The 144,179-nt window shown below is 40.0% G+C and overlaps 2 protein-coding genes, 1 long non-coding RNA gene, 1 other non-coding gene and 2 pseudogenes across 7 annotated transcripts; 4 read left to right on the forward strand and 2 right to left on the reverse strand.

Moving 5' to 3' along the window:
- Window positions 1-5,100: 5,100 nt before the first annotated feature.
- On the reverse strand, window positions 5,101-86,679 carry 4931428L18Rik (RIKEN cDNA 4931428L18 gene). Its single transcript, NR_033445.1, has 3 exons — window positions 86,499-86,679; window positions 68,275-68,496; window positions 5,101-5,791 (listed from the first exon to the last, which is right to left on the reverse strand). It is a non-coding gene; the product is annotated as an RIKEN cDNA 4931428L18 gene (long non-coding RNA).
- Window positions 28,462-29,431, forward strand: Gm7893 (predicted gene 7893; annotated as a pseudogene).
- Lgsn (lengsin, lens protein with glutamine synthetase domain) lies at window positions 40,304-68,748 on the forward strand. 3 transcript variants are annotated; one of them, NM_153601.1, is made up of 5 exons: window positions 40,458-40,503; window positions 53,389-53,521; window positions 54,386-54,547; window positions 60,805-60,971; window positions 67,354-68,748. In NM_153601.1, exons 1-5 carry the CDS (start codon window positions 40,474-40,476, stop codon window positions 68,551-68,553), a joined length of 1,692 nt encoding a protein of 563 aa, NP_705829.1. In that variant the 5' UTR covers window positions 40,458-40,473; the 3' UTR covers window positions 68,554-68,748. The 3 variants fall into 3 exon arrangements, with proteins under 3 accessions (XP_030110320.1, NP_705829.1, XP_030110322.1); XM_030254460.1 differs by lacking the exon at window positions 60,805-60,971 and having other exon boundaries at window positions 40,304-40,503; XM_030254462.1 differs by lacking the exons at window positions 40,458-40,503; window positions 60,805-60,971 and having other exon boundaries at window positions 53,387-53,521.
- Window positions 86,680-86,861: 182 nt separating the features above from the next.
- Dnaaf6 (dynein axonemal assembly factor 6) lies at window positions 86,862-88,310 on the forward strand. The gene has a single exon (NM_029062.2). The coding sequence runs from the start codon at window positions 86,962-86,964 to the stop codon at window positions 87,616-87,618; it is 657 nt and encodes a 218-aa protein (NP_083338.1). The 5' UTR covers window positions 86,862-86,961; the 3' UTR covers window positions 87,619-88,310.
- Window positions 88,311-123,615: 35,305 nt separating this feature from the next.
- Gm26145 lies at window positions 123,616-123,742 on the reverse strand. The gene has a single exon (XR_003949289.1). It is a non-coding gene; the product is annotated as a small nucleolar RNA SNORA17 (small nucleolar RNA).
- A 5,127-nt stretch (window positions 123,743-128,869) lies between these two features.
- Window positions 128,870-132,084, forward strand: Gm4850 (predicted pseudogene 4850; annotated as a pseudogene). Its single transcript, NR_015347.1, has 2 exons — window positions 128,870-129,012; window positions 131,314-132,084. The product of NR_015347.1 is annotated as a predicted pseudogene 4850 (transcript).
- Window positions 132,085-144,179: the final 12,095 nt, after the last annotated feature.

The raw sequence follows: 144,179 nt of genomic DNA on the forward strand, positions 1-144,179 counted from the left end.
TTTCACATACACGTTCACTTTTTGATTTTTACAGTGCGGTCTCATTTTCTATTATTTTCAGAAAGCTGAAGTGAATAGAGTCCTCATTTGATGCTCACCCCAAGCTCGGCAGTAATTCAGCTTCTGAGAAGTTTTCCTCACTGCAAGTTATACTGCTCCTTGCTGGTTGCCTTAGTCCTTCCTATGGGTCTGTGTACTACTTTCATTAAACATCTTTACAGGTAAATGTTTTTATAGAGTGGGGCATCTGTTTATTATGGGACCTTGACCAATAAAATCTTAGATCAGCCGTGTGGTTTGAGTTTCCCCATTGCTGGGTAAGGGGATAGCTTGGGTAGCCCCCCCCCCCACTTCTCAAAGGAATAGGGACATATAGGGGAAGGAGTAGTAAGGGTGGGCCAGGAGGAAGGTGGGCTGCCATCAGGATGAAAAGTGAATAATTAATTAATGAAAAAAGTTTCCCCATCACCTTTGACTACAGGATTTTTATTGAGGTAAGGTCTTGCTTTGTAGCTCAGGTTGGCCGTGAATTTACAATTCTTCTGCCTCAGCCTGGTGATTCTGGGATTACAGGTATCTTGGTGTGTGTGTTGTCACAACTTCTCTAGAACCGATCAGGACTTAAAGACAAGATAAAAGACTTGCTTTTATCGCCTGTGGCTGATATTTCAGATTATGATATTTATTCCTTCTGAAACTTCCAACCTGGGTTTAGGCAACAGAAAGATAGATTGGCTTTTGCTATTTCATGTTCCTCTAAAGTCATCTGCTCTTATGTGTCTGACTTGAGAACTGGTTGGCCCTACTTAATAGCTGGAGAACACAAGAAGCCATTCTTCCGGTGCATGATCAGCACATTTATTACTTATGAGAGGTTTGTACAAACATACAATTATAGTAACATATTTATACATCACTGGTATTTTAACAGTGGGATTTAAAAAAAAAGCTATTAATACTGAATCTGTGCCTTAATGCACAGTTTTGATTTTTGGAGTGTTACAGTTTAATGCATTCTCCATGTGAGTGACCCAGAACATGATGCATTTTCTGAAAGGTTAGTTAGGAGTATCTCTGCATTTCCATCACAGCACTGGAAAATTTTATTTAAGCAGCAGTTGTGAATATGTCCAAAGTTGCGTACCTGTCTGATCTTACACTAGGTTAGAGGAGTGTCTTTGACCTGTTCTCTTGCATCAATTTTGTTCACTTTTGGTAGTGCTGCTCTGTATCCATTCCCTCTGTCTTTAATACAGTCTTGGAATCCTGAACAAGTTTATAGCATGTAAGAAAATATTTTCTCTTAGTGGTCCATCTGGCTAGTAGAACTGAAGCCCAAGGGCCATGTTCTTGCCAAACAAGTTTTCTTGTTTTCTAGGCTTGAAGCCAAGGCTCTTAGTAAAAATTGAATGTTTCTGTCATTTAATTGTTAGATTTGACTTGATTCACTGAACTACTAATCAGTATCTTCCATTTTTCAGATGCTCTTTAAGATGCTGGATATTAAAAGATGAATATGAATAGAACATCAGGTCATTTGGGCGTATGAGAAGGAGTGGCCTGGCTAGATGATGTGTGTGGTGGTTTGAATATATTTGATCCACAGGAAGAGCCAACATTAGGAGGTGTGGCCTTGTTGGAGTAGGTGTGGCCTTGTTGGGGAAGTTCATCACTGTGGGGGTGGGCTTTGAGGTCCTATGCTCAAGCTCTGCCCAGTGCAGAAGAAAGCCTGCCCCTGACTGTCTGCAGAAGGCAAGTCTCTTCCTGGCTGCCTTCAGATCAGGATATAGAACTCTCACCTCCTCAGCATCAAGTCTGCCTGCACTGTGCCGTTCTTCCCACCATGAGGATAATGGACTGAATATCTGAAACTATAAGCCAGCCCCAGTAAAGTATTTTCCTTTCTGGGAGTTGCCTTGGTCACAATGTCTCTCATAGCAGTGAAACTCTAAGACAATATGGCATATCTACATTTACCAATTTAATAATTCTCCACACTGATTTTCATAGTGGCTGTAGCAGTTTGCAATTCCACCAACACTGGATGAGGATTTTATTTCCCACATCCTCCCATGCATTTGTTGTCAGCTGGCTTTTTTTTTTTTTAAATTTTAGCCAGTCTGACAGAGGTAAAAGAAGTTCCTAATATCTCAAGAATGTTGAATCCCCCCTTAACATATTTCTTAGCTGTTGTTATTTCTTACAGAATCAGTAGAAGGTCTAAAGACACGGGACCCTGACAGAGCTTCCAGAAATGACTAAGAAATGCTAAGCTAGCTGTTCCTAGTCCTCCATCTATCTAGAAGCTTCTGCCATGATTGTTAGCCCTGGGACCAGGTGAACTCAGGTAAATTCTCACCAGGGAATTGGTGAGGCCTTTAAGCTAGGGAAAGATGTTGTTACCTCTGCAGCTGCTGATGCAGAATATGCAATGCCAGCAGAACAGTGAGGAATAGGGTAAGTGTGGGGCAGAGTGGGGCAGGACAGGGTGGTGATGGCCAAACCCAGAGGTGCAGCTGGCTTATTTCCATTTCCCATGTGTGTGTAGGTGCCCAAAGTTGTTGGGCTCCAGGCTGCGTTTGAAAAGTCTGCTCAGCAGGCTTTGTTATCTTCAGTTTACCACACTCCAAAGGGCAGGATAACAGCAGGGCAATTAGAACGTATTGCCGCATGTTACATGGCCCACAGCTGATTTCAGTTCCATACTATAAAAGTTTGATAGTTTTTTGAGTTTTTAGTATAGGCCATACATACTTTATCTTTGAGATTAGGAAAAGTGGCACTTTATGCTAGGTAGTTTTCAATGTTATTACACATCTATTTGCTCAGCTCTTTTCTGAAAAGGCATTTCTTCCACTTTCTTTCTCAAATTTCTCCTAAGATTTTTGTTTTTCCATAAAGTTGATAAAAGTATTCAATCCTAGCAGGCCAGGGATCTCAGTGCTTGGGAAATGAGGCAGGAGGACCATGAGTCTGAGGAGAGAGACTATCGCAAAATATCAAAGTCACAGACCACACTAAAGCAAGCCAAACACGAAAAGCCACTTGTATAAAATGCAGAGCAATATATATATATATATACATATATATACATATGCATATATTATATATATGTGTGTGTGCGTAAAAGGAACTTTTAATTCATGTGATGTAAGGAGATTGGACAAATGTTTAGAGAACAGAAAAAGAAAATAGTTATTTTCATCTTGATGTCAAATGACAAAAACCTATACTTCATCAAGCAGCTGGCAACATGGTAAAGATGCTCCTTTCATAACATCTGTAGGAAGCTGGAAAGAAATGGACTTAGAGAGTGATCTTATCGAGTCAATCACACAAGACTCTACCTGCCAAGTGCCAAATTTAACATGATGATGCCCAGGGACTGTCTTCCAAAGAACAGCCTGAATATGATATGCATATATATATGATATGCATATATATATATATATGCATATATATATATATATATATTGCTCTGCAGGCATGTTGTTTCCTCCTGGGGAGGTATCTGGAGAATTCTCATGCAGAACGTCCATACTGTTTACTTTCCATCCAGTCTATGTTTTCCAGCTGTCTACCCTGCCTGGATACCACATCATAGAAATTCAACAGCTTTTTGGACAAAGATGAGTTGAGACAGACACATATAAAGAATAGCAATACGCTGCAAAGAACTAAAATCCATAGCACATCATCTTGAGATAGAAAATAGTTTTATGGCAGGCTCCTCACACATTAAATGGAGCAACATTTCCAAGTCTGAAGAAATGAGTGTTAAAAGAAGACAAAGGGCATCCTAGGTCACCCTCGAGTGCTCACCTCAATTGATGGAGCAAATGGCACATGATTATATTCTAAAACCCTCCTGAAGGAACTACTGAGTTATTGACCATGGGGTCAAGATGAGGTAAAGGTGGATTGTTGTATTCTTCTTTGATATACACAGCATACAGTATCCCTCTTTTGTATTTTCAGACAGGGTATGTAGCTCTATGAAGCCTGCCTTGAACTTGAAGTAACCCACCCATCACCCCCCTAAGTTCTAGAAATACTGGTGTGCACCAACTCATTCAGCTTCTGAACTATCTCTTAACCTCAGCCACTGAGAAAAACTAACAGGGAAGTTGTATTGGCACATAAAGAAGGAAATGGCCTGGGCTGTGTATCTACCTCTGTCCTAGATTTCTCTTGTGTGAGTTTCCCCTTATGGTGACTCTGGATGCTGTGCTAAGGCTCTGTAACTGTGTTCTGATTGTAATGCCTTCCACTGATCTTATGTGGAGAGGAGCTGAGATGATATACTTCGAATTCCAGAGCCTGCTCATGGTCAGAGCGCAGGTCTAATGTTGCCCAGCTTTTTTTGGTTCTTTTCTTAGTTAGGGTTTTACTGCTGTGAAGAGACATCATGACTGAGACAAGTTTTATAAAGGACAATATTTAATTGGGATTGGCTTACAGGTTCCGAGGTTCATCCCATTATCATCAAGGTGGGAGCAGGGCAGCATCTAGGCAGGCATGGTGCAGGCAGAGATGAGAGCCCTACATCTTCATCTGAAGGCTGCTAGTAGAAGATTTGCTTTCAGGCAGCTAGGATGAGGGTTTTATAGCTCACACCTACAGTAACACACCTACTACAACAAGGCCATACCTACTCCAACAGGGCCATACCTTCTAATAGTGCCACTCCCTTGGCTGAGCATATACAAACCATCACAGTTCTGTTTATTAAATGTGTCCATGATTGACTGAATTATCTTTCTTAAAATTGATATATTGTAATAAATAAAGATCTTAGTCTTTTTAACAAGAAGTGTTTATGCAGCCCATTCTTGCCTTGAGCACAGGCCACCTACTAAGTGCTGGGATTACAGGCATGTAGTACTACCACACCTGGCTTTTAACTTTTGTCATTTACAAATTGAGTCACTCTTGGAGACACATTTTGGTTTTATTCTGTTGATATAAGTTTCCTAATCTCTAGCAGCATTACTTTCTTGGTCAGTATTCTGAAAGACTCCCAATTTGATTAGAGGTAAGGGAGGGAACATAAAATAGTTATTGCTATGAGTAAATTAATACAATTTGGCCCCAAAATAGCTCAAAATCTTTTATTGGTACTCCATGACCCCTAGGAAAGAGAAGATTCCTTAAATATGGCTTTCAGAGTTCCCATTAACATACCTTTACCAGGAACATCAATGCACACTCAACATTCATCAGGCTGCCTATGTCTTCTAGGTCCTTAGCTGAAGCCCACTCTCAGCTTGGAGAGGAGTTTGAGCCAGAACAGCTGAGTTGAACCAGCCAGCCAGAATTCAGAAAGAGCTAGAAAGGGTTGGCTTATTCAGCAGTAAGTCTCAGAGGATGAAAACACTCTAGGCCTAGATTAGTTTGTATGGACACTAGAAACAATTATGTCAGGGGAATCAAAGTTACATTTTACAGGGTTTGAATACCAGCATCCACATGACAGCTTATAGCTGTTTGTAACTCCAGTTCCAGAAGATCTGATGGCCTTTCTTGGCACCAGGCACCATCATAGTATTGTATAGACATACAGGCAAGCACAATACCCATACACATAAAATAAAAACAATTTAAAAAAATGGAATGATCAGCATTCTCAAAGCTAGGTTAGGAGAGATGGGGGGATGAAATGGATGAAGCCAGATAGGAACTGGCTCTTGGTGAAGATTATCCTTCTCCACATGCAGAGGGTATCTGTCCACCTTCATTCTGTCTGGTTGGTTGCTGGGTCTCTTATGCACTCTCATATTGTTCTCTCTACCTGTGGACAAGCCATAGTTTGTAAAAGTTTGTGAGCATATATTATTAAACATTTAAAATAAAATCACTGGCTTCTGCATGGAAAGTTGCAAATGTTGACTACACTTGTAATGAAGACAGACAGCTCTTTTTGCAATATTTTGCCTCTAACTTACAGGAAAATCAATGCAAAATATATTTTAGACATGTACTATTACTGGTGTATATCCGTTTTTTTTTTCAAATATCATTTGTATTCAAAGCAGGTTGGTTTTTTTTTTTTTCCCAGTGTGAGTGCAGTATGTTCTAGATTAGAAGGGAAGAGAGTACTCCACAGAGTGTGTTTTTCCTTTGTTCTGCTTTGTACTGGCTTTGACAATTCAGGAACACTATTATCTCTGGCTGAGTGATGTTTAGATAAAAATAGTGGCCATTTGTGAAGGTATGTCACTGCTGAACTCTGTGTCCCAGAGAAAGTCACTCTGTGTAGTCTTGCCCCAGTCAGACCTCGGGTCTGATTCAAAAGCTTAAGGCAGGCAAAGTCTAAAAAGTCAAATAAGAGAGTAATTTCAAACTTCCCTCTTCCATGTGAGGCCTCTTCTGTAATGATTACTCTCTTATATCTAAAATTCTGCCATGCTCAAATAAGAGGAAACCACGTAATTGCAAAAGAAGTTAAAACAACGCGGTGGACAGCAGTTATGTAGCTGCTGCTGTTCAGCTGAGTGTGGAGGAGGTGGAGTGTGGAATACTGAATCCAGGCACTGTGGTTTCTAAGTTCCAGCACTGGCAGCCGGAGGCTTTGCACATCAAAGTAATCTGCCACCTCTACAGGCTTGACACCAAGTAAATAGAATTATTGATTAAGAAACCTGACGGTGGGGAACCATTTCGATTTTCGGTTTTCGGATGTAATTTTGGATGCTTGCCTGCCTTGCTCTCTGCTGAGAGCCTGAGGAGGTGTCTCTTCAGAAATTCTCTGTGGTCTGCTGCCAACAGTAAGCCCCCTGGGTAAGTTAATAAACAAGAAAGAAAAGAAAAAGAAGAGACCCTAACTCTGTGTTTGAGAAATGTGCAGTGTTTATAAAGGAACAGCCCTGCCAGTTCAAGCATAGGCAGAAAACAGCTGGGCAGCAAAACACAGAGAACATAATGTGTTTAAAACAGGATGTGGAGGAAGAGGGGTAGGTCATAGAGAGACCACAGTGCCTGGGGCCTGGAATCTCATCATTGCTATATGTATTTAATTTGTATTTAGTATAGGATAATAGCAAACTTATTTAATCTCAAGGAAAGTGGGGGCAATACAATATTCACTTCATTTTGGTCCTTTAGGTTAAACTTCTAGTTACAATTTCCTTTTCTCAGTGATAAGATCTAAAAACAAAAACAAAAACAAAAAATCTCAGCTAGGTGATACTGGCACATATCTTGAGACCCACATTAGAGAGGCAGAGGCAGTCAAATCACTGAATTCGAGGTTAGCCTGTTCTACAGAGCTATTTGTAAGACAGCCAGGGTTACACAGAGAAACCTAGAAAACTAGAATACACACACACACACACACACACACACACACACATACACACACACACACACACACACACACACACACACACACACACAAAACAACCAAAGTTCCCAAACCAACCAAATAATCAAATATCTCAGATGTTGCACAATATTTTCTTGAGGAAGAGATTGGTAAGCAACGGAGATATAAATATAGTGTCTAAGCTATATGTAGGCATTGTAATCGAGGCCACATGTGTTATGTGACAGGCTTTTCCTGGGAGGATGAAACACACACACATTTATTTACTCACCCCAACATTGAGTCAGCAAAAGCCTTAACTAATGAAGGCTCCAACATCCAAATTGATGAAGCAATGATTTGTTTTTTTCTTGAGCTTAGTATCAGAAGCATGGGAGAGGGATTACTTACAAGGAGCAGGTATGACTCAAAAGCCACTCAGCTATATCACCACAAACCCCACCTCCACCTGGGGACACTCTGAAAGCTGCAGCACAGAAACAACTACACAGCTTTTGGCCAGTTCCGCAGTTTAAACATCATCTTTCCACACTTTGGCTGGTCAGTCTCCACCCAGAAATCTTACTCCCTTTTGTAACTCTTGGTAAAACTTCTATTTTTTTTCCTTAGACATGTAAACTTTTGTTTAGTTCCTGTTTGTCACCTGAAGCTCACGAGCCTTTTCTTCCTTCCTGGGACAAATATTTCCATTTGAAGGTAATGTTGCAATTCAGAGGAACATACCATGTAACAACACAGCATACACAATAATAGAAAAGTGGGGTGGGGTGGGGGTGGGGTGGCAAGCCAAGGCATGTAGTCATCTTTTGTAAGTTGGCAGATTAAAGGAAAAGGATTTTCTTGTAGTTTCCTTGTAGATCTAATATGAACTTCTGACGCCCAGAACTGTAAGATAACAGCCTTGTGTTATTTATAAACTACTAGGTTATGCTAATTTGTTTAGATACTAAATTAGGCATAATAGAAGAGTCATTATTTGTTTGGATCCTTTCTCTAAATTTGTATTCTCTGATTAAAATGTGGCTATGATTACAATATACATATTTTCTCCAGTCTTAGGAACTAACATCTTACTGGTCAGGTGGCAAAGGTATTACATGGTACTACTCACTCCTTTGAGGAGCTCAGACATCGACTTGAATGTCACCTACTTGGAAGAACATGTCATGGAGACTGATATGGTGGCACATTCCTGTAATCCTGGCATTTTGGGTGCAGAAACAGAAGGATGGTCATGAGTTTGGGGCCAACCTAGTCTCTCTAGTGAGTGAGTTCTAGGCCAGAGCTACCTAACAAGACTCCGTCAAAAAACAATTCATATTATAGATTAGCTTTATTTTCATAAGAGTTAAATTTTTATACCATTGGCTCAGGTGTATCACATCACTCTTTGTGTGTGTGTGTGTGTGTGTAGACTCCCAGATAGGAAATCCATCCCTGCTGTGTGAAGATCTGTCCTGTGCACTTGCCTCAGGCATTGTATCCCATCCACCTCCCCCAGGCAGCACTGTCCACTTCCACTGCAAACCCAAGCCCTGCCTCCTAAGGAACACCTGTGGAGACTTGTGAGTCTTCCACAGACTTCTGAGGATCTTCACTAAGAACCTTACTACCTTACTACTCTTGCTCTCAGAAGCTGCACCTAACCCTTGCTTAGCTGGGATTACTTTTGATAGCCTACTCCTGAATAAATACTGGTTCTCCACCAGACAGAATTCCCCAAGCATTGTTTGACTGACCCATAACCTGACATGTTGGTAGAGTAGCAAACAGAGATTCAAACACCCTGTCAACAAAAGCTTGATAGATATAGATACAAGAAAATCTACCAATCAGATGTTTCAGTCCCATTGCAAAAACACAAACAATGTGAATGACCAAGGCGATAGGTCACCACCTATTCTGGCTAGTTTCATGTTAACTTGACATGAACTATAATCATCTGAGAGGATGGAATCTCAATTGAGAAAATGCCTTTGTAAGATCTGGCAATAGGGCATTTTCTTAGTGATTGGTAAGGAAGAATCCAGACCACTGTGGATGGTGCCATTCCTGGGCTGGTGGTTTGGGATTCTATAAGAAGTAGGTTGGACAAACCAGAGGGAGCAAGCCAATAAGCAGCATCCCTTCATGGCCTCTGCATTAGCTTCTACCTACCTGTTCCAGCCCTGTTTGTGTTCCTGTCCTGACTTCCTTACATGAAGAACAGTGATATGGAAGTTTAAGTCATATAAAACCTTTCCTTCCCAACTTGCTTTTTTGTCAAGGTATTCCACTGAAGAAATAGAAACCCTAATACACCACCCAAAGTTACCGTCCCCATAGCATTGTTCTCTAGCAAATTAACTTATATGATTTACAAGGCAATGATTTCAGAAAAGCAGTTATAAATATATTTAAGGAACTCAAAGAAGATATAAATGATTGCCAGAATAAACACCCAAGGACACTATCAGTTCAGTGAAGTAAGGGAAACAATTCTAGATATAAAAGTAGAATTTGATAAAGAGAGAATGTCTGAGGAAAAGTCAAATTGACTCTAACTCTATGTGAGAAATTCATTGAATCAAACAAAAAGCTCAATGACAATAGAATAGGTCAATGGAAGAAAGAATATCAATGCCAACGACAAGATAAAGAAAATGGGTCACTCAGTCAAGGAAAATGTTAAATATAAAAATACCTATGAATGGAATATGCAGGGACTTTGGAACACTCTAAAAGACAAAGTCTAGAAATAATAGGCACAGGAGTAGAATAAACCCAAATCCAAGGCACAGAAAATATTTTCAACAAAACCATAGAAGAAAACCTTCCTAATCTAAAGATAGAGTTGCCTATGGACATGTAAAAGGCATGCAGAGCACCAAATAGACAGAACCAAAAGAAATATCCACATTATGTAATAGTCAAAACACTAACACTTTGTTTACAGAACAAGGAAATGATATTGAAAGCTATAAGAGAGGTGAGCCCATCAGAATGACAGTCAATTGGTCTATGGAGACTTTCAAAGTCAGTGTGGCTTGAATTACCATTCCGCAGGTTCTAAAAGATCATAGACACTAACTAAAACAACACCACCATCAACACCACCACCACCAAAACCAAAACCAACAAAATAAAACAAAACAAAAAAACTTACCAGATATAACTGATGGAGAAAAAAGATTGCATTATAGAAGCATGTTATGGGAATGTCAGCCTCTAAACTGGAATACTTTAGTATGAAGAGAGAGATAAGAGCCCCAGGCAGACCCAAGGAATAAACAATTCTACAAAAGTCAGTCAAAAGGACTAAGAAAGCACCACAGAACAACTGACAGAGATTAATGCACATCTTTCAATAATAACTCTATTAAAGTTCTCAATTCCCCTGTACAGGGCCATAAACTAACAGGTTGGTTTAGAAACAGGATCTGTATTTTGTTGTTTCGTCATCAAAGATAGACACTACCTCAAGATAACAGGATGAAAAGAGGAATTCTAAGCAAATGAGACTAGGTAGCAAGGAGGCACGACTATTCTAATATCTGACAAAATAGACTTCAAATCAAAACTAGCCAGAAAGGGCACCTTTAAATTGATGGTGTATTTTAAAGAAACTCCACTGTGTTAGGTGTTTCCTCATGCCATTGACAGCAAAATGGTAGTTCTGGTACAGGATTCAAAAATGACACTTCATCATCTCTTTGGTCTTCTTTAATTTAATAGTTCTTAATTTTTAGCATTACAGGCCAGTTATGCTGTCAAATAAAATGTAATTTAGGTTGGTTCTGATGTTCCTTCTCAATAAAATAGTCTTTGCAGACACCACTGTCCCCTGTACTGGCTTGTTGTCAGGCTTGGCTGGCTTCTGCATGGTCTTTGTTTCTGTAAGCTCTTGAGCACTGTCTCAGCTGAGCTGTTTGCAGAAAAGTCTCAAAGCCAGCAGAAAACTTCAGTGCTCTGAACACCAGACAAAAGAAGGTTATTCCTTTCAGAGAATTATTCCGGCACTCAGGCACCAGGGTGTTTTTTTTTGTCACATGTCAGAATAGTAATGGTTGCAAGTCTATATAGAGAGAAATTTGATAGAATTCCACCTTGTAGCATGCAGGTTATCCAAGGCATCCTAGCTTATCCAATGCAAACAGTGGACCAAACATAGTTTCCCACCTGTAGTGAGTGGTTGGATGGCAAGTGTGGGGTTTTTGGGGTGAAGGAAAGTGGAACATTATGAAAGCCATGGAGTGTTTTAGGCTCAGGAACTGCAAGACCAGGAAGGAGACTAACATTGTCAACTGTGGACAATGGCAATGTGTTTGATTGTAGTTACCGTCTGTATGTAGTCCCAGAGTACCTATGGTGAGAAGGCAGGCCGAGACAGAAATACCCCAGAAGCTTACAGGTCAGAACAACTGTAACTCAAGTCAGAGATGCCCCTTCCCACAAGGACAGTGACTGACTTTATCCTCTGATCTCCACATGTATGCTGTGCCACATGCATACATGGTACACACACATAATAAACACGGACAGGTGGACCAAGCCAGCTCAGTCAGTCAACAAGGTCTCAAGGGAGGGAGTGAGGGTTGAAAAAGAAAGACAGACAAAATGATCACGTGTCTCCAGCCAGTGCTGAGGCTGAGACTGCTTTCTGTCTCTGCAGCCTGCTTTTATATCATCCTAGGTCCTTCCAAAACACACGGTCAGTTCTTAGATCAAAGCCAAAGTCAAGTGAAGTAGTGAACAAGGAGGTCACACAAGATAATAATGAAGTAAAGCAGTAAGCAAAGAGATCACATAAGGTAGTGATCTATAAAAATCCAGCAAAGCAGTAAACAAAGCCCCATGGTTTCTGTTCCTAATATTCTTATCTGAGCCCACATCCTTGTCCAAGCCCAGTGACAAATGCCACATTTCTAGAAGCAGCACCAAAAGCTCTTAACAACTGGCTTAAAAAAATTACATAAGAAAAATAAAATCATATATATATTTGAGGAATGTATCAGAAAATGAGAGTGTCCTCTTTCCACTGTGCCATTTCAGGAGCCACCGTTCTCTTATTACTGGTGTCAAACTGACTTGATTACAAGCTTCATCCACTCTAGGTACCATTCCTCCTCATCGAAAAGATGTACAGTGTGGGAATAAACTGTGTGATCACTTATGTGTTATGTTTTCATCATAATCTCTCAATAGAGCATTTCCAAGCTGTACAAACAAAATGGCTGGGGCGAGAGGGAATGGGAGAGATGGCCAGCTTTCCGCAGCCTTTGTCCCTGCTGAGCCTCAGGCAGTGGTTCTTGGTCAGATGATTGATGAAATGAAGTGTCTCTGGTGTATTGATGGGGAGAGGCAAACAGTATAGGCATAAGGTTTATAGACTGTTACCACTGTTTTCTAAATTGCATTTTGTTGTTCTTTAGAGAAACACTAGGAAGGCTGTTTTATGTGTCATCACCAGCATGATGAGCCCTTGTGAAAACCATGACATAGGGTCAGTTATTTCCTGTTTTCAGTTTGAATTCAGAGAATCCCCGTAGGTGTGACTTACCCCTGCTCTTGCCCCTCTTCCTATTTCTCTCTTGCCCACAGTAAGGATAAAGACACTCTTAAGGAAAGGAAGTAAATGTACTAAAAGTGAACTAAGGCAGACAGAGCATCTGCACCTACTTTAGTTCATTTGGATGTTTTGGAGCACAGAGCTCTAGGTCAGTCTGACCAAAGAAGCTGAGCCTCACTGAGCATTCTCACACTCCAGGCTTCTCGGCAAGTGTTAAGTTCCAGTTTCTGGGAAGAGCTTTCCAATCTTACCACGAAGTCAACTGTCTGCTGTGCCTGGGACAAAGCAGTGTACCTGTTGTCTCAAGGAAATGGTGGCCCTTGGGGAGTTTGTTTTTATTGATTCTGTCTCTTTTATACCATAAATAATAAAATAGGTTATATATTCATAGAAACTTGCATCTACGTTCAGGAGTTACCCAAACGTAATATGCAGATTGGAGGAGATGTTGATGTTGGTGACAATAAGCACTGAGGAAAAGGGTAGACTCAAAGGTCTTATCATGAACAATATGTACAAATACAATATTTATCCTGCAATGGACAAAGCATAGGAAAAGTGTGTTGCCTCTTGGAAAAAGAGGCTATTCTGTAACAAATCTGCTTTGGTTTTTACCCCCTGTTATCACCCTGGAGCTGAGAAATCACATTATCTGATTCAAGAAAGCTTAGATGCCCCACAGCCATTAGGATTAAATATAACAAAATAAGTCATTCCCTTCTGGCCCCTAAGCCATCGCATTAACAAAACCTGGCCTGCTCTAAATGCTGGTTCTCATTTGTAGGTAAAAGGAAAACAAACGTTGATGACTACTTCAGCAGCTGCAAAGAAAAGAATTATTGTTTCCTTCCTTCTTTGGCTCCCTCGAGTTCTCAGGAGGTGCCGAAGAAAAATCAGCACCAGATGGCTCTCAAAGAGATGATGCTCAAATTTTAAATTTATGGCCCATTTCTGGAAGACAATCTGAAGGTGGCCCAAGTTTCAAATCACTTCCAGACCAGACTCACAGGAGAATGCCTCTTGCTTTGGCTTACAAAGCTGGTCTCACGGTTCTCCGGTTTGCTAGTGCTGTTTGATTGCAGCACAGGGAGACTGTGACGGGAACTGCCACAATGGGGACCCACCTTAGCTCCTATGTAAACATTGCCAAGTCACTTTGGAAACATTCTCTTCGTGTATGTTAGTGGCAACAGAGAGCAGCTTCTGTATGTGGCAACCTTGGTTTAACTTAGTCTATCAGCAGACTAGTAAGCAACAGTCAGACAATCCAGTGCTTTCTACAACTAATGGTACGATTGTGTGTTTTGAATGGGGAGAACAAGGGTGAGAGAATTCTAGAAGCAAGAGGAGAGCTATGGTTTGGAGAGATTGAGCGGTTTCCGATTGTGAAAGATCAGGAAGGTGAACATGTAATTTGACTACACTTTTAAACCGGGGGCCTCTAATATCTGATTAGAGTTAGAAGAGGCCATCCAGGGGCAGCAGGCTTTGTGACAGTGAAGTGGGGGAGGCTGTGAAGCACACTGCCAAATCTGACGCTGCACAAGCTAACGCTGCCTCAAGGGCACTGTGACAGAAACTTCACTGTCAGGTAAGTATTTGGGTGGAGAACTCTTTACAAGTTCCCTCACTACAGGCCATGGCTCTCTGTTGTCATGTCTACTCTTACCAAAGTATCTTCAATTTCTAAAACAGTGGGCAAGGAAAAGGAGTGCTTGCCCGTCCTCCCATCATTTGGGAGGTGGAGGAAGGAGGATCACAAATTCAAGGTCACCCTTGGCCTTGTAATGAGTTTGAAGGCTGTCTAGGCTACATGAAACCATGTCTTTAAAAGAAACACCAGACTTTGTTCTTCGTTGTATTCTCACCAGTTAAAGTGTATCTGGTGTTAGCATTCCATCTACGGACTGCCCAACAGTTACCTAGCAACAGCCAGGTAGGCCTGGCTTCCTATAAAAGGGGCTGTTTGGCCCCTCCTCCCTCTCTCTGCCCCTTTTCTCTCTCTGATTCTCTTCCCTTCCTGCTCTTCCCTTTCTCTCCTCTCTCTTTCTCTCCCTCCCTCTTCTGTCTTTCTGTCTCTACACCTTTTTTTTTTTTGGTTTTTTCGAGACAGGGTTTCTCGGTATAGCCCTGGCTGTCCTGGAGCTCACTTTGAAGACCAGGCTGGCCTCGAACTCAGAAATCCGCCTGCCTTCTTAACTCCTCTTTCTGGAGAAAGGAGGCCCAGCATGGGCCCACTAACGCACCCCTTCCACCTCACCATCCTATTTGATGTTTGATACAAAGTATATCCTTGACTCTTCTTATAAAACACAACACCTGAAGGGTGGGGGTGGCGTGGGCCTGAAGAGATGGCACAGCTGTTAAGAAAAAGTGCTGGGATTTTTTTAATTGAATATTTTCTTTATTTACATTTCAAATGTTATCCCCTTTCCTGGTCCCGCCCCCCCCAGCCCCCCTGCCCCCAAACCCCCTCCCCCCTCTCCCTGCTTCTATGAGGGTGTCCAACACCCACCCACCCACCCACTCCTGCCTCCCTTCCCTGGCATTCCCCTACACTAAGGCATCTAGCCTTCACAGGACCAAGGGCCTCTCTTCCCATCAATGCCCGGCAAGGCCATCTAAAAGTGCTGTTCTTATACAACCACCTGTAACTCTAGCTCTAGGATATCTGCTGTCCCCATTTGGCCTCCCCTCACACGGTATTCACACACACAAATTCACATGTGAGCATACTAGCACTTTGTATGTATGTATGTATGTATGTATGTATGTATGCATGTTTGTATGTAAGTGCAAGCAAGCACACACTTTAAAATAAAACAAATCCTTACAAACAGTGCGCCTGGCATACAGAGATTGCAAAGTGCTTATTTAGTTCTGGAATGACATGTGTTTACAGTTAGCATTCCTTCTGTTCTTGCTATAGACAACAAAGAATCAACTACTTATTCAGAGTTAAGGGGAATGATCTGTGGTTGTCATTATTCTTAGTCTTTTCTAATCATAACATTATTTTAGAGAGTGAAAAAGTGGTCATAGCACAGTTAGGGCTCTTAAAATCCTACTTGCTGCCTCTAAGTTACTTGGTTGTGGCTCTTCACTTTGGCTGTCTTAGACCTGCAACCTGACCTATACTGTATTAAGTCTTAGCTTGTTCACTTATTTCCTTTCTGCCCACCATCTTAGCTCAAAGTTTTACAAGTTTGTTTACTTTTATACTTCAGTACTCAGAACAGTGCATAATACTCAGTGAATATTTGCTAAAAGAATGTAGAAGCAAATATACATATATCTATATCATATGATTAACTTATTTTATGTATATGAGGGCTCTATCTGGATGTATACCTGTGTGTAGAAGAGGGAATCGGACCCCATTATATTTGATTGTGAGCTATTATGTGGTTGCTGAAATTTGAACTCAGGACCTCTGGAAGAGTAGACAGTGTTCTTAACCACTAAGCCATTTCTCCAGAGGTGAATATTTTATTTTTCCATTTTAAAAATAATTTGTTCCTTTTTGAACAACAAAAAAGTCTAGTTATCACTGAAGGACACAATTTCAGCAATATAAAAGTATACTTTTACTTTATAATTCTTTGCTTTATAATCCATTGTAGTTCTTTAAAAATATTTTAATAGGAAGTACTTTTTAGGAAGAGTCTTATGCATCCCTGGTCACATCCTAAAGGCATCATTGCCAGGGGCAGATCCAGGTGATCTAGAGGCTCTGCTGGGTGCTGAGGACCAAGTAATTGTGTGCAGGATGAATTGTATGTGTGTATATGTGGGTGTAGGTGTATATAGTTGGTGTATGTGTGATGTATGTGTGGTATGTATATATTGTATGTAGAAAATATATAGTGTGTATAATGTGTGTGGAATGTCTATGTGTACATGTATGTGTGTTTGTATATGTGTATGTATGGTATAAATACATAGTATATGCAGCATATATATATACATATATATATATTATGCAGTATATTTGTATAGCTCATGGTATATATATATATATATATATATATACATATATATATATATATATATATATAATGTGTATGTGGTATATGTACCATGTGCATATGTGTGTGTATATGCTGTGTGTGCATGTGTTATGTGTGCATTTTTATGGCATGTGCATATGTGGTGTGTGTATGCACATGTGTGTGATGTATATGTGTGTGTGTATGTATATGTGAGGTGTGTGTGTGTGTGTGTGTATGTGTAGTGTGTATGTGTGTTTCTCTGTGTTACAAAGTTGCCACTCATTTTTTTTTCTGTTCACAACAATGTCTGGAGAGCAGCCCTCTTGCACATTGCTCTGTCTCTTCTCTTTGTGTTGCTGACCTCTGCTGTCCGAGAAGTGCACCTGTGCACCTCTGCAGTGAGGAATGACCACAGGTCACAGAGACTTTGCCTTTATTTCCCCATAAGCCTCTTACGTGTGGAGACTTGCCTGTGAGAACTGCACAGGATCACAGGTTTCAGGGTTACAGAGAACAGTGGGTTGCTGTGCTCAGAGAAGAAACAGCCCATGTCTCCAGATGTCTCTGCAGTGACAGCAAAATATGCTAGTTGACGTGATGCAGTGGCTCTTTATTTTTCCATACCTCCTCAGCCCCCCCCCCAAAAAAAAAACCCTATCCTGAAGACTTCTTTTTTTTCTTTTTGCCTGTGGGCTTTGGGTGCTGGGAATCAACAAGCGGAACTCCGTCTTAACCACTGAGCCTCTTATTCAACCTCCTGGAAGGAACCATTTTTGTTCGTATTATTCACAATATTATTATTATTATTATTATTATTATTATTATTATTATTATTATTAGTGTGTGGTCTACTCTACTGTTGATTTATTCTAGGATGTATTTTGATGAAGAAAATAATCCCCAGGGCTCCCAAGTATGCAAGCATATCTGCTAGTGAATTTATGAGTTTATTTCTTAATGAACTTCATTATATTTTAGATTTTAAGAACTTCCATACTCTTGATTCTGTGAATTCCGAACCTCACTTAATTCAGTGACCTCATCTGTCCAAACCACGTGAGGGGAGAAGTTTTGTGTCTTCCTTTAGGAGTTAGATAAATGATCTAACATTAGTCATTAGGATTAATGATTCTAGTGCAGTCCTCTGATAAGAAACAAGCATGATATCCTAAAATAGAAAGAATACAATCAAGGAATGTACTCTCACATAAATATCGATTCTGATAAGAGAATTGTGGAAAGTCCCACACTTGGTGAATCATTAGCTCACAGGAAGGGTGATCACCTCACAGGACTGGTGACAGGAATAGAGACTGGGCAGATGTTGCCACCTGCTGTTTGCTCGCTGCTATTATTCCCTTACGTAACAATTCCCCAAAGCTGCATTTCTTTTACCAGAAAGCTCATCCTTGCCTCAATCCCATTCTCTTTTAAAATCACTTTCGTTTTAATTAACTTACTTTTAAGTACAATACCAACCCGTTCATGGAGAGTGATCCTTCTTTTATAGATTGGGAAATTTCTCGAAATTTCCTTTAGCATGCTGAAACAAACAAACAAAACCAGCTTTGGGTTTTGACAGGCTACAGTTTATGTAATTGAAATCTCATTGAAAAGCACATCATTATCCAATTGAATCTGAAGCAATCAAGATCACTGGGTTGCTACTGAGTTTTAGTCTGTGGAAATTGATTTGTTTGTTTGTTTTTTGGTATAGTCTTAGTCTTTTCAGACTGTTATAACAAAATGTCATAAGTTATATACAGAAGAAATATTTATCTTTAGTCTGTAGGAGGAGGAGAACAAGATAGAAGCGATATAGGATTTGGGGTCAGTGAGGCTATTCCTGGCTACTTCACTTGTAGACAGATCAGTGATCTCTCTGATCCCCAGTTGGCTATTTAGTCTGCCACCCTCAGGATCTAATCACCTTATAAAGACACGAGTTTAGGATGTGAATGCATGCCTCTGGGAGTGGAACTGGAACTGGAATCCCAAATTCTATTAGGCAATGACACTCTAAACATTGGATGGCAGTGACTGGTCAATTCTTTTTTATTAGGGTAAAACCCAATTTCCTTTCTTACTAATTAGTTTTCCTAATTGTACTTGATGATTCAACAATATGCATTGAATGCAGTTGTCCGTATGTCATTCATTCAATCCAGACACAAAGGAAACCTCAAAAAGCTCTTAGCTTAATTTCAGGTTTACTGTGAATGATCTGAGATAACATTATAGACTCATGGTTATGGCAGAACCAAGGTTAGGGTTAAGTAAAATATATTAAATGTTTTCTTGTCTGTAATGCTTTGGACGTACTAGGAGATGTGGTCTGTAAAATAATTAATAAAGTACTTGTTTCCATATTACAGATACGGAAATTTGGACACAAGAAAATTGAAGTACTTGTGCATAAATGTCCCCCATCTAGCAAAAATAACCTTCTATTAGTTCTCTTAATTGCAAAGTTGACTCACTTATACTGTCTCTTATGAGTTAGCATAATTAATTTGTGTCTTAAGCAGTCAATCTTTTCTACTTTCCCTTCCTGAATGAGTTTGGAAGTACACTGTTTCACGGAGTCTCCAGCTAAGACTGGCCTTCACTAGGTGCCATATTCAATATCATGAAGTCCTTAGTACAGAATTTATCAGAGTCACACTCTAGGACATCAGACCTACAGGATCAGAGGAAGCACCGATGGATGTAACCAAAAGATGTCTTTTCCTTGTTTTTTGGCCTCAGCAGCTAAGATTCCAAAGGTCACTTTCTCTTAGCCTGTTATAGTTTCATCTCAGATGTGCTTTACTCTTTGGCCCTCTCTGAGTTTTCCTGCTGTACATCTCTAGACAGTCTGGGAGTCACGATTATGGCAGGCTCTCCTGGATAATTTTTCTACCTTAATGGATTTGAGACCTGAATATATAACAACATTTGTAGGATAACTTCAGTTTGGGTGTGACTGAATAACCTATAGGGTTTTATGGGCTTGGGGAGACTGCTCAGTGGTTTAAAGAAGCCCATGTAGAAGGAAATGTCTGATGAATGAATGAGATCATGCCTAGAACCCAAAGAGGAAGAAGAGGTCACTGGACCTCCATACACCAACTATAGCACTTCACCAAACTCCCCACTCCCCGACTTTCATCCTCTGACCACCATAAACCCTTCAAGGCATCTGCAACATATATATATATATATATATATATATATATATATGAGTTGGCCTGTGGGCCTTTGTAGAATTTTGTGTCTCATCTGCAGTTGTAAGAATTCTGTATCTTGGCTCCATTCCCCAGTCCCTGCCTTCACACTCCCATTTCCCTTTCCAGTGGGGTACCTCAAGAAAATCCTTTCAAAGCACAGTTCTGATTAAGTTAAATATCTCTCCTGCTTCAGTAACAATCAAGAATTGAAGGCTTTCCTGGCAGGTAAATGAGGTCTTAGAAACCAGTCTGAGCCACTCCTGTTCTTTGTCTTCCTTAATGCACTGTTGAGTGCTCTCCTTGTTTGCTCCTGTCCTCAGTCTCAAACTTTGGCCTTACATGGCCTTATCTCCACAAGTACAAACAGTGTTTGTCTCAAGTCCGCATACCAACACAAACTACGCCCCCAAAGAGCTTTGCATTAACCCCCACCCTTTGAAAGTCATTTGTTTAAAAACAAAATCTCTGCTTCTACAATCTATAGATTTGTACTCTGTCTTGGGTGAGGTTAATGATAAGAGAGGCATCTAAGCTCCTTCTAAGGGTTTATTTCTCTAGGTAGAATTGCATGGCTTATCTTTGTCTCTCTACAAGCCTTATAGAGATACGTTCTAGATTGTTTTCCATGAACTTAAAAAATAGGATAAAAACAAGAATGATGTATAAGCCAAGAGTTCATAGAAATTCCATCATAATTTGCAAATGGCTGACAGCCTTTGTTCTTTCTCTTGCTGCTACTGTTTTCCTTTAAGCTCGTTATTTTCCTGAACTCTCACCTTTAAGTCTGATTGAGTTCCTTAGCTCTCCTGTAATACTGAATGACTGAGTCATTTGTTATCTTCTATTATGAACAAATGGTTTTGTCTGATTTTTGGTAGCTGAAGGAAAAGGTTTCTGCTTCAGTGTTTGGAGGTGTCAAGAACTAGAGGCAGGCTTAGTCTTCCATCTTGTTCTTCATTCCCACAGTTAACATTTTTCTAATGCTAGGAATAGCTCTGCACAAGGCATTCCTGACTAATGGACTGTGCCATGAGTCACATATGACTCGGCAGATATCTCAGATTCTTAATGAGTTACCATTTATTGAAGAGGCTTCCCAAACACTGTTAGTCATGGAGCTTGCACATTTTCAGCTGATGACTAATTGAACATAAGAACACAAATTTACTTAGTAACTTTCCAAATTTTTAAAGGATATTAGCATCGTTTATCTCATTTAATTTCATCAATCATATGTCACCCACCATGGAAAAATATTCCCTTATCTACAGATGTTCCTTAACTTTATATCCTATTGGAAAAATCCATCCATGAAAAAAAAAAAGAATGAATGAATGAATGATGTAGGGCACATACTGTAGAATGGTGGAGTAGAAATTAAATGGAAGCAGAAAAAATGACTTTAAGGTTTATTTTATGTACTCTGTGTGTGTGTATGGGTGGATGGGTGGTGGATGGGAAAGTGGGTATCAAATGTATGTGCCAAGGTCAGAGGAAAACTTTTCAGGAGTTGGTTTTTTTTTTTTCCTCCTTCTCCTTTGTTTTTGAGGCAGGGTCACTCTTGCTACTGCTTCTGGCCAAGTTTCCAGTTTCTGTTTCCCATCTTACCACATGAATAAAAGGGCTGAGATTACAGACAAGAACCATAGCATCTGGCTATTTAACATCAGTTCTTCCTTTGAATCAAATCAAGGTTGTTGGGGGTGTATGGCAGGCACTTTGACCTACTGAGCCATTTCACCAACTTTAGAAATGACTTCAAAATTGTATATCTGATCAACAAATAAAACCACTCAACTAAGGAATACAGAGGGCTCAAATGAATGGAGCACAGTATCGTTTTAATGCCACTACAAATTAGAAGTTGGTTTCTGCCAGGTGTTCTACAAATTGATGGAAATTCAAAATGACAACATTGTTTTATTGTTATTTGTTTTAAAGATGCTGGCATCAAAATTCCGAATAAAGGAGCTTTGCAAAGGGAGTCTGAAGGCAGACCTGTTGTATAAAAGGCCTCTTCCTTTTATAACTCTATCAACACTCTGGATTCCTCATCTTGATACTATATGATAGATTCTTCTCTCCCCCACCCCAATACATCAATGTTGCTGACCTTCAACTATCTGTTAGAAGTGGCTCCTAGATTGTAGGAAGACCTTTTACTCAGGCTTATCAGTTTATTAGAAGGATGTAGCAGAGGATGCAGGTAAGCAGGCAGCTGCTTAATAAGGCAAGTCACTGGAAGGGTTTTAGAGCCTTCTCCATGGAAATCCTAAACAACTTATGCATTATCAAACTTTTGATAAGGCCCTATTGTTGAAGACCCATCTATCTTATTAAACATGGAAAAGTAGAACTAGTGCAGAGCTAGAACCTTCACTCCTACATTTCATGATAGGAGAAGGCACTCTGTGTGCTACCAGGGGAGAAAGGTAAAGAGGAATCGATCTACAAACCCTCTGATCTACAATGGCAACCTGCTGCATTATACAGTAATGTGGTAGTGACTCTATCAATTCTTAACTCATTCTTCAGCTTCTCTCTGCTATTGGAGGTTTTGAATTAAGAACTCTGAACTTGTCATCATGGCTTGGTCTTTTTGGTGATCAACTCCTATATCACCAATATAGTAAAGAAGACTGTCTTATCAACCAGGAGACCACAAATGCCTGGGCACTCCTTCAACAACCAAGGTCAAGGTCAAATATGAGGACCAAGATTCAATTAGCACACTTGTTGCTTAGAAAATTGTTCATGTATGAACAACTCTGTTTCTGGGCCAGGCAGAGAAAGAATAGACATTTCTGGTTAAGTTGCAGTGTCACAAAATATACCCTAAAATAGTGACAATAAAATGACATAGAGCTAGTAGAATAATCAACAAATGGATTGAGAAGGTGGAATAATGGATTCTAGAAACAAACCATTTCATTTTGTAAACTTAGTTTAAGGAAGCAATCTTCTTTCATTAAATAGGGAAACTTGTTCAGGAAAAGTCACTGTACCTGAGACTGTTACTCAGACTTATCCTTGCGGCTTCCTTGGTTATGGAGCCCATGCCTTCCTGTAAGATGTATGGCTGACCATAATAGAGACAAGTACTTCCAGCATCCATTGCAGCTAAGTGACCACGTGACTAATTCCAGATCAATAGGCTACTGGGTCTCTGGACCATCACTGCCTACCTAGCTTCATTCTTGCTTGATAGTTGCAGTAGTTGAAGGAGATGGTTTTAGGTTTGGCATTTCCTTCCTTCTAGATTTTACCTTTCCTGGTGAGACATTGAAGTCATGTTGGCATTTACATGCCTTTGTAAATGTTTTCTACCTGGAGTAAGAAATTGTGAGTAATTTAGCAAACTAAAACTATTCCTATTTATTATTTCATAATCTCATTTTTTCAGGGGTAGCAAGAGGGCTTAGAAATGAAATTCTTCCTGTGTCCCTTCACAGAACCACAGGACCTGAGTTTGTTTCTTAGAGGCCACATAAAGGTGGTAGGAGAAAATCAACTATACAAAGTTGTTTTTTGACTTCCACATACACACAACAGCACCCTCCCTTACAGACTCATTTACACACACACACACACACACACACACACACACACACACACACACACACCATAACACAGAACTTGGAATATATATTTACTGTGTTTTCTTTTATGGTCAAAATTAAAGTTTTGATTTTAGATTGGGGTATCATATAAAGACTTTAAGAATAAAAAACACCCCCAATTTTTCAGGACTTAGGGAAAATATGGCATTCTCTCTTAGGACTGAGTCTGTTTCCTTGATTGTGCTCACATGGGGCCCACTATCATCCATAGTCTGTTCTCACAGTCTGCCTTGTGGCTTTCTCTCTCTTCAGGTATTATTTGTTCCTTATAATGGCTTTCAGCCTCTCTAAGCTTCCCTCTTGCTGCTGGTAGTGGGAGGAAACTGATTTCAAGTGACTCTTGCAGTTGGGTTAGGCTACATAGATAATCTCCATATATTAAGACCATGGATTTTAATTGCATTAGCACATTCTCTCTCATCAGTATGTGGAAGAGAGTTTTGAAGTGAAAATTCAAGGATTCTTTGGAAAGTCAGTTTTGTCAGATGGTGTTTTGCTGGGGCAAAGACATGAAGATACATTTCACTGAAGCAGACACTAGTGAAAGGCTAAGGCAGACTCTTGAAGGAACATTTCACTTATGCAGACACAGGTGAAAGAATGTTTTGTTAAAGCAAGAACGTGGAAAGAAACATGATGAAGAATTCTTCTTTAATGACATGTATTGGTCTGCCTTACATGCGTAGTTGAGCTGCATTTGTTAGGACTCCATAGAGAAAAGCATCAAAAAAATTCTGTTGGTGTGCTGTGGCTTTTTGTCTTTTCTGTGGACTTGGTTCAATTGGCAGAGTGATGTCAGCTGAGAAGCTCACATGCTTAGGCCAGATGTGGTGAGTCAAGTTCGGTGGAGGGCATGTGATGTTTGGAGGGACTATAAATAGGACTCAATGGACTGTGAGAGGGGCTTGCTGGTAGAGCTAGCTTTGCAGTGCTTGTTGGTCTTGAGTCTTCACTGATCTTCATGTCTCTGAGAGAGGCACAGCTAAGAACTTCTGTCATCCCTGTTGGTCCTAATGGCTCCTCCAGACTCATGCCAATTCAGCAGAGGCCTGGCTGTCTCTGTTAGTTTGTGCTACTGCTGCTGATATCCTGATACTACTGAACTAGATTGCTGGTATATCTGTGAAGTGTTTTCGAGTGGATAGAGCTGCTGCTGCTAACCTGTGAACTGAAATTTCCTGACAACACAGATGGGATTTGCTCCAAAGAACCATTTCTAAACAGGTCTACTTCCCCAGTATCCTTTCGTTTCCACTACCTATGGTGGGTGATGGGCAAGAAGGGAGGTTAAAATGTTTAAGAACCATCATTAGAAGCAGGCTTTGAAAAAAATTAAAGTTAAAGAGTTTAATGGAATAAGCAAAGGAGTGTGTCTTATGAGTTCTATTGTATGACATTAATATCATGACAACTCGGGAAGGAAAAGGTTTATTTGGCTTTATAATGCCCTGGTCACACTTCATTACTAAGGGGAATTGGAACAGAAACCTGGAAGCAAAAACTGAAGCAGAGGCCATGGAGAAATGCTCCTTCTTGGCTTCTACCTCCTGGTTTGCTCACTTTAATTTCTTGTACAACTCAGGACCAGGTTTGTTCAGGGTTGGCACCAACCATCATGAGGTGGATCTTTCACATCAATTGTCAATCAAGAAAATGTCCCACCAGTTTGCCTACAGGCCAGTCTTATGGGGATATTTTCTTTTTTAAAAAGATTTATTTTATTTATATGAGTACACTGTAGCTGTTTGCAGACACACCAGAAGAGAGCATTACAGATTGTTATGAGCCACCATGTGGTTGCTGGGAATTGAACTCAGGACCTCTGGAAGAGCGGTCAGTGCTCTTAACTGCTGAGCCATCTGTCCAGCCTTGCAGTGTGTGTATGTGTGTGTGTATTTCTTAATGGAAGCTCTCTTTTTCTAAAGAACTCAAATTTGCATCAAGTTGACATAAAACTAATAGGCACAGATATCATCTAGTTTTAGGATTCTTCCTGCCATTACATCTGTTTGAACTTTGCAGAAGAGCCATTCCCTCATCCAGGGAGGCTCATCTCTTCCCCTTTGCTCCTGGAATAAGAGGTATTACCCTCATTCCACCTGAGCCCTCTATCAGCTAGTGTTTTCATTACAGATTCCCTTTCGATCTGGGAATAGACAAGTGGAATCGACTGGCTTTCTTGTAAATGGGAGCCGGGAACTAGGTGATTTCTTTCTTGACACACACATTTATTCAAGTAACATGTTTTGACTTTTCTGATTCATAAATGAAATTATAAGTGATGCATTCTTGAATGCCACGTCATGTCTTAGGTTGATGAAAAGAACTAGAAAAGAATCAGTATGTGACTCAATGGAAGCCTGCTCTTTTATAGTGAGATGTGTTAACATTTGACTAATGCTTTATTTAAAAATGTTGCAAGCATATGTAATGAGTTAGCTTATAGACTTATTTTTTTACTCATTTTGTTGGCATGGAGTCATAGTTAGAACTGTCCAACTGATTTTCTAGCTATGCTATGAACAGGCAAAGGATTATTATAAGAAATTTGACATTATGTTTAAATATAAAATAAATTTCCTGTTTTTGTTTATGTGTATAAAAATGTATGCCACATATGTGCAGGGGTCATGGATGGAAGAATCTGTCATATTCCCCTGGATCTGGAATTATAGGTGACTGTGAGTCACCTCATGTGGATGTCAAGACTTGAATCCAGGTCCTCTAGAAAAAAAGCTCTCTTAACAGTTGAACTGTTTCTCTAGTCCTTCCTCTTTGCTTTGTTCTTGAGACAGGATTTCATGGAGTTCAGATTGGTCTCAAACTCATATAGCTGAGGATGACCTATAGTTTCTGATCTTCCTGCTCCCATCTCTCAAGTGTTAGAATTATAAGCATATGTCACAACTCCCAGCTTTCTGAGGTTCTGGGAACTGCACCCAGGACTTGTGTGCATGATAGTCATACACTTTATTAACTGAACAATATCCCTACCCATTGAAGCTTTATTAAACACATCTCATTGGTGCCACCGAGATGGTTCAGTTTGAAAAGGTACCTGTAGTCAATCATGAAAGTTTCATCTCTGGAGCCTGTGTGGTGAAAGGAGAAAAACAATCCATGAAGGCTATCCTAGACTCAGGCAAGATGTCCTGGGACCTTCACACTCATGCCATTGCAAGTGTAACCCCCCCCCCCCCCGCCCCCCAATAAACAAATGCACATGAAAAAAAAAATCCAAACTCATTGTGTGACTGCAAGTGAGATAGGAATCTAAAAGTGCTAACCAATCTGGCTAGGTTGACTGGCCAGTGAGCATCCCCTTCAATGAATCTATAAGTTACCAGTTCCCATGCCTGGATGTGGGTGATAGGGATCAAAACTGGTCCTCATGCTCACATGGCAGGTAGTTTCCTCACTGAGCCAGATAGAGGTTCCCTAGGCCTCTTAATTTAAGTCCTAGGTAATCTTTGAGCTGCCTCTTCAAAGAAAGAGCTGTGTAACCTGTTTTCTACCCAGATGGGTGGGAATTAATATGATGAATAGCTTTTTGACCTCAGCACTATATGTGTAGCTAGGCCACACCAGCTCCCCAGACTCTTATGTCCCCACGCAATCTATAATGCTATCTTCCAAGAGATGGGGGATGTCACTTGTACTTTACAAGAGCTTCCATGCCCCTATGCCTTCAACTTGTGCACACAGGATTAAATTGATTATGACCAAGAAACTTTTTGTCCAATTGTGCTATGCCTAAATATGACTGAAATAAACTACCCAGTGTCAGACTGTTGTAGTTTGAATCAATACTGGCTGCTATGTCCTCTGGAACTAGATGGACTTCCTTCTTCCCTTGCCTGGATTAACACTTTGGTGACCATGGTGTTTGCAGAGACACCTCGATCCACTGAACTGAATCCCACTTGCCTTTTTTCAAAATCTACTATTATAGTGTATTAAGATGTTCATCAATTTATTTGCAACAAGGTATTAAAGATTATTATTTTTTCTTAAAGATTATTGTAAGGTAATCCCGTTTTAATAACTTTTCTTAGTTCTTCATAGTAATGTCATCTAAATTATATTACAAAAATATTAGGCATGTATAATTTTCAGCTCCTTCTAAGACAGTGAGCTAAGTTTTGAAGAAATAATATCATTTGAAAAAATGTGTGGATTAAGAGGATTAGTGAGTAAGCCTGAGTCACCAATAATAAATTACATTAAGGAACAAAATCGAAGCACTTCCCCCTTCATGTCATTTAACCAAGAGTGAGTTCAGATTTGAATTCTTTACTTCATGAAGCTCGTGTCTTCTATCCATGCATCTTCCTTCTGACTGTCTGTTGTATGAGTCTGAAACTGTGCCTGCCTGAAGACTGGCTTGAATGTCTGCCACTGCATCTGTGTCTGTCCCTGGATGTCTATGTGTGTCTGTTCCAAACAAAATGTCCGTATTCAACATCAAAGAAAGCATCACACAAGGAAGAAATGGGATAATTTATAGAAACCTTTAATAGAGTTTTAAAAGGAATTGAGCCATTAGCTCCAACCGACCCCAAATGACTGAGACAACAACTATTACTACAAATATTATTGTTTATAAAGTGATATCCAAGTGTTGTGTTCAATATTTATGGAGGATATTAATTTTAGAAGGTTGACTTCAACTTCTATTTTTGCTGTTTACAGCAAATAATTACGAGCTCATGCCTGTGCCAGTCTGGTTCAGGGGCTTGGAAGAGTACATAACAAGATTACAGCTATGGGTGACAAGGTGGCAGACTTTCTGCACTGGCTAATCAAGAGTGAAAAACCTCAGATGCAGGCAGGAAATCGGAATTAAACTAGGCCTGAGGTGCGATGTGACAAGCATGCATGATGGCAGTTGAGTCCTCCTACTCGGACTTCATTTCCTGCGACTGGACAGGCCGTCGGAATGCAGTCCCTGACATCCAGGGTGACTTGGAGGTCGTGAGCTGCAGAAGATCGCTGGAGACATGGGCGAGCTCGCACTTGAGAGAGCAGGTCAGGCAGAGGGAAGTATTCCAGACAAGGAAGCCAGCAGCCAGCCTGAGAGCAGTGATGCGAACACCTCGTCCTGAGTCAGCCTGTGGTCCCAAGGCTGGAAGAGACCTGCTGTACCTCCTGGACTGGAGCCCTGACTAGCTAGGCAGACTGAGAGCCTCATGGAGTCCTCTGTGGCCCCCCCTCCAGCCAAGTCCTCTACTCACACCGCAGGCTCCACTCTTCCCCACCTCCCCACGGTGCCCAGGTATACTCTGAAGACACCAGCACCACGAGATGAGATGTTATTTATTCAGCTAGGTGGGGATCGAGCCAGGCCCTGCCTCTAGGTGAGCAGCCGCCACCTGGACAGGGACTGTCCTGTCACCACTCACCCTCTAGCCATCCGTCTGTCGGGAAGATCTTCCTAGCCCCTTTTGAAGCCTCTTTTACATTTTTTTTAAAAACATAACTTTTTCAGAGAGAGAGAGAGAGGGGAGCTGACAATCACTTTTCTTCTGTTTTGGTTTTGGGTTTTGGTTTTGATTTGAAAGCCGTTTTAAGCTCAGTTCTGATGATCTGTGCAGCTCTAAGTTCCCTCATGGAACAACACAGATCCAGTTTTGGGAAAGGATTTGGACTCAAAACTAACTGACCAATTCTTTACCCTTTGTACCAAGAGACTGATTCTTAGGCCCAGGAAATAAATGCTGGTGGTTTGTGTGACTGGCAAAAAAAAAAAAAAAAAAAAAAAAAAAAAAAAAAAAAAAAAAAAAAGATTACAGCTATGTGTTAGCTTAGATTGTAAAAGCTGATTACACAGGAAATCCAAGGTAAGTAAGATTGGTCGTTTTATTACTTCTTTTAAAGGCAGGTTAAGCACACCGACTGAATATACTATGATAGGATATCAGTCTTTGGTTTTTAGTGACCTCAAGGTGTATTATTAACTCTGTCTGTGAGGTGCAGCAAAAGTTGTCATTTCTTAGAATGTAAGAGATATTTTTTATCGTGATGCATTGCCACGAAAGTTTTTATTAAACATTAGAATACCTGGTAGGTACAATTGAGATGAACAACTTTGAACAATGCAATTTTCTTTTAGCAGTTTTAGAGCTTAACTAGTGGGGATAGGCATGGAAGGGCTGTTAATAAAATAATCTATAGTGCAGAGTGAGGGAAAAGTATGTATACAACACGGAGCAGACCGAAGACAGAAGTGAAGTCCACAGCCGGTGAGCATAAAGGAGTCAAGGATCATGGAGGATGTAAGGATGTTGTAACTGGCTATAGGAATCCCTGAGCAATCAAAGACAGAACACAGAGGATGTGAGGATACTATAACTGGCTATGGGAAGCCCTGAGCAATCAAAGACAGAACACAGAGGATGTGAGAATACTATAACTGGCTATGGAAAGTCCTGAGCAAAGGCTACTCTAACTTGTGACCTGTTATTGTGGTGTCAAATGTATAGAAACAGATACTATGCATGTGACCCGAAAACTCTCGTAAGGAACAAATACGCAGTTTAATAAAAGTTGACAAGCCGGGCATGGTGGTGTACGCCTTTAATCACAGCACTTGGGAGGCAGAGGCAGGTGGATTTATGAGTTCGAGGCCAGCCTGGTCTACAAAGTGAGTTCCAGGACAGCCAGGGCTATACAGAGAAACCTTGTCTCAAAAAACCAATAAACAAACAAACAAACAAACAAACAAACAAATAAAAGTTGACTGCTTACGTGATTCACTTTTCAGGATACACAAGCTCCGTGTCTTATTAATTCTATTATCTTGAATATTAGAAATAAGATTATTTTTTGTTTGGAGGATGAAAGAAAGAGGTGTGGCTGTGGATAGAAATACATTTAGACTGTGGTGCTTTACACGAATAATGAATATATCTAGAAGCATCTGGGTTTTTTTTTAACTTCATCTCAGTTCTATAAACTTAATAAGTTATTAAACTCTATGAGACAGACTAGGCAGATAGTAGGTAAAGGCACTTGCTGCCAAGCCTTCTGCTCTATGTTTAATCCCCAAAACCCATATGGTAAGAAAACGAATGCTCTCAAGCTGCCTTTTGAGCTCTATACATGCTTTCACACATAGTGAATACACAAATACAATGTTAAGACATAAAATTCACAAATTGAAGCATTGTTAGGATTTAAGTGAAATAAAAAGCTAGCCAATGAGTAAACAAGGATTTTGTTCTTTAGACTTCTACCAGAGGATCCAGCAATTCCTCACCTGGGCACATACCCAGAAGATGTTCCAATTTGAAATAAGGACACATGCTCCACTATGTTCATAACAGCCTTATTTATAATAGTCAGAAGCTGGAAAGAACCCAGATGTCCCTCAACAGAGGAATGGATACAGAAAATGTGGTACATTTACACAATGGAGTACTACTCAGCTATTAAAAACAATGAATTTATGAAATTCTTAAGGCAAATGGATGGATCTGGAGGATATCATCCTGAGTGAAGTACCTCAATCACAAGAGAACTCACATAATATGCACTCACTGATAAGTGGATATTAGCCCAGAAACTTAGAGTACCCACAAATTGCAAAACACATGAAACTCAAGAAGAAAGAATAACAAAGTGTGGATACTTTGTCCCTCCTTAGAATGGGGACCAAAATACCCATGTAAGGAGTTACAGAGACAAAGTTTGTAGATGAGACTGAAGGAATGACCATGCAGAGATTGCCCCATCCATCCTATAATCAACCACCAAACCCAGACATTATTGCATATGAAAGCATGATTTTGCCAACAGGACCCTGATATAGCTGACTCTTGTGAGTCTATGCCAGTGCCTGACAAACACAGAAGTGGATGCTCACAGTCATCTATTGGATGGAACACAGGGCCCCCAATGGAGGAGCTAGAGAAAGTACCCAAGGAGCTGAAGGGGTCTGTAGCCCTATAGGAGGAACAGCAACTAACCAGTACCCTCTGAGCTCATGTCTTTAGCTGCATATGTAGCAGAAGATGACCTAATCGGCCATTATTGGGAGGAGAGGCCCTTGGTCTTGTGAAGATTATATGCCCCAATACAGTGGGTGGGTTGGAGAGCAGGGTGGGGAGGGTCTAAGGGACTTTTGGGATAGCATTTGAATTGTAAATGAAGAAAATATCTAATAAAAAAAAGAAAAAGAAAAAGAAAGAAATTAAAAGTGTTTCCTATATCTAGATTTGAAAATTTTCTTCAACATTGTAGACATTCTCCAGGCTCGGTGTGCCTCAGCTCTAAATGTAAGTGTCCATGAAACCATTGTTTGTTTCAACTGCAATGCATTCAATATATTCATGAGAAATTTAACACTTCATAAAATATGCTTAGTGATAGGTGGCAGTCTATAAACTGATATAAGGGTGATGAGAATATCCAAAGTAGGCTGAGATAACCTATGATTAAACACACTTTTGTTTTAAACTTGAGTTATCTCCAACTTACATTAAGTTTGTGAAGAAAACCCATGGTAAGCTAAGGATTACTATAGAACACTACCTACTGATTTACTCAGTATTCCAGATATGTTGTATGTATACTATTTTGAAAAATTTTCAACCAATTACCACACTTATAAACTCTAGTGAGGGTAGCTTAATGACTTCCCATTCACCAAGATAAGAAAACTATCTCAGTGTGGAGGAGGAGGAACACTCCTCCATTGCTGGTGGGATTGCAAGCTGGTACAACCATTTTGGAAATCAGTTTGACAGTTCCTCAGAAAATTAGACATATTGCTACCAGTGGATCCAGCAATACCACTCCTGGGCATATACCCAGAAGATGCGCCAACATGTAATAATGACACATGTTCCACTATGTTCATAGCAGCCTTATTTATAATATCCAGAAGCTGGAAAGAACCCAGATGCCCCTCAACAGAGGAATGGATACAGAAAATGTGGTCTATTTACACAATGGAGTACTACTCAGCTATTAAAAACAATGAATTTATGAAATTCTTAGGCAAATGGATGGATCTGGAGGATATCATCTTGAGTGAGACAACCCAATCACAAAAGAACACACATGATATGCACTCACTGATAAGCAAATATTAGCCCAGAAACTTAGAATACCCAAGATACAATTTGCAAAACACATGAAAGTCAAGAAGAAGAAGTCCAAAGTGAGGATACTTTGTTCCTTCTTAGAATGGGAGCCAAAATACCTATGGAAGGAGTTACAGAGACAAAGTTTGGAGCTGAGATGGAAGGGAGGACGATCCAGAGACTCACCCACCTGGGGATCCATCCCATAAACAGCCACCAAACCTAGACACTATTGCATATGCCAGCAAGATTTTGCTGACAGGACTCTAATATAGCTATCTGTTGTGAGTCTATGCCAATGCCTGGCAAATACAGAAGTGGATGCTCACAGTCATCTATTGGATGGAACACAGGATCCCCAATGAAGGAGCTAGAGAAAGTACCCAAGGAGCTAAAGGGATCTGCAACCCTATAGGAGGAACAACAATATGAATTAACCAGTACCCGCCAGAGCTTGTGTCTCTAGTTGCATATGTAGCAGAGGATGACCTAGTTGGCCATCAATAGGATGAGAGGCCCTTGTTCTTGTGAAGATTATATGCCCCAATACAGGGGAATACCATGGCCAGGAAGCAGGAGTGGCTGGGTTGGGGAGCAGGGCGGGGGCAGGGGGAGGGTATAGGGGACTTTTGGGATAACATTTGAAATGTAAATGAAGAAAATATCTAATAAAAAAATTAAAAAACCCAATGAATTTATGAAATTCTTAGACAAATGGATGGATCTGGAGGATACCATTATGAGTGCGGTAACCCAATCACAAAAGAACACACAGGATGTCTTAGTCAGGGTTTCTATTCCTGCACAAACATCATGACCAAGAAGCAAGTTGGGGAGGAAAGGGTTTATTTGGCTTACACTTCCATGCTGCTGTTCATCACCAAAGGAAGTCAGGACTGGAACTCAAGCAGGTCAGGGAGCAGGAGCTGATGCAGAGGCCATGGAGGGATGTTCTTTATTGGCTTGCCTCCCCTGGCTTGCTCAGCCTGCTCTCTTATAGAACCCAAGACTACCAGCCCAGAGATGGTCCCACCCACAAGGGGCCTTTTCCTCTTGATCACTAATTGAGGAAATGCCTTACAGTTGGATCTCATGGAGGCATTTCTTCAACTGAAGCTCCTTTCTCTGTGATAACTCCAGCTGTGTCAAGTTGACACAAAACTAGCCAGTACAACTGACCCCTTGTCAACTTGACACACAAACACATCACTAGTAAGCCTCAACCCTTACATTCTTATTTATCCCCAAGATCTAAATAACTTTAAACATCCCACAGTCTCTACATATTCTTAAAATTTCAATCTCTTCAAAATATCCATCTCTTTTAAAATCCAAAGTCTTAAAAGTCTCTTAACTGTGGGCTCCACTAAGTAGTTTCTTCCTTCAAGAGGGAAAATATCAGGGCACAGTCACAATCAAAAGCAAAAATCAATCTCCCAAGCGTCCAATGTCTGGGATCCAACTCAGGATCTTCTGGGCTCCTCCAAGGGCTTGGGTCACTTCTCCAGCCATGCCCTTTGTAGCATACACGTCATCCTCTAGGCTCCAGATGCCTGTACTCTACTGCTGCTGCTCTTGGTGGTCATTTCATGGTACTGGCATCTCCAAAACACTGCATGACTCCTTCAGTCCTGGGCTGTCAATTGCAACTGAGGCTGCACCTTCACCAATGGCCTTCCATGGCCTCTCACAGTGCTGAGCCTCAGCTGCTCTGCGTGGTGACCCCTTCATGCCTTCAAAACCAGTACCACTTTACACATTACCAAGTCCAGCCACAGCACAAGGTACAACCTTGACTAGGTTTGGAACACAGCCTCTGTGCTTTCAGAAAACACTTCCCAGAAGATGTCACCTCAATGATGCTGGTCTCTTCTTAATCACCACTAATTTCTTAGCTCCAGCTAACCAGCATCAATAGTCCCAGCAATGCAAAGGTTTTGCTTTAGTAGTTCTGGTATCTTGTTAATCACTGCTGATTCTTCAGCCCCAGCTAACCAGAACCACAGAATCTTCACAACCAAAGTAACAATGGCCTTGAAAAGAGTCTTTAATTTTCCCTCTGAAATTTCACAAGCCAGGCTTCCATCTTCTGCATTGTTTTCAACATTATCTTCCAAGCTCCCACACAACGTCTGACAGAGCTCTTAACACCGAATGGATCTTCTAGCCCAAAGTTCCAAAGTCCTTCCACAGACCTCCCCAAAACATGGCCAGGTTGTCACAGGAATACCCCACTCTTCTGGTACCAATTTGTCTTAGTCAGGGTTTCTATTCCTGCACAAACATCATGACCAAGAAGCAAGTTGGGGAGGAAAGGGTTTATTCGGCTTACACTTCCATGCTGCTGTTCATCACCAAAGGAAGTCAGGACTGGAACTCAAGCAGGTCAGGGAGCAGGAGCTGATGCAGAGGCCATGGAGGGATGTTCTTTATTGGCTTGCCTCCCCTGGCTTGCTCAGCCTGCTCTCTTATAGAACCCAAGACTACCAGCCCAGAGATAGTCCCACCCACAAGGGGCCTTTTCCCCTTGATCACTAATTGAGGAAATGCCTTACAGTTGGATCTCATGGAGGCATTTCCTCAACTGAAGCTCCTTTCTCTGTGATAACTCCAGCTGTGTCAAGTTGACACAAAACTAGCCAGTACACATGATATGTACTTGCTGGTAAGTGGATATTAGCCCAGAAGCTCAGAATACCCAAGATACAATTCACAAAACACATGAAACTAAAGAAGAAGGAAGACTACAGTGTGGATAGTTCAGTCCTTCTTAAAAGGGGGAACAAAATACTCATTGAAGGAGTTACAGAGACAAAGTGTGAAGCAGAGACTGAATGAATAACCATCCAGGGACTGCCCCACCTGGGGATCCATTCTATAAACAGCCACCAAATCTAGACACTATTATGGACGCCAACAAGAGCTTGCTGACAGGAGCCTGATATAGCTGTCTCCTGAGAGGCTCTGCCAGTGCCTGACAAATACAGAAGTGGATGCTCACTGCCATCCTTTGGACAGAGCACAGGGTCCCCAATGAATGAGCTAGAGAGAGCACCCAGGAAGCTGAAGGGGTTTGTAGCCCCATAGGAGGAACAATATGCACCAACCAGTACCCCCTGAGCTCCCTAGGACTAAACCACCAACCAAAGATGGTGGGACTCATGGCTTCAGCTGCATATGTAGCAGAGGATGGCCTAGCTGGTCATCAATGGCAGGAGAGGCCCTTGGTCCTGTGATGGTTCTATGCCCCATTATAGGGGACTGCCAAGGCCAGCAAGAGGGAGTGGGTGGAGTTGTGAGCAGAGGGAGGAAGGAGGGGGTAGGAGGTTTTTGGAGGGGAAACCAGGAGCAAGGATAACATTTGAAATGTAAATAACAAAAATATCTAATTAAAAAAAAGAAAGAAAAGAAAAGAAAAGAAAAGAAGAGAAAATCATCTCACAAGAGGATGGCTAAAACTTTTAACCTCAAGTTAACCTGATAGCCATGATAGTTCTAATGTCTTCTGAATTGTTTTTGCCAAAGTTCTACAAGATCAAATAAAGGCAAAAATGAGTGCGTATAAAGAAAATTTTAGTATGAGACTCAGAATCATAGGAGGCCCTGTGGTTTGAATGAGTTCGTCCTAGACGTACATGTGTTATAGGCATGGTTGCCAGCCTGAAGATGTTGTTGCTGGAATTTCCTCTGTTGGAGCTGTGAAATTTTCAAGAAAGGCAGTTTAATACAAAGAAGATATTCGATTGGTAACTTGTCATTGAAAGCAATATTTGCACCTTAGCACCCCCAAAGGCCAAGGAACCATGGTCTGAAAGGTAAAAAGTCTTTTTTTTTTTAAAAAGAACAAATCTATTATAAACTGTATGTTTGAATTTTAAGTTATAGTTTGATTAAAATTTTAAAATTTCTTTTATTAATTACTTTATTTGTTTACATTTCAAATGATATCTCCCTTCCCGGTGGTTACCCCTCCACAAATTCCCATCCCATCCCCCCTCTTTCCTCTCCCCTTTGCCTCTATGATGGTGCTTCTCCACCCACTCTCCCACTCCTGCCCCAATGCTCTAGCATTCCCATATTCTGGGACATCTTTTCATTGTGTGTGTGTGTGTGTGTGTGTGTGTGTGTGTGTGTGTGTGTGTGTGCACTCGCGCGCACGTGCACGATCATGCATGTGTTCACACACAGGAGCCTATGTCAGAACATTCTTGTAGGAGTCCATTCTCTCATTCCACCATGCGTGTCCCAGCGTTCAAACTTATGCTTGGTGGCAAGTGCCTTTATTACTGAGCTACCTCACAACCCCTTACTATTTGATTAGAGACTCAGGAAAGGAAAAGGAAAGAGCAAAATGAGAAGATACTGAAATTCATAGAATTGAAAACAAAGACAAAGATAACCCAGTGGAAAGACAAAGAAATAAAAGAAAAGGAAGAGTTGATTATACAAACATAAAATAATGACTACACAAAATTGTAGAAAAATGCTTTCAAATAATGAATAATCTCACATTACGTCTCCATAAAATACTACTTGCAAAATTGCTTAAAGCAAGATTTAAGCTGTAAAAATGGACATAAATGATATTAGTTAATTGATCTGAAGTCAAGAGCTCAGATCAAGAGCTTGGATCCACATTGTGGTGATCTGATTCCTAAAATATGACAAAGATTTAAAGAAAGATAACAAACTCCCAGGAGAAATGACACACTGCTCCAAAGAAAGGAGTTGACTCTTAAAATACCCTACTAGGGAGATGTGTAAAGCGGAAACTTAAGGGTTCTTTGGAAAGTAGTTTTATTGGATGGTGCTTTGCTGGGACAAAACATGAAGGAACATTTCACTGATGCAGACACAGGTGAAAGGATATTCTGCTAAAGCAAGCACGTGAAAGGACACATGATGGATTCTTCACTAACGACATGCATGTATTGGACTGCCTTACCTTGCATAGCTGAGCTCCATTTGTCAGGACTCCATAGAGATCGATCCTGACTCTACTGAACTAGATTGCTAGTGTATCTGTGAAGTATTTTTGAGTGGATAGAGTTTCCACTGCTGACCTGTGAACTGAACTGCTGATTTCCTGACAACACAGACAGGATTTGCTCCAAAGAACCATTTCTATACAGGTCCACTCTCCCCATATCCTTTCTTTTTCACTCCTATGATGGGTGGTGGGCTAGAAGGGAGGTTAAAGTATTTAAGAACCATCATTAAAAGTGAGCTTTGAAAAAATTAAAGTTACAAATGTGAGCATGTGAGATGGCTCAGCAAGTAGAGACACCTGCCACCAGGCCTGGTTGACCTGAGTTCGATCCCTGGGACCTGCATAGTAGGGGAGTGCCAGACTTTGTTTAAATGTTCTTCCGAAAAGGATCACCTGAAACAATGTTCATGCATTTCAACCCCAAATTTTGTTGCTTCTTTATTTAAATGTTTATTTTTCTCCCTAGCATTTGTGATGTATGTCCAAAAAATTTTTCAACTTGTTTAAGATTCCCTTTAAGGTTCAAAAGTCATCTAATCTACTTCCACAGGTCAAATCAACTATGCTGATCACCATCTTCCAATCCTTAAATAACAACCAGTTTTCTTTTACAGACAAACTGTTACTGGCTATCATGGATACATAATTAACATGATATTTTCTTCCTCAGCCATCTAAAGCAGACTTAAAGGATGCCTTCCAGGACTAAATTCCTCAAACACCCTTGCTTTTCTAGGATCATAAGCAGACCATTGCAGGCTTAACATTTGCTATTCACCCTCTGCAGATACCCCACGCTGGGGGTCTGTTCCTTTGTTGTAATTACCCTACAGGTTTATCCCCACAAAAGAAAAGGACAGTGCCTGCTGCCACAGATCCAGCAGAGCCAGTTCCATCTCCTGAGACCTGCAGACAACAAAGCTGCCTTCCTTCAGACACTTCATCTGACTGAAGACTCCTGAGACACATGCTGAGATCCAGAGACACGCACTGAACCCCACCCATAGAGGACAGACTTGGGACCTTCCAGCTACAGATGAACTCTTTTGCCAAAGTCAAATGGCTACTGAACTTGGGGGAAGTTACATGATAGTAAGGAAAATATGATGTTTATCTAGATTAATCAAATGCTGTTTAAAACTGATGTTATTACCCTCAGACTGTACTACCCATGGAACAGTTAATTGATTCAATGATCCCTTGCTTCTCCCCAGCCCCCCAGCCCCCTCTTAATCCTCCTTACCATGTCGTCTGCCTCCGTGAGTGGCCCTAGCCCTGTGGTGGGCTGGACGCTGGACCCCATTTTGATCCACAGGCGAGGACTGATTCCCACAAGCTACTCCCTGGACACCACATATGCTCTGTGTTGTGTGCATTCCCACAAGTAAGCAGCTTAATATGGAAAACTATATCTAATACATAACCCATCTTTGATAGTTGTCCTCTGACATAAAGAGACATCTCAGAGTTTTTCGCAGACATTTTTCTATGAAATAATGACACCTATTCTGGTTCCTGGAAGGAATAATTCTAAGAGAAGACAATTGACAAGAAGTCTAGGCGAGGCTCTGGCCCAAGGCATGATAAAAATGCAATACCTCAGTTCAGGAGGAGATCAAGGCCACACTGTTAAGTCAACACTCTAAGGGATGGGGAATATTTTTCTTGGGGAGATAAGGTAGGGGAAGGCATTCAGGATGCTGTTCCAAGTGAGCACCTGTTTCAATGCTAGGTCTAAATGAAGACCAAATGCCGAGTGGCCAGCACAGAACACAGGCATTGCCAGCAGGCAAGCACAGGGCCATGCAATACAAACAAGAACAGTGGTCATTGTTCTGATGAAACGGGACCTTTGAAGCCAGATTCTGGCCTGACTGAATGGCAGAGGCTTTGCCAGCCCAGAAGACCTGGAGAGCAGTACCCAGCTGTAGTTCTGTATGCTCGCTCACTGGTGCCTTTGGCTTGATTCAGAAGAAACTCTCTCTGTTTGTTCTAGCAACCTGTAGTTGTGGTTGGGGTATGGAGGAAATGGGATTTCTACCCTCTTGAGTCTTCTAGAGAAAGTGCTCCCCATTGATTCTGGTGGAGCTTGGGTTGCTGCAGACTTCTTCAATGAGGATAATGAGGATGGCCTGGGATGTGTTAGAAAGGCTAAAGAAAGATACCTTAGTATAGTGATAGAATGAAGGGTCAGCATAACCTGGAGGCAAAAAGGTCCCTACCATGGAAAGAAAGTATGTGAATTACAAGCATGGTACAAATCTATGTCTTTCAGAGCCCTGGTTTTTCTATTTGTATTTTTGTCTGTGGCTTTGATAACACAGCTGTCTAAAAAATGTTTCTCCACCTGATTATTACAATAGATTTAATTCCAGAACACGACTGTTACATAACAAAGAATCAATAGGTTGGAGGGGAAATAAAAAAGTCACACAGTTTTAAGCTTTGTGTCCCTTTGTTTGCAGGGAGTCAGGCATAAATGAGCATTTGCTGCTGGGCTATTCTAGGGCATGGCTCATATCCTGTGCCTTGGGCATGACAGAGTCTGTGTTTATCTTTTATTACCTGCTGGATCCCCCTGGAAAGAACCTCCTGGAATTCATCATTCACTGCCTTTGTAAGAAGTCTACATATAAATGCACCCTGAAGCCATTGCTGAAGGGAGTGTGGATGCCACGGCTGATTTATGTAAGAAACAGTTGACATGACCGACGAAGGGGACCTCGCACAGGAGGTAGGAAGCTAAGAATCAAAATAGTATTTCCCAAAATATCGACAGTGAAGGTTTTGATGACTGCAACTTTTCTGAGCATCAGTGGGAATGAGGGCACGGTGGGTTGACGTGTATGCTTTCGGGAAGTTTGTGAAGAAGTGTCCTGTTTCGCACAGTCAGTTTTTAACAACTGAACACCTTGGAGCTTGCATCTAGTGAAGTGTGCTTAGTTTGAGCAATCACTTACAGTAACTTCATTAGGCACCAGGGTTTAGAAGAATAAACACACCATAAAATTTTATTTCAATCTTGGTTACTAATGAGAGAATAGTCTGTGTGTCTTAAAGCTTATTTTGTCACATTCTTAGTCTTTGTAAGAATGGCTTTGGGGTTAAATGATTAAAGGGGTTAAATGATTAAAGGTGAGAAGTAACTGTGTGTGTGTTTGTGTGTGTATGTGAATGTGTGTGTGTGTGTGTGTGTGTGTGTGTGTGTGAATTTTGTTGAAACCCATTACGTGTTAGGCAGTGATAGAACTCAATGAGTCAGGAACATAGTAAAGAAACCAGTTGTGAACATGCTTCATTTAGGACCATTTCTTCATGTGTATGGAACCAAATCTTTAGCACTGTATTTTCAACAAAACATTTTTGGAAATATTACAGTGTGTCTTTGGAATTAAGTTTCTGTTAAGAAGAATGAAGCTTTTCTGTAAGCTAAATTAAGGAAATCTAATTTGAGAAACAGACCTACTATGTGTAAAGTGCCTGAGATGATGACATAGAGAGAACAGACAGGATCTGTGCTTTCCCATCCAGTGAAAGAAGAGATAAAGTCGGTGTGAGAACTGTGCATGCTCTACACATGATGAATATGAGCAGTGGGCTTTGGGACAGAGATGGGGATGAATCTACTTTCTACACAGAAACCGGCCAAAGCTGTGCAAAGCAGGGAGAGTCACTGAGTAGGACCCTGCAGTGTCATGCCATGGGAAGAAAACGCCGAGTTTGGGTGTGTACTTGTAGAGAACATGTTTCTCTGAAAGTGAATTTTACATGGTGGTTCAGGAAAAGTGAGTGGGACTGACACAAATAGCATCAGCTTCTGGACACATTCATTCTTACATTTCACTTCCCTAGGCAGGAGCTTCATGCTCTGCTCTAAGTCTGGAGAGGCACCGTGTTTCCCACCCCAGCTCTCACTATTTTGGTTTAAGAGTCTAGTTTCAGCTTCTATGGAAAGTATTATGACCTACACAATAGAAAGTGTCTAGAACACATGTTGATTGGTTAATCTTAGGAAGATCAAAATCAGCAACACAGTTTTATTGTTTGGTTTTCAAGAAAGGGTTTCTCTGTGTAGCCCTGGCTATCCTGGAACTCATAGACCGGGCTGGCCCCGAACTCAGAGAGATTCACCTGTCTCTGCCTCTTGAGTGCAGGCATGAAAGGCATGTGCCACTGTTGATTGGTTGCAATATGATTTTAAAGCACAGTTTTTAAGAGACAACCTTTCTTTGTGAAAACACACACTCACCATTTTTCCTTTCTCTTTCTCAGAGATAACTATGTAGCTCAGGATAGCCTCATATTTTGCACTATTCTTCTTACAGTGTCTCAGTAGTGAGATTACAGGCATGCATCACTAGGCTGGACTTTGAAAAATCCTTGGCAATTTGGATAGAAGGTCTTATTTCATAAACACAATAAAGCGCCACCACCCTATAGCAGAACATATAATCTTCACTGAAAAGCCCTTGTTCATTGTTTCAGATGTGTGATTATAATCTGAGGAAGAGAAAGAAATCTGAGAAGGGGACAAAAGACAGAGGGTGACATTCTTTTTTCTGTTAAGTAAGGGTTAGAGCAGGGCAGGCTTTTGCCTCCCCACTAGACACTTGACATGAGCAGCAGCATGAAGTCAAACCAAAGCACGGCAGCTGAACAAAGCCTCCACCAGTTTGGATGGGCAGATGGTGTGTGTGCAGGAATCCCTTAGGGTGGATTCTTCCCCAACCCAAACACACTCTGCCAGGATTGTCAGTGACACAGACTGTTATTAGTCTTAGTTTTTGGTGCCAAGAAGCCACACATTCAGCCAAATTCTTAGCAGTTGTGATCAGAAAAAAACATCAAAAACATGATTTTGTTTCTTTGTGTGCTACATACCTTTGCACAATTGCACATGTCTATTTTTAGCCATTAAAGACAATATTTCAGTTATTTAGTTAGTATGCTATCTCTCTCTCTCTCTCTCTCTCTCTCTCTCTCTCTCTCTAATTATAGGCTGGAACACCTTCTCTTATAACATTTTAAGAGCTCCTGTGGATTAGGTCTCATGTTTTTATTTGCAATAGTTTTTAAAATGGTATCTTTCTGACAGTTCTATAACAGTCCTAGCATTTTCTTCAACACACGTCTTCTAGCCTAGTATCATACACATATATATTACATGCTGCACATATATTTAATTTCTTATACATTATTTTTTCCCTTTTTCCTACATGTATGCTTGTATACTGCATGTGTTCCTGGTGTCCCAGGAAATCAGAAGAGATAGTTGGGTCCCCTGGAACTGTATTTGCAGTTGGTTGTGAGTCACCATGTGGTTGCTGGGAATCAAACCTGTGTCCCCTGGAACATTGCAGCCGGTGCTCTTAACCATTGAGCTATCTCTCCAGATTCCATTTTTACTTTGGGAAATGTAGTTTTTGAAAATATCCCTGCTGTCTTTCTGCTCATAACCAAACCTTTACCTTCATTTCTTTTATGCACATGCATGTATTTTTAGTTATAAAATCTTAATTTTTCTGGTTTCACTTTACGCCCTGAAAACATTGAATAAAATCAGCAAAAGTGCAGGGAATCAGTTGAATTTCTTGCTGTCTTTCTTACATTATTATAATTATATTAATATATATTATATATATTATATATTATATATCATACATTGTGTGTATATATATATATATATATATATATATATATATATATATATATATACTTTATTTCCTTCCTTTACCTTTGGCCTTCATATTATGAGAAAAAACAAGAGAGTTCAGACTTTTGGAAAATTTTCTTTTCCTTCGTTGAAGTTGTTATTTAGAGGTAATTTCCAAGTACAGAATTTGCTATTACATATTTTATTTGCACTATTTTCAGAGAAGCCATGATATGATCGACAGCTTGTTGGACTGGACATACCATCATCTCTCTACCCTAGATACATTCCTGGCATGTACAGTGTGACAGTGCTTAGGCAGAATGGACTAATTATTGTCATGGTCATTAAATCTGAGTAGACAAACATGTAGATTAAAGATAGCTGTTCTAATGATACTGAGAGTTAACAAAACTAGGTAAGAATTCAGAAAGGGTATTATACAGTTTATTAATTAAAACGAAGATGCTAGTAGTAGTTAGCTTTATGAGCAGGTCACAGAGGTAATAATAGTCTGTAACTTCCCATTTGAAAATGAGGTTGCTCACATGACACAGTGATTCCACTACAGACTTTACAATCAAATGCATGGCATCTGTGTAGAAGGACATGAACCCCTATGTTCATCTATGGTAGAAGGACATGTAAACTCCTGTGTTCATCTATGGTAGAAGGGCATGTGAACTCCTATGTTCATCTATGGTTGCCTTAGTTGCTTTTTTATTGCCATGACAAAACACCATGACAAAGACAACTTATAAGAAAAAGTATGTAAGTTGGGGACTCATGGTAACAGAAGGTTAAATTCCATGACCATCACAGCAGGAAGCCTGGCATCAGGCAGGTAGGCAGGCAGTAATTATCGGCGCAGCAACTGAGAGCTTGCGTTCTGATCCATAGATATGAGGCAGAGAGAAAATTAATTGGAAATGGCTTGTGCTTTTGAAACCTCAAAGCTCACCCGAGTGACACACCTCCTCCAGCAAGACCACAGCTCCAAATCCTTCCCAAACAGTTCCACCAACTGTGGGCCAACATTTAAGTATGTGAGTCTTTGGGGGCCATTCTCATTCAAACCACCACAGTGGCATTGTTATTATCATTATTTTATTATTATTTTGTTCATATGGCTCATACTGCAGCATTGTTAATCATAGCCAAGATGTTGAATCAACCTAAGAATTATCAATGCATAAACAAAGAAAATATGTATATATATATATACATATACATATATATCTACAAATATATATTGTTATATAGTACACATATAAACATATATATATTATATATGTTTTATATTATATATAAATTATATTATATATATAATATATATTATATTATATATAATATATTGGTATAAAATACACACATACACACAGACACAGAATTCTACTTAGACTAAAAAAAGAAATTATGTCACTTGCTACAACAAACATAAACCTGAAGGATAACATAGTAAATGTAAGAAGTCAAGTATAGAAAGACAAATGGCCTTTGTACATGAGTGTAGAACTTTGAACTTATACTAATGGAGACTAAACTGGTAGGTACCAGAGTGTGGTACCCATAAACTTCTGTCAGGAGATGCAAAAGTTCAGCTAGACAAGTAGGAATAAATTCAAGAGGCTTACTGTACATTGTGATGGCTACAGTTAATAAAAATAATTGTAGGTTTGAAGACTGCTAATGGAGCAGATTTTCAAATGGTCTAAAAGCAAAGGGTATGCGAGATATGCAAATGTTAAATGGCTTGATTTAGCCATTCTCCAATGTATACATATATCAAAGCATTATGTTTTAAATGGTAAAATTGTATGATTTTCCTTATTAATTTAACTGAAGATTCAGAAGAAGATATATAAATCATCTTTTGTAACCCCTTCCCTTCAAATAAGCAAATTAATCATCCTTGATTGGTGCTGGCACCAGGGAGAAGAGGATTCTTCTATAGGTTCTTAGTCTTATAGCTATTCTACTTTTAATAATTTAAGTATTTTAATTTAAAAGTGGACCCAGAAGGAAATTTGATACAATTTTATTGGAGCTTGAGTGCACACAATAGTAAAAAAAAGAACAACAAGATAGTTAAGCTGGAGATCTGCCAGAAGGGGAGAGATGGATAGAAGGAAAAATTGCTTCCTGAGTTAGAGGTCAAGAAAGCAGACAGGGTTAGAGATGACATCATGAGCAGATGCACAGGGAGAGTGGATGTCTGAGAAAGTGAGAGCATTTGGAGGTCAGGGTGAGCTGGCTGGAGACTGAGGGTGGCATTTGGGAAAGGGAGAGATGAATAAAGTAAAAGTTGTAATTTCATGTCTGCCATCTGTAACAGAGATGGGAAAGGGAGAGATGAATAAAGTAAAACATGTAATTTCATGTCTGCCATCTGTAACAGAGGGGCCACAGCAAAGCACATACAGGATCAGTGGTTAGATGTGTATGGAACAGTTCATAATTCTCACTGGGGCTAAATAGTTAATACATAGTAGGAAGGAAGGAAGGAAGGAAGGAAGGAAGGAAGGAAGGAAGGGAGGGAGGGAGGGAGGGAGGGAGGGAGGGAGGAAGGAAGGAAGGAAGGAAGGAAGGAAGGAAGGAAGGAAGGAAGGAAGGAAGGAAAGAAAGAAGGAAATAAAGGCATCAGGAATGAGGAAAGTAGTTGGAATAGATAAAGGTGGGTTTTATTTAAGAAAGGGTCAGATGTAGAAGCTCGAAAACCTGATGAGGCTGGATTATCCTGGGCCTCAGAGAACTGTCATGTGAATTTTCCTAAATGTGACGGAGAGTCACGCAGGACGCTTCAGCAGAACAATAGTGTGATTACATTGTGATTTACTGAGGTACAGGAGGAGCAGCCACAGGAAAGGACAACGTTGTAGAGACCATGAGGAAAGACTGTGGGGACTCAGGTAATGAAGGATTAGTAGTGGAACCACTTCTTATTTACAAATTTTATTATTATTATTATTATTATTATTATTATTATTATTATTTATTAGATATGGGGTCTTCTTAAGCTGTCCTGGCTGGGCTGGTACTGACTGTGTGGCTCAGGTTGGTTTCCAATTCACAGAGATCTAACAATCTCTGCCTCCCCAAAGCTGGTATGCAAAGCCCATAGCAGCAAGCACCGCAGAAGTACTTGTTTTGAAATCATGAGCTCACTGCAAAGAAACACCATGCTATAGTAACTCTTTGGACTTTGCTCTAGGCTGCTCTCAAGATTCCATTGGTAGATTGCCAGTGGCAATGGACTCACTGTAAATGGGGCAGTTATTAGACCAAGTTGTTAGAGTAGGAGTCTTGGGCCAATAGTGTACATGCTTAGATGATCTGAATTTAGGTTTATGATGTGTTCCTATCAATATTCCTCCAGTCAGTATTTTTCATGTTTTCCTCCTCCCTTTCCTTGACTCACATATTAAGATGTCTAGAACCATATATCATTTTTTCTCTTTGACATATTCTTATAACTTTGATGACTATTGATTCTTGAATCCAGTATTTGTAGAAGAGATTAAAACTTGGTGACTTTTTCGTTGTTGTTGTTTCACTTGCTTATCTTTTCATGAGCACATCATCAATACAATATAGAGAGCTTGGTAAATGCTTTAATGGTTTTGCCTCAAACCATGAATGTTGTATTGGGGCCTTAAAACAGGTTTTTATTTATTTATTTAATTATTTATTTTTAAGTATTGACCTTAAAAAGGTAACTTTTAAAGAAAATTAAGAGTAGATGAATAAAACTAGTGATATTTAGAACTTAAATAACACTAGTGGCTATACTGAGATGGAAATTTTTAGGTTAAATTAGGGTTTGCATTTAATGTTTGACAGGATTTCTTTAGGCTATGTCTCTTTAATTTTATCCAGGCAGCAAGCTGAAATTCACAATGACAGACATATTACACCATAGGAGCAAAGTTCAAAAGAGACAGTGTGTTGAATAAAATAAGAACTGGGAAATGGATTATAATACAGAATGACCTTCATGCCCAAGAGATGAACATCTGATGGATAAGTTGTCTCTTTGTGTCAACTAATCAACACAGAATTGCACACCTGTGCTTATGCTCACATCCTTACGATGTGAATTTCCTCATACTTTCTTCAACTCAAATGTCACCTGGTTGTGTAAAGACTCAACTAGTTAAATAGTATACATGTTCATAATAATAGTGAAGGGGCAGAGAGTAGGTATATATTCTTTTTTTTTTCCATTATGCCTTTTAAAACCATCTATTGTTTCCTGGCCACAATTTCCCTCTCTCCTCTCCTCTGGCCTCTCCTCTTACCTCCCCTGTGTCCCAGATTCACGCCCACCCTCCACCTTCCCTCATAAAAGAAGAGGTCTTCAAGGAACATCAAGACGTTGAACACCAAACAAGACATAACAGGCTACAATAAGAGCATGCATGTACCATCTCATGAAGGCTGGACAAGGCAACCAAGCAGGAGAAAAAAGTGCCCTACAATACAAGTAGGCAAGGGTCAGGGACAGTCCCTGCTCCCATTGTTAGGACTTCCGGAAGAACATCAAGCAGAGTATCTAGAGCAGACCCGTACAGGCTCTCTGATATCTGTGAGTTCCCATGAGTCTCAATCAGTTCATTCTGTAGGCCATGTTCTTGTGCTGTGTCCCTGACTCACTCACATGGTTCATCTTTTCTCAAGATTTTATTTTTATTTAGGTGTATGTGTATGAGTATGTGTATGTGAATGTGTATATGTATACATATATGTATGTGTTTCTTTGCCTGTTGAGGCCAAAAGTGAGTGTCAGATCACCTGAAACTAGAGTTACATGTGGTTATGAGCCATCTGAAGTGGATGCTGAGAATTGAACTCATGTCCTCTGCAAGAACAGTTCTGCAGCCCTGTAATGTGATTTTAAATTGTTATCAATTGTGTGATAACAAGGTATTTTGAGTATCGCTTGTCTTTCAGTGTTGCACTAAGTACTGTGCTGGGGGGAAAAAAAGGGGCTATCACCATCCAGTGTGCCCAGAGGGCCTGCAGAGTCATATAGTCCACAGTTTTGAGAGAGCTGAGAAACTTTTCTTCTTCCTTCCTTATCTTTTATGCTAAATATGCTCCCAACATTTAAAAAACACGAGAAGTGAAATAGAAAGGAATCCGTTTTTCAGGAAGATGTGGGCCAGGAGATATGAGTGAGGCAGTTGGGGTGAATATGAACAAAGAACAAGGATTCTATCTGTCTGTCTATCTATCTATCTATCTATCTATCTCTCTCTCTCTCTCTCTCTCTCTCTCTCTCTCTCTCTCTCTCTCTCTATCTATCTATCATCTATGCATATATCTATCTGTCATATATATATATTCATCTATCTACATCTATCCTATAAAACATTAGGATAAAGCTGAATTTTTTTTCTATATTAGATAAAAACACAAAATGAATCCTTGTTTCTAGAATACTTTGGCAATGTGTAGAATTGACAGTTCTGGGGCGATGCTTTGACAGGCTTTGGGCAGATGGAACCACCGTCAGGTTCTCCCTAGAGGGAGCACCTGCCTCTGTTCAGTCTCAGTCCACTGGTTCTGTCTGTTCTCTGTGGCACTAGATTTTGCTGTCCCTGACCTAGGGCGACCTACGAATATTTCATTATTCATATTTTGAAAGACTTCCACTGCTTTGAAAACACTTTAATGTCTGCACTACATTGCAAGAGTCTGTCTGGATCATGTCTTATTTTTACATTTTTTGATTTTGGCTTATCCATAGCAGGTATCACTACTCTTTAGAGCTTCTAGTGACATGAACTCAGACAGTTTTAACTATTACACAAGAAAAAATATTACTGAAAAGGAATATGTGTAGGTATATGTATATACATATATATACACATATACATACATACATACACACACATACATAGGAAATAAAACATGTTTTATGAGTTTAGTAGATCACATTATGTAATAGGAATGGAATTTGTTTTAGATCAAGTGTTTGACTGGGACAATGAGGGAAATATCCTCCCAAAGTGTCTTAGGTTTGATTTTTTTCTTGCCCATCAAAATGACCTTGAGCAAATCACCTAGTCCCTGTGTGCCTGTGATGGAGGTGATAATAAATATTCACCTGGTAATATCACAAGAACTATGTATTAGAAGGATTTTCACCAAGACATCATTCATACTGTAGTTGAGTGCAAATTCAAGATTAAGGAAAAAGTTTTCTACTGGTGTGGGACAGTGCACAGTTCCAGCAAATTTGTTTCAGTTATTAGAGCAAGGTCTATAGTCTGATCACCATAGTATAGGATAGAACTCAAAAGATAGAATCAAACTTATTTTTGTTGTTGTTGTTCAAGACAGAGCTTTTCTCTATATCCCTAGCTGTCCTAGAGTACATTATGTAGACCAGGCTGGCCTTAAACTCCAAGATCTGCATGCCCCTGCCATCTGAGTACTGGGATTAAAGGTATGGACCACCACACCTGGCTAAAATGTATTACTTAAAAAAAAAAACATTGTTTTCATGCTTGCATATATCTGTATGAGGGTGTCGGATCTCCTGGAAGTAATGCTACAGTCAGTTGTGAGCTGTGATTTGGATGCTGGGAATTGAGCCTGGGTCTTCTGGTAGAGTAGCCTGTGCTCTTAACCATTGAGCTACCTCTCCAGCCCTAAAATATATTCTTTATCAGAAACAACTCCTCTCTGTTAAGAGAAGTACCTTGTTGGGTACGATGCATGCACCCCGGTATTCCTGGGACTCATATGGGCGGATTTTTCAGGTTGGTACCTCAGTCAATTACTTCTGCTATGTCACAAAAAAAAAAAATTATCTTGGGCATTTGGCTCTTGGGAAGAAGAATTGGACCTGGGATGTTCAGAAGACATTTAGGGGAACTTCACTTTCCATGCATTATTGTGGCCTTGAAGTTTTCTCATCTGAAAACCAGAGAATCCTTACCTTAAGAGTTTTGCCAGGAAATTTGTACGGCAATGTGCTCAATTTAGCATGTTGTAACTCTCTTGTTTATTCAGTTGACATTGGAGTTTGCAGCTGGAGGTGTCTTAATTTTGTTTCACATGGTTCTTTCAACCTGTACATCAAGAGGAATTCCTGAGGGGCTCAGACTAAGACCAGTGTGAGGCAGCTCAGAGACCAGTGAATCTTTTAAAATAGCACTTCTGTACAATATCCACAATGTCTATGTAAAGGCATTCAAAAATAAAATTATATATTCCTGGACAAATAATTTTGGAAGTAAGCCTACATCCAATATCACTGCTTTATCTTATCAAAAACATACTGAGAAATGTATGCAAATATTTGAAGGAAGCCCTAAACTATTAGGAAAAATAAAGTATCATATAGTAGTCTATACAATCAAATGTAAGATTACCTGAAGTGAAAAGACTTCAGTGTTTTGATAAGTCATAAAATTCCAAGAAGGGACTATCAATAAAACACATTACTTTGTGTGCGAAACTAAGAATTGTTAAAATAAAAAAAAAAACGTTTCATGAAATATATACTCATCTAGTAACAATAATCACAATTCATCAAAGTTACATATTGCCATTCCCTCTTTCATCTTCACATACTTGAGTGGTTTAATGATAAATTGGTATAGCTCAGCATGCAGCTGCTCTTGATATGTACTTGTATGACTTCCCTGTATATGGGACCTGTCAAAACGTGCTCTTTAAAAATACAGCAGCTCAAAACATTTAGAACAGACTTTGCCTTTACTTTCTCACTTTTCTCTCACTTCAAGTCAAAATTTGCTGCTGGCAAACACACACACATACATACACACATACACACACAAACACACACATACAAACATGTACATACATACACACATACATATACATATGCACATACATACACACAGGCATACATATACACACATACATACACACATGCATATATATGTGTGTGTATATATATATATACACACACATATATACATACATGCATACATATACACACATACATACACACACACACACACACACACACACACAGAAACCCTAAAAACACAAACACTAGGTAAAATTTTCTTTCCAGTGATTGATTTTGTATCCCATGCTTGCACAGGTGACTGTTTCTATTACCAGCAATTGGGGACCCTTGCCAACTTCCTCAATGCCTAACTCCCTGCTTGAAAATTCTTTTTATCCTGTTTTTTACTTTATTTTTTATTAGATATTGTCTTTATTTACACTTCATATGTTACCCCCTTTCCTGGTTTTCCCTCCAAAAGCCCCCATCCCCTTCCCCTTCCCTCTGCTCACCAACCCATCCACTCCCGCTTCCTGGCCCTGACATTCCTCTATACTGGGGCATAGAACCTTCACAGGACCAAGGGCCTCTCCTCCCATTGATGTCCAACTAGGCCATCCTCTGCTACATATGCAGCTAGAGCCATGAGTCCCACCATGTATTTTCTTTGGTTGGTGATTTAGTCCTAGAGAGCTCTGGAGGTACTGGTTAGTTCATATTGTTGTTCCTCCTATGGGGCTGCAAACCCCTTCAGTTTCTTGGGTACTTTCTCTAGCCCTTTCATTGGGGACCCTGTGTTCCATACAATAGATGACTGTGAGCATCCACTTCTGTATTTGTCAGAATACAGAATACACTGGCAGAGCCTCTCAGGAGACCACTATATCAGTCTTCTGTCATCAAGCTCTTGTTGGCATCCACAATAGTGTCTAATTATTTTGTATATTTTGCTTTTAATGTATATTAGATTTTATCAAGCCATAAAATAACTCGAGTCAGATATTTCAAATCACTGGCAAGACCAGAGGAAGGGAAGTCAAGATGGGCAACAAGAGGGTGAATCTGGGCAAGGTCCATTATATTACATACATGCATGCAAATGTTGCAGTGATGTTCATTTGCATATCCTAATAAATATTTTTTAAGTCAAGTTTCAAAGAAGGTACAAGTGGATGGAACTCATTTTTGAATCAAAGTTAATATTGGTGTAAAAAGGGCGAGAACGGGTGAGGGAGATATGAGGTAAAAGGGGAGATATGAGGTAAAAGGGAGATATGAGGTAAAAGGGGAGATATGAGATAAAAGGGAGATATGAGGCAAAAGGGGAGAATCCAAAATTCAGGTGCTTGTGCTTTTGGTCAAGATGACTAGAGAACATAAACGTCATCAAATAAAACCTTTAACAGAGATGGTTTTATCAATTATTAAAGTCTAAGCCATTTAAAACATTCTGAGGTAAAGATAAACAAGCACTGATAGGTAGATATGAGCTCTCTTTCTTCCCATTTATCTATCTTTTTAATCAATCATTTTATTCATGAACATTTCAAATGATAACCCCCTTCCTGGTTACACCTCCACAACCCCCCCAACCCATCCCCCTCCTCCCCCTTCCCCTTTGCTTCTATGAGGGTGCTCCACCACTCACTCACTGCCTCATCGCTCAAACATCCTCCTACACTGAGGCATCAAATCTCCATAAGCCCAAGGGCCTCTCCTTCCATTGATTCTAGACAAGGCCATCCTCAGCTACATATGCAGCTGGAGCCATGGGTCCCTTCATGTATACTCTTTGGTTGGTGGTTTAGTCCCTGGGAGCTCTGTGTGGTTCAGTTAGTCGATATTGTTCCTCCTATGGGGTTGCAATCCCCTTAAGCTCCTTCAGTCCTTCCCCTAGCTCTTCCACTGGAGTCCGTAGGCTCAGTCGATGGTTGGCAGAGAGTATGTGCATCTGTATTGTTCAGGTGCTGGTAGAACCTCTCATAGAATAGCCATATCATGTTCCTGTCGGCAGAGCTTAATTTATTTAATATTTTTCTGTAACATAGGTCAAAGAAGGTAGAGAAAAATTAGCCTCTGAGTCATCAAAAGGGACAAGGAAGTGACTTCCCTTAGAGAATGTCCTGTGCTCAATTTAAGTCCAAATCCAGCTGGGTACATGGTATATTACATGAGTTTTTGTTTACAAATTATGACAGGACACAGCAAAAGATGAAGGCAATGTGACTGAAGGCAGCAGGATGAGCAAACTGAGAAGGGCAAGGAGAAAAGTCACCAAACCACATCTTTGCTCAATGGATGGGGAAGAAATCGCCAAGGCCAATTCCAGTGGTATGTGGCTACTCTGTCTGTTTGTGATTGGTTTGGACAGGGGCACTTTTGATTTCATGTTCCTCCCCATAAAACATTCCTCTCTGTCTGGAGAATCAAAGGGATGAAAAGATGCAAAGTACTGCTGCATGGAAGATGGCAGATATAAGCTCACGTCAACTATAGAGAAATAGCCATTCAAAATATTTAGGATTCAAGGGAAGGGAGTCGGATGCTGGTGTCAGGTGGGGGATGGAAAGCAGAGTGGGAGAGACGCTGGAGGGAGTTTTTAATCCACTTGCTGAAACTCTAACGGTGCTCTAACAGATCTGAAATAGTGCTGAGTAGGGATGAGGTCACTCCTGGTGTTTCAAAGAGGAAGCAAATGAAATGGCTAGCCCATGCTAACAATAAAACCAGACCCCAACAGCTTTTTTATTTTATTTTTCTAACACTTTTATTTCTTTTTTTACAGTCCAGTCGTTACCCCACTCCAGGTCCATCCGTCCTTCCACAGTTCCACATCCCATTCCTTCTCCCCACATCTTCAAGAGGATCCCCCCACTCCTCGTCAGGTCTCCCCACTCCTGGGGCCTCAAGCCTCTCCAGGGTTAGATGCTTCTTTTATCACTGAGCCAGACCAGGAGGCAGTCCTCTGTTGTATATGTATGTGGGGGTTTAATGGCTTTTATTTTTATTTTTTATTATTATTACAGACAATATACTTCCTTACAGCATGCATCTAGGGCAGGCAACACCCACTGTCCCTGTTGGGTGTGTCACTTCATGGGAAGGGGATCTTTTCAAGCAATCTTCACGCTGTGTTAAAGATGGTTGAAAACAATTCTAACGTGTTTTGACATTTTTTTTCCATTATTATCACAGAGATGTCCAGAAACCAAATAGCAGATCTGAGCAAACCTGGCTCTGCTGAGTCTTGGTCCTCGCACAGTGCCAAAGATGCCTACCACCCGACACCAGTGGTAAAACCCTCGCTTCCCAGTGCCTTAGCCGGTGCTCCTGATGCTGAATTCAGCCCGAATACTGGTAAGTAATTACCTCGAAAGATTCTCGAGGAAACAGGAAAGTGCTTCAAGTCACTGTTTCCAAGTTGATCTTTGAACTTGAGATGGTCTGATGATGGTGAAGATCCCAGGCCCCAGGCAACACAGAGGAGAGTATCCACATCTGTTTGTGAAGCACTTTGCTGCCTCATTACCCTTCAGGCTACTGATCTAGGAAACCAAGGTGGGATTGCCATGGGTGAGAGCACTCGAGTCTTCTCTGAAAATGAAATTTGATCATTCAAAGTCTCAGATTGCTGAATAATTTTCCTGGTGCATCAGTGTGTTGGTTAACACCCTCTTGGATACAAGAGATAGAAACTGGTTAAAAAAGAGACATTTATTCTCTGAGGAAGTCTATAAAGAATAGATTAAAAAGTGGGAATACAGTGGTCTATGAAATTAGAGACAATTACCAGCTTCAGTGACTAATTTTAGGGGTCTCTAACTGTATCTGCAAAGAGGACAGGCAGAAGCTATGAAAACTGTTATAATCCAGGCCACAGTTTATTGAAACATAACTTTTATAACATAAAAGGCTAAAATAATGTGTGGTATAAACTCTAGGAAAACACTAAACATGGGTGTTCACTGGTTCTTTCCCAGGGGGACACAAATAACAGCATCACTTGTCAGTGTGTTTTGCTAGCTCAGGATGCTCACTTTAGTATTGATACCCAGGGACTTTACTGGACCATATTGCATTGGCAATTGGACTTAATTCTGTCTCCAGCCCTTGTGGGGGACAAGTAGGAATGTGTACAAAGTCACTATTACAAATGACATTGTTTGACTGACTGGCTGATACACAACCTCTAGGTAAATACAGGTACTGTTAACAGACAGAACCTTCTAAGCACTGTGAGGGGAATGCCCAGGGAGCAAGGGTACTGTTCAGACCTCTCCTCACCCTTCTCGCCTCTCCCTTTTTATTACACACAGGACCTGAGGAAATGAACACTGCAAGGCAAGGCTCCATCTGTATTCACATTCTTCAGCTAACACAACTCATGGTCACAAACAGAGTTCTAAAAACCTCAGATTCACATCTGAGTTCATTCAGAATGCAGAGAGAACCCAGTCTAATTGTTAGATTGCTTCCTTCCAAAATTGGGTGGTTCCTCTGTCTCAGAATCATTTCTCTGGCTCTATGTTTGAGGGCCAGCAGTGCTCAGGACGATGCTTCTGCCTGGAATCAATCTGAATTTCCCTTCTTCTGCACCTCTAGCAGGAAAAATGAAACCCAACCCAAACCAAAATAAAAACCAAAACAAATTAAAAACCACCCCCGAGCTTCTAAGATCTTGCCTCGATACTGCAAGACTTATTTCCTGTTTTAAGGACCATAGCCTTTTGCCATGGCAATGTTCATCCCCCATGTTCTTTGTGCCTTGCTTTGTGTTCTCCACGGAGAGAAGAGCAGCCATTCTGACATCTGTGTGCATCAGAAGCAGACAGTACAACGGCAGAGAGGCTAGGGAGGAGAAATCAGTAGAACAAAGCACGGCCCAGATTCAGCTTGAAGGGTTATTTTGCAAATATGTATTGCTTGTGTCTACTCTTATTTGTGACCCCATGAGGTAGAAGCTTGGGTGTGCCACTTAGGCTACCCCAGGGCTCCAGGAACGATGCTGTGGAAAAGTGTCCAGCCAGGATTACCACATTGTTTAGGGAAAGCTTGAACTCAGAATTTCATTACATAACATTTCCTAATAGTTAAGTATTTCCAATAAATTTAAACAGGGTTTTAAACATTGGGAGGGCTAACATAGAATACTGGTTATATTGTCTATAAGGTGTATGTTTTACATGTTTTTGTGTATGTTGTTTTATATGCTCTAGTTTCAGACAGAAAAACAAAGATGGAATTTGGGTGTAATAATCTTAAATAAAAAAAAAAATCACTGTGCTTTGCCCTGTCTTTGTACTAGATATGACTAGGGGTGTGGGCACCATTATTGATTAGCCTGGATTAAGCTCTTATAGCCAATAAACCACCAATGTATCATACAACAATACATGTGAAAACTGATACCTCACCTAAGTAGAAGCAATTTCAATAAGTACTTTCAACTACACTGAGATTTTTCCCCCCCAAAATAACTTAAGTTTTTCAAGATCAGTTCCTTTGCCCTTGCAGTATTTTATTTATTTACTTGCCTTTTTAACGGCTTGCACCTGGTTATTGTGCCAACTGGACTTAGTAGCACTGTCTAGGACTGACACACTCTGTCTAGAAGACATGGCCTCATTGCACTAAGTGGGTATTCTCACATGGCCATGCACACTTCAGCATCATGAATGATTGTCTAGGGGTTCTGGAGAGGGAAGGCAGAATCCCAGGAACAAGTGACATGTGTTAGAGAGAACGTGTCATAGGCAGTTGTCCCCATCTTAAAATTTCTATTTCTTTCTTGTTTTTAAATATGAATAATAACAACTATTATTAAAGCAATAAACAACACAATATATTTTTATATTTATTACAAAAATATGATTATAAATAATTTATTTTATTATATTTATTATAGAAAATAATTATAAATAAATAAAATTTAATAAATAAAATAGATAATGATTACATTTTGATGGTGATGATGATGTAGTGTGTGTTATAATGCATGTATAACTGCCAGTGCATACGAGTCATGGGACACATAGAGATCAGATGAGAACTTTGGAGAGTCCTCTTTCCATTTTGGGGTAAGGAGATCAAACTTGAATTATCAGGCTGTGCTGGAAGCACCTTCATTCACTGCACCAGTCCTGGATTTGTTATATCTGGAAGCCCACATCCCTGTTCAATCCATCCCTTATAAGCAGCAGTGGCTTTCTTGGAAACTGAATATGTTCTTGTTGTCTCAGAATATGGATGGTATTTCTCTAAGGCATTCTACATGCTCATGGGCTTCGAGCATTTTCCTTTCTTTAATATTTCCTTATTTTTCTCCCTAAACAGAGCAGTAAAACTTGCCCCATAAAAAGCACATTGATTTAATTTATTTGTCCTCTGAGGGGATAGGACAGGAGAACATATCCCAGGAATCACACTGGAAGAAACACAAATGAGTCCCTGAGCTGGTAATTATCTGCCTGCTATCCATCATGTATAGCTGGGAAAGACTGACTGAAAGGGTTAATTGGAAGTAACAAATATGATTTATTTGAAGGGAAGAAGCTCAGACTATGATGCATCAAGATGAGTTGATGTTTTCAAAATGAATTGAGGTTAGACAGGGTTCTCTTTTTTGGTGAAAGATTGAAATTTTAAATGAAAAATTTGATACTAAGGATATATATCCTAAAAGTTTTGATGCAAATTTTTACTTAATAATAAGACAAGGTAAGATCATAAAGGATATATTAATTTATTCACTAACACACAAACTTATCCACCAAAGGCATATTTTTTGAGTGTCTGTGATGGTCAACATCTCTATAGGTGTTGTGGCTATGAGAGCAGGCAGACCTGAGTCCCATTCTTATAGACTGGCATGCAAGAGAATGACAGATAGATATCAAACAGGTGACTCTGAAGCATGGCCAACATGTTTCATGGTAATAAAGGACACTGAAGAATATGGGATAGGGATAGTACAGTTAGCTGAAATAGGTAGCTCAAAATTCTCATAGTTCTAACCCTCAGCACCTTAGATTGCATTTGGAGTCAAGATCTGTCAATAGGTTATTACAGTTAAAGGTACCCAGTAGGCGGGGCCCTAATTTACGGTAACTGGTATACTCATAGGAGACATTAACCCATGGACTCAAATAGAAAGAAGTTCATGTAGATCATCAACTCTAAGTCCAAGAGAGAAGCCTCAGAAGAAACATCCCTGCCGATACCTTTGGCCATTAACTCTGGTCTTCAATAAAAAGAATACAAGTTCCCACTACGCCCCCTCCTCTTCAGTACCAGGTGTTGCGTCTTGAGAATGCGAATGCATGTGCTCACTGCTCAGCCTCAGCTCAGTAAGGATGGCCTTCTGTGAATCAAGAGTTGGCAGGTTACAACTGCAGACATGTTTCATGGATGCTCCAGATGACCATGCTTAACGTCCCCAGTCCCTCACCTTACCAAATCATCTCTCCTTTTCATTCAAAGATGCCACATTTTAATGCCAATAGTTTCCCCCATGTGATAACAAGATAGTTTGAGGGTAGTACTCTGAGTACTTAATTTGATAAGTAGGTGGTGATAAAAATATTGACCTTGAACAGTTGACTATAAATGGGTGGATATTTTCTTTTCATTGTAAAATAAAGCAGAGGGGACTTTTGGAGGTGGGAAAGAGAACTGGGCAGACCAAGGAAGAAGTTACTAGATAGAGTAAAGGACAATGACACATGATTATATATGTCAAGATGAAACTTGTTCATCTGTATGCTTAGAAATTTAAAAAAAAAGAAATACAAGAGAAATCTATAAAACAATAGCTATTTATCTTAGGAAGTTTAGAAGATACAGATAAGACAAATGCTAATAAGGTAACCTGTTTTCTCATCCCTGGCCAGGCAATAGAATGGCCTCTTTTTTTCTTGCAAGACAAAAAGAGTTTGCTTGACATCCTATACAGAACTGTTTATAATGTCTGAAATACTGTTTATATGAAGACTTCCATATTTTAAGCTGCTTATGAGTTTTATTTGCAACTTTATTCAACTTGGGCTGAACAAACACCTAATGTTTCAGAATAAGGTAGGAACACACCAACTGTTGATTTAGCATGCAACATTCTAATTGCTACAGCATAACTGTAATTGTTTGTGTTGAATGGAAGGTTATATGGTAGTTTTAAAGTGTCAGAGTCCTGGGGTAGCCAGATATATCCATGGTGGGACGTTATACCTAATATATGTACAGAGGTGGCACCAGTAATTTGATTCTTTCATGCTTCATGCATTTAAAATCTGCTCAATCTGTGTTTTCAGACTGTCAGTCTTCATGCTTATTTTAAAGCCTAATTATATCTTGAAAACTGATACCCAGTTATCACTTAAAAATTATAGCTGTTTTGATGTTCGTGGTGTGACAGATTGATGGGTGTTCAAATGCGGGCGTGCTCACAGCACCATTTATTGGAGTTAAAGTAATTGGGTTCACTTTTTTGCATTTAAGTAGCACTTACATAGTGCTTATTGACTCCTGGCACTGTTAAATACCTTGTTTAATCCTCATAACAATTGGGTAATATTTTAACAATGAAGAAGCAGAGACACAGTGGGAGGGGGAAGGCTGCCAGGCATGAAAGGAAAAACATGGGTATCTTGATTTGTGCTGACTCTGCATTCTGTCACCATCTCTAAAGGTTCTGATAGTGGCATTTATAATGCGTGTTCTGGACCTGACCATTTTATCTATGCACTCCATTCACACCCTGGTAATAAGCCACCTACACTGAATCCAGAAAACTAGATTCTAGATTCCATATTGACAGTTGTGTGTGTGTGTGTGTGTGTGTGTGTGTGTGTGTGTGTGTGTGTGTGATGAGAGAGAGAGAGAGAGACAGAGAGACAGAGAGAGAGCGAGAGAGAGACAGAGACACAGAGAGACAGAGAGAGAGGGAGAAAGAGAGAGAGAGAGAGAGGTTGGGGGCTTGGGCTCCCGCTATGTGTGTCTCTCAGTGACTCAGTCTAATGAACTGACTAGATTAACTTTTTATCCAAAGTCTTTCCTAGATCCCAAATTTTAGAATATTCAGATTATCTTAACATACTGGAAATGGATATTTTATTATATTTCTGACTAAAAAAATTGGCCAAGAACCCCAAGTTTTCATCTCTACTCCCATTCTTGATATCTTTCTTAAATACTTGTGAAATTTGACATAGAGATGTGTTTCTAGGACTCAGATGCCATTGCAAAGATGGAAGGTAACTTTTGGGAAGACCAATGCTGTCAGGTTATCCATTGTCTTCCATGAGCAAAGGTTTTATCTTTTTTCCTTTTTTTTTCTTTTGATTATTTTCACAAACAAGTGTTTCCAGTAAGCATATGATGCCCCCATATTTTTAGGCTGACAAGTCCTAACTGATGACCAGTCCCTGAGGGTGTTTAGACAGTGCTCTTGGGATGACTATAAAGGCAAGTGAGAGATAGGTGGGATCTCTGTGTGAAGTTGTAGTCGTGTGATGGGCATGTATTGCTCTTGTTTGTAACCCTAGTGACTAATTCAATACACCTACCTTATTGCCTTTTGGTCCATCCTGATCTAGTGATTTCAAATTATTACCCTACAGATCCCACCCGGTACAATGCTCAGAGTTTTAACCCGCCTCAACTTTCTGCTAGAATGAAACACATTAAACAAGAAATGGCCAAAAACCACCTCCAGTTTGTACGATTTGAAGCAACAGATTTGCACGGTGTCTCCAGATCTAAGAGCATCCCCGCACAGTTTTTTCAAGTGAGTTTTACAGTTACGCTGAGTGTGGTTTCATGACTGTTAAAAAGCAGATGCTGTTTAGCACTCATCTACATTTTCTTGTAATCTATACAGTAATTTGCGTGGAAATACAATAATTTGTTTTGCCATTTTCCTTGTCCCTCCCCATATGTATTATTGCTCCCCAAGGAGACAAGCACGCAATAACAATCCCTTTACCCAATAGAAATAGGAAACTAATTATGCAGGTTATTTCAGTCCTTCTGCCTCAAATAATCACACTCTACAGAACTATCCTCTCTCTTTCATACTGCAATTATAAAGATTATATTTTATTTGACATGAGAAAATTGCAACCCAAGACCCAAGAGCAAAACAAGAAAGCAGAAGGTAGAAATGATTAACTAGAGATGCTTCCTTTGCTAGATTAAAAAAGGCATATTCTTTCAGCTGTAATTCAGATATGAATATACACAATTGTTGTTAGACGACTAAATAAATATTAAAATTTGAAAATAGTGGTATCAAAAAATATTTCATCTCTGGATACAATCTTAGGATTTTCTAGGGTCATTTTCTTTACTTTAAGCCAATCTGTATCCTTTTCATTGGGGTGCTTATTCTTACTCTCCCATTTTCAAATAATTCTCCTTCCTGTAGCCAGAGTTCATTATTCTTTTATTCTAACTTTATAATCAGAGAGCATGAATTGTTAAACAAAACACTTCAAATTCATTTTGGAACTTCTGAAGGTATAATATTCATTAGTATTTGTATCATAAATATTAGTGATTTAAGACTAAATAATTTCAACACTTTATGGTGAACATATAAGTACATTTGTGAAAGCTAATCTGAATAATATATACATATATTAAAACATTTGCATATATTAAATATGTGAAAAATATATCTTATGTATATATATACATACATACATACATACATACATACATTATATTATATATATAATATGTGAAAATTTTCTTAGGCAAAAATGTAAATTTAATAGTCTTTTGTTTTGTAAATACGTCACTTAGATTTCTTTTATTGAAAAGAACGCTCATACAACATGTTCTTACCATGGTTTACCCCTTTCTTCACTCCTTCCAGATCCCCCACCTGAACACACTCCATGCTCTTTCTTTCTCTCTTTAAAGAACAGAACAAACAAGCCGGGCGTGGTGGTGCACGCCTTTAATCCCAGCACTGGGGAGGCAGAGGCAGGTGAATTTCTGAGTTCGAGGCCAGCCTGGTCTACAAAGTGAGTTCCAGGACAGCCAGGGCTACACAGAAAAACCCTGTCTCAAAAAAACCAAAAAATAAAATAAAATAAAATAAAATAAAATAAAATAAAATAAAATAAAATAAGAACAGAACAAACAAATAAAACCCCCAAAGAAAACAAGAAACTCTCTGACTCTGATACTTTGTTGCTCTCTCTCTCTCTCTCTCTCTCTCTCTCTCTCTCTCTCTCTCCCTCTCTCTCTCTCCCTCTTGCTCTCTGTCTTGTCTCTCTGTCTGTCTGTCTGTCTGTCTGTCTGTCTGTCTCTGTCTGTCTCTCTCCTTCTCTCTCACACACACCATAAAAGTAGAACCCAAAATATATGAAACAAAGCAATTTGAGACAAAAAAAGTCTACAAAAATACCATTGAGTTTGCCTTGTATTGGGCATCTACTGATGGAGGTGGAGCTTTACCCAGAAGTGTGGCTAGTATACCTAGTGAGACTCTGTAGGAGAAACAAAGCTTTCCTTTCAGCATGGGTGGGTGTCGGAGCCCATGTGAACTTCTTCTTAGCACTGGGATTACAAGAATCATTTGAAAACATTTTGACTTATGGAAATAAAATGCCAAATTGAAACTAATAAATCAGATTAATGACTAGAAGAGATAATATGTCCCTATATTTAGAATTAAGAAAGACTTTCTCACATTAAAGTAGCTAGGCAGGCTTAGTGTTGAGACACTAGCCTGTGACTTGTCACTTAACAGTTCAGTAGTATTTACTGTATCTTTCTGTATCTACTGCCTCTAGCTCAGCTTTAATATTCCTTTTTTCTTTTCTCTGAAGTAAGTGTCGCTTCTTATTTTAAATGCTAACATTGGTTTTCTAAAAACAAAAGAAAACTCCAGATCATCTGGTGAGAATAGAGGCAATGGCTGGTACATCATTGGAGGAAGCCAAAGAAGAAACGCATGGGTCAATGATATCTCTGTTGTTTAGAGAGTTTCCCATGTGACTGGCACTGTGCTAAATGCCTCACAGACATTAGCACGTTTCAACAAACGTACAGAATCTTGTTCTATCAAAGGGTTGATTTGATTTAGATCATATATGGATCATGTGAATTTTATCTTAGATTTAATAAAAGTGTTCCATATTACTGTAGATCTCATATCCAATGCTTTGGTTGTTTCAAAAGGTACTTCATTGTACTCCAAAGAACAGGGGCCAAAGGGTTTTAACTTAGTCTGTTAAATTTTCTATCAAGTTCAGAGAGATCTGTCTTGAAGTATGAACCCATTTTAGTGCTTCACTACTATGTGTATAATAAGAGAATTTATGCTATTCAGACCTTCATACAGAAGTTTAGATATGTCCCACAGTGAATGGAAAATGGTGAGAATTCTGCTACATGTCCAAAAATGTGTAAAGAAAAGAGAATATTAGGGGGAAAACGTGCTCTGAAACTCACAGATTAAATAGTCTTAAAATTTGCTGTTCTCCCAGGTTTCAAAGGACTGTCAGAGTCCAGTGATGACCAGCTGTTCTCCACTATTCACAGCAAAGGGAATGTAACACAGACTTAGATTGTGTGATCTCTCACAAATTTCGTGAATAAAACACATTTATTTTAGAAACCCATCTCAGAAACATATGACTACCATATAGATTTTTGAACTCAAAATGATCAAATAGGGAAACAACACCATTCTTCCCATTAAAATTTAGAATTAAAATATTTTATGTATGTGTGTGAGCACACGTGCCCATGCACATGCATGTGAGAATGCATAAAATTTACATGTACAACTCCAAAGAGTAGCAAATGTTGGGGATTGATGTGGTGGTACACACCTGCAATCCTAGCACTCAGGAAGCAGAGGCAAGAAGGCTGGGTGTTCTAGTTCAACGCAGTGTGTTTAAGGTAAGCCTGGGCTTACATGAAGATTGTGTTGCAACCAACCAACAAACTAACCAACCAACCAAGAAAACAAGAAGATAAGAGGAATGGTCTTAAACACAGTTAAGTCAATAGCACTTGAAAATATATGTAAAAGTGATAGGTTGTGAAGGAACCAGTCCATATGACCTGTCCCTACACAGTAGCCATTTTGGGGGGGTTTCTGATGATGATGTGAGCAAACTTATGTTGTTTGTGTAGTGTTGGGATGTTTGTAGTAACCCCATGATGCTCACTGAGTTTACTAACACCACTTTTAACTGTCAGGATCTTTGCTCTACTCATATCAAGGCTTGTTGAGATTCTTATATAATTTCCAATTTTTTAAAAAAAATTATTTTATCTTATATACATCTATTTATTAGCTGTAAGCTCTATAGAGCAGAAGTCAGTCACATACAACCCATCTTGGTTTGCTGCTCAGGATCTCCCAAGATTGAAATCCAAGTGTTGTGGTTGAGCTGTTAGTCTCTGGATATTCTGGGAAAGACCCGGTCAATAGGGCTTTTGGAGTTTAACAAACCATGGCCCTCCTGGGGTGACAGGTAGGACCTAATAATTGAGTTGAAGTTAAGGAAGAATAAAACTGAACTAGGAAAAAGCTTGTGAGAGAAAGTATGGAGGCAAAAGGAATAACATTTGTATTTGCCCTGAGGCTAGAGGAAAGAAAAAGCCTGAGGTTGATATGGCTACAGCACATAGTAAGGAAGAGTGGGTTTTTGGTTACAAGATCAAAAAAGTTGCCTAGGATTTGCTTTACACACAGGCTCGCTGATCCTGTTGAGCATTTTCATCACCATCCTAAGAGGTCTTTGAGATGGTTGGAAAGAAGTGATTGACAAGATCAGATCTGAGTTTTGAAATGGTGACCTTGGGTGATGTAGATAGTGGCTGTAACATCCAATGGAGAATGCTACCCACAATGATTTGACAGGACTCAGATGCAAGAGAGTTTCACTAATGCCTGGAGGGAGCATTTTGTTGTTTTGTTTTGTTCTGTTGCTGTTGTTTGTAGATAGAAACTATTTCTTATTTTTTAAAATTTCTTTTCTGTTGTTTCTTTTTTTTTCATTTTTTAGTAGATATTTTCTTCATTTACAATTCAAATGCTATCCCAAAAGTCCCTTATACTGTCCCCCAACCCTGCTCTCCAACCCATCTACTCCTGCTTCCTGGCCCTGGTATTCCCCTGTATTGGGGCATATAATCTTTGCAAGACCAAGGGCCTCTCCTCCCAGTGATGGCCATCTTCTGCTACATATGCAGCTAGAGACACAAGCTCAGAGGGTACTGGTTAGTTCATATTGCTGGTAAAACTTTTTGTTGTTGTTGTTGTTGTTTTGTTTTTTAAACGAATCTGTCCAGTTTTATTAACTTCATGTTAACTTCTGCTGCCTGACACATAATGGCATTAAATACATTAGTAAGTCCATTAGATCTAAGAGACATAGTTGATAGGGGCTTACATCATCCAGTAACTTGCCCAACTCCACTTCAGCAATTAATAAAAGAGATTTAATAGGACTTGGATCTGCTGAAATCCAGTCCATACTGACCAGAATGTTATATTTGGAAACTATAACTTTGAAAATAGATGTTCACATACACAGATAAATTTTCTGGGACTCTGAGACAATGAAGTAGGTATGTCTTAAGTGGGTTGTATAAGTGAAGTTCTGGCTCTTGGGATCTGTGACAGATGTCCTGTGTCTGACCAGAGACTCTTCTCCAACAAAGATTTAAGATTCCTCTGGTAGAAGTTAGCAGGGGGTGGTGGTGTTACAATATTACAATAGAATAAAGCCTAATTGTGGCTTTACTTGTATCTCTTTAATAGACTGTGTCTTAGTCAGGGTTTCTATTCCTACACAAACATCATGAACAAGAACCAAGTTGGGTAGGAAAGGGTTTATTCAGCTTACACTTCCATACTGCTGTTCATTACCAAGGAAGTAAGGACTGGAACTCAAGCAGGCCAGGAAGCAGGAGCTGATGCAGAGGCCATGGAGGGATGTTTCTTACTGGCTTGCTTCCCCTGGCTTGCTCAGCCTGGTCTCTTATAGAACCCAAGACTGCCAGCCCAGAGATGGTCCCACCCACAAGGGGCCTTTCCCCCTTGATCACTAATTGAGAAAATGCCTTACAGTTGGATCTCATGGAGGCATTTCGTCAACTGAAGCTCCTTTCTCTGTGATAACTCCAGCTGTGTCAAGTTGACACAAAACTAGTCAGTACAGACTGTTACCACTTATTATATTCATCTAGATGTGAGAAGGCTGGATTATATAATGGATCTGTTTATTACTACATTATTCACAATCAACCTACATTAGTATTGGTTCATGAAAGGATGAAGAAAATGTGATATATATATATATATATATATATATATATATATATATATATATCCTATAATTAAATTTAGTGAAATAAGTTAAACACGGAAACAAATGCTGCATGTTCTCTTTCATACGTGGGTGGGTACTAAAATGTTGGTCTAAATAGGATGTTGTTCTGTGAGAGGTTGGGAAACAGGACGAAAAAAGGAATAGAGGAAGGTTGGTTAATGAGCATCAAGACATAGACTGGAGATCTAAGTTCTAGTTTTCTGACACAGTATAACTAGTATAGTTTATAACAACTTGTTGTATATTGTCAGCAATGAGAGGAAATGGAGACCATGTGATCAATACATTGTCTACATGTATGGAATGATCACAGCATACCCCTTAAATATATAAAGTAATAAAATAAAGTAAAATATATCACCTCAGAGGAAAGCCTTACCCGAGGTCTTAGAAACAGCACTATAAAATAAAATTCATTATAAAGTTTTTTATTTATAATTTTAAGTATTTCCATAAAGTTATAAACCATTGTATTTTGCTGTATGCTGACTTTCTTTATCCTTAGAGCATTTATGTATAGCTACGTGAAGCAGTTATGATTGCTGTTCTCTACATCTAAAAACATATCAAGGCTTGAGTTAAAATATTAAAAATTGTCAGAAGGTCTTTACAAGAAAATAGTTCTTTCAGTATTTCATTTTTGATATTTATTTTGAATTTTAAAAACTTTACCTGACAGTTAATGCTAACTCACAGATATTACACTTCCCATTCTTATTATCAAGATCTTCTTCCCCCGTTTCGTTTATCTTCACATTTTATCTTCAGGTTTTAGAACCTAGTTAATCTGTCCTTTTTATTCCTCAGGAAAAAGTGATCCACGGAGTTTTCATGCCCCGTGGGTATCTGGAATTGATGCCGAACCCTAAGGACAATGAGGTGAATCACATAAGAGCCACATGCTTCAATAGTGATATAGTCCTCATGCCAGAGCTGTCGACCTTCAGAGTCTTGCCTTGGGCAGAGAGGACTGCGAGGGTGATTTGTGACACCTTCACAGTGACGGGCGAGCCTCTCCTGACATCCCCTAGGTACATCGCCAAGAGGCAGCTGCGCCAGCTGCAGGACGCCGGCTTCTGCCTGCTGTCCGCTTTCATCTATGATTTCTGCATTTTTGGTGTGCCCGAAGTGATCAATTCAAAGACCATATCTTTTCCTGCCTCCACATTACTAAGTAACCATGATCAGCCCTTCATGCAGGAACTGGTTGAGGGCCTGTATCAGACAGGGGCGAATGTGGAGAGCTTCTCCTCGTCTACCAGGCCTGGGCAGATGGAGATCTGTTTTCTCCCAGAGTTTGGCATTAGCTCAGCTGATAATGCCTTTACCCTCAGAACAGGTCTCCAAGAAGTGGCCAGGAGATATAATTACATAGCTAGCCTTGTAATTGAGACTGGATTCTGCAATTCAGGAATTTTGTCTCATAGCATCTGGGATGTGGGCGGGAAGACAAATATGTTCTGCAGTGGTTCTGGGGTGGAGAGGCTCACGCTCACCGGGAAGAAGTGGTTGGCAGGCCTGCTGAAGCACTCTGCGGCTCTCAGCTGCCTGATGGCCCCTGCGGTCAACTGTCGCAAGCGCTACTGCAAGGACAGCAGAGACCTGAAGGACAGCGTGCCCACCACGTGGGGATACAATGACAACAGCTGTGCCTTGAACATCAAGTGTCATGGTGAAAAAGGCACCCAGATAGAAAATAAACTAGGGTCTGCAACCGCGAACCCTTACCTGGTGTTGGCGGCCACTGTGGCAGCAGGCTTGGATGGTCTTCAGAGCAGTGATGGTGCTGCGGCTGGTTCCGATGAGAGTCAGGATCTCTATCAACCAGAACCTTCCGAGATCCCTTTGAAGATGGAAGATGCCCTTGCCGCCCTGGAGCAAGATGAGTGTCTGAAGCAGGCTCTGGGAGAGACTTTCATCCGCTACTTTGTTGCCATGAAGAAGTATGAACTGGAAAACGAAGAAACAGATGCAGAGGGAAATAAATTCCTGGAGTATTTTATATAGGATGGGACTCTGCCCTGTAGAGATATGATGAGTAGCTAGTTTATCAGAAAGAAAAGATTGAGTCTTTGTAATGAACAATACTAGACAGCTTCTGCCCCTCTCCCATGGATTACTGGGCAGCTGAAACGGGATTGCTCGGATCCTGATCTCAGCTATAAACAATAAATTTGTGGTGAAACAGCATATGCAAACTTACATTGCCTACTGTCATTTTCTTTATATTGTTAGCCTGGGTGATGTTTGGGTCATGTGTATACTTGCATGATAAAGAAAGATGTACATTAGAAAGCAGAATTTAAAGACTGGGGTAAAAAGAAAAAAATATCAATATAGTATTCGATATCAAGTATACACATATTCTCCTGACAAGAAGACAGATAGGTTAGCATAATCCTACTACTGAAAGCAGGTTGAGGTCACTTTGTATCGCTCTGATAATTTTAAAACGTGTCAAGTTGTACAGAGTAGGACATGACCGGCCACAAAAGCTCTCCCTTCACTTTCGTCGCCCTTCTCTACCCCCTCTTGAAAGATTCAGGGATTTCAAGGCTGCAATGTCCCCTAGGTCCAGATGATAGGACTGAGAATCAGGTTAACACTGAGGTCAGACTTAAAAGGCAGTCGAACCCTTTCTTTAAACAATGCATGACAGGTAAAGGGAGAAAGGGGGCTGCATTGTTCCACCAGGTTGGCTCTATTCTTTGAAAGCAGACATCCCATTGGAAACATCTTTGTTCTACAGAGAGGGAGAATGACGGCCTGCCTAGCCAAGGCTCTGTCTGCAGCTTCAATGCACACTTAAATTACTAATTACATCGCCACAGAGGTTGGTGTTTCTCCAGAGACTAGAAAATGTCCCAGGCCTTTCTTTGACTGTGATAATATTGCAACTTATCATTGAAATTTAGAGTCTCTTGGGAACAAGTCCAATATCTACGTACTTGCAAATGAAAACACTGTTCCCCTGCTTAGGATCGAGTAGGAGATTTTATGTTCAATTAAAACTGGCTGTGGTCTCAATTCAGACGGCAAACACTTAAGGAGAACGCTAGAATTTAGCTTCGTTCATCTTGTTAAGATTCTTAGCACCTGGTAAATGGTGAAAGTCAGTGTGACTTTCACAACTGTTAGCTTATTTCATCTTCCAGCAAAAGACATGTGCTTGGAAACAGAATTAAATCTACAGATGAAGAAAGGGTTAGAGGGAGCTAGCGCAGGGTGAGAAGAAAGTGTGAAGCTCAGAGCATGGGATTCTGTTTTCACAAGTTCATCTTGTCAGTCGGGGAAGATACAGTGAAAATCAAAGTGGTTTTCTGAGCCTCCACTGTGTTGACTGTGTTGCTGTTATTAAGATCAGCCAGAGAGACTAAGTTGAAGCAGTCTATGCAAGGTCTAGCTAGGCTCCTTGGAGAATAAAAACAGGTGTCTTGTCTTCCTCTTTCTGGTTTTACCCTTCCTGCTGACTGGCCCCTAGAACATGAGGCTAGCCAGTTTCTTTTAGACGGTAGAGAGATGAAATATTTGCATCAAAGCATCATGTATCGTGTATGTGTGTGTGTGTGTGTGTGTGTGTGTGTGTGTGTGTGTGTTTATGTGGCTGTTTGTTTGTTTGTGTTGGGGACTGGGAGGATAAAGGATAGAGATAAAAGATTCAGTGAAAGATGGTTTCTTAAAACTTTTCATTTCTGGAGTTGGGGGTGCAGATGTGAGTTAATTAGAGGGATCCACTCATGCAAAAAATTGTATTATTTCTCACCCTAATAGAGCTGTATAGAATCTTTTATAAGTTCACAGGCCTTAATGAAACTTGTCTCTTGCTTTTCTTGGTTTTACTACTATGAGTATAAGATGCTATAAAAACTCTGCTAATCACAGTGTTTTTGGTCTTCATTCCATTGTCTTTATCAGCATAATTTTCAAAGTACAGTATGAAAGGTCCCATGGTAAGGATTATATAATTGGGAATGTTATTGGTTAAATGTATGGTAGTTAAGTCAGCAGAAATTATCTAACAACATACTACAAATCAGTTTTACAGCATCCATTGGTATGGCAGCCTCTCTAGAGACTCAATTAGATGTGTGCAGTTTTATACATTGTTCATTAAGAAAGGTCAAAGTTGAGCATTGGTCAAGACAGTTTAGGACTAAGGAAAACTTGGGGTAGGTAGATGTAAATTTGTAGTTAACTCTTTTTCTATTTCTTTGTTCTGCTCCTGACCTGTAAAATGTGTGTGTGTGTGTGTGTGTGTGTGTGTGTGTGTGTGTGTGTGTGTGATGTTCTGCTATAGCCTGTGTTCCTGGTCTTCAGGGAGAGACCAGAAATCTACTCAGTAGCATGCATTGAGTACCCCTTTGTGTGATAAGGCAGCTACAGTCCTAGGGGAGACCAAGGCAAAGACAGTAGGCGGACCTTGAAATAATGTGCGATTTGCACATCTTCAGAACCTTTTTGTCTTTATAATGTAGGCCCCATGCTTAGAAAAAACCATTTAGTGGGCTGCTTTATGGCTTCAAAAAGACGCCTTTTGAATCTCTTTCCAGAAATTACTTTCTTATTTTCATTTACCATAATTGTTCTAATCAAAGCTTAGGGGGAAATGTGATTACTGCATTTAAAGTTGGTTATTAAATGAGTATACATAAGAATCTAAATTAAAAACTGTGCTTTAAGAGTAAAAACTAAAACATTAGTGGCATAATAAAAAGTTACTATTTTAAAGGATTATTTTATAATCTAAAATTTCATTTTATATTGTGTGAATAACAACAGTAAAGCTTGAAATGGTGATTTGAAGATAATGAAAGATCTAAAACTCCTCTATGAATAAAACTTGAAGTCACACAGTAAATCCTGAATGTGTTGGCAACACAGAGCAGTTAGGTGTCTATCGATGTACCTTCAGCCTCCTACTAACCAGAGCATCTCACCAGTGTTGATGATGCAGGGTGATTGGTCAGAATCATGAGTAGAGGCTTTCCTGTCCCAAGTGTTAGAACATCTGTCTGTAAACCTCTCCTATGTTAACAGTTATTCCTTCTTACAGCTCGTCTGGTATCAGCAACAGACTCCACATAACATCTCCTGGTTAGGATGTGAATTCTGAGAATGAAGGACACACATCTTTCCATATTTGTCTTGATATACCTTATTCCTTGAGTTAGTTATGGACTTAAGAGCTGTCATTCAATTAGGGCATAACAGAATCATACTGCAGTACTGTCTTAGTAGCATGAAATGTATCCATATCTATACACCCAGAGACAGTGAGGGAATGGCCACTGACATATCTATGAGAAGCAGTGATTAATGGTTTTAATTGGCTCAGAGGTGTGTTTTCCTTTAGAACTGTTCTGTTTCTAGAAAGTCTTGAGGAGACAATATTTGTTGGGTTGATGGAGATTGTATTAAACAGCTGGAGGGAAACAGTCATGATTTTGGCCACAAGAAAACATTCAAAAGGTTTCTTACCTTGTGCCATGCCTCCCCTGTGGATTCTGTCTCTTAGAATAGAAATGAGAATCTCACCTTTTTGATTCCTCTTACAGGTGTAAAGACTGACACTCAGGGGTAGACATGGAAGCCATGTGAAGTTTGTGCAAGGCAGAAGTGACAGGTATCAGAGTGTTAGGGGCCTGCTAGGGACACCAGATGGTGTTGCTGCCCAGTGATGGCCCCTGTGGATCTCTCTAGAGTACCAGGCACAGTGTCCAAACCTGCATTTCTAGGCCTTTCAGGTTCTGTGAATTACTGAATATTTTAAAGGATCATTCCTTTCTATTTAAAGTATATAGTATATATTTATCTCAGGGTTTCTATTCCTACACAAACTTCTTGACCAAGAAGCAAGTTCATGAGGAAAGGGTTTATTCAGCTTACATTTCCACATCACTGCTCACCATCAAAGGAAGTCAGGATGGCAACTCAAGCAGGTCAGAAAGCAGGAGCTGATACAGAGGCCATGAAGGGATGTTACTTACTGGCTTGCTTCCCCTGGCTTGCTCAGCTTGCTTTCTTATAGAACCTAGGACTACCAGCCTAGGGATGGCACCACCCACAATGGGTTCTCCCCCTTTGATCACTAATTGAGAAAATGCCTTACAGCTGGATTTCATGGAGGCGTTTCATCAAAAAAGGCTCCTTTCTCTGTGATAACTCCAGCTTGTGTCAAGTTGACACACAAAACGAGCCAGTACTATATCTATACCTATATAAAATGCACTATGTATAATGCATACATTATATATTTTATATGTACAATGTATAATATATCTATATACATTTATATGTATATACATGTCTATCTATCTATTTCTATATGGCTGAAACATGGTTTCTAAAAGGAGGTACAAGAAACAAGAAATGCAATCCGAAGACGGGGAATAATATAACATTTGCACTAGATTCAGAATAAATGAAGGACTATTATTTCAGAGTATAACATTCATCATCTAAGTTCTTTCTCCTTTATTATCCCTATAACTTTATGAGAAATGCATGTGTATATGATTGAAGTTAGAGTGTAAAATTCAGAGGAGGGAGGGCTGGAAGAATTGGAACCTGATTCTCACGTCTATCCTTGGTCTTGTCCTGTTCATCAAAGCCATGGACTGTACAGTCCCAGCAGCACTGAAAATTATCGTAAGGGTTGTATGTCAATATTAAGGTTCTAAACACCAAACGTGGGTGCATCCTTAAGTAACTGGACCGTTCCTTATTCATATGTACTCTGATTAAATGTGGCTCCCATGGCTTTCATCAATATGCTTGACCACAAATCAAGTGGAACTGTTCAGTAAGTCATTCTCTGTCTGGTAACCATCTAGGACAGAAAGCCTGTCACCGAGGAACAGCATGGCATGAAACCATTTCAGACATTTCTCGAGGAATAGAGATTCAAACCTCAAATAATTCTTAAATGGCTGACCATAAACATTACCTTGTTGATATTTCTGACCATTTTAAGAATTTGAATTGGTTTGATTTCAATTACGTTTTCGTTATAAAAATAATTGTAGGCAAATGCTCAGTACTCATTGAGAGCATAAATGATCTGAATCTTCTATCTGGCTGTCTAAGGGGTAATAGATGAGACCATTTACTGAGGGGGCTAACCAAATGGCTCAGTGGGTAAAGGCATTTGCCACCAAGGTTTACAACTTGTGTCTAATCTGCACAACCCACATGGAGAAAGGAGAAAACAGATTTCGCAAACTGTTAGGCTGTTCTCTGACTTCCATGTGAGCTATGACATGTGCACCACAGCCCTCTCATTAACTAGCTAACTAACTAACTAACTGTGAGAAATAAAAAAAAAACATGAAAAGCAATATAGTGTAAATATATATATATAGTGTATATATATATAGTATATATAGTGTATATCTCTCTCTGTGTATATATATATACATATACATATATATGCATATATATATATACACATATATATATGCATATATATATATGCATATGTATGTATATATATGGAATTTCAGTAATAGCCTAAATGCAGGGAGAAGATGTGGTCAAGTAGGGTGGAGCTGCCACCCACCAAAGAAAGTAGGAGAGGTTGCTTTCTTTCCTAAATTAGGATGTTTTTGGTTTTTGTTTTTACTTTACCACGTTAATTTTATCTAGAAATAGAAGAAACTAGTCAATGACTCTAAACATTTAATACTGTGCAGCTGCTGAGATTAAGTTAAAAGCAATGATTATCAATTTATGAGGCTTGGACAAAAACTTGTTGAATAACTGATTGCAAGTTGATCTTCGAATGTACGCTAGAGGGCAGCAGTGTACTGTTAAACAGACATTGCATGCCGAAGCTCAGCAGTGCCCACAAAGCCTGATATTAAATGCAGAAGCAACCAAATCTTCAGTGAATGAAAATGGAAAAATGTATTAGGTATTCTAACACCATAGAGACGTTTCCACTAGTGTGACTTGCATTTGAATATATTTTGCTTAATAGATATTAAATGCATGCAAGAAGAGAGGAGACAGTAGCTCTAGAAGGATTCATCCCTGATATTCAGGGTATATTCAAGAGATGTTCAAAAGGAACCATAGAAATATTAGTTGAATTATGTGATGTTTGATGTTAATCTAGGTTTCTTAAATTCTGTATGGATTTGCATTGGATCTGGAGCAAATAGGTCTGAAAAGAATTAAGATTGCTTTTTAATTCCACCCATCTAAGAATGTTTTATCATTTAATATTTCACATTTAATGATCTGTGGAAAAGATGATAGAAAAACATGGCTGCAACTTTTCCTTAGCTGGAGCTTCATTTAGATGAATTATGTCATGAGCCCATAAAACTTCATCAATATAAATTATACAAAATACCAAATTAAACTGGTTATTAAAAGGTGCTAATTTTCTTTCTCTGATCACTAGAAAATGTCTACAATTTTCTGTATCCATTCCTCTGTTGAGGGGCATCTAGGTTCTTTCCAGCTTCTGGCTATTATAAATAAGGCTGCTATGAACATAGTGGAGCATGTGTCCTTCTTACCTGTTGGGGCATCTTCTGGATATATGCCCAGGAGAGGTATTGCTGGATCCTCCGGTAGTACTATGTCCAGTTTTCTGAGGAACCGCCAGACTGATTTCCAGAGTGGTTGTACAAGCCTGCACTCCCACCAACAATGGAGGAGTGTTCCTCTTTCTCCACATCCACGCCAGCATCTGCTGTCACCTGAATTTTTGATCTTAGCCATTCTGACTGGTGTGAGGTGGAATCTCAGGGTTGTTTTGATTTGCATTTCCCTGATGATTAAGGATGTTGAACATTTTTTCAAGTGCTTCTCTGCCATTCGGTATTCCTCAGGTGAGAATTCTTTGTTCAGTTCTGAGCCCCATTTTTTAATGGGGTTATTTGATATTCTGAAGTCCACCTTCTTGAGTTCTTTATATATGTTGGATATTAGTCCCCTATCTGATTTAGGATAGGTAAAGATCCTTTCCCAATCTGTTGGTGGTCTTTTTGTCTTATTGACGGTGTCTTTTGCCTTGCAGAAACTTTGGAGTTTCATTAGGTCCCATTTGTCAATTCTCGATCTTACAGCACAAGCCATTGCTGTTCTGTTCAGGAATTTTTCCCCTGTGCCCATATCTTCAAGGCTTTTCCCCACTTTCTCCTCTATAAGTTTCAGTGTCTCTGGTTTTATGTGAAGTTCCTTGATCCACTTAGATTTTACCTTAGTACAAGGAGATAAGTATGGATCGATTCGCATTCTTCTACACGATAACACCAGGGCCAAAAAGGGGGAGTGGGTGGGCAGGGGAGTGGGGGTGGGTGGATATGGGGGACTTTTGGTATAGCATTGGAAATGTAAATGAGTTAAATACCTAATAAAAAATGGAAAAAAAAATAAAATTAACTTAAAAAAAAAAAAAGAAAATGTCTACAAGTACATTTTTGTGAAGGAAACTTAAGTATGTCAGAAGTGAAACAGACTATACTGAAGTTAGATACTGAGTAGCATTTGTATTCAACACATAGATAATTGTTTTAGAGAGACATTTGCATTCCATGTATAGACACTTATTTTAGAGAGAGGTTTGTATGAAAGTTATTGAGGGATGGTTGCAAACCAGAAAACATATATGTCTCATAAAACCTTTCACAGCACAGCTGAGAGAAGAAAGTACACTTCTAAATGTCTATCGACACGGTGCAGAGCTTATACATTAGAGAAAACAGTACAGAGGTGTCATTGATCAAATGACAGTAAGACCTTGTCTGGGTCTTAGCTTTCCTTGGCTCCACCCATATTTCCACTTTGGATGGGTTCAGCCAGAGCCCATGACTTACAGACTTGAAAAAAGGAAAAGTGGAGCTGAACCAGTCAGACAGTGCTGCTCCCTCAGTTCCCACCCAGGGAGCAGCCATCTTCCCTCTCCCTCACCATGTCTGTCAAGTCTACACAGCATCGAATCCCGCTTGGCCCCTCAGATGCCTTTCTCTATGCTGTGACCCCTCCCGATGCTCTTGTCCATCTATGGGTTAACATGTTGACATCTTTCTAATGTCATACATATATTCACACCTGTAGGAAAACAAACAAAGGACCAAAAGCTATGATTATTAACCTCATGCATCCTTATCCTTCTTTTTCTCTTTAAAATTTACCATTGTGTATGCAATCTGTTTCAACACAGTCCAGCGTCTCACCTCAGTTTATTTACTACTCGTAGCTTCTCATCATGGATATTCTTGTTGCTTTCCTACCAATACAAACTAACTATCCCCCTTCCCCACAAAGCTAATAGTGAGCATTTCCCTGCTGGTTCCTGGCCACAGCTCCGCCTGTGTATTTTATGACTAGTATATCAGCAGAATTGGACATCACTGGTTTCTGCCTCTTGATGCTGGAGGGTGTAGGTTTTCTTTTCTCTCTGGCTGCTTCTTACCTCATTTTGTCTCTTCTGTTTTTTTTTTTTTTTTTTTTTTTCTGAAATTTGATGTTGATTCTTGCTCAGGATGCTTCCTCTTAAAGTCATCTTTTTACTAAAAAATTCTTATATCTATGAATGACATTAGTTTTCAGTGCTTAAGACTCTAGGTTAGACAAGATAGAAATCAAACTTGATCAAATGTGTGGATTTTTTTCATAGTGTTGAAAAACCCTAGATCTTAGCTACGGGGATGAGACATGGATCCAAGAGCAGACTGAAGCATGGTAGGTAACCCTGTGCGTGCCTTCTCCCTGTTTTTCTCTTTATGTCAATATTACACTGTCTCTTATGTTGGAATATGTTGGTTCTCTTTGTTCCTTTCTCTGTATGATAGAAAATGTATGCTGAAACAGCAGCCCAAATATGTATGGATCCTTTATGTTTATAAGGCATGTATATGAAGTCAACTCACCTCCTCTAAATCTCTTGTCTTAGCTTGGGTAATGGTCATGTTTCTTCCATGTGGCTGTCCCCTCTACTGAAACATGAATAGTCCAGGCTTATGAGGTGAAGTGAAGAGCCAGGAGGTGCCAATGGTAAGTCTTATATCTTGAGTTTCTCATGACAGGCAGATGATTGCTGAGTTAATTACTCCAGGTTGTACCTCCACTTGAATATTCTATAGGCTTCTTGAGCTGAACACAGCCAGTGTGTAACTCATGGTTTCTTTATTACCTTTTTCATAATAAAACATGTACATATTGATCCTCTTCTATTCTCAGCTTTAATTAGCCACCCCTTAGAAATACCAGATGTCCTTAATCATTGGATACCATCAATTATTGTTAAGTCTGGAAAGGCTAGGGCTGCATGTACTCTTTTCTCTCTACATACTTACGATGTACACCCTCCCCTCCCCATTCCCTTCCTTGCAGGCTCAGAGCTACCTCAGTGCTTTAAGGCATGATGGACTGCTCAGTTTGAGCCATGTTCTCTAATCAGTCGGAAGCTGAAGTCATCACCTGGGCAGTGGTACCTCACTTCACACACTATGACCTACATCAGGTCTGCTGTGATCTTGGCATGTTATTTGAGCCATAATCCCTCCATCTATAAAGTGAATATGTCTTCTTGACCCTTACCAGCAAATCTGCTACAGTAATTATTTTCCTTTCTTTCTCAAATTAAAAATACTTCACATAAAGTCAGACTTTGCCTGGAAGTTTCCAAGCCGGTGTTGCCAGGAAGCTTCATAAATATGTTGCGCTATGTTCCTTTGGACATTTCCTTCTAAAATGTGCGACTACACGATAGTATCATTTACCTAACATTTCAAATGAAAAATTTTGATTTTAATTAAACTAATGGAAACTTAAACTTAAGCAGAGACTCAGGGGACTTTGGCTGAAATCTGCAGCGAATATGTGAATTATATCCCTTATGTACAGTCTATCAAATTCTTAATACTATCAATACCATGCAACAGTCAAAGCTTTATCTGCTAAGTTTACCTGACACAGTAGAGAGCCTTGTGGAGATGAAAGTAAAGCCACTCCCCACATCAAGTACACTCATTTTTATGCTCATGCCCTTGTCAGTGAAGTCTTGTGTTGCACAGACTGACCTAATAGCATATTTCTGTTCCCTTTGATGAGGAGCAAGGTGTGTGTGTGTGTGTGTGTGTGTGTGTGTGCGCGTGTGTATGTGTGTGTGCATGTTCTGTCTTTCCAGAGCTGTTCCTCAGCCTCACAGTTAACAATTAAAAGGAAGGCATACTGAGTGAGCATGGCAGAGCAAGCGATCGCAGGAGCTGCAAGGATGCCATGGAACACAATGCTCAACACAGTTCCAAGTAGCTTCTTGTAGAAGCTTCAGCATCACCGTTACATTCTTTAGAAAGGCAAATCCCCAGGCCCAGATGCATGCAATTTCACAGTTCTTTGCTTGTTTAAGACTGAGAAGCCCTAACAAGTCCTGCCCCACAGTTCACAGGGGCTTCCACAGGCTCAAATTGTAGGGGAAGAAAATCTCAAAAGCTCTGCTGGCTTCTAGAGATCTTTTCAGTATGTCCAGTTTCTATTTCCCCTGGGGCTTAGCTCTGTTATTCTGAACTGCTGCAGAAGCCAAACAGCTGGTCTAATATCTAGAATCTCTTCCAAAAGCAGGAAGACATTTTTTTTTCTCACACTTTGAGAAAGTATGTTTGGGCAGTGCCGTTAGGTCTGCTGTGCTGACTATCAGCTTTGCAGTCACAGTAGTCAAAATCCTGGACATGTGAATGGTCTCACTTCAGGAGAAACTCCTTTGTGGAAAGCCATTATGAAAAAGAGTATCTGATTGGGTGCCTTCTGACTGATTTGGTTTGAAATATTTTTAAGAATAAAATTTTTGGAGGCTAAAAGATGCCAGAGAGGGTAAACTACTCATAATTCAGAGTTTGATTCCTGAGACCACATGATCAAAAGAGAGAATTGATTCCTGTTAAATTTGCTATCTGATCTTTGCACTGTACACCACACACACACACACACACACACACACACACACACACACACACGCACACACGCACACACACACACACACACACACACACACGCGCACACACACAGAGTACATTTGTCTATAGAGATTTAGATCTACTATAAAACCCATATGCAAAGTCCAGTTTGGAACAAAAGAAAGAAGTTTGTCATTAAGCCTATTGGGGAAGCCCAGTTGACAAGTTTTCTATAGTATGGACTTTGGCATTAGCTCCATTGGTCAGAGTCCCAGGAATGCATTGACTATCTCTGAGACCCCAGGAAGGGTTTTTAAAGATTGTCTATGTTTACTTTCTGCATTAGTTGACCTAGGGTCATACTAAAGCCAGAAAAGTTAAGGTTAGTCACTATGTGAAAAGCCACTTGACTAGTGCCTAGCATTTGTGAAGTATGTATTACTTATTTTGTGACTAGGTAGACAATATGGAGTCTTTTTGGTTTGTCTATATGGTGTAAGCCTTCCCTAGTTGCAAGTTATGATTTTAAAAAGACTTCCCTTTGGAAATGGCCATGGTGGGCAGAATTGGAGAAAAGCAAGAGCAAGGACCAGTTGAAGGCCTTCAATCAACCTTACATCATTTATACCTCAACTTTCCACTCCTCCTTCGAGCTCATGAGTTATCTCTCTCTGCTTTAGTTACAATTCTTACTGCTTTAGACAGGATAAGAATGGGGTTGTGTATGCAGGATGTGCAATTTAACTTCTTTACACATATTTATTACATGTCTTATTTCTTTGTGTCTGCTATGTGCACACATGTGCATATATGGAGGACAGAGGACACTTCACAGTTCTGTCTGCCAAGTAGGTTCTGGGAATCAAACTCAGGCTATTGACCTTAGTAGTAAACACCCAGCCCAGAACATGTGATTTATGAATTACTTTATTACTTACAGTGTACCTCAGAAGCATCTTTGATTGTGAGAAAATAAAATGTTAATGAGATTTAAGCACTCTCTCAGACATCTTCATTTATAATTATGCACTGCCTATATAAAAGAAGATGCCAGCATTCACATATAAAACTCTCAAGGATAATCTTGCATAGCATAGATTTTTATCTGCCTGTAAATTTAAAAGGAATCTTGCTACCATACAAAATCACAATGCCTTTCCTAAACAACAGGGTAACTGAAATCGGTTCACTCTTTCTCTTACTACTGCATACGTTTTTTATGATAAGTTGGAAGAGAAACATGCAGGCTTAAAAGAAAGACATACTTGAACAATTTATCAAGAGAGCAAAAATGAAGCTTATAGAAAAATTATGTTAGACCCTGACCATTTCTAAAAAGAGTTTATTTTATTAGGTTTCTAAAAAGTGGGCTTCTAAATCATAACAGGCTTATGATAACCTTTTAAATAAAAATATCTCTCAAGGAAGTATATCTATAATTAAATTTAGAATGAAAATATGACATTACTAATGCTGTCCAGAACCAGAATCCTCACACATTTTATAATGTTAAGGCTTTGTCCAAATAATTTCAGATTTGAAAATGCTGTCAAAATTGATATGTATTTTCTATTGAATGTAATGGAAGCACCCCTAGAATAATAATATATTTTGCACTACCACATGTAGCCTTTTAGATCAAATAATGATGGATAGACTTTTCAAAAGAGGAAACAAAAATTAAATTATTCACAAGTGTTCTCAAGGTAGTCATAAAATTCAGCCTCACAATGACCACACTTAACACTAATGACATTTGTCTTTTAGTGATTTTTTGTTGAGGGAAAACTCTGCCACACACCTCAGAAGCTGGCACATGGTCTTCTAAGGGCCTTTTCTCATGACATCTTAGTATCAGCTTGTCATTGTCCATGGGCATTGTGAATGGATAGCTAAGGCTACAGTTGTGCTTCTGATGAGAAAGCAATAAGGAATTAATAGAAATCTAAGTGTGGGTACATAGTACGATCCACTGGGATAAAAACCAGATTAAACCAGAGTTTTACATAAGGTGACTCATTTCGTTTCATGCTACTGCTGGTGAGTTAGAGTCTCACAGTGAATCTGCATGGGGACCTCTATATATCACACAGTAAATCAATAGTGTTTACAGCAGAATTACACGGTGAGCTCCTCCGTGCTTTACTCTAGATCAATGAAGACTCACTATGGGGTTCACCTTTTCATTTCTATGAATTGTACGGTAAATCAGAAGTCTTTATTCACTTTTAAACTGAGTAGTTGCCATGAAGTTAGACAATATACCTTTCATAGACGGTATCATTTCAAGTAAGACCGAGTCTCGTTACCAAAACTCACTTCAGTTTTCTATATTCGAAGTAGTCTTCAGAATGTCAAATATTAGAATCAAGTAGAGAAAAGTGAAAATTACTGGAAAGGTAAGACAATTCTATGAATCACAAGCTCATAACAAATTGAGGGCTAATTCACTGATAAGTGGATATTAGCCCCAAACCTAGGATACCCAAGATATAAGATATAATTTGCTAAACACATGAAACTCAAGGAGAATGAAGACTGAAGTGTGGACACTATGCCCCTCCTTAGATTTGGGAACAAAACACCCATGGAAGGAGTTACAGAGACGGAGTTTGGAGCTGAGATGAAAGGATGGACCATGTAGAGACTGCCATAGCCAGGGATCCACCCCATAATCAGCATCCAAATGCTGACACCATTGCATACACTAGCAAGATTTTATTGAAAGGACGCAGATGTAGCTGTCTCTTGTGAGACTATGCCGGGGCCCAGCAAACACAGAAGTGGATGCTCACAGTCAGCTAATGGATGGATCATAGGGCTCCCAATGGAGGAGCTAGAGAAAGTAGCCAAGGAGCTAAAGGGATCTGCAACCCTATAGGTGGAACAACATTATGAGCTAACCAGTACCCCGGAGCTCTTGACTCTAGCTGCATATATATCAAAAGATGGCCTAGTCGGCCATCACTGGAAAGAGAGGCCCATTGGACTTGCAAACTTTATATGCCCCAGTACAGGGGAATACCAGGGCCAAAAAGGGGGAGTGGGTGGGCAGGGGAGTGGGGGTGGGTGGATATGGGGGACTTTTGGTATAGCATTGGAAATGTAAATTAGTTAAATACCTAATAAAAAATGGAAAAAAAAAAAAAAAAAAAAAAAAAAAGAAGTGGCCCTGTAGTTAGGAGTCAAGATGGTGGGAAACGTGTTCCTCGAGAATAAGAGCGTTGCAGGAGAGAAGAAATGGAATGTTGGTTATTCTGCAAATGTTTCCATTTTTCAATTAGGACAAATATTCTTCCTGGCCACAGAGAGTTGTTCAGTCTCATCAACTTCAGTTAAAACAGGACTTGGAATGTGGCCTCAGGAAGGGAGAATTTTGGAATATTTTACCAACCTTGAAGCATTTTAGAAAGATGTTGCCTTCCTATGCTATGTTACTGACATCCCATCTCTGTAGGGCAAGCTCATACTGATTGCAGTCTGTTATACGGACAGGAAATTATAAGGATGAGTTTTGATTTTAAAGCACTTTACGTAGGAGATAATGAAGTGATTAGGCTTTTCAGACTGGAGATGAAGGCTTTGAGTATACGGAATCAACTGCCTCTCTGTGATCAAAGGGCCGACTTTATCATGCTTTTATTTTAAGAATATATATGACCCTAGAGGTACTCTTGTCTCACTCAGAACTGAGTGATTGGCAAACCTAAAACTCTCTTAGATCTGCTAATTCCTAGTTCATTCTTAAAAAAAAAATCAATATATACATGTACACACACACACACACACACACACATTTATCTTATACAACAGCGTTTTCCTGCTACCTGATATTTAAATAGAATTTTTGTCCTGCCACTGGAACTCATAAAATATTTTTACCCTTGAATCTGCTCTTTTATTTGCATTTTGCGGTTTGACAGTCCCGTTGGTTTTCTGCCTAGAGGAATTTTGAATTAAATTGCCTTTTAGGTTCTAAATTTGTTTTAAAACTCACTTTGAATTGGCTCATAAAACTGAGCCTGTCCTGCTTCAGTTTGATCCCATCCTCAGATTTAAATTGACTTAGACATAAACTGGAGATAATTCTCAATTTTTCTCTGCATTCCAATTGCCAGACTGTTGCCATCCAATTTTATGTTCTTATGACGGAAGCCGAAGACAGCACTGCAACACTTGAGGGGATCTCAGAGCACCTTGGCCCAGGTTCAGACACATTCAGAGGAGAAATTTCAGGAGTGAGGGTAGGTTTTACACAAAAAGTGTATTCAAGCTATTCCAGAAAAGAAGAACTGCCAGGAGGGACACAGGACCCTTCCTTGTGTTATCACCTCATTAGTTCGGATTGCCTGACCCTGGATGTTCTCTGCCGTCAGGGCGAGCTGCTGGCTTTCCATTTCTCTCAGGAAACTGAATCATCCTCACTCCACTGACAATGCCCTTTGGGAACTTAAGTAACAGCACAGTTGGATGTAAACATGTCGCATCCAGTTCTGGTACTTTTTCTTCTAATCTTCAATCACACTGGAGAGTTTATCTATGCTATGTCTAGTCTCACACAGGAAACAACAACAACAACAACACCCAAGCAGTTATTAGGAGCACTAGGCTCCTAATAATTCTGCCTTCCATTCTTTTCACCCATTTTGTTCTGAAATATATAAAAGAATAAAAAAGATATATTGGAGACGGAGTCTTGCTGTCTTGCCCACACTAGCTTTAAAACTGCAAACCTCTTAGAGTAGCTTCTTGTATAGTCAAGATTACAGAGTAGGTCACTGCTTTAGGAGGGAGCAAAATAGTAAGCAAGGCTTTTAATGAAGATTCTATAAACTCTATGGTTGTGTCTTAGGGTTTGTATGTGGATGTGCGTAAGTTACAAAGAGACAGTCACAGAGCTAGAGAGATGGTTCATCAGTTAAGAGTGTTCACCGCCTTTCAAAGGGACTGGAATTCAGTTCCCAACACACACATTGTAACTCTAGTTCTAGAGGAATCTGACACCTCTAGTCTTCGAGGGCACTTCCGCTTTGAAAATCCCACAAGCTTCAGTCTCTTTAAAATATACGAAGTCTCTTTAAGGTTCAAATCTCCCTAAAGTTCGAAAGACTTTTAAACTGGGGGCTCCTATAAAATAAAATATAAATTACATACTTATTTCAAAGAGGAAGAGCCAGGGCACAGTTACAATCAGAATAGAGCAAAACTGAAGTCCAACCATGTAAAGACTTATGGGACTCATGATCTCCAATTGGCTTGGAAAAGCTTCTCCTCTCTGGCTCTGCCTCGCACAACATGCACAGCACATCAGGCTGGCTCTACTCTACAGCTGCGCCCATATTGGCTATGCATTCTGTCGTACTGGCATCTCCAAAGTTCTGCGGGCTGCACTGTGACAGGTCTGCACCTTTTCCAATAACCTCTTCTGAGCTCTCTTTGGGGACTCTGGCTATTCTACAGGGTGTTAAGCCTCAATTTTCTCCCATGACATCTGTAATCCTGGGCTTCACTGTACCTGAGGCTGCACCTTCACCAAGGGCCTTGCCAGGCTCCAAGCCTCAGCTGTTCTCCATGGCTCCTTCATTCCTTTTAAACCAGCACCACCTGGGAAACTCTTACACATTACAAAGTTTGGCTGGCAGCAAATGCACATACAGCCTGAATCCCATCTGGATCATAGCTTCTGTATGCCAAACTTGAGGAAACCCTTTTCAGAAAATTTTACCTCAACAATGCTAGTCTCTTCTTAATCTCAATAGACTCTTCAGATCCCAGGTGATTAAAGAACCACAGATCTTTAATTTAAAATATCACCCAAACAAGTCCGGTAGTTTTTATTGCAATTGATTGATTGATTGATTGATTGATTGATTGAGGCAGGTTTTCTTTGTGTAGCCCTGGCTCTCCTGGAACTCACACAGTAAAAGAGGCTGGCTATGAACTCAGAGATCCGCTTGTTTCTGCTTCCTGAGTGCTGGGACTAAACGCATGCACCACCTCACCTGGCCCTTGTAGTCTTTATATCCTTGTGAAACTCACAAACCAAGTCTGCACTGCCTACATAGCTCTCAGCCTTCTTATCTTCCAAGCTCCCATAGAATAATAGCTTATTGAGCTCTGAGCACCAATGGCTATTCTGTCCATTTTTTCCACACCCCTCCCCAACTGCAAACAATATGGTTAGGTGTATTCCACAGCAATATCCCACAGTCTGGCTAGTATTTTTCATCTTAATTATGATTCATATGGTTGTGATCAAGCATCATGTCCAAAAGCAAATGGGTGGGAAAAAAAGCTTATTCTAGCTCACAACTTTCAGATCACACTCCATCACTGAGACAACTCAGAGCAAGAACTCAAGGCAAGAACATGGAGGCAGGAATTGAAGTACAAGCCATGGAGGAGGGCTGCTTACTGCCTAGACCCCCAAGGCTTCCTTAGCCTTCTTTGTTACCTTCTTTGTTATGTAATCCAGGACCACCTGCCCAGGGGTAGTACTGCCTACTGAGGGCTGGCCCTCCCACATCAATCATTGAGAAAGTGTCCTCCATTTTTGCCTATAGGCCACTTTTATTTTCTCACTTATAATTCACTCTTCCTGGGCTGGAGAGATGGCTGTGTAATCAAAAGCTAGTCGAAACACAAGATTCTTTCTTCCCACCTAGATCTTGGTTAGGTATATGTCAGGTTGGCACAAGTAAAGTAGCGGAGTAGTGTTTTGTCTTCATGTATGTCTGCATACCACATGTGTACCTGGTGCTCACTGAGGTCAGAAAAAGATGCCCCGCAACTGAATTACAGAGTTATAAGCGTCTATGTGGGTGCTGAGAAATAAACCCCAGTTCTCTGGAAGAGCACTGAACGTTAAGTGCTGAGCCACCACTCAACTCCCTCCCAAATAAAAATAAAATACTTTAGAAAAGGAATAGAAACCCACTCAGGTTTTAAAAATGATGCTTAGGAGGAGTGGGGGCGGAGTGGAGGAGGGGGAGAAAAGCTCACTGCAAAAAGCTTGCAGGACAAATGGTAACATCCTGCTCTTACCTCTGTGGCTGAGCCAGCTGGGTATCTGGTCTTCAAAGTAAAGGCAGAGGTGGGGAGAGGCAGTCTGAGAGAAGCGGGAGGACCCGGACTACCGCAGAGAAGCTGTGAACTCTCAGGAGCTAGCATGATGGATCCCACAGCCTAACCCAGGTCGATCTACTTAACTAGAAATGGCAGCCATAGACCCTGAACGGGACGAGCTGGGATTGGCTGCTGCTGGTATTGTTTCAAAGGAGACTCTCCTGTGATTGGCTAGCAGAGTCAAGCAGGAACTAGAGGTGGAAAAGGGAAGTTCAACAAAGTTGTTACCCAGGCAACAGAGCAACGCACAGCGAGTGGCAGTTTATTTTCGGCTCCTAGGCTGTGAACAGCACTGACCAAGCACCTGGGATCCAATTCAGACCTTCTTCCACATTTAGCAAGCACTCTACCCTTGAGGTACACTCTTATCTATATTTGAATAATGGAATCAGAAAATGCTGAAGCTGAGAATGTGGTAACAGGGAATTTGGAAGCAAAGAGCAAGGAAGGTAAAAATATGCAATTTGTGACATTGTCTTCTGCCTGGTCCCTTCAAGCACTATCCAGTCTCCTCAATCCCGAAGAAGAGGATGGTTTTGATTTTGAACAGGGGCAATGCTCATTTACTATTGGAGCCATGGGCCCTGGGAATATTGGACCACCTAAAGCAAAAGAGTCCAAAGCTATTCCTGAACCCAGGAGTGATGAAAGTGAGAACATCTGGAATCCAGAAGAGGTTCCAGAAGGAGCAGAGCATGATGATATATGGGATGTTCGTGAAATTCCAGATTATGAGATTGTATTCCAACAAACTGTGGGAACTGAGGACGTATACCTAGGATTAACAAGAAAGGATCCTTCAACGGCATGCTGCCAGGAGCTGGTGGTGAAAATTAAACTGCCCAATACAAACCCTTCTGAAATTCAAATTGATATCCAAGAAATGCTCCTTGATCTTCGCACTCCTAGAAAGAAGCTGTTAGTAAACTTTCCCCAGCCCGTGGAACGGAACAGTGCTAGAGCATCCTATATCTGGGAAGCTGAAACACTTGAAGTCAGGATGACCGTCCAAAGGGATTTGGATTTTAATATTTCCTGAAACTGTATGAATAAGAAGAGATAGAAAGAAATCATGACAAGAACATTTTTTTTTCTACCTTTGAATACTGGTTGTTTATGTTCTCCCCCCACCCCCGACATATTTTAGAAAGGTTCAGAATTTTAGTGGTGTTTTGATCAAATATAGTCAATTCTATTACTGTTATGACATATGGTTGTTTCATACAATAAGGTGCTGTTCCATTTCTATAGTGAGAGCTGAATAAAATATTTTCAGGTTAACCATCTAGGTTATTACATGGTCAATCACACAGCAGAGCTATGACCATGAAATAAGTGATTCACTTAAATCAGCAGTCTGAAGAACTTCAGCTAACTAATTACATTACCATACAATCTGCTACATAGGGATTTGTCATTATTGTCACCAGAAAAATTCATTTGGTTGCTTTTTCATTGATTTTAACATGATTTAGGATGTTTTCAATCTAGGGCTTCAATATTGTTCTGGAACATATAAGTAAGAAAGGACTATAAATAATTTGCTGTGTCCTGTGAGACACATGTTTATTTGAAAAAGTAATATTTATAGATATATGTGTAGATTCATTTTCTCTTGTTTCTATCTTCCTAACTGTACATTATTATTTTTATAAATTTTCCGTGTTCCTTGTATTTTCTGTACTATTGAATGAGTTTATTTCATTACTATTTATTAAAAACGTATATTTTAAAAAATGATGCTTAAAATCAGTTTAAATATCAATTAGGATAAATGGAAAAAATTAAGGTACATTTTTCTTCTGTATTTCTGTTTCATGTATTTAGATATTTTGATTAGGTGGAAGACAGGCCACTGAGGCATTCAAACCAGAAATGGAAATTATATAGTTAAAGTCACATGATGACTCCTCTACATTGTCATCCAGAGACAGAACAAGGGACAGAAAGGTGAACCAGGAGATAAAAAATGAAGTGGTCAGATGGATTGTTCTGATCACTAAAGTCGTGGTTCTCAACACCGCCTATACATGTGGTTACCCAGGGAGCTTTAAAAAGTGCTGAGGCTCAGGCCACTCCAGACATCGAGAAGTGATTGATCTGGGCCAGTGTCTGCGAAAGACCAGGGCTTTGAAAGTATTGAAATGTGACCAGAGGGGCAGCTGAGTGGTGCTTGTCCTTGGCCAGTAAGGACTGTTGACCATCAATTCTGCTGTGATTTACACGGTGGTTTCTAAAATTGCTGTGAAGAACGACTTCACAGGTTGTCAATGGCAGCATCTTGGACCTCTGCTCAGCTTGACTAAACAGAGTTATTCTTCCAAAATATGCAATTATGAAAACACCTCTGTCGTGACATTTCGGCAGCCCCCCCCCGCCCCCCCCTACGGAGGAATGGAATTATGTTATCTGTTTTGACAACTGTTTACATTCATTTCTATTGACTAGTGTTCGTAGGGATCCACAGGAACTTCAACTAACAATATTGCTCATGGCTGAGGGGGAAAGCGTGTGCAGGGAAGAGTAACTTGTGCTAGAAAACTCCCTTCCAGATAGGGAAAGAGGAGGAGATGTAGATAAGGAGGAAAGCAAGTGTGTGCAAAAGTAATAAACCTACCTGTTGGTAGGCAGAGCATACCCTCAGGTAACCTCCTTCATGTTTTGGTCTGTATAGAAGCCAATCAGATATCCCCCCTCCATGCTTTAGGATAAGTGGACTTTGGTTCTGCACCCACCATGTACAATTGCGTAAGCCTGGGAGAGCCATTTTCAGTCCTGATGATGTGAATGCCATGTGAGTGCTTTTGCCAGGCTATTGTGAAGGGACAAGTTACGTGTGCCTTTGCATGGTCTTCAAGTGGACAATGCTAAGAAGTAGATATTGTTTTTATATTGTAAAAATATTTTTATAGGTTGTAATACTTGTAGAGAATACGACAAGGAAAGAGTTGCAATCAGAAGAATATCAAGCCTGGAACAATCATAACACTTAATTGCTATCTATTAAGAAAAACAAAGAAATCAGGGTTGCTTCCTATTTTAGTCTCATTATGTTACTTTTAAAATGTAGATGGTCTCAGTGTGATTTTATTAGTATCTTGCAGCTAATCATCTCAAAATCCTTTACAATTATCACCCGTGTTAAAACCATCATCTGTAGAATCATCATTTTCCATTTCAGAAATGCAAATATAACCAGAAATATAAATTTTGGGTTTGTTATATTGCATTTGCATCTTACTGCCTTCCAAACTCTGGAGGAACAAAAGTAAAACTTGAGTCATATTTAAATAGAATATTTTTGACAAGATACATCATTTTTAAAGCTCTAGAATACCTTAAATGAATAAAATCTATGGTTACAGATGACAATAAAATAAAACCACATGATCTGGTGCTGATAAAGAGCTAACAGCAACTATTCTCAGCTTAGTTTAAAGAATGAGAGAGGAAAGGACAGCAAAGGTGGAATATTGTTACACTAGGATTACCTCAGTAGTCAGGTACTCGTTAAAAAAATATATCGAGGAATGGTAAGTTTGTGGTAGATAACTTCCATATTTTATTTACCTTTAATGATTTTTATAACTTGATACCTTTTATGGCATACCCACTCAAGAAATAATTACTGAATGAAGGAAAATGCAATTGTATAGCAGCTATGTTGAAAAATTTTAAGACCTTGAGCTCATTTACCCTCTACTTGATGAGAAGGAGTCATTTAATTTCCAAAATTCTTGAGGTTAGTCAATCTATAAAAATCAGTTAAAGAAGACACCTAGTTAAAATTTTTATTGCAAGGATTAAAATAAACTTAGCAGATCCTTTCTCAAGTTGTGTTCTCTTATTCAACATGTGGCTAGTAGTGCCTGCTCAGTGTCAAACTCTGTCATCTTGAGTACATTAATAAACAGAGTAGTCAAAACCACCTGCCATCATACTGCTCAGTAGAGTTTGAGAGAAGCAACAACAACAAAAGAAATCTGTTGATTAATCATCAGTCCTTCAGTCATGTATAAGAAATTAAAGGCTACAACTGTCAAAGAAGAGTAGGAGGGATGGGGGAGGGGTGGTGCAGGCCATTGTCCAGTTCTGTAAAGGACAGTTGAATCAGTTCTCAAGGTAAGAGAGAGATTTAAGTGAAGGTTTGAAGAAGATGAGGGAGTTAGCCTTCCATCTCCAGGAAGAAACAGGTTGTTAGGTAGGATCCTGTCTTTGGGTATTAAAGAGATGGCTGGTCCACGGAGATGAGAGTCGGGAAGAGGAGAGGAAGTAGTCAGAAAGGCAAGAAGTCTGTGGGCAGCAGTGGGATATTCAGTGGCTTGTGTAGACTCTAAGTTTGCCTTTTCTGCTGGGCCCAATTGATACCATTGCAGGTTCGAGAAAAGATGACATGTTCTGATTTCCTTTTAATTGGCATTTAGTTTGCAATGCAGTGGCCACCCATATATATCAGATAAAGTTTATAAGTTAAAGTGACATTTTTACAAATACTCGTCGTTAATCAGAATAAATGTCAGTTATGCCTACAGAATGCAATGGTGGTCCTCAAAAGCAACTGCAAACAAGGGAAATTTCATCAGCTGGTTGCCAGGCATCTAGGTTAGATGAACACTTAATAAAATACTGTGTTATTATCTTTCAGAGTTAGGCTCAAGGAGTAAGTAGATTGTAGACTGCATAAAACTCCAAATATATTTCTGACTCCATAAATGCCATGGGATTTGGAATTTCTTTTTGTTAAAAATTATACCTTTTTTTTTTCTAAGAAGAGAGCCTTTTCTACTTCTGTCTATTGGTATGATTAAGGAGGACTTTTAGTTCATAGTTTCTGTATTGAATCCACTCTGTAACCTTGTTTCTTAGTTAGGGTTTTACTGCTATGAACAGATACCATGACAAAGGCAAGTCTTACAAGGACAACATTTCATTGGGGCTGGCTTACACAGGTTCAGAGGTTCAGTCCATGATCATCAAGGTGGAAGAACAGCAGCTTCTAGGCAGGCATGGTGCAGGAGGAGCTGAGAGTTCTACATCTTCATCTGAAGGCTGCTCGTGAAAGCCTGACTTCTAGGTAGCTAGGGTGGGGGTCTTAAGTCCATGCCCACAGTGACACACCTACTCCAACAAGACCACACCTAATAGTTCCACTCCCTGGGCCAAGCATATTCAAACCATCACATCTTGGAATTTGGGTTTTCATTGTGCAGTAGTTTTCTTCAGGCACCTCAGGCTTCTTCCTCCCTGTGCTTACAGGGAAAAGATGAGGTTCAGCACTAGGACAGCCACACAAGTCTTTACTTTCTTCTCTCTGACATGCCATACTATCTATCCTACAAACTCCCAGAATTCCCTTACTTCTAACCAGAGAAACAATTCAAGTTGTTATTTTCTTATTATAAAAGTGACCTGGGGGCATAGTTCCAACAACTGCGCATTACAACTTAACTAAACGGCATTCTTCACTGAATAAATTACTGACATACACACACATTTAGTCTTAACATTTTCTTTCAAGGACTCAGAAGGGGGAAGTCTGGTGAATGGGTGTTGAGTCACAGATAAAGCCGGGGAGTGGTGCTGCTCTTTCACCAAGGACGGAAGCTAGGTAGCAATTGTAGCATCTGTGTCAATGTGCTATAAGAATGGACTTTGAAAGTTTTACCAACAAAGAGATGATTAAGGTCTCATGAGATAGAAATGCTCACTGTGATTTAACATAACCAAGTGCATATGTGTGTCAAAATACCACAGTAACACATAAATATATGGAATTGTTAACTGTTGATTCAAATATGAAATGAAAATGACAAAGTTTCCTACAGGCCTGTTTTAAATGCTCCCGAGAGAAAGGCTTGACTGTCACTACCTTTCAAGCCCTTTCACGCATTTTAACCAATTACCTTGGGTCCATCAAAAAATGCTATCTGAAATTTATCTCGTGACATTTAAAAATATTGCTGAGTTATTTACTTCAGTGAAAGGGAGTTTGTGTTTCACTTAGTTGTCCATGTGGTTAAAATGAGTTTTTATTGGTGATCGGCACTTGTGCAAAGTGGAGCAGTCTCACTGCAGCATTTACACACACACACACACACACACACACACACACACACACACACACACACATATGCATGTATACACACACACACATATGTATGTATATATACATATACACATACACACACACATTCACATACACATATAAAATGGGCTCTGACTATACTTGTCCCTTCTACCACCTTCAATGACTCCTCTCCTCTTCCACTTCCCCACCTCTTCTGTATCCCTCATACTTCAGGTTTAGTTTCCTGTCTTTTCCTTCCCCTAGCTTCCTCAGTGAGAGAAAAATGTGGCGTTTGTCCTTTTTACTCTCATTTGTTTCACCTTTCCTGATCATCTGGACTCCCACTCTATCCTGGAAATGTCATAATTTCATTTTCCTGGGTGGCTGAGTAGAACTCCACTGTGTGTGCCCACCACATTTTTCAACACTTTCATCTGTAGAATGGGACTAATTGAATGTCTTGGATCTTGTGAACAGCACAGCAGTGCACATGGACATGCCGGTGTCTGTTGCAGGCTCACTTTGATTTCTGAGGGCACTGTGGAAATCAAATGGAGGTCCCTCAAAAGGTTTAAAAAAAGAACTCCTAAATTTAGTTATAATTTAACTACTTTCTAAGAGGTAAAACACTAGCGACTGAGCTTGGTAACATTTCAGTCCCTCCAGGTGCCATGTCTAATCACTGGGTTCCAAAGCAAAAAGGGACTTTTAATGGCAAAAGGGACCTTACATGGCAAAAGGGACTTTTCAGGTGGGATAAAATTACAGATCCTGAGCTGGGTGATCAATTTTGGCCTTTCTGCGGACTTGTATGTCCCTCATAAAGGGAGAGCAATTGGTCGATGTTAGTGAAGGAAGCCTCATGAGAGCAGAGCTGCGGGTTCTCTGGAGAGCTTCATTAGGGACCTGGTGGAAACCTGAGGATCCCAGACCACCAACATCAACACATCGATTTCTTTTTCCTTCTCCTCTTCTTCCTTTTCCTTTTCCTCCTCCACTTCTTCCTCTTCTTCCTCCTTCTCCTCCTCCCACTCTTCCTCTTCCTGTCCCCCACCCTCATCTCTCTCTCATCTCAATTTGTAGCCCAGGATGGCCTCAAACTGATGACAGTACTCTTGCTCCTGGCTCCCAAATGCTCTTACTCTGACTATTAGACAACATGCCTAGCTTCTGTTCTGTTCTGTTCTGTTCTATTCTGTTGTGTTGTGTTCTGTTCTATTCTGATACCAAATTGATAGCAATTTATGACAGCTCCAAGAGGCACCAGGTATGTAAATCCATGTAATTAGACTAGCTCACCATTTAAAAAGCTGATGACAAGCAGATATTTAGTCAATATAGGTAATGGTGCAAAAATCAAGAAAGAAATATAGTCAGTTTTGAGCCTGTGTAATTAATATTTAAGTAGACCTTGGGAAGGCCTCCCAAGATCTCTCTGAATCTATGATAATATACATAGCCAACACTAGAACAATTTCATAATTATCCTGGAAGTAAATGTGATTCTGTGAAGTCTTAGATGGTTGTGGGTAAGCTGGAAGAAGCCAGATTCACAGTCATCCTTATATCTTTCTGGTGAAAATCATCACATGGTTTTTCTGCTTTACTCATCAGAATGGAATACTATGCGAACTGCTGATGTATACTGAAGCTTGGTTTATTCTGTTGACATAACTGAGAAACTATATACCATATATGACTAGTTTGAAGAAATGAAGGTGGGGGGTACCATACATTGGCACTATAAAATCTTCCAAGTAGTGAAAGTGAGCAGGGCTGGGAACTGGGGAAAGATTCTCAGATAGAATCTGCATTAAAATATTTCACATGGAAGGGGGAATAGGGTAGACAGTGCAGGTGGACAAGGGGAGGGGGTCTGTCTGGGTCTGTGGGGATGGGATCAAGAGGGGTCAGGTGGGGAGAGGATGAAGAAAGTACTGGGAGAGACTAATGGAATTAGAAGGGGGCATCTCTAAGACTGAGTCCTTGGAGGGAGGAGGGAGGGAAAACAGTAGTTGGGATATAAAAATAAATAAATAAAATCAAAATACAAAGTACAAATTTTGAAGCTTACAGATTTGAATTTTCAGACCCTCCCAGCAAAATATACACTTTTAGTGCAGAATGTTTTAAAGTACTATGAAAATACAGGCATGATTTTATCCCTCCACAATTTATGTTGGAACTGAACCCATGCTACAGTTGCTTTAAGAGATGAGACTTGTAAGAAGTGATTAAGTCCTGAGGAGTTTGCCCTTACTTATGAGAGTTGTGCTCGTAAAGCAGGGGCAGAGGACTCTGGCTCATTCATCATTTTTTATTACGCAATGACACAGAACTTGTCCTCCAGAGGACATAGCAAAACAGTTCCACATTATAAGCAGAAAACGGACCTCACCAAATACCAAACCTGCTGGCACCAGGCTCCCGATTTCCTAGCTTCCAATAGTTCACCATTCTTTATAAATTATACTGTTTCATGTATTTTCATGTAGTAGCAAGAATGTTGTAGCTTCACTAATAACAATGGTTGGTGTTTCTGATATTATTTTAGGTGATTTTTTAAAAGAAAAAAAAAACCAAACCTTTGACTCTATAATTTTCTGTTAATTAAGGTACTGGGTGAGGGAAAAGGACTGAAGCCCTGAGGACCAGCAGAAAGAATGGAAACAGGCAACCTTGGGAAGATAGAAGGTTAGGGGGACCCTCCAGAATGCACCAGAGACCTGGGAGGTGAGAAACTCTCAGAACTCAAAAGGAGGCACCTTAGGTGATATGCCCTGAAAGAATTACAGGGCTGGAAATGGAGAGGAACCTGAGGAAAAGAAGGTCCAGCAACAGGCCCAAAGTGTGATCCAGGGGAGGTCCCAAGGCCTGACACTATTACTGAGGCAATGGGACACTCACAAAAAGGGACCTAGCATGACAGCACTCCGAAAGACCCAACAAGCAGCTGACTCAGATGCAGATAGTTGTACCCAACCAATGGACAGAAGCAGCTGACCCATGTTGTTGAATTAGGGAAAGCTGAAAGAAGCTGAGGAGGAGGTCAACCCTGTAGGAAGACCAGCAGTCTCAATTAATCTGGACTCCTGAGATCTCTGAAACACCTGACCACCAAACAGACAGCACACACAAGCTGATATGAGGCCATGTACAGCAGAGGACTGATGGATCTGTGTTCATTCAGAGACGATTCACCTAACCCTCAGGAGACTAGAGGCCTTAGGGAGTTTAGAAGTCAGGTGGTGGTGGTGGTGGTGGGGGGGGACATCCTTGTGGAAACGGGTTTGGAGAAGAGGTATGGGGTGTGGAGCAGTAGGAGGGAGAATGGGGTATGTGGGGGGATGGGGAAATAAATATGGAGTGCAAAATAAATAAATAAATAAATAAATAAATAAATAAATAAAATGCTATCATTATTACAGAAAAAAAGGAACTGTTCTCCCGTGGTTAACTTGTTTTAAATAGATTAGTGTTTAGAGATTGAATTAATTACATTTATAAATTATTTGTTTATAAATAGTGTTTTACAATTTAAGACTTCTTAAATTTGACTAGCTAAGGAATAGGCCCTGCTTAATCGAGATTGCTAAAAAGCGAGTAACAAAAATAAAACATTCTTTTTGTTTCCATCTTAATCTTAGCATGAGTCCTGTTCAACATTTCTATCTGTAAAGTGAGAAGTTTTCAGATCCCAGACTGTCTTCACTGTCACCTTCAGCCTTTTGTTGTGTTTTCTTGGGCATGGTTCAGGCATTTATTCTCTTTGAGCTTGCTTTCTTTTAGTTCATTGAGCTGTTTGTGCCTTTTTAAAATTTGAATTATTTTATGAAGTGAATTAACTAATTAGTGATTAAAGTTCTGTGTTCTGGATCCACTTAGGTAATTCTCAATGGATACCATTTCTTGGGGGCTTTGGAGTGTATGTACGGAGACAGTCTCTTGGCTGTTCATATTGTTTTTGCAAGAAGACCTTGTTTTGTTTTGTTTTGTTTTGTTTTTGTCTGATGTGGATATAGCAGGTTGGGCTGGCACATAGGATGTGCCATCCAGTCCCAACATGGTTGTGAGAGGTGAAGCTCAGCAGTAAGGTTCTTGTGGGACATGGAATAGGTCTTGGGGTAAGAAAGAATACAGACAGGGTAAGGTCAGGCAGACTCAATAGGCTGGGCTGGAGGACAAGACGTGCAGGCCAGGCTGTTATGTGTGCCATGATGCATTCTTGACATTCCTGAGGTGTGTTTCTTAGTGTTGATAGTGTGCACTCATGCACACCCATACACACGCAAACATGTACACGCACAAGCACACGCACACCTGTGCATGCAGAAGGAAAGAGAACCAGTATTAGTCACAGATATTGCCGAGAGTGAGGTGGTCATGCTCTCTTACTCATGAGGACATATTCACATTCATGCATGTGTGCATATTGCTGGTAATCACAAGTCAGGTATTTTTAATTTTCCAGTCTCAGTCTACCTCTAAAAAATACATTGCACGGTAAAGCTCCTGTTTAGAGAACTCAGGTAATCTATGCATATTATTTGAAATGTGTGCCGGTCTCATTAAATTAAGCTGCTTTACGCACTGCCAATAAATGCCAAGCATGACTAAAATAATACACGGCAGAGAAGATAATCTCAGTTTCAAACTGCACACCTGTTTTACTGGGAAAAGAAAAAGCCTCTTCGATTTTTAAAATATAATGTTCAACACTAGGGATTCATAGGAGATACAGTCTAAATATATATTCTCAGAAAAACAGACACAGCTCCTTCCAAACAACATGTCCTGAAATCACTGCATAGACAAGGGCAATTATAACACATTTCCAGATCATTTTCCCAGAGGCAGTAGGGTGTGAGTCCAGCCTAGGGGTTCACTGCTAGCTCTTCAGTTTGGTGTGTGGCCATTTGTTTAATGGTTCTAATGATCACTCTTATGTATAAAAGAGAGAAAATAGTTCTGGCAGGTCATTAGAATTAAATGCATAAAACACTGTGTAACTCCAGGCAAGTTCCAGGTTTCTGTGTCCTGAAACAAAGGATTGAATAGAGGCACACAGTTAGAGCACAAGCCAGGGCATTTTATTGGAGAAAAGTGCACTCCAATGCAGGGAACAGGCCAGAGGTTCCTAGTGTCCCACTGTGGGGACTTTTGTGTTCAGCAGTGGTGGCTTTTTGGCACAGTGCCTAGCCCAAGCTTTCTCATTAGCATCTTAGAACTCCACTGTGGGTTGTGCAATTTAGCATCATAATGAGGCTTCATTCACCCCCTCTCCCCCAGGCACTCTGGGGTTTCCCTGTGCCTGAGCTCTTAGCCAGAGGTGCTCATCCTTGACCAGGGTTAACCAGACTTCCTTTTTGCCAACTGGTTTTCTAAGTATGCTAATTTTGTGCATGGCTTGTCTGATTTCACTCCTTATTCTCTTGCCTCAAAACCAAGCATCACAACAAACAAACGAACAAACAAACAAACAAGCAATAACCCAGAGATTGACAATTTCTTGATGTCAAAATAATTTTAAACATTTCTACATCCTTTAAACATCCCTGAAATGTTCTAGTATGGGCCTAAGAGAAGGCTCCTTATGTGTTGATTCCTCCTGGTGACTTCCAAAACGGGATTCTGGCATGAGAGATAGCACGGTGCAGTGATGGCTAAGACAGTGGACTAGGGAGTCTAACTACACAGGATCTAAACCTAGCCCTGGTAGTGTAAGAAGTAGGTCAGCAGTCTGTGTCCAGTTGCTATGAAGTAGAGGGAGAGAGAGCTACAAGAGCAACCCCTTCCCTGAAGACACACATGATCTTGGCTCTCATTTCACCCGGTGACATTTAAAACACACAACTAGTTCCAGGATTTTGGGAAAATGCACACAAACATTGTGATCCATTAAGAAGGAAAGTAGAGTTGAAAGGTGGCAATCTGGTGTTCCATAATCTCAGGCTCATGACTATAACTGTCACCACAATTAGTGCCTCCAGGATTACCACCACCAATTTCTTCCCTGCTCAGACACTACATAACATCCGAAGCCCCTGCATCACTCTCCTCAGAATGGCTCCACAGTCCCAAGTCTGGGGCACCTTGTTACTTCCGTTTTTTCTCTCAACAATTCATACTACGTCGACAGCGTTTATATGCAGCAAATATGCTATGTAGTTCTGATTTCATCACAGGCACGGACTTTTCATTTACCGCTCATTTGCTTGAAGAGACTAATTCTTCATGGCTCCTTTGAGGGAAAGCTACCCATTGCTCACATCCCATGTTGGAGTGGATCTGAATGTGCTCGACATAGTTACCCATCGCCACTCGGCTCTGCTGAAAATATATGGCGGGAGACCTGCGCTGGTTCCTGGAAACCTCAAGTCATCTGTGTGTGTCACTACAGATAGTCACCGTCATCTGTCATCTTTCAACCCAGCCAACTCATAGTCACTGAGGATTTCAGCACCTGCTTGGTTTTCCTCTTCTAGTGCTAAGTCATAAGTCATTTTTCTTTGCTTTGAGTGCTATGAATGGAAGACTATTACATTTCTTTTTACATATGAAATTTTTGTGGTAAAAGATTTCAACAGATTATAAAGGTGTAGCCATAAACAGGACATATATATCACACCCTGCCCCTACTCAAGGCTTAGGAGAAATCACAGAAGAAGGGATGGAAAAACTAACAGAGCGGGGGAGTGGTGTTAATCACTGATATCCAGGCATGACTTGGCTGTTGCACTCTGGAATTCACAGTGGTTATGTTTACCTTTGCAAGATCTGTACAAGACTGGATACATAAGCATCCAGTCAGGGGTAGCATATAGTGAATGAGGCCTCACCCTTCCCTCAGGATATTTATACAGTTGGTGGTGGAGGAGCAAAGGCATTTTTACTAATGGTGTTGCCACAGGTGTGAACCAAGCTCCTGTAACAACCCTTCACTCATGCTCCTGTAAGGAACCCTAATAAAACTCATGATATTTTAGAAAAGAGCAGAAGGTGGCTAGAAGCATATAAAAAAGAGTAGAAGGGGGCAAAGGAAAACAGTAAGGTTGTGAACATGATGGAAATGCATTCTGTAAATGCATCGAGGTATCATGATGAAACCCATTATTATATATAATTAATATGTGCTAATAAAACACTTTTAAGAGACTCCAACAGCCAGATGGCAAAATATTGATCATCAGCTGTGACACTTCACCATCTAATTAAAAAGAAAACTCCCTAGGAGGCTATCTATCTCACTTCTGTCCTTGAAGTAGTCTCACAATCTGCTGTTGCTTACCTGTTGCCCTTCAAGAATGATACCTGTGTTTTGTTGTAACTCTGCTGGGGATCACCGCTGATGCATGTGAGAAATGGCTTGGTGTGCTACCCATGGTTAGGTCACGTGTTGAACAGAGCCTTTTCAGTCATCCGTCACAGCATAGCCATTTAAAACATTTGCATACATCTATAGAATATATTTTTACATATCAACCCAGCACTGTGTTGCTTCTGCTCTCTCCAGTGTTCCCCTACAGGCATATGCAGGGCCATCTGCTCAGGGATGAGCAAAGTATTAGCAGTCATACCCCAAGGAGAGTGACTTTCCTTCCCTTAGCAACTATTAAGTGTAAGATTTTTTCTGCCAGAGGTAGGGCAGCAGTGGCCATTTCCCTATTTATACTGGAATTTTGACTCTCTTAATCTTGTACGAAGGTGCAACAGCTTTGTCATGTCTTGAAGTCAACATTTCACCCTCTCTGGGAGTTTGATGAACATGACCCCATGGGCTCATAGGTAGTGACATTATAGGAGGTGTGGCATTGTTGGAGTAGGTATGGTCTTGCTGAAGGAAGAATGTCACTATTGGGAGGGCTTCTGCTCAGAAAGACTTTCTGTTGCCTACTGATCTGGATGTAGCGTTCTTAGCTCCTTGTCAAGCACTATGTCTTCGGCCTGTTGTCATGCTTCTAGTCATGATGATAATGAGCTAAACCTCTGAGACTGTCAGTTGGCCCTAACTAAATGTTTTCCTTTATATGAGTTGCCATTGTCATGGTGTCTTTTCATAGCAATAGAATCCTAAGATCCCACTTTGTCTGATGTTCTTTTGGCCTCACCTGCACGATGTTCCCTGGGGTTTTGATGGGTTACCATAGATGATTCATCCACAGATGAGTACTTATGATCACACATACTTGGCACTTTAATTAACCACGAGTCTCTGCAGTAACTCATACCCACTGCAAAAAGAAGCTTCTCTGATTTAAGATGACAACAACACAAATCTATGGTTGTCAAGATATTTCAGAGGCAGTTTAGCAGCATGACCCTTCAACCTAACAACACTGGCAGGTTATACCTATGATTAAAGGTTATACCTATGATATGATGACGAATATTTCTTTAAGAGTTTCCTCAACCATTTGAGCTCCCTCTTTAAAAAAAATTATTTATTTATTTATTCGTCTCTTATATATTACACTCCATTGTTTCCTCTCTTCCCAGTCAGTCCCTATTACCTCCTTTCTTGCCACTCTCCACTCTTCCACCCTTGTTACTTTAATTTTTTTAAACCTCTACATTTTCTCTTTTTTTAATTTATTATTATTTCTTTTTTTTTAACACTCCAGATTTTATTGCCCTCCTGGTTCAACCTCCTACTGTTTCACATCCCCCTCCCCACCTTCCTGTCTCCATGAGAATGTGTCCCACAGCTTCTCCCAGCTGCCCATCCCACCAGATCTCTAAGTTCCCTGGGGCCTCCAGTCTCTCAAGGATTGGGTGCATCTTCTCTGATTGAACCCAGACCAGCAGTCCTCTGCTGTATATGTGTTAGGGTCCTCATATCAGCTGGTGTATGCTGCCTGATTGGTAGTTCAGTGTTTGAGAGATCTCAGGGGTCCTGTATTCACTAATAAGTGGATATTAGTTAAAAAAAAGGTACAGAATATCCAATATACAGTCCACAGAACCCAAAAAGGTCAACAAGCTGAAGGGCCCAAGTGAGGATGCCTCAGTCCCACTTGGGAGGGAGAAGAAAGCAACCACAAGGGGGAAGGGAGGGACATGGGAGGAAAAGGGAATGTTGGGGGGGAACATGATCTGGTATTAAGTGGGGGAAAAGGACTAAAGCCCTGAAGGCCAGCAGAAAGAATGGAAACAGGCAACTTGGGAGGTAGGAGGTTGGGCCACCCTCCAGAATGTACCAGAGACCTGGGAGGTGAGAGACTCTCAGGTCTCAAAGGGAGGGACCCTAGATGAAGTGCCCTACAGGAGGGAGAGGGAACTTGTACAGTTCCCCTCCAGCAGAAAGTTAGGGCATCAAGTGAGGGATGGGGTGACTATCCCACAGTCAAAACTCTGACCCATAATTGTTCCTATCTGAAAGAACTGTAGGGATGAAAATGGAGAAGAACCTGAGGAAAAGAAGGTTCAGCAACAGGTCCAAAGTGGGATCCAGCTCAAGGGGAGGCTCTAAATCCTAACACTATTACTGAGGCTATGGAGCACTCGCAAAAAGAGACCTCTCATGACTACCCTCTAAAAGACCCAACAAGCAACTGAAAGAGTCAGATGTAGATATTTGCACCCAACCAATGGACGGAAGCTGTTGACCCCTGTAGTTGAATTAGGGGAAAGCTGGAAGAAGCTAAGGAGGAGGGAGACCCTGTAGGAGGACCAGCAGTTCCAACTAGCACGAGTTCCCTCTTTAAACAGAGAATTCTGTTTAAATCTGTACCTCATTGTTAAAAATCAGGTTGTTTTCTTTATGTCCCATTTTCTTTGAGTTCTTTATATATTTTGGATATTAGTAGTCTAGCAAATCTGTAGTTGGTAAAAATATTTTCCCATTTGGTAGCACGTTGCTTTGTGCAAGTGCTGGTGTCCCTTGATGCAAACCTTTTCATTTGTGTGAGGTTGCAGTTTGAATTGTCATTCTTAGTGTCTGTGCTATCGGAAGTCTGTTCGGGAAGTCTTTGCTGTTCTATATATTTATTGTGTTCATTATGATGTGCAGAGGGAGATTTCTGGTCCTAACTATTTGGCCTTCTGTGTGTTTATTGTGCCTTAATAAGCGCCTCCTCTTTTATGTTGAGGACATTTTCTTTTATGATTTTGTTGAAAATATTTTCTGTGCCTTTGTCCTGTGTTTTTTCTCCTTTTTCTGTTCCTATTACTCTTAGATTTAGTTTTGTCACAGTGTCCCACATCTCCTAGATGCTCTCTGCCTGAGGTTTTCTAGACTTAACATCTTATTTGATAAGCATTCATTTCTTCTATCACATCTCCAATGACTGAGATTTTCTCTTCCAGCTTTTATATTCTGTTGGTGATGCTTGCTTCTGAGTTTCCTGTTTGAGTTCCTAAATGTTTCCTTACCAGTCTTCCCTAAGTTCAGCTTTTTAAAAAAATTGATTCTATTTCTACTTATATGCTTTCTTTTTTTCATTCCACTATGTTTATATAGATTTCTATAACAGATTTGTTCATTTCATCTTTAAGGACCTTTTTTGAAGTTCTGTTCTGTGCTTCAGCTATATTGCGTTTCTTAGGTCCCACTAGAGAAGTGTTTTTTGACTTTAGTGGAGACATATTGTCCTGGATGTTATTGGAATATTGTTCTGGCATCTAGGGATCTGGGTTTGGGATGATTGTAATTCTAGGTGCTGATATCTAGTCTTCTGGTTGTTGGATGTATGGATGTTTTGTCTCTTGGTTTCTGTTGCCCTTGCTAGTTCTCAGGAGAGTGTGGTAGCTGTGGGATTCCTGGTAGAGAATTCTTCTGAGATCTTGCCAGGTATGGAGATGGAAAGAAGGAGGTGCTAAAGAAGTACATAGGAGGGAGGACACCAGAGTGCCGCAAGGATCGGCTTATTCCCCTGGGAATAGGAAGAGAGAGTGAAAGGAGGCCACAGTTGCTGGTCTGCTACAAACCAGGGGATGAGACTGGAGATTTAAAGGAGAGGAGGGACAGTGAAAGTCTAAAAACTTTATTTGCTTCCCTTCCAAAGGTATAGTTTGAGGAGAAAGAGTGCACCAGGAAACTTAATTTTGTCTCTGTGCCTTGTCCTGAAAGAGATAAGGAGAAATAAAATGTTCTTCTAGTGAGATACCCACTCAGCTAATCCTGAAATCTGTGAAACAAAAAGACATAAATGAATTATTGGTTTCTAAAAAACAAACAAAAAACAACAACAACAGCAACAACAATTCATAGCTTATACAAATATACTTCCAGGAGAGACCAAGGTCCTTCCAAAACAGGTAGCAAAACTTGGCAGCATTGACAATGTAGTTCTAGATTTAGGGTCACAGAGAACACAAGAGTAAAAAGATTGTAGAATCTTCTTCCACTGTTTAGGAAAGTTCCTGAAGCCCAGCATGTGGCAGGGCAGTCCCTCATGTAGGCTCAAAAAATCCACTGTATGAGGCTGTGAAAGTTAAACCTGGGTAGAGTTGGAGACTACAAGACGCTGGACATACCAGAGCCATGGGGCACTGCCAAGGAAGCTTCAGAAATAGAGTGGAACCAGCTCAAGAGAGAATGAAGTATGTTGTAGTCTGCACAGCCAGAATAGGTGAGCCATCTAAGCCCTTTACCCTCTGACCCAGAGCTACAGCATTTGGACTTTCTCCTGATGGGTTTCAGTCTTGTTTTGTTTCAGTGCTTCCTACCTATACCCCACTCTTTTTCCTTTTAAATGGTAATGTATATTCTATGTTATTGAATGTTGGAAATATTTTTAGAGGGTTACAATTAAGAGATTGCTTTGAGTCTCAGACTTGGACTTTGGACTTTGAAACAGCCTTGAGAATGAGAGTCTGATTAACCCCCATCTAAAAATATATTTTAATATTGGGTACCTAGTTGGCTGAACTGTTTGGAAAAGACTAGGAGGTATGCCCTTGTTGGAGGAAGTATGGCACTATTGGGCTGCAGTTTCAAAAACTCATGCTATTTGCAGTTAATTTATTCCTTTATATTTGTGGATCAGATGTGAGTTCTCAGCTACCTCTCTAGTGCCCTGCCTGATATCCTGCTATTATTCTCCCTACTGTGATGGTCTTAGATTCTATCCCTCTGGAACCATGAGCATCTAATCAAATGCTCTCTTTTATAAGTTCCATTGGTCTTAGTATCTCATCGTGGAAGTAGAAAAGACAACTACTGAACTCAGACAACTATTGAGCATTTTAATGTGTACAAGGACCTGCTGTGCCTTTTTTTTTTATGACAGTGGCCCCAATTTTGTCACCCTGAGGAAAGTGAAATGAAATGGAAAGCAAAGAATAGTTTGAATCCCGAATAGATTGGCAAGTATCTCTGACATGAGGGAAACGTTTCAAGAGATTAGAAACATAAATTGCATCTTGGGTAGTCTAAGATTCTGGGCTAATATCCACTTATCTAATGTGTATTCTTTTCTGATTGGGTTACCTCACTCAGGGTGATATCCTCCAGATCCATCCATTTGCCTAAAAATTTCATAAATTTCATTGTTTTTAATAACCGAATACTCCATTATGTAAATGTACCACATTTTCTGTATCGATTCCTCTGTTGAGGGACATCTGGGTTCTTTCCAGCTTCTGGCTATTATAAATAAGGCTGCTATGAACATAGTGGAGCATATGTCCTTACTACATGTTGGAGCATGTTCTGGGTATATGCACAGGAGTGGTATTGCTGGGTTCTCAGGTAGCACTATGTCCAATTTTCTGAGGAACCACCAAACTGATTTCCAGAGTGGTTGTACCAGCTTGCAATCCCATCAGTAATGGAGGAGTGTTCTACTTTCTCCACAACCTCACCAGCATCTGCTGTCACCTGAGTTTTTGATCTTAGCCATTCTGACTGGTAGCCTAGAAGCTTGTAATACCCAAGATACAATTCACGAACCACGCGAAATTCAAGAAGAAGGAAGACCAAAGTGTGGATACTTTGATCCTTCTTAGAAGGGGGAACAAAATACCCATGGAAAGAGTTACAGAGATGTGGAACGGAAACTGAAGGAATGACCATCTAGAGAATGCCCCACCTGAGAATCTATCCCATATACAATCACCAAACCCAGACACTATTGTGGATACCAACAAGTGCTTGCTGACAGGAGCCTGATATAGCTGTCTCCTAAAAGGCTCTGGCAGTGCCTGACAAATACAAAAGTGGATGCTCACAGCCATCCATTGGACTAAGCACAGGGTCCCCACTGAAAGAGCTAGAGAAAGTACCCAAGGAGCTGGAGGGTTTTGCAGCCCCATAGGAGGAACAACAATATGAACCAACCAAAGACTACACATGGTGGGACTCATGGCTCCAGCTGAATATGTAGCAGAGGATGGCCTAGTCAGTCATCAATGGGAGGAGAGGCCCTTGGTCCTGTGAAGGCTCAATGCTCCAGTGTGGGGAATGCCAGGACAGGGAAGCAGGAGTGGGTGGGTTGATGAGCAGGAGGAGGGGGGAGAAGATAGGAAAGGGGATAACATTTGAAATGTAAATAAAGAAAATATCTAATAATAAGAAGAAATATAAGTTGCACCTCTTCATTGGAAGCTATCCAACTGTTACCAACAGATATCTGAGTACCCAGTATAAGTACCAGGTTTTCTGTCCTGGAAAAAATTGAACAGGAACAAGAAGACAACAGTCAAAGCAGACATAGTTTGCTAGAATATAGTGCCACAGGAGGCCATACATGCTTGATGTTGTAAACTTGGTAAAATGTCTATGAATGGTTTGGCTTGAATCTGAAATGTCCCTTCTAGGCTCAAGGGCTTGAATACCTGATCCTTACTACTGGTGCTATTTGGGAAAATTGTGGGCCGTTAGGAGGTGAAGCATCACTGGAGAAACTGGCTCACTAGAGACAAACCTTGAGACTATATAGACTGACCTTCATTCTTTTTTTTTTTTTTAACTTTTTTTTCTTTCTTTTTTTTAATTATGTATTTTCCTCAATTACATTTCCAATGCTATCCCAAAAGTCTCCCACACCCTCCCCCCCACTCCCCGACCCACCCATTCCCATTTTTGGCCCTGGTGTTCCCCTGTACTGGGGCATATAAAGTTTGCCTGTCCCAATGGGCCTCTCTTTCCAGTGATGGCCGACTAGGCCATCTTTTGATACATATGTAGCTAGAGTCAAGAGCTCCTGGGTACTGGTTAGTTCATAATGTTGCACCTACAGGGTTGCAGATTTCTTTAGCTCCTTGGATATTTTCTCTAGCTCCTCCATTGGGGGCCCTGTGATCCATCCAATAGTTGACTGTTAGCATCCACTTCTGTGTTTGCTAGGCCCCGGCCTAGTCTCAGAAGAGACAGCTATATCACGGTCCTTGCAACAAACGCTTGCTAGTGTATGCAATGGTCTGACCTTCATTCTTATTCATTCTCTGATCCTGACTGTAGATAGAATGTGACCTACTGGCCCCCTGATTTTGCCACCCTGCTTTCACTTTTTCTTTTCATAGGTGTGTTCAAGTTTCTCTGAACAGCCATTCTGTACCCTTCTTTTTTTTTTTTTTTCTGAAACCATAATCTAAAACAACTCTTGTTTCTCTAAATTCCTTTGAGCATGGTGTTTTATCACAGCAATAGAAAAATAATCAATACAGAATGATATCCTTAAACTGTAAGCCATAATATAATTCTCTGCCCTTAAGTTCTTTCGTGTCAGGGTATTTTGTAATAGCAATAGGAAAAAATAACTAATTTAGTCGAGGAGGTTACAGAGCCTGTAGGGGGCTCTATTTCTGATATTCCCTAAATGGATGCCTAGTCTATATTCTTTCTAAACATTCATTTTTATAGCCATAGAGTAGTGTAGCTCTCAGCCTTGGTCAGAGAAGTTCCTTTTGTCAGTTAGTAATATTTAATCAAGAGTCACATTATTGGCCAAAATTCTGAGAATAAATTGGTATTCCATGACATCAATTCCCCCATCAAATGATTAGGCTTTCCAAGTTCATTAGAAAATAAGATCCAACTTTTTGTTCTTTAAAAGAAACATACTTCTCTTCCATAGAGTGAAAGGGTGGAAAAAAGTATATCAAGCAAATGAGATCAGAAAACAAACAAGAATTGCTGTCCTAATACATGACAAAATAGACTTTAAGCAAAAGCTAATCAGAAGAGATAAAGCAGGTAACTTCATTTTGATAAGGGAACAATCCACCAAGATGTCCTTACAATTCTAAACATACATGCATCAAACTTGAATGTATCCAATTTCATAACTCAAATATAACTAGGCATTAAGATACAGGTATCTGCAACACATCATACTAATCAGGTCATCTAGACCAGAAATGAATAGGAAATTACCAGAGCTAAATTATATCACAGACAAAATTGATTTAACAGACATCTTTTGAGTAGTCCATCCTAACTGTATTTAATATATAGTATTCTCAACAGCCCATAGGCATTTCTGTAAAATAGGCCACATATTGTGACAAAAAATTAATCTTAAAAACTGAGGAAAGTTGAAATAACTCTATGTGTCTACAATGGAATAAAGCTTGAAATCAATAGTAACAGTAATGTCATGAAATACATAAACACATGGTAATTATATAACATACTATTGGAAGATGAATGGATCATTAAACAAATCAAAAAGTAAAATTTTAAAAATATATAGTTAAATGAAAAAAAAAACAATTCATATTAAAAACACTGGACTACCATAAAAATGTTCTATAGTGTTAAGTGCTTATATTAAAAAAATCATTAAAAATTCAAAACAAATAAGACCAAACTTGTAGAGGAATTTCAGTTCAGCAACATGACTGTTATGGCGAGGAATCACATCCAAAGGCCTAGATGATTTGGCTGGAATGCAGACATGCCACACACTTTTCATCCCTCTGTGATTTTAGTACACACCTTTAATCCCAAACAATGTAGGTAAGCTTAGTTTGTAGGAAAAAACAAACAAACAAACAAACAAACAAACAAAACAGCCATAATTGAAAGGCAGACAAAGTGATGAATCAGAGAAAGATTTGACAGAATAAGACAGAGATAGTATTTTCCCTACTTTCATGAGAACAGTACAGAAAAGAGAGGCTACTTAAAGACAGCAGTGGGGAGAGAGAGACAGAGAGATGGGGGGAGGGAGAGAGGGGAGGGGGAGGGGGAGGGGGAGGGAGAGGGAGAGGGAGAGGAGAGAACAGTTTTACCAGGACAATATTACAAAGACAAATTGCAAGTGAAGACAAAATGAATCTGAGAGTGATAAAGAGCTAGAAGATTAGAAAAAATTTCCAGAGTTAGTTTAAGGCCAAGCAGAACAATTCTGTCAGAAGCCTAGAAAGCTATCTTGAATCAATCAGCTTGGAGAGGAGTTTGGAACAGAACAGCTGAGTTGAACCAGCCCCCAGAGTTCAGAAAGAGGTAGAATGGGTGAATTTAATCAGCAATATTCCTCCAAGGCAGCAATTATATCTGGCAAACAAAGGCATCATTTACACAAACCAAATATCAAAGAAATATGGAGAAATAACTAACACTAAGGCAGAAATAAATAAAATAAAAATAGGGAAAAAAACCTAACTACTATCAATAAAAGCAATATAAAACTCAATAAAATGAAGAATCATTATTTGAAAACGTACATAAGATTGACAACCCCTTACCCAAATTAACCAAAAGAAATAGAAGACTCAAGTTAATAATTAATAGGGTGATATCATAACAGACATCAAAGAAATTAAGAGAGTAATAGTAGATCCTTTAAAAACCTATATTTCATTAAATTAGAAAACCAGAAGGAAATGGATGAATTTTTTCATTACATCTGATCCACTAAAGTTAAATCAAGATGAATTAAATAACTTAAATAAGTTATAAGAAGCAAAGGGATTGAAATAGAAAAATATCAAACCTCTGCTTCCTCAATTCTCCCACCATCAAGATCCAGTTGGATTCACAACAAAATTCTACTATATCTTTAAGGGAGAACTAAAACAAATGCATTTCAAATTATTTTATAAAACACATGTCGAAGGAACACTTCCAGACTCCCTTTACACAATCCACACTAGATAATAACACAACAAAGAATATATCTATAGGGAAATATTTCTTATAAACACAGGTGTAAAACCCAGTCAGTAGGGAGAAGCCAACAAGAGCCTGCTGACAGGAGCCTGATATAGCTGTCTCCTGTGAGGCTCTGCCAGTGCCTGGCAAATACAGAAGTGGATGCTCACAGTCATCCATTGGACAGAACACAAGGTCCCCAATGAAGGAGCCAGAGAAATACCTAGGGAGCTGACATGGACTGAAGCCCCATAGGAGGAACATCAATATGAACTAACCAGTACCCCCAGAGCTCCTTGGAACTATACCACCAATCAAAGAAAACACATGGTGGGACTCATGGCTCTAGCTATATATGTAGCAGAGGATGGCCTAGTCGGTCATCAATGGGAGGAGAGGAGGCCCTTGGTCCTGTGAAGGCTCTATGTCCCAGTGTACTGGAATGCCAGGGTGGGCTGGGGAGCAGGGGCAGTGGGGAGGAGATAGTGGAGTTTTGGACGGGAAACTAAGAAGGGGATAACATTTGAAGTGTGAATAAAGAAAATATCTAATAAAAAAATAAACACAGGTGTTGAATAGAACAGCAATGGCTTGTGCTGTAAGATCGAGAATCGATAAATGGGACCTCATAAAATTGCAAAGCTTCTGCAAGGCAAAAGACACCGTCAATAAGGTAAAAAGGCCACCAACAGATTGGGAAAGGATCTTTACCTATCCCAAATCGGATAGGGAACTAATATCCAATATATATAAAAAACTCAAGAAGATGGGCTCCAGAAAATCAAATAACCCCATTAAAAAATGGGGCTCAGAGCTAAACAAAGAATTCTCACCTGAGGAATACTGAATGGCAGAGAAGCACCTGAAAAAATGTTCAACATCCTTAATCATCAGGGAAATGCAAATCAAAACAACCCTGAGATTCCACCTCACACCAGTCAGAATAGCTAAGATCAAAAATTCTGGTGGCAGCAGATGCTGGCGAGGATGTGGAGAAAGAGGAACACTCCTCCATTGTTGGTGGGATTGCAGGCTTGTACATCCACTCTGGAAATCTGTCTGGCGGTTCCTCAGAAAATTGGACATAGTACTACCGGAGGATCCAGCAATACCTCTCCTGGGCATATATCCAGAAGATGCCCCAAGTGGTAAGAAGGACACATGCTCCACTATGTTCATAGCAGCCTTATTTATAATAGCCAGAAGCTGGAAAGAACCCAGATGCCCCTCAACAGAGGAATGGATACAAAAAATGTGGTACATCTACACAATGGAGTACTACTCAGCTATTAAAAAGAATGAATTTATGAAATTCCTAGGCAAATGGATGGACTGGAGGGCATCATCCTGAGTGAGGTAACCCAATCACAAAGGAACTCGCACAATATGTACTCACTGATAAGTGGATATTAGCCCAGAAACTTAGGATACCCAAGATATAAGATACAATTTGCAAAACACATGAAACTCAAGAAGAATGAAGACCAAAGTGTGGACACTTTGCCCCTTCTTAGAAATGGGTACAAAACACCCATGGAAGGAGTTACAGAGACAAAATTTGGAGCTGTGACGAAAGAATGGACCATCTAGTGATTGCCATATCCAGGGATCCATCCCATAATCAGCTTCCAAACGCTGACACCATTGTATACACTAGCAAGATTTTGCTGTAAGGACCCAGATATAGCTGTCTCTTGTGAGACTATGCCGGGGCCTAGCAAACACAGAAGTGGATGATCACAGTCAGCTATTGGATGGGTCACACGGCCCCTAATGGAGGAGCTAGAGAAATTACCCAAGGAGCTATAGGGAACTGCAACCCTATAGGTGGAACAACAATATGAACTAACCAGTACCCGGGAGCTCTTGTCTTTAGCTGCATATGTATCAAAAGATGGCCTAGTCAGCCATCACTGGAAAGAGAGGCCCTTTGGACTTACAAACTCTATATGCCCCAGTACAGGGGAACGCCAGGGCCAAAAGGGGGGAGTGGGTGGTTAGGGGGTTGGGGGGGGTTGGGTATGGGGGACTTTTGGGATAGCATTGAAAATGTAAACGAGGAAAATACCTAATTAAAAAAATAGTAAAAAAAAAAAATAAACACAGGTGTAAATATTCTCAAAAATACTCATATACTCATAAACCAAATATAGCAACACATTAGCATTTGCCATGAACAAGTTGTATTTAATCTCAGTTAGCCAGTACTAGTTCAACATTTACAAACTGATACATGTAATGAATTATATAAATAGACCTAAAGACAGAAACAAATAATATGATCATCTTAACGCAGAAGAGGCCTTTAACAGAATCCAGTGTCCCTTCATGATAAAAGTCCTAGAAAAGCCAGGCGTGGTGGCACACACCTTTAATCCCAGCACTTGGGAGGCAGAGGCAGGCAGATTTCTGAGTTCAAGGCCAGCCTGGTTTACAGAGTGAGTTCCAGGACAGCCAGGGCTACACAGAGAAACCCTGTCTCGAAAAAAAAAAAGTCCTAGAAAAACAGTGTTGGAGAGAATATACCCCTTCATAATAAAATTCCTATAGAGAGCAGTGTTAGAGGAACTATACCTCAACATAACAAAGGTTGTACTGACATATCCATAGCCAATATTGTGCTGAAGAGAGAATAACTTAAAGTCAGAGGTAAAACAAGTCAGTCCACCATCTACTCTTTCACCTTTTATTCAAAATTTTACTTAAGAACAATAAGACAAGAAAAGAAAATGAGAGTGATACAAATAGAAAAAGAAGTCAGAGTATTTCTGTAGTTGATAGGATGACCTAACAAACAAACACAACAAGTAACACCTTGGAAAAATCCAAACCAAGAATGTAGAAGACTTCCACAATGAAAAATTTAAAACTCTGAAGAAATAAATCAAGGACACCACCAGAAGATGGAAAGACATCTCATGATTATGAATCAGAATAACTAATATTGTGAAAATCACCAGTCACCAAAAGGGATTTATAATATTTAATGAAATTTCAGTTTAAATTCTAGGGCCATTTGTCTCAGTTACGGTTTGCATTGCTGTGAAGAGATACCATGAGCAAGGCAACTCTTATAAGGACAACATTTGACTAGGGCTGGCTTACAGGTTCAGAGGTTCAGTCCATTATCATTATGGCAGAAACATGTCAGCATCCAAGCAGGCATGGTGCAGGAGAAGCTCAGAGTTCTACATTTTCATTTGAAGGCCACTAGGATAGGACTGGCTCACAGGTGATTAGGAGGAGGGTCTCATTGCTCAACTCCATAGTGACACACTTCCTACAACAAGATCATGCCTCCTAATAGTGTCACTCCCTGGGACAAGCATATTCACTATACCATTCTTCACAGAAATAAAAAAATAAATAACATCAAAATTGATATGATGACACAAAAGACCCTGGGTAGGCAAAACAATTTTGAAAAAAGTAGTTAAAGGTGCAAGATTATCATATATAATCTCATGCCCTACCATAGAACCAAAGTAATAAAACCAGCATGGCCTCAGATAAAAAGAGACTTTCAAATAAGTAGTTTAGAATTGAAGACCAGAAGTAAGTTCAGGCAATTATAGTAACTTGATTTTTCACAAATGCCATAATTAGACACTATAGAAAAGACAACGTTTTCAACAAGTGATTTTGAGAAAACTGAATACCTACCTATAGGGAAATGAAAGTAGATCCTGTCATCTTCCACAAAAATATCAAACCCAGATGGATCAAAGATCTTGATATAAATTCCCAAACTCTGGAACTTCTGAAAGCAAATGCAGGAGCCATATTACAAGGTATAATTATAGAGAATAACTTTTTAAAAATATTTTTTATTATGTATTTTCCTCAATTACATTTCCAATGCTATCCCCAAAGTCCCCCATCCCCTCCCCCCCACTCCTCTACCCACCCATTCCCGCTTTTTGGCCCTGGCGTTCCCCTGTACTGGCACAACTGGTGGTTATCATGTATGCGATTTGATCCATTCCTATCTCCTTGTACTAAGGTCAAATCTAAGTGGATCAAGGAACTCTACATAAAACCAGAGACACTGAAACTTATAGAGGAGAAAGTGGGGGAAAGCCTTCAAGATATGGGCACAGGGGAAAAATTCCTGAATAGAACAGCAATGGCTTGTGCTGTAAGATCGAGAATTGACAAATGGGACCTCATGAAACTGCAAAGCTTCTGCAAGGCAAAAGACACCGTCAATAAGGCAAAAAGGCCACCAACAGATTGGGAAAGGATCTTTACCTATACTAAATCAGATAGGGGACTAATATCCAATATATATAAAGAACTCAAGAAGGTGGACTCCAGAAAATCAAATAACCCCATTAAAAAATGGGGCTCAGAGCTAAACAAAGAATTCTCACCTGAGGAATACTGAATGGCTGAGAAGCACCTGAAAAAATGTTCAGCATCCTTAATCATCAGAGAAATGCAAATCAAAACAACCCTGAGAATAACTTTTAAAGTAGGCATCTATTAACTTAGGAAATATGGCTAGCAAATGACAAATCAGACCCTGTGAAATGAAAGAAGTCTCTGTGGGATGCCCTGTTTTATTCTCTCTGGCCCCTACAGGAGAAATTCTCTACCCTCTGTATTGTCTCTGTTTGGTGCACCAATCACGTGTCAAATCATGTATGTTTTTTGTTTCATTGTCTGAATGATTGTTTCATTGTCTGAATGACTGACTGTTTTATGTTTTATGTTGAAAAAAAATGGATAAAACTTTACCTGCTGATTCACTCTCAGTTTGCACAATGGAGGCTGAAAGAGGCCCCTCACTTTAACCAAAAATCAAGCACAGCAGGAGAGGTCCTGCTGAAAAACTTGTTTTTAAAGAAAATGAGTCTACAACCTCTTAATTCTAAGGCAAATAAGCTGATAGTTGTTTTTCCTTAAAAAGTCTCGGCAATTTTGTGATTATTGTGTTTAGCAAATGACAAAATGTGTTTTTATCTTATAATTATAGCTATAAAAAGTAAAATTCTTTGATTGATCTAAATTCATAAGATTCGTGTAGCCACTTCATTTGGTTTTTAATTGATCTTAAAGGTATAAATATAATCTGCATATCTTGGTCATAGAAAATTGGCTTATAAGTTATTTGAGTATGATTAAGAAGGTATAACACTGGTTACAAAGTTAGCTTAAGTAGTAACTCAGGGCTAGCGTCATTTTCAAACAAAAGCACCTGGCATAAACCAGCCCAGAAAACTAGTCCTCTAAAGATACTTCTAAATTGAGATAATATTTTATGTAATTCTTATCCTAGAAAGTAGACTTATAGAGATAAGATTTTAAAACAATGTCTCTTTAATGGAACATTAAAATTTGCACTGTCATGCATTCATGAATTGGTAGCCAAACTTCGTAACGTGATAGTGATGTTTCTAGTATTGATTTTAAAGAGAATAAATTGTTTAAAATTGGGTCTTGCTTTCCAAAGGTTATAAATATATTCTAATATTGCAACAGAAACTTAAAAATTATGGTTAAAATTGCCAGTGTCCCATTGACTACAGTTTGCAATTTGATTAAAAGCTTAGGATTTTTAACTCACCCATATATTGTTAATTAAGATTATTACAAGAGTAATCATCTTATGATGCACTAATGCCGCTCACCTTGGCCATTCAGCCATACAAAGCAAGGCAGAGTTAACTAGATATATTCATCTTTGTGCAGAAATTAGACCCTCACACAATCAGTTTGGCTATGGTTGTGGCCTTACAGGACCATAAAAGGTTATAAAAGAAAATGTTTAAGGTGTAAGTCATCTTAAGAAAGATTGTCCAGAATCAGAGGCATGGACAGACAGTTGAATTGTTCCCCTAGAATCTACCCTCATTACAGGAGGGCCAAGATGCTCAAATTAAAAAATATATACATTTGGGTTGATACAATGCTTAGAGCAGCCTCAGAAAAGCTTGTACAATGTTTCTTGTGTTTTGCAGACTGCGCCTAGGGAAGTTCTTGAAACTTCACCCCTCCCTGCCTTCAGGGGGATTTCTTTTTAGCTAAACAACTTTTTTTCTTCAGATCTACCCAGGTGTTGTTTGTAATTAAGTCTAAATTCAAGATTTATAAAAGTCCATCAGGCTGTAGAACTTATAAAGGCATTACAAGATAGCTTGCCTACTTCATATAAAATTATTATATATTTGAAAGTTTATTTTTTCCATTTGTAAAGAGTTTACTTCTAGTGAACTGGTGACCATTAAAAGTTTTTGCCTCTAAGTATGGCTAATATGGTCTTACATTATGCAAGAAATTTTCATTGTCCAGACTTCAATACAAGGAGCTAAGACTTTAAATCTTTCAGTGTATATTGTTTCCTAAGTGAAAAGTATTTTATTAGCTAATGCCTCTAAAGGGAAGTTTACTTCAAATCTTTGTTTTTCACACAGTGAGCCTTAAAGTCCTGGGGAGTAATTGTTGCTTCATAAGATTCAGAGTCAATATATTTTTTTTAATATTTAGGGTTTTAGATATATTGGAAAATTGTGGTACAAATTTGCTTCAAAATTTTATTTTTCAAAAGCTTCCAGGAGATGTTAATTGGCTAAAGACCTCACCTTAAATCCACCACAAGAGAACCTAAGCCTTTGCTAGGTGCTATCAAGTGAGATTCAAATTAACTGGTGAGAACCAAAAAGGCTTTAACAGAAAGTAGAGGATACTTCTGTAATCTATTGGTATCGATTGTAGTTGGTGGTAACCAAATATTAGCTACATATTCTAGTTATTGTTATTAAATGTGTCCACAACTATTCTTTGGCAAGAAAAAACATTAATGTAAAATCATCCTTCTTCATCTCAAAGTTTTAACATTCTATTATATATAAGACTGCTGTGGAGCTAATTAAGAATTAAGAATTCCTTGTTCCAAACAGCAATTGGTTATCACAGAATATTGATATTTGACCTATTGCATACCATCATTTTAAATAAAATTAACACTTATCCTAAAAAATAAGTTAATTACTTATGCATGCTTTTGTATCTTCTATAAATTCGTACATGCATGCATCCCATTTACTGTATTTAAAAACAACCCTTCTATGGGAGAAAAGTATATGCAAATTAGATCACATGTTTATTCTTTCGAGTTTCCGCCTGCTTCAGCACAGATAATTAGATTATGTGCTGTAGATGGTGTTTTAAAATGTTGAAGATTGCCTAGAAAAGACCTCTTAAGGCAAAGCCATGATAGATTTATATCCCAGGTAGATTATGGATCTTATACAAAAATAATTGGCCATATAATCTCATTCTTTACATCATCAAAATAGTAATGGCTTGAGATAATAATTTAGTATTTAAAATAAATAAATAAATAAATAAATAAATAAATGTGCATGTCATTTTGTAAAGATTTGCTCTCAGTGTCCTAAGTTTCTACTTGTTCCACACAATGGTGTTAATTCTGGAGGACTTATACTTAATCAATTATTGCAAATAGATACTCATTTTTGATTTTAGAAAATAAAATATGAACATGTGACTATTGATACCTTTTTTAGTCTTTCTAATTACAACTACTTTAACAAGAAAACCAACTAAAAGTATAGTTAGTCATTACCTGTGTTGATTTCTTTTTTTTTTTTTTTTTTTGGCTTGGTGTTCCAAATCAAATTAAAACTGGCTATTACAGCCAAAGATTTGAGATGTTTTGTCAACAATTTAATGTTACCCATGTTACTGAGATTTTTATAATTTTCAAGAAAACAGTACTGTGGAATTTTAAATCTATATCTTCAAAAAAATGTTTAATTTAGATGCCAAAAATCTCACTGTCTATGGCACCCTACAACCAGGCTACTCATGAGATGAAGGGATCCACTTATTGGCACATGACATGATCCTGTTCAAATACTTAATTTGGGAGAAAAGGGGAATGTTTCTGTTTTTTCCACAGACTGTTGCAAGAGCATGCTAGCTTCCAATGTGACAGGCTGACCTGTGTGTAAGAACTAACAGTGCCCTGACAGTGGTGACAAGAAAGCTGTATTGAGCGCACAGAGAAAGAAAAATCTGAGAGAGCACACATAAGCAAAATAAAGAAACTCTTCCTATTTCCGCCATGGGCTACAGCAAGGAGAGCCAACCTGGTGTCAACTTTAGAAACAACTAGAAAAACTGATTCGTGAGGTGGAGAAACTGCTACAAAATTTCATCAGAGACACTGCTTTTGGTCATTCAGGCAAAATCCCCTATAGCTATAAAAGCTTGTGTACCTTACCTGTATGCTATATTGTTAGATAATTTTAAGAGTCAAGATCACTAATCTTGACAAGCCTTTTAATATTCATTGTTACTCTTGTCATTTAACTAACTGTGTAAATCCTAATTTAGATAAAAAAAAATCTACTGTTATGATTTTGTTAAAAAAGACCTAATTATGTTTTGCTGCCTGTAGAGTTAGGAAATGTGCCTTGGTTCAAAAATTCAGGATTACAAACTTTAAAAAGACTAAACAAATTTATTAGACCTAAGAGATTTGAAGCAGCACTGATTTTAGGAATTACTGCCTTAATTGCAATTTTAACTTCTTTTGCATTGTCCATCACAGCCTTAGTCTAACAACTGCATACCGCTCATTTTGTAAATGATATGCATAAGAACATCTCTGTAGCCTTGTCAGAGCTACATATTATAGATAAAAAATTGGAAGCAAAGGTTAACGCCCTAGAAGAAGTAGTGCTAGCAATGGGGCAAGATGTTGCTAATATTAAGACCAGGTTAGCTACTAAATGTCATGCTTCTTTCCAGTACATTTGTGTCACCCCCTTACCTTATAATACAACCACTGATTGGGAAAGGACCAAGGCCCACTTACAGGGAGTGTGAAAAGATGATGATGTTTCTCATGACTTGGAACAGTTAAAGGCAGAAATTTCAAATATTAGTAAAAGTCATTTAGACACTTAAAACATTAAATTGGCTAGAGATTTGAAAAACAACCTAAGCACATTGAACCCCCTGGATTGGGTTCAATATATAATCCTACTTGTTATTATTTTTGGCATTGTTTTACTAGTAATCGTTGTGTTTCCACTCATCTTTAGAGTGCTCCTGAGGTCTGTAGCTATGACAAGGCAGGACATCCTGAAACTTGGGCTGAAAATTAAAAAAAGAAAGGGAGAAATGCCACGCTCTCTGGTCGAGTCAGCTGGACAAGCTGAAAGGCTTAAAAGTCACTCATGAGGCAAAAGAGTTTCAAGGAAGCTCTCCTCCTGGAGTCTAGCATTCCCTACCCATACATTAATTTTCCATTCCCACGTTAGTCTAGTGTATGGATCCATGTGCTCTCTTTCAGTATTTTCCTATTATAAGTGCTTTTAAAAATTGAATTCTGACATGGCTAAAGCCTTCCGCTAGTGTTCCAACAGTCCTAGAAATGTCCTTGAGCAAGATCATGGGCTTGGAATTCAGTAAGATTGTAAAAGCTAAGTCACTCCCTTACACAGGAATTTACCATCATTAAGGAAGAAGGAAGTTTCAGACCAAAGGAGAAACCAGAATATATACTTAGAACTGTGGCAGAGTTACACCAATACACACGTATTTACAATGACCTAAGGGGAAGGTGGACTATACAAGAGACTAAAATAGGAACTATGGCAAGGACATGAAGCCCTTGACCCTGGCTTCTAAGATTAGTGAATCTTAGGTGGAGCCCTTATTGATCCCAGCTGTTATCAATGAATTCTATCCCAGGTGGTTCCTGTTAGACCTTTTGTGTTTGCATTCCTCTGTTTTATGTAAGATTCCAGTTACCTCAATTGTACCTTGCGAATTTGTAACCCAACTTCCTTATTGTCCTCTGCATAAAAAGTCTGATGCTTGATTCAAAAATTACACTCAGATTCCACATGATCACTCCTGTGTGCGTCTGTTTGTCATTCATCCATGCTTTGCCCACCCGCATCGAGAGACCCGTTCCACGAAGACACAGGGACCCAGAGGGTCTGCGGCAGTAAAGGAAATGACCAATTAAGTAAATGTTTAGCATACAGTGCGTGTGTGTGTGTGTGTATATGCATGCACGGGGAGGAAATCTTTGCCAGTCATACAGTTGGAGGAGCTTTAATATGTAGAACAGGCAATTCAAACCATCAAACATTAAATAACAAGCAAGCAAACAAACAAACAAATGAGTGTTCTCAAAGGAAGAAATACCAATGGCCAATAAACACTTGAAAGAGTGTTAAGCATTATTAGTCAGCAAGGTAATATAAATTAAAGCTACCTTGCTACTTCTCAGATAAGTCAGAATTACTATGAATTAAGCAAACAAATGACTACAAATGGTGGTATGAATATGAGAAAAGGGAAAAAACATCATGCACTGCTGGTGGGAGTGTAAACAAACATATCCATTTGCAAAGCAGACTTGAGATTTCTCACAACTTAGAACTAGAACTAACAATCACCTCTGCTGGGCATCAACACAAAGGATTCCCTATCCTACCATAAAGACTCTTGTATATTCATATTCACTGTTGCTCCATTCACAAGAGCTAGGCAACAGAATCATTCTAGGTGCCCATTCACTGATGAATGGACAAGGAAGATGTGGCACATACGTGTACTGTGAGTTTACTCAGGCTGTAAAGGAAAATATAATTTTCAGGTAAATAGAAAATACATGTTGAGTCGAGGTAGCCTAGGTCCAGAGAGACAAATGGCACATTTTCTCTGTCGCATGTGGATCTTAGTGTGACTCCTGAGTTATTGTAGGCTTAATTGGCAGTGCCCATGGAAGCCAGGAAATTAGAAAGGGAACATTGGGAGAGGAAGACTGTCTTAAGGGAATGCAGGGCATAGAACATGGTGAAAATAGAGTTAAGATGGGGATACTAGGATTGGAAAGCCTGAAGCAGGAAGGAGCCAAATAGAGATGCAGGGGAAATGTTAATCAAAATGAAGGGTGTATCTAGGGAGGAGAGGTAATCCTGAGTGATCTAGGTCCTGATGAATGTGTCCTGTCGAGATGGGTATGGCCATGTCAGAGAAGCTAGCCTCAGACTCAAAGGGACCCCTGCCTCCTATTTTCTTCTACTGGGTGAGGCTCAGAAGGATGACAGAGCCTTACTCTATTCCAAGTGTGGATGTTGATACAGTGCACGGGATTTTACAGATGGAAAATTGCTCCTCTATAGACACAGATCTACAGAGATTAGCTAAAACAGTCACCTTGTCCCACGTGTTTAACCCCTTGTTTATATGAGTGTAGAAACCTTGCCATCCTGTTCTACTGTGTATGATAAAGATGGTGAGCCTCTTGGGGCAGGGTCTCTCTGTAGCAGTAGTTGATTAATACACTATAATCACCAGGTGGAGATGGCACAAGTTCCTTGTTACTACCCCCAATGCTCTGGATTCTTGAATTAAATACACACACACACACACACACACACACACACACACACACACAAACACACACACACACACACACAAACACACACACAGCCCTATATTTAATATGCTTTAAACAGTTCAGTGACTGAGCCTCTCCTAAACTTCCATATTGCTAATGCCTCTCCTTTGATACTATTGAGTTACTACTTATTAAAATCTATATTCCATCTTTGCTTCCCTAGACCCAGACAGGGTTCCTGGTTCTTACATGATTAATATGCCTCTCTTTCTGCCACTCTCAAGTCCGCATCTCATTTCTTTCCTGGCATGATGACTCTGCTTTCTCTCTTTCCTGCGTTCCTTGCTGGGGAATATTAAGTCTCACCTCTGTGTCTGACCAGCCATTAGCCTCCAGCAACTTTATTTACCAATCAAATTCAATGGGAGCTGGGACCCTCAGTGTCCTACTGCAGACATGCAAATTACGGTGTAATTCGGGAACCCATGTAATATAATATAAGAAATAAACAAAATGTACAACATCTCTCCACTAGAGCACCCTGTCCATCTGACCCAGCATTTTTTTGTTGTTTGTGTATACATATTTTTCTTTTCTTCATCCCTTCATCATCGTCAGGTCTGCTTATGAATCCTTGGCAAGAACAAACAGAGGTATATGAAAAGTCTCCTGGAAAACTGCTACTTGTAATTTAATAAAGAATATATATATTTAAACTTTTTTAATTGGTTCTTTTGACTTTTACATCACGCACCCCACTCCCACTCATCTTCCCCTTCCCTCATACCCACTCTCCACCCTTGAAACCTTCTCCCAGACAGAGAAAAAAAATCTGTGGAAGCTATTGTTTGTCACAATGTGTCCCCCAGTATACCTTTTGTCCACACTTCTTTGTTTGCAAATGTTCATTTTGGTGACTCACTGGTCTGGTAGGAGGGCTCTGGCTTCTGTTTTATTATCAATACTGAACTTCACTGGGACTCCTCTTGTATTTCCTGTTGTTGTCCTGTGTCATGGAGATTCTATAGTTTTGGATCTGTAGGACCAGCCCCTTCTTGCACTACAGCAGTTAATTGATGGGTAGATGTTGGGGTGGACTAATTCAAAGCCCTCGATCTGGGCCTGAGAGGTATCTGAGCTGGTCAGTCTGTTGGCTCTTCCACTCTCCAGTTCTATTTGCTGGCCACCCATAGCCCCTATCTATAACCAGGACCAACTCTACTTTGCTGCCCGGATGAGGTTGAGGGCTCGATCTCGTGAGTGTTGTAGATGGTGAGCGGCACGGTCAGTCCTCTCTTTCTCATGACCCTGGTCCAATTCTCCTTCCTGCCAAAGGTGGCAAGGAATGAGGGAGGGAAGGAGGGCATCTCTTCCATGTCTGTGCCACTACACAGCAGAGAAAAGACAAGGACATCTCTCATCTCTCATCTCCCATCATCTTAGAACTGGCTCCCATGCAACCCCCACATTTAGGGCTAGCTCTGCTGTGCTACAGTAGGTGAGGGGCAGGGACAGCTGTCTGGATCTCACTACCTCAAGGCCAGCTCTCCCACCTGTGCCCAGGTGGCCAGGGATGAGGTTAGGGGAGGGCATCTCTCCCTTGCCCACACTGCTGCACTGCCACATTGCAAACAAGTTGGAGAATCAGCTCTCCAGTTCTCCCAAGCTCACACACTCAAGGCTAGCTTTCCCATGCTTCTGCCACCAGGATCAGCTCTACTATGCTGCCTAGGCAAGGTGTTGGGTAGCTCTCCCAAGTGCTGCAGCAGGTGAGGGACAGGGCAAACTCTCCTACCTGCTGCTGGTGGCAAGGGGAGAGCAGGGAGGAGGTATCTCTCCTTCCTTCATGCTGCTGCATGGATGATGAGTAGCAGGGCCAGATCTCCTACACCAATACCTTTGGGGCAGTCTTACCCAGAACTCCCAAAACGTGTGGGTTCCTGATCTCCAGACTACTGATGCTGGCTAGGGGTGGGTGCTTTCCTGCCTCCCACAAACAGCTCTCTCAGGATGCCCAGGCAAGGGTTGGGGCAGTTTTGTAGAGCCCTCAGACATTAACATGGACCCAGATGGCAGCCAAAACCAGGGACATCTGCCTGGGTATTGGTTGTAAGAGACTCCTGCTGCTGTAGGGCTATGGACCCAGATGTAGTCCTCTGTAGCAGCACAGGCCAGGACCCCACCATGGTCCCAGGTGCCATCCCCAGATACTCACATTAATGGCTGTTCCTCACTACCCTCGAGTTTCCACTCTTCATTTCTTTGTGCCCACAGCCTTCTTTCTGGTTTATTTCTCTTCCATTTCTCCACCACTTACTCCTATTAGTGGCAACCAGGGTCTCTGAGTGTCTGGGGTCACCTCAGACATGTTATGCCACTCTTGTGCATTATGGCATGGGGCAGGGTCCATCTCAGGCATGGGTTGCTCCCTTGCACCCAGACCTGCATGGCACCAGATTGGTGGCCATCTCAGTTGAACTCCCTGTCTGGGCCCCCTGTTGCCAGAATGGTGGTCATCTCAGGCTTGCTTTTTTCAAGGAATGTTAGGCTACTAATTCAGATGTTGACAGGTCAAAACACTGAGCACAGACATAGACTTTCTCTTTTCTGCCACCAATTGATACATGTGTGACAGGGGAGCCACACCTGTGATATCTCTAGGTAGATAAAAAACCATAATGTTGATAAATGGGTTAAAGTGCAATACTCTTCCAAGTTGGATAACATCATGGAATCCATGTGTTATTAAACCAAAATTCAGTGCCAGGTGTGAGATCCTGAGATATGAGCTGGTGGTGTGGGAGGTTCCAGTAGCACCCCTAAAAGAATATAGTTTCTTTCAGTTCCTTTTGGTTTCCACTAGAACTGTGATAAAACCCTTTCACAGAAGACACTACACATCTTGTTCATGAGATAAGAGAGAAATTAAGCTGGAGCTGAGCTGGCAGCTTCATTGTCTGGCTAGCTTTCATGGTACTTTCTAGAAGGTGCTACTCAGGATCCTAAGGGAGAAAAGGCATTGATGATCTTACCCAGATGTGAACCGTATGAACTGCAGTACCAACCTCTTAGGCGAGATAAGTTTACCAGACTCTTTTAGGGGTAACAAAGTGCTCTCATATGGATTTGACACTCATTCTGCAGGAGAGAACCCATGCCTAGTACTATAAACGAGATCATTAACATGTGGCTTTGAAAGTCATAGACCCTAGGGCATGCTTACAACTGTTGTTTAGTCAAACTAACATTGCATCAAATTGCCTTCTAAATCTCCGTGTTTACATGCATAGACAAAGCAGGCTGCTCTCAGCCGTGATGGAGGAAGCTTCTCTTGGCAGTGAAGGGCGGCAGGCAGGAGCAAAGACTCACAGCTGCTAGAGCTGCCGAGGGTAAGAAAGGGCCGAGGGCTCAGCTAAAGAATATGTTGGTGCTGTCGGGCTAAAGGAGTGTTCTGAGAGAAGGGACAGAAACAATATAAGAGCCCGAAGACAGTCAGAAGGGTGTCTTCTGGTATGGGGAGAGTCTTAACTTGATTGGCTGCAAGTTATGTGTGACCTATCATCCTAAATTCCTGCAGAGACTTGAGAAATAGTTATTAGAGGGCTGTTAGCAGAAGATTTTCTGGGAAGGCTTTGGGATAGGATAGAACAAAGGCGGGAGAAATGGAGTGGGCTGGTGAGAGGAAGTGGGTGGAGAGCTGATTCCTGGCAAATGTGACTAGTCAGGAATTTTGCACCAAAATGAGCTTGCAGAGGAAGTAGGGAGATACAGAGCTTCAGAGGAAAGGCACAGAAGAAAATAGAGGACCGATGTACAGAGTTATATCTGTCCATAGGAGAAAGGGATAAAGTTGGGTTTTTGCTAGAGTTCTCGCTCAGATTCTAAATGGTCTTTTTGCTGTAGTATAAGGAGCGAAGGAAGCTGTGGTAGGAAGAGAGCATATGAAAGATCCTGACAGAATGTAAAAGGTCACAGAAGCCCTGAAATTGGCAAGATAGACGTCAGTGTTAGCAGAACTAGCTTCACTGATTTAGAAAAATAGAGGTGCACAATGCTCTGGCCACTCCTTTAACCTGTGTGTCTGCCAATGTTCTGACCAGGTGTGTGCCCATTGCTGCACCTTCATTAGACTCTTTCCTTGTACCCCTCCCATACCCATTTCTTTTTTTTTTTTTTTAAGATTTATTTATTATATGTAAGTACACTGTAGCTGTCTTCAGACACTCCAGAAGAGGGAGTCAGATCTCATTACGGATGGTTGTGAGCCACCATGTGGTTGCTGGGATTTGAACTCCGGACCTTCGGAAGAGCAGTCGGGTGCTCTTCTTACCCACTGAGCCATCTCACCAGCCCCCCCCCCCCATTTCTTGAGAATAGACATTGTTTAGATCTGGAAACTCCCCCCCCCCTTCTCCTTTCCCCATTGAGGGCTTATAAAAACTGGGAACTCTTTCCCCTCGAGGTTGACTCCTCTACCCCTGCATGGGATATGAGTCGTCCCCAGAGCTCTGGCTTTCCCCGAATAAAGCCTCATGTGGTTTGCAACAAGCTCGGTCTGTCGTGAGTTCTTGGGTGTCCGCTATTGTCCTGAGGCCTGAGCGAGGGGCTCCTCTCGCACTCTTTCACATATGTGGAACAGTTTGTTTTGGTATAGGGAGAAGTTTAGCAAGTACAGCATTTAAAAGACAGGGTTAAGGGGCTGGTGAGATGGCTCAGCGGGTAAGAGCATTGACTCCTCTTCCAAAGGTCCTGAATTCAAATCCCAGCAACCACATGGTGCTTCACAACCATCCTTAATGAGAACTTATGCCTTCTTCTGGTGTGTCTGAAGACAGCTACAGTGTACTTATGTATAATAATAAATAAATCTTTAAAAAAATAAAAAGACAGGGTTAAAACATAGGAAGACAGTATTGAGTCAGGGAAGGAGCCAGGGTGGAAGCCCATATACAGGAGGAAGCTGTGTTTGAATTCCTTCTGGTTTCCATTTCTAGAAAACATCTCAGATAGTTCAGATTTCTTGTAGAAGCAGCACTCTCTGCAGAGGAGAGCACACATCTTGTACTATAGGAGTTGAGGCTGATCTGAGCTTTCTCAAATATATATATATATATGCTATTGAGGCAGAGAGGTTAAATGATTCCTAGAAGGCTTCAGTCCGCTTGCTTTAGTTATAGTCCGTACCTCCCCCCACCCAATGCTCTCAAATGTCCAGAGTGGCAAGATGACAGATGAGTTGCATGACTATGGCCCTTTAGAAGGCACTTGAATTGCTTTTGGGGGTTAGAGGGTGTCAGTCTCATGATAACTGCTTCAAACCTGACAGAAAGGTGATGAGGGAGCAGCATTTAAGAGTACCTCAGAAAAGGATCCAGTCAAAGTGCCGTGATAAAGTTTAACAGTTGGCAAAGATCCAGAACATAAGTCAGGAGGTTATAACTACCTCCTGACTTATGTGGGGGATATTAAAAGACAAAGGACTGTGTGGACCACAATGCATGGTTAAGTATAAGGTTAACATAAGGTTAAATGTACTTGTATACCTGGCTGGGTCATGTACCAGAGTACTATTGAAGGATAAGGTAACTGTACTAGCTGTTTATTTACATCAGACTCCAAGATCATACAGAAGTATATTTTATATTGTCAGGCTATGTAAAGAGACAATTTAATTCTAAGTTGAATTCGCCCAAAAGAAATGATTTCCAAATTTTCAATTAAAAATTATATTCCCAAAGACAGTGGCTGCATTGTCTGTAGTAAATGATTCATTTTACAAAGCTTTTTTTTTGTTGTTTTCAAACAACAACAAAACCCTATGAACAGAAGGTTAACAATATTTGTACATTTCATTCCATATACTCAACTGACGATGAAAACCATCAGTCATGTCAAATCTGTAATAAATAATTTATATGTAACAAAGACTGATTTAAACAAAAAGGCTGAAGCCAATTTGTTGGTCCTTTTTCGATGGACAAATCTGCAGGTCCCTCGCTCCCTCCCTCCCTCCCCTCCTTCCTTCCTTCCTTCCTTCCTTCCTTCCTTCCTTCCTTCCTTCCTTCCCTCTCCTCTTTCTTTTTTTTATAAAACACAACACACCTTTCTGCCTTTTGTTTTAGGAAAGATGAAGTCAGAATGTTTGACTCACTTCCTAGTATCAATAGTTTAAAATGTTAATATAACTCAAAGTAGACATAGACCCACCAAATGACTGGACACAGACTCTTACTCTCATCTACCCAGGAGAGCACCTGGCATGTGGTAAATTCTGGAATAACCCATGCCTGCCTCAGTAATTCAGTATTCACTATCTATTATTTTGATGCTTCTTATTACTATAAGCTATTTATAGTGTTTTAGTTCATGTTTTTCTGATCCATTGTCATGATTACGGTTAGGTTATACATAAAGCTAGGAATGTGATTGAAATCATTATTTTTTTCTCCTTACACCTGCTCAGGAGACACTTGATGTTTTTTCTCATGATTGAAATACTGGCTTTGGCAATCTTGTTAAGATTGTTACTACCAAATCATTATTCTCAGAGATAATTGTTTTTCTTTGTCATGAAGAATTATCTCTGGGTTAGAACTTTAGGACTATGGAAATATCTAGTAGGTCATGCAATTGAGGTCAATTTGGTCTACAGATCAACTTCAAGGACACCAGGAGCTTCATGGAGAAAAGTTGCCTTTGGAGTGAAAAAAAATCTAGTAAAGAATAAGGCTGAATATGGCTTTGCTCACCTTTAATCTTGTAGTCAAGAGGAAGAGGCAGGCAGATTTTGGTGAGTTTGAGGCCCATGAGAACATCATAGTGATACTCTGTATCATAAAAAAACAAAAGAAAGAAGGAAGGAAGGAAGGAAGGAAGGAAGGAAGGAAGAAAGGAAGGAAGGAAGGAAGGGAGAAATAATGAAAGAAACAAAGAAACAAAGGAAAAAAGAAAGGAAAAGGAAAATGATGGAAAAAAGAAAGGAAAGGAAGTACAGAGGAAAGAGAAAGAGAAATAGAGAGAGAAAGAGAGAGAGAGCTCTTAAATATAAAATGTTAAAATGGATAAAAAAATATTGACATGGTCAAAATACTGCTATGTGCCCATGTTCCAATCTGCTAGGAGGACTGCAGGTTGGGCAGGGTGACACAGACCCCTTATACCACTACCTCAGAGACATAAGGACCTCTGAGAGATCCTGGCCCACTTCATCTACCCAGTAGTACCAGGCCAGCTGGTTTACACATTGAAGGATTGAGCTGTCTGAAATGACAGGCAGCAGTGTGACAAGTGCTGCCCTGGTCACAGGAAGCTTACTTGAAGATATTGTGGTTAGAGGACATAATAACAACCACCCAGGTTACATCCACTAAATGAGCCATTTAGCCCAAACCTTATCACATCTCAAACACAGAACACACAAACAACATTTAGAGGGCTAAGACAATCTGATAATCTCTTAGCCCAGAAGTTGAACCCCAAAAAGAAACCCTCACCCAATCTCTGAAAACAAACAGATGACTATGGGGATAAAGGGACCATGATGAAATTCTTGTTTGTCAATGTGATTACATCTGAAATTAATGAAAATCTAAAAAGAGAGGGCACACCTGTTTGGGATTTTTGGTTAATGTGACATGGGAAGATCCACCTCTAAAACAGATCTTGAGGGTGGCAGACACACACCTTTAATCTGAATCTTGCCTAAGGAGGACCCACCTCTAATCTGGGCCACATCTTCTTCTGGAAGCCTACATAAAGACATGCAAGAGGAAGTGTTTGCTCATTGTCTGCTTGCTCTCTCCTTGCTAGCAAGTCCATTCCTTCCCTGGGATCCCAGCATCTCTACTGAAGACCAGTTGAGACCTCCAGCTTTGTAAACTGAGTGGATCGTGGATTTGAAAAATTTCCAACCATTGTAACAACTGAACTGCAGCTTGTAAGTCATTCAAATATATCCCTTTCTATATTTAGAAATTCATTTTGACTAATACAGTAATGATGGATTTAATTTAGAAGATTGAGAAGAGAAGATATTTCTTTCAAAAATCTTTCTCTGAGCTGGGCAGAGTGGCCCATGGGTTTTATCTGAGAAGTCAGTAGAGGGAGGCAAGCATATCTATGATTCTGAGGGAGCCAGCCTGGGCTATGTATCAAGGTCTACACTACATAATGTAACAAGGTCTTAAAGGAAAACAAAACAAAACAAAAATGTCTCTGTCTCCACCATCAAAGACATTGAGATGAATCAGAATGGGACCCAATTAGTTTCATTCTAAAGGAGTTGATGGCTCAGCCCAATCTCTTAAACACCAAGTCCCTGTATCTCAATGCATTCCTTCTTTTAATATAATATCCATCCATTTTATTTTTCTACTTAAACACATGCACGGAGCGCCCTGAGTGTTTCTCAGTGGCAGAGTAATGGCTTGTCACATGTCCAGCCCTGGGTTAGATGCCCAGTAAGACATCTGTCTGTCTTTGTGGCACCCCTCCACCGGACAGTCTTGGATGACCTGACTGTTGCAGTGATAGAATCCTGTGACCTGTGACTATTTTTTGGCTTTAATTTTTGTTCCATAGTTTTTTTTCTTGATTTTTGATTTTCTTATCTAATGGGAGAAGTTATGAAAGGGTTTATTGAATCATTAGGTGTCAAAAATTTTCATCTAAGCTCTTGGGAGGAAGAGGCAGGCTGATCCCAGAGTTGGATGCCATTTCTGCTCTACACAGAGTTCAAGGACAGCTATCTCAAACAAACAAACAAACAAACAAATCCCACTGATGTAATGGTGTTAAGAGGGATAAACTGTTTGAAGACTTTTAAGAATGAAACTTTCATTCTGATTAGTGGGTATAACACTGAATTAGCCACAGTCTTTTCTTTTCTTTTTCTTTTTCTTTTTCTTTCTTTTTTTTTTTTTTTTTTTTTTTTGGTTTTTCTAGACAACATTTCTCTGTATTGCCCTGGCTGTCCTGGAACTTACTTTGTAGACCAGGCTGGAATCGAACTCAGAAATCGGCCAGCCTCTGCCTCCCGAGTGCTGGGATTAAAGGCATGTGCCACCACGCCCGGCTGCCACAGTCTTTTCTAATGGCATCTCTGTTAAAGTTCCCAAACATTGCTTTCTTTAGTATTCTGCCTCTTTATGGATTATAAGGATTTGTGGTGAGAAAAATGATTCCATTATCAGAGAGGATAGGCTTATCTAAGGAGGGGGAGGTCCTTAGAGTATAAAAGGAGTCTGGAGAGGCTTGGACAGCACACTTGAGAGAGCTGAGGCGAGCTACAAAGAGAGCAAAGGGTTCTCCTCTGCAATCTGCCCTGAGACAGAAGGCTTGACAGAGAGGTGAGTGAACCACACCAACAAGTGAGTCTCAAGGAACCAAATGCTTCCTAAGAGAGTTCCAGGTCTGCAGAGGTAGGAAAGAGTTGTTCCCCAAGACATAGACATAACATTCACCTCTATGTACATTTGATTTTAAATAATTCAGTTTTTGACAGTGTGTATTTGCATTGGAGTTATGGTTTTCATTCATATTAAGTTTGTTAATATGTTTTATCCTCTTCTTGCAAAATATTCAGATAGTGTATATTTCTGAAGTCCTGGTTGTCCTAGGTAGCCCTAGACTATTTAGAGCTGGCTTTATGGACGTGGTTATCTTGGAAGTTGAAACGAACTTCCTGCCTCTTCTGCATCTTGAGGACTGGGATTAAAAGCATTTGTTTTTATTTTCCTGTATTTTGTTTGTGATAATATTTCCCTCTGTAGACCTGGACAAACTGGTTATATTTTATTTTCTATTCAGAATCTTTATGGTGTGTTTGGTATTGTGATTCTACAGCAGGCACTTAGAAGTCAAAAGACCTGCATGGTTGAATTCTCTCCTCTGACTCTGGCACCCAGAGACTGGACTCAGCATACTGAGTTTGCTTCTTCCAATATTTGCATTTTTTTTCCTTTTTGAAACTGGTGTGTTTGAAACTGTGTTTGAGTAGGAATCATTCTGAGTAGACCAGAATGGTATTTGACTAGTTCTATCATTTGCAAAATGGAGATTAGTCACAGCTACATATACTGGTTAAATTTAAACCTTTGTGGGTATATACTGATTAAGTTCAAACTTCTTGGTTTTCCTAATCAAGTTCTCAGGAACTCTTCCCTATTGTTTAATGATACAATGTGCTGAAATAACAAATGTACTTTCAACAAAAATTAAAATTTTGTTTTCAAATCAGGTAAACTTGATCTAAGACCAAAATCCATTCCTGCCCAGGCTGACAAAATGAACATGACTTTGGAAGACATCATTAAGCTGAACAAGATCCAGCAAAGAAGTCGCAACAGGCCTGATCCCCGAATGAATCGAGGCACTGGGCCTAAGAGGTACAGGCCCGCTATCACCCATAGTGGCAGGAACAGGCTGGCACCATACCGCAGACCAAAACAACTTCCAGACAAGTGGCAGCATGACCGATTCGTTGGTGGCTTCAGGGGTGGAAACCACATGGATACTGGTGGGAAGCTGCTCCTGTCAAACCTGCACTACAGAGTGTCAGATGCTGATATTCAGAAACTCTTTGCTGAATTTGGAACGTTGAGAAAATCTGTGCACTATGATCGCTCTGGATGAAGTTTAGGGACAGCACATGTGCTCTTTGAAAGGAAAGCAGATGCCCTGAAGGCTATGAGACAGTACAATGGTGCCTCTTTGGATGGGAGCCCTATGAACATCCAGCTTGTCACTTCACAGATTGATACACAAGGAAGACCTGAACAAAGCAGAAACAGGGGCGGCATGACAAGAAACCCTGGTTCTGGAGCGTTTGGTGGTGGATGGTGGATTCATCTTTTGATTCTTGTTATTTCATTTCTTATTTTTCTCCTGTTTTAAAACCCATGGAAAGCTCTTTCTTTCTCTCTTTTCTCTCTCTCTTTTTTCCTGTTTTTAAAAAAATTCTGAGACAGACTTATATTTAGTTACCTTGAGAATAAATTATAATGCTTGCTTTTGTGAAGGTGTCATTTTCAGTTTTACCATAATAAAAATGTGTGTAGAAATAAACAAGTTTTCTAGAGTCATAAAGTAATAAGCCAGAGAAATTAGACAAGAAAAAGAGGTCAAAGGGAAACAAATTGGAAACGAAGAAGTCTAACTATCACTATTTGCAGATGATATGAATGTATACATAATTGATGGCCAAAATTCCACCAGAGAACTACTAAACCTGATAAACAGCTTCAGCAAAGTAGCTGGACTTAAAATTAAACAAATAAGTGGCCTTCCTCTACACAACAGATACACAGGCTGAGAAAGAAATTAGGGAAACAACACCCTGAACTATAATCACAATTAATATAAAATACCCTGGTGGGACTCTAAATCATATCTTCACAGAGTTAGAAAGAAAAATTAGCAAGTCACCTGGAATAATAATAATAATGATGATGATAATCATAATAACAGTATTGAATGGGAAAAAGCATTCTCAAAAATAAGCACACTTCTTGTAGAATCAACATCCCTATCCAAAAGGTGTTCTACAGAGCAATTGTGATTCAGAAAAAAACACTGCAGGGTGTTGCTACAGTGACAGGCAGGTAGATCAAGGGAATAGAATTGAAGACTCAGAAAAGAACCCACAAACCTATGGTCACTTGATCTTTGAGAAAGGAGCTAAAACCAACAAGGGGGGAAAAAGACAATATTTTTAAGGAATGGTAGTGTCTCTACTGGCAGTTAGCAAGTAGAAGAATGCAAATCATTCCATTCTTATCGCCTTGTACAAAGCTCAAGTCCAAGTGTATTAAGGACCTCCACATAAAACCAGATGAACTGAAACTTATAGAGGAGAAAGTGGGGAAGAGTCTGGAACATATGGCTACAGGGGCAAACTTCCTGAACAGAACTCCAGTGGCTTGTACAGTATGATCAAGGATCAAAAATTGAGACCTCATAAAATTGCAAAGCTCCTGTAGGGAAAGGACAGGGTCAATTAAGACAAAAAAAAAAGCAACTAACAGACTGGTAAAAGATCTTTACCTATCCTACATCCTGTAGAGGACTAATATCCAATATATACAAAAAACTCTAGAAGTTAGACTTGAGAGAACCCTATTCAAAATGGGGTATAGTGCTAAAAACAGAATTTGCAACAGAGGAATACCATATGGCTGAGAAGAACCTAAAGAAATGTTCAACATCCTTAGCCATAAGGGAAGTGGAAATCAAAATATACCAGAAGTACCATTTCACACCAGTCTGAGCAGATAATATCCAAACTCAGGTGACAGCAGATGCTGGAGAGGTTGTGCAGAAAAGGAACACTCCTCCACTGCTGGTGGCATTGCAACCTGGTACAACCAATTTGGAAATCAGTTTGGCAGTTCCTCAGAAAATTGGAGATAACACTACCTGAGGACCCACTAATACCACTCCTGGATATATACGCAGAAGATGCTCCAAAATGTAATAAGGACACAGTGGCCACTATGTTCATTGAATCTTTATTTATAATAGCCAGGAGCTTGAAAGAACCCAGATGTTCCTCAACAGAGGAATGTATTCAGAAAATGTGGTACATTTACAAAATGGGGTACTACCCAGCTATTAAGAACAGTGAATTCATGAAATTCTTAGTAAAGTGGGTGGAATTATAAAATATCATCCTGAGTGAAGTTACCCATTCATAAATGTACACACATGGAATGCACTTACTGATGAGTACATATTAACCCAGAAGCTTGGTATTCCCAAGATACAATTCACAGACTACATGGAGTTGAAAAAGAACAAAAATCAAAGTGTGCATACTTCGGTTCTTCTTAGAAGGGGGAACAAAATAGCCATGGAAGAAGATCCAGAGAAAAGGTGTGAAACAGAGCCTGAAGGAAAGAGCTTCCAGAGATTGCTCCACCTGGGAATCCATCCCATATACAGTCACCAAACCCAGACACTATTTGGATGCCAACAAGTGCTCACACTGTCTTTCTGCCAGTGCCTGCCAAATACAGAGGTGGATGCTCTCAGGCAACCATTGGACTGAGCATAGGGTCCCAAATGGAGATCCTAGAGAAAGGACCAAAGGATCATAAGGAACTTGAAGCCTCATAGGAATAAGAACATGAACCAACCAGGACCATTAGAGTTCCCAGGAACTAAAGCACCAACCACAGAGCACACATGGAGTGACCCATGCCTCCAGCTGCATATGTAGCAGAGGATGGCCTTGTCGTCGGTCATCAGTGGGAGGAGAGGCCCTTGGTCCTGAGATGGCTCGATGTCTCTGTGTAGGGGAATGCCGGGACAGTTAAGTGGGTGTGGATGGGTTTGTGACCAGGGAAAGAAGGGATGGGATAGGAGGTTTTCAGAGATGAAACCAAGAAAGGGGATAATATTTGAAATGTAAATAAAGAAAATATCTAATAAAAAAAGAAAATCTCAAAGCCCATGTAATGAATCTTATGCCTTTCACTCCATTATAAAACTGGTGTATCTTATATTGGGAAATTTTTAAACCCTTGATTTTGCTCCTTCCCTGAAAGATCATCTAGTCCTCCCTTCCCTTAAAACATGCAAAGTTCCAAGACAGAAGTAAGCATTTCTGTGCAGGATTCCAAAGGCACCTACATGAAAATTTTAGTTATTATACCTTGTCGATAGATAATATGTTTCATATGTATACTAGCAACGTAGTTGGAAAATGTCTTAGGTTTTTATATACTGATGTCATTTTCTTGTGTATTTTTTGCTTGTTTGTTTGTTATTTAGAGATGGGGCCTTACAAGGTAATCCTAGCTGGCCAAGAAATCACTATGAAATGAAGGTTGGCCTCAGACTCTAAGGATCTGCTTGTCTCTGCATTTGACTCAGTTCCTAGTATCAATAGTATAAAATGTTAATATAGCTCAAAGTAGACATAGACCCACCAAATGACTGGACACAGACTCTTACCCTCATCTACCCAGGAGAGCACCTGGCATGTGGTAAATTCTGGAATAACCCATGCCTGCCTGAGTAGTTCAGTATTCACTATCTATTATTTTGATGCTTCTTATTACTATAAGCTATTTATAGTGTGTTTTAGTTCATGGTTTTCTAATCCATTGTCATGATTACGGTTAGGTTATATATAAAGCTAGAAATGTGATTGAAATCATTATTTTTTTTCTCCTTACACCTGCTCAGGAGACACTTGATGTTTTTTCTCATGATTGAAATACTGGTTTTGGCAATCTTGTTAAGATTGTTACTACCAAATCATTATTCTCAGAGATAATTGTTTTTCTTTGTCATTAAGAATTGTCTCTGGGTTAGAACTTTAGGACTATGGAAATATCTAGTAGGTCATGCAATTGAGGTCACTTTGGTCTACAGATCAACTTCAAGGACACCAGGAGCTTCATGGAGTGAAAAAAATTTAATAAGGAATAAGGCTGAATGTGGCTGTGCTAACCTTTAATCTTAGTAGTCTAGAGGAAGAGGCAGGCAGATTTTGGTGAGTTTGAGGCCCATGAGAACATCATAGTGATAGTCTGTATCATAAAAAAAAAAAAAAAAAAAGAAGGAAGGAAGAAAGGAAGAAAGGAAGGAAGGAAGGAAGGGAGAAACAACAAAAGAAACAAAGAAACAAAGGAAAAACGAGGAAAAGGAAAATGATGGAAAAAAGAAAGGAAAGGAAGTACAGAGGAAAGAGAAAGAGAAATAGACAGAGAGAGAAAGAGAGAGAGAGAGAGCTCTTAAATATAAAATGTTAAAAAGGATAAAAAAATATTGACATGGTCAAAATACTGCTATGTGCCCATGTTCCAAGCTGCTCTGAGGACTGCAGGTTGGCCATGGTGACACAGACCCCTTATACCACTATCTCAGAGACATAAGGACCTCTGAGAGACCCTAGCCAAGTTCATCTACCCAATAGTACCAGGCCAGCTGGGTTACACAGTGAAGACCATCTCAAACACAGAACAAGCAAACAACATTTAGAGGGCTAAGACAATCTGGTAATCTCTTAGCCCAGAAGTTGAACCCCAAAAAGAAACCCTCGCCCAATCTCTGAAAACAAACAGATGCCTATGAGGATAAAGTGACCATGATGGAAATTTTTGTTTGTCAATGTGATTACATCTGAAATTAATGAAAATCTAAAAAGAGAGGGCACACCTGTTTGGGATTTTTGGTTAATGTGACATGGGAAGATCCACCTTTAAAACAGATCTTGAGGCTGGCAGACACACACCTTTAATCTGAATCTTGCCTAAGGAGGACCCACCTCTAATCTGGGCCACATCTTCTTCTGGAAGCCTACATAAAGACATGCAAGAGGAAGTGTTTGCTCATTGTCTGCTTGCTCTCACCTTGCTAGCAAGTCCATTCCTTCCCTGGGATCCCAGCATCTCTACTGAAGACCAGTTGAGACCTCCAGCCTTGTGAACTGAGTGGATCGTGGATTTGGGAATTTTCCAACCATTGTAACAACTGAACTGCAGCTTGTAAGTCATTCAAATATATCCCTTTCTATATTTAGAAATTCATTTTGACTAATATAGTGATGATGGATTTAATTTAGAAGATTGAGAAGAAAGATATTTCTTTCAAAAATCTTTCTCTGAGCTGGGCAGAATGGCCCATGGGTTTTATCTGAGAACTCAGTAGAGGGAGGCAAGCATATCTATGATTCTGAGGGAGGACAGCCTGGGCTATGTATCAAGGTCTAGACTACATATTGTGACAAGGTCTTAAAGGAAAACAAAACAAAAATGTCTCTGTCTCCACCATCAAAGACATTGAGATGAATCAGAATGGGGCCCAATTAGTTTCATTCTAAAGGAGTTGATGGCTGAGCCCAATGTCTTAAACACTAAGTCCCTGTATCTCAATGCCTTCCTTCTTTTAATATAATATCCATCCATTTTATTTTTCTACTTAAACCCATTCACCCAATTACTCAGTGGCAGAGTAATTGCTTGTCACATGTCCAGCCCTGGGTTAGATGCCCAGTAAGACATACAGTTAGCAGCTGTCTGTCTTTGTGGCACCCCTCCACAGGATAGTCTTGGAAGACCTGTGTGTTGCAGTGATAGAATCCTGTGACCTGTGACTATTTTTTGGCTTTAATTTTCGTTCCATAGTTTTTTTCTTGATTTTTGATTTTCTTACCTAATGGGAGAAGTTATGAAAGGGTTTATTGAATCATTAGGTGTCAAAATTTTCATCTAAGCACTTGGGAGGAAGAGGCAGGCTGATCCCAGAGTTGGAGGCCATTTCTGCTCTACACAGAGTTCAAGGACAGCTAACTCAAACAAACAAACAAACAAACAAACAAACAAACAAATCTCACTGATGTAATGGTGTTAAGAGGGATAAACTGTTTGAAGACTTTTAAGAATGAAACTTTCATTCTGATTAGTGGGTATAACACTGAATTAGCCACAGTCTTTTCTTTTCCTTTTTCTTTTCATTTTCTTTTTTTCTTTTTTTTTTGTTTTTTGTTTTTTGTTTTTTCGAGACAATGTTTCTCTGTATCGCCCTGGCTGTCCTGGAACTCACTTTGTAGACCAGGCTGGCCTCGAACTCAGAAATCTGCCTGCCTCTGGTTTTGAGTGCTGGGATTGAAGGCTTGTGCCACCACACCTGGCTGCCACAGTCTTTTCTAATGGCATCTCTGTTATAGTTCCCAATCATTGCTTTCTTTAGTATTCTGTCTCTTTATGGATTGTAAGGATTTGTGGTGAGAAAAATGATTCGATTATCAAAGAGGATAGGCTTATCCAGGGAGGGGGAGGTCCTTAGAGTATAAAAGGAGTCTGGAGAGGCTTGGACAGCACACTAGAGAGAGCTGAGGCAAGCTACAAAGAGAGCAAAGGGTTTTCCTCTGCAGTTTGCCCTGAGACAGAAGGCTTGACAGAGAGGTGAGTGAACCACACCAACAAGTGAGTCTCAAGGAACCAAATGCCTCCTAAGAGAGTTCCAGGTCTGCAGAGCTAGGAAAGAGTTCTTCCTCAAGACATAGACATAACATTCACCTCTAAGTACATTTGATTTTAAATAATTCAGTTTTTGACAGTGTGTATTTGCATTGGGGTTATGGTTTTCATTCATATTAAGTTTGTTGATATGTTTTATCTTCTTCTGGTAAAATATACAGATAGTGTTTATTTCCGAAGTCCTGGTTGTCCTAGGTCGTCCTAGACTATCTAGAGCTGGCTTTATGGACTTGGTTATCTCGGAAGTTGGAAAGAACTTCCTGTCTCTTCTGCATCTTGAGGATTGAGATTAAAAGCATTCGTTTTTATTTTCCTGTATTTTGTTTGTGACAATATTTCTCTCTGTAGACCTGGACAATCTGGTTATATTTTATTTTCTATTCAGAATCTTTATGGTGTGTTTGGTATTGTGATTCTCCAGCAAGCACTTAGAAATCAAAAGACCTGCATGGGTGAATTCTCTCCTCTGACTCTGGCACCCAGAGACTGGACTCAGCATACTGAGTTTGCTTCTTCCAATATTTGCAATTTTTTTTCCTTTTTGAAACTGGAGTATTTGAAACTGTGTTTGAGTAGGAATCATTCTGAGTAGACCAGAATGCTATTTGACTAGTTCTATCATTCGCAAAATGGAGATTAGTCACAGCTACATATACTGGTTAAATTTAAACCTTTGTGGGTATATACTGATTAAGTTCAAACTTCTTGATTTTCCTAATCAAGTTTTCAGAAACTCTTCCCTATTGTTTAATGATGCAATGTGCTGAAATAACAAATGTACTTTCAACAAAAAATAAAATTTTGTTTTCAAATCAGGTAAACTTGATCTAAGACCAAAATCCATGCCTGCCCAGGCTGACAAAATGAACATGACTTTGGAAGACATCATTAAGCTGAATAAGATCCAGCAAAGACGTCACAACAGGCCTGATCCCCGAATGAATCGAGGCGCTGGGCCTAAGAGGTACAGGCCCGCCATCACCCATAGTGGCAGGAACAGGCTGGCACCATACCGCAGACCAAAACTTCTTCCAGACAAGTGGCAGCATGACCGATTCGTTGGCTGCTTCAGGGCTGGAAACCACATGGATACTAGTGGGAAGCTGCTCCTGTCAAACCTGCACTACAGAGTGTCAGATGCTGATATCCGGAAACTCTTTTCTGAATTTGGAACGTTGAGAAAATATGCTGTGCACTATGATGGCTCTGGACGAAGTTTAGGGACAGCACATGTGCACTTTGAAAGGAAGGCAGATGCCCTGAAGGCTATGAGACAGTACAATGGCATCCCTTTGGATGGCCGCCCTATGAACATTCAGCTTGTCACCTCACAGACTGATATACAACGAAGACCTGCACAAAACAGAAACAGGGACACCATTACAAGAAACCCTGGCTCTGGAGGGTTTAGTGGTGGATGGTGGATTCATCTTTTGATTCTTTTTATTTCATTTCTTATTTTCTCCTGTTTTAAAACTCATGTAAAACTCTTTCTTTTTCTCTTTTCTCTCTCTCTCTCTCTCTTTTTTTTCCTTTTAAAAAAATTCTGAAACAGACTTGCTTTACACTGAGTTACCTTGGGGATAAATTATAATGCTTGCTTTTGTGACATTGTCATTCTCACGTTTACCATAATAAAAATGTGTGTAGAAATAAACAAGTATTCTAGAGTCATAAAGTAATAAGCCAGAGAAATTGGACAAGAAAATGAGGTCAAAGGGATACAAATTAGAAATGAAGAAGTCAAACTATCACTATTTGCAGATGATATGAAAGTATACATAATTGACCCCAAAAATTCCACCAGAGAACTACTAAACCTGATAAGCAACTTCAGCAAAGTAGATGGACTTAAATTTTAATCAAACAAATAAGTGGTCTTCCTCTACACAAAGGATAAACAGGCTGAGAAAGAAATTCAGGAAACATCACCCTAAACTAGAAACACAAATAATATAAAATACTTTGGTGAGACTCTAACTAAGCAAGAGAAAGATCTGTATGATAAGAACTTCAAGTCTCTGAAGAAAGCAATGGAAGAACAAATCAGAAGATGGAAATGTCTCCCACACTCATGGATTGACAGAATTAATATAGTAAAAATAGCCATTATGATCAAAGCAATCTACAGATTCAATGAAATCCCCATCAAAATTCAAAATCAATTCTTCACAGACTTAGAAAAACAATTAGCAAACTCCACTGGAATAATAATAATAATAATAATAATAATAATAATAATAATAATAATAGTAATAATAGAGACATCCGACAACCTTCGCGGCCAGAGGACAGGTGTCCGCCCGACCCAGAGGCTTCTGCCTCAGGTTCCGTGGAAGCCACCTTGGTTCTGGGACTCCATGGCAGGCAGTCTGCACAGGTGAGAGTGTGGACTACAGAGGCTAGCAGCTTCTGGGACAGGTGAGAGCCACAGAGCTTCTGGGGCAGCACCGTTTTCGGGCTCCAGACATCCGGCCACCTTCCTGGCCAGAGGACACTTGTCCACCCATCCTGGGAGGTCTTTGCCTCAGGATCCACGGGAGCCATCTTGGTTCCAGGACTCCGGGGAAGGTAGTCTACACAGGAGAGAGTATGGACTACTGAAACAACGGCTTCTGTGACAGGCCAAAGCAACACAGCTTCTGGGAAAGATCCTGTTTTGGGCCTTCATCTTCAGCCAGGAGGAGGTCCAAACACCAGATAACTGTGCACCTTCCCTGAAAGAGGAGAGCTTGCCTGCAGAGACTGCTCTGACCACTGAAACTCAGAGGAGAGATCTAGTCTCCCAGGTCTGCTGATAGAGGGTAACAAAATCACCAGAGGAACTATCTCTAAACAAAGACAACTATAACAACTAACGCCAGAGATTACCAGATGGCGAAAGGTAAACTTAAGAATCTTACCAACAGAAACCAGGACACCTCACCATCATCAGAACCCAGCACTCCCACCTCGCCCAGTCCAGGGCACCCCAACAACCCAAAAAGCTAGACCTGGATTTAAAAGCATATCTCATGATGATGGTAGAGGACATCAAGAAGGACTTATATAACTCACTTAAAAAAATACAGGAGAACACTGCTAAACAGGTAGAAGACATTAAAGAGGAAGTACAAACATCCCTTAAAGAATTGCAGGAAAACACAACCAAACAGGGAGAAGACATTAAAGAGGAAGCACAAAAATCGCTTAAAGAATTGCAGGAAAACACAACCAACAGGTAAAAGAATTGAATAAAACCATCCAAGACCTAAAAAGGGAAGTAGACACAATAAAGAAAACCCAAAGTGAGGCAACGCTGGAGATAGAAACCCTAGGAAAGAAATCTGGAACCCCTTCCGGTCCACTCGATCACCGGGGTGCCTTGCCAGCAGAGTCTCCCGACACCCGCAAGGGCCCACAAAGGATTCCCCACGGGATCCTAAGACCTCTGGTGAGTGGAACACAACTTCTGACAGGAGGCAGGTTCGAATACCAGATATCTGGACACCTTCCCTGCAAGAAGAGAGATTGCCTGCAGAGAATACTCTGACCACTGAAACTAAGGAGGGAGCTAGCCTCCCAGGTCTGCTTATAGAGGCTAACAGAGTCACCTGAGGAACAAGCTCTAAACAAAGACAACTATAGCAGCTAGCTTCAGAGATTACCAGATGGTGAAAGGCAAATGTAAGAATCCTACTAACAGAAATCAAGAACACTCACCATCATCAGAACGCAGCACTCCCACCCCACCTAGTCCTGGGCACCCCAACACAACCGAAAATCTAGACCCAGATTTAAAAACATTTCTCATGATGATGGTAGAGGACATCAAGAAGGACTTTCATAACTCACTTAAAGAAATATAGGAGAGCACTGCTAAAGAGTTACAGGTCCTTAAAGAAAAACAGGAAAACACAACCAAACAGTTAGAAGTCCTTAAAGAAAAACAGAAAAATACATCCAAACAGGTGATGTTATTGAACAAAACCATACTAGAACTAAAAAGGGAAGTAGACACAATAAAGAAAACCCAAAGCGAGGCAACGCTGGAGATAGAAACCCTAGGAAAGAGATCTGGAACCATAGATGCGAGCATCAGCAGCAGAATACAAGAAATGGAAGAGAGAATCTCAGGTGCAGAAGATACCATAGAGAACATCAGCAGAACAATAAAAGAAAATAAAAAATGCAAAAGGATCCTAACTCAAAACATCCAGGAATGAAAGGCTGGAAAACAATTTTCCAAGCAAATGGCCTGAAGAAACAAGCTGGAGTAGCCATTCTAATATCTAACAAAATCGACTTCCAACCCAAAGTAATCAAAAAAGACAAGGAAGGGCACTTCATACTCATCAAAGGTAAAATCTTCCAAGAGGAACTCTCAATTCTGAATATCTATGCTCCAAATACAAGGGCAGCCACATTCATTAAAGAAACTTTAGTAAAGCTGAAAACACACATTGCACCTCACACAATAATAGTGGGAGACTTCAACACACCACTTTCACCAATGGACAGATCTTGGATACAGAAACTAAACAGGGACACAGTGAAACTAACAGAAGTTATGAAACAAATGGACTTAACAGATATCTACAGAACATTTTATCCTAAAACAAAAGGATATACCTTCTTCTCAGCACCTCATGGTACCTTTTCCAAAATTGACCACATAATTGGTCACAAAACAAGCCTCAACATAAACAAAAATATTGAAATAGTCCCATGCATCCTATCAGATCACCATGGAGTAAGGTTGATCTTCAATAACAAAATAAAAAATAGAAAGCCAACATTCACGTGGAAACTGAACAACACTCTTCTCAATGATACCTTGGTCAAGGATGGAATAAAGAAAGAAATTAAGGACTTTTTGGAGTTTAATGAAAATGAAGCCACAACATACCCAAACTTATGGGACACAATGAAAGCATTCCTAAGAGGAAAACTCATAGCTCTGAGTGCCTCCAAAAAGAAACTAGAGAGAGCACACACTAGCAGCTTAACAAAACATCTAAATGCTCTAGAAACAAGGAAGCAAATTCACCCAAGAGGAGTAGAAGGCAGGAAATAATCAAACTCAGGGGTGAAATCAACCAAGTGGAAACAAGAAGAACTATTCAAAGAATCAACCAATCAAGGAGCTGGTTCTTTGAGAAAATCAACAAGATAGATAAACCCTTAGCCAGACTCACTAGAGGGCACAGGGAAAGCATCCTAATTAACAAAATCAGAAATGAAAAAGGAGACATAACAACAGATCCTGAAGAAATCCAAAACACCATCAGATCCTTCTACAAAAGGCTATACTCAACAAAACTGGAAAACCTGCATGAAATTAACAAGTCTCTAGACAGATACCAAGTACCAAAGCTAAATCAAGATCAGGTTAATGATCTCAACAGTCCTATATCCCCTAAAGAAATAGAAGCAGTCATTAATAGTCTCCCAGCCAAAAAATGCCCAGGACCAGACGGGTTTAGTGCAGAGTTCTATCAGACCTTCAAAGAAAACCTAATTCCAGTTCTTCACAAACTATTCCACAAAATAGAAATGGAAGGTACTCTACCCAACTCATTCTATGAAGCCACAATTACTCTGATAACTAAACCACAAAAAGACCCAACAAAGATAGAGAACTTCAGACCATTTTCTCTTATGAATATCGATGCAAAAATCCTCAATAAAGTTCTTGCTAACCGAATCCAAGAACACATCAAAACAATCATCCATCCTGACCAAGTAGGTTTCATCCCAGGGATGCAGGGATGGTTCAATATATGGAAATCCATCAATGTAATCCAGTATATAAACAAACTCAAAGACAAAAACCACATGATCATCTCGTTAGATGCTGAGAAAGCATTTGACAAGATCCAACACCCATTCATGATAAAAGTCTTGGAAAGATCAGGAATTAAAGGCCCATACATAAACATGATAAAAGCAATCTACAGCAAACCAATAGCCAACATCAAAGTAAGTGGTGAGAAGCTGGAAGCAATCCCACTAAAATCAGGGACTAGACAAGGCTGTCCACTCTCTTCCTACCTATTCAACATTGTACTTGAAGTCCTAGCCAGAGCAATTAGACAACAAAAGGAGATCAAGGTGATACAAATTGGAAAGGAAGAAG

Source organism: Mus musculus, chromosome 1 (assembly GCF_000001635.26).
Source record: "Mus musculus strain C57BL/6J chromosome 1, GRCm38.p6 C57BL/6J".
Classification (NCBI taxonomy): domain Eukaryota; kingdom Metazoa; phylum Chordata; class Mammalia; order Rodentia; family Muridae; genus Mus; species Mus musculus.

Coding starts and splice junctions, on each gene's coding strand:
- Lgsn (NM_153601.1), top strand. CDS start 40,474: ATGACCGACGAAGGGGACCTCGCACAGGAG. Junction 40,504..53,388: donor AAGGGGACCTCGCACAGGAG/GTAGGAAGCTAA, acceptor AAATTATGACAG/GACACAGCAAAAGATGAAGG. Junction 60,972..67,353: donor TCCCCGCACAGTTTTTTCAA/GTGAGTTTTACA, acceptor TTTATTCCTCAG/GAAAAAGTGATCCACGGAGT.
- Dnaaf6 (NM_029062.2), top strand. CDS start 86,962: ATGGAATCAGAAAATGCTGAAGCTGAGAATGTGGTAACAGGGAATTTG.